Below are 144179 nucleotides of genomic sequence, written 5' to 3' on the forward strand. Positions count from 1 at the left end.
GAGGCTGTTAGGTGGACCCTAGTTTAATCTGATGGGTGCCTTTATTTATTTATTTATTTATTATTATTTTACAGTAGGTCCTTGTTGGTTATCTATTTTAAAAACAGCACTGTGGTGTCTTTATAAGGCAGAGGTTAAGACATACAGAAAGAGACACCAGGGATGCAGCAAGAAGGCAACCATCTACAAACCAAGCAGAGAAGCTTCAGAGGTAACGAACCCTGCTGACAACTTCATCTTAGACGTTTAGCCTCCAGAGCTGCGAGGAAAGAAATTCCTGTTGTTTAAACCTTCCTGTGTATGGTATTTTGTTATGACAGCCCTAGCAAACTAATACAACATCTTAATGAGGGAAGAGAAGAGGGGATTCAGAAAGATAATTACAAATGAGGGAGGAGTGCACGAGAATGTTTCAATAACTTACAGCAAGATTGGGCTATTAGAGAGTGTTGTCCAAGGGGTCCCAGGAGAAACTAAATCTTCCATCAAATCACAGCACTCTTCTTCCCAAGGTGCTCAAGGAAAATATGGAAGACATGGATCAAAGGCAAGACTGCAGCACTTTGCGGTGAGCAAGGCTAGGTGTCGAATTCCATTAGAGAACTCTGGTTTGCTGGGCTGGGGAACAGAAGGTAGCCTTCTCTCTGTACCCTGACTTCACACCGGTTTTAGCCTCCATTTGGTTATGCAGGAGGAATGTACACAGAAGAGAAGAAAATGCCATTCTCGGCAGTTTCAGCTTTTTAAATTTATTGTTGAGTAAATCTGTGCTATTTATATTTCCCCATAAAGTCATCAATTTCATTAAAATTTTTAAATGTATTAGTACAAAATTGTACAGATTTTTCTTTTCTAATAAAAAATACATTTTCTGTATTTATTACACACCTTTTCTCATTCCTTGTTTTGTTTGTCTTTTCCCTCCTTTTTCTTCCCTACTCTTTATTGCCTCAAAAGAGAATTTTTTTTTAAACATCGTTATTGGAGTATAATTGCTTTACAATGCTGTGTTAGTTTCTGCTTTATAACAAAGTGAATCAGCTATACATATACATATATCCCCATATCTCCTCTCTCTTGCATCTCCCTCCCACCCTCCCTATCCCACCCCTCTAGGTGGTCACAAAACACTGAGCTGATCTCCCTGTGCTATGCGGCTGCTTCCCACTAGCTATCTATTTTACACTTGGTAGTGTATATATGTCCATGCCACTCTCTCACTTCGTCCCAGCTTATCCTTCCCCCTCCCCGTGTCCTCAAGTCCATTCTCTACGTCTGCATCTTTATTCCTGTCCTGCCCCCAGGTTCTTCAGAACCTTTTCATTTCTTTTTTTTTTTTAGATTCCGTATATATGTGTTAGCATACGGTATTCGTTTTTCTCTTTCTGACTTACTTCACTCTGTATGACAGACTGTAGGTCCATCCACCTCACTACAAATAACTCAATTTCGTTTCTTTTTATGGCTGAGTAATATTCCATTGTATATATGTGTCACATCTTCTGTATCCATTCATCCGATGATGGACAGTTAGGTTGCTTCCATGTCTTGGCTATTGTAAATAGAGCTGCAATGAACATTGTGGTACATGACTCTTTTTGAGTTATGGTTTTCTCAGGGCATATACCCAGTAGTGGGATTGCTGGGTCGTATGGTAGTTCTATTTTTAGTTTCAAAAGGGAATTTTAATTCTACTGTATCTGGTTCCCTTGGAATCTTCAAAACACTTGTGCTCACATGCTGCCATTGCCTCTTAACCTGTGCTCTTAATGTTGGTTTCTTTGTGTCATAGGGGTCATGCTCTTTTCCAAGCTTATGCGACGATTCTCATGATAAATCGGTTTCAGACCTATGCTCTCCTTCTGAGTCTTCCTTATCTTGTTCTATTCTCCTGTACTGCAGCTTTTCTTCATAGGCTGTATTTTACTAGCTTGTTGTTTACTCTTCCTTGAAGGAAATGGGTCTATACCTGGTGTTTATAAACACATACAATTTGTAGATAGCCTTGATCTCACTCACCATCCACTTGAGTGTTTGTTCAATCTCATGTGCATGACAAGAGAACAAATCGCTACACAGTTTCCATTTCCATTTCTGGAGTTTGGCAGCCTTTCACCTGATAAACCCTGTTGAGGTTCAATCATGTGACACCCCTCCTTCAGCTCCCCGTCCCCAACTTCCTTCTGTAACAATTCGAATCAGCACGCTAGATGAAAAAGAAGAATACTCAGAATATTCTATTCCTAGGACTCTTTTTGTGCATGCACTTAAGACCTGTTCTTACTTTCTAGCCTGTTGTTTTCTGAGTGTTGCAGTCTCTATATGGAGAATAGAGAGGTATTATAGAAAGAGAGGTAGGGTGTCTTGGGGACGAAGAAGCATGAGAATATCATCTTGCTCGCCTCAAAAAATAGAATCCACGCAGTCGCAGGATTCATGCTCAATGTTTTAGTTAGGTCATATCCTCTTTTTGAGTGGGCAAACAGTGAGGAAATAAAAAGACATTTTCCTTTCCATTATCTTGCTTTTCAGAGAAACAGGTTTGCTCTCTTTTCAGAAGCAAAGTATTTGTGGGGCCTTTTCCAGTTCCATTTCATCATTTTAATTCTAGTTTTAGGCAAATGTGTGAGTTTTCATCTTTTTCTCTGACCTCTAAGTGGGCAATAGCTATGTCTGTCTTGCCCTTTTACTTCTGACATAGTGACAGTGTTTGGAACAACCTAGGTTCCCACTAAATAATTCATCTAATAAATTGATGTATGTCACCATTGTTATACTACTAGGGTATTAGGAAAAAATGTATCAAGGACAATTAGCCAGAAGATATTTTAAACTAGGCTTTCCTATTAAGGTAGGTTTTGTTAAAATTTCAGGGCCAATTTTATTTCCTTCCCACCTAGTAATGTGGCTATAGCTATAACATAGGCTAATGACTCGATTTGGAAACTTTGATATGCCAGGAATTGTATTAAGATCACTCGTTCATTCCACATGCATGCATTGAGTGCCTATTAAGGTTGGCTCTGTGCCATGGTAGAATTCTTTCCAGCCCCATGGGAATGAGGATATGGAAGTGGCTATGTAAATACAAAGAGCACAGGTTAAATATACAAATATACTTTTATATTAAAATCATTGCAATCAATTGTGAGATATAATAGAGTTATATAAAATGTACAATGAGACACAGAAGGAGTGACATTTGAGTTCTGTTGTGGGTCTTTAGAGAAAGCTATAAAGGCTAAGAGTTATGGAGGATGGCAGTCTAAGAGGAAGAGCATTTCTGGGGAAGGTAGTAATACCTAGGGTCTAGAATAGTCAGGGATTTGCGTGTAGTTAATTGTGATCGAAATAAGAGGGTGGAAAATAACTGGAAGGGTTTTGAAAATGCAGTTACCCATGGATCACTGAGGATAACATTCACCTAGAATTCATGGACGGTACTAGATTCAGAAGGGTGGTGGACCATAAGCCAAAGTGATAATGACTGGGGAAGATTTTTTGCTTTGCCTAATCGTGTTTATGTCCTGATGAAAGAGTCACAGATTCAATGTAGATACAAATAATCAAATACAGAATACACAGATGAGTGAATGCCTCAAGGAAGCATTATAGTGTAAGAGATAGAGAATGATAAGCCCCTGTTGGTTCACAGGTGGTTCCTCTTTATGAATTTGCAACATGCTGAGTGGTTGATAAAATTGAAAATGATCTTACCTTATCTCTAACTATGTTCTTAATAGTTATCTCACTATTGATACCAAGCAGAAATATCTGCTGGGTCCACGTGCAATATATTAGATTTAAAAACCTAGTTGTAGTCCTTTTTGAGAAGAAAACTGGAGAATGGGAGTATCTAGTAGGGCAACTGATTTATAATTTAACATAGTTTTCCTTTATAAAAATCATATAGACAACATTTTATTTTGAAGAATTAATTGTATAGCTTGACAAGCATTTGATTCTATCACTAAGCACTGGTTCTGAACTATTTGATATTTTAAAGTATTGTTCTGTCTCCCTGCTCCCTCTTTTTAGTTTTGGGTATTAGAGTTACTAGATATCAGGATTGGGGGTCCTAGACTCCGTGGACGTGTGTTGTCCAATATGGTAGTCTTGAAACATGGTAGCTGTTGAACATTTGAAATGTGGGCAAGTCTGAATTAAGATGGGCTGTAAGTGTAAGATGCACAACTGATTTCAAAGACTTATTTTGGAAAAAAGAACGTATTTCTTTCATAGTTAATGTGTATATATATATATATATATAGAAATAATTAATTTCATCTGTTTCTATTTTTTGATGTGACTACTAGAAAATTTTAAATTACATATGTGGCTCACATTACATTTCTATTGAATAGCATTGCTTTAGACTATAGAAAAGTTGTCATAGGATTGTGAGTCTAGTGATATAATTTGCTTAGATATCAGTGAATATGTAAGCTTTAATCATTCTGTTAGCCCAAAACATTCTGATAATAAGTGTCTCCAAATAAGTACCTATTAAATTCTTTTTTTTCTTTTTTTTCCTCATGAAGCTAAGGTGTTGTTAAGAGAATTTTCTCTTTAAGTCTTTGGCTGAATAACTTCTTGTCGACATAACGACAGTTTTGGTAATCTAGCAGTCACGATTACATTCCGGGCAAGGTCAGTAGGCTAACTGATCTTTCAAGTCTAGGGAAAGATAAATTTCAGCTTCTCTGATGGAAATGGCTTTGAACTTGAAGTCAGAAGACCTGGATTATAGCCAAAGCTTTCTTGGCCACTTATAAACAGTCTGCATATTCGTTAGTAATAAATTGTTTTGCTGGGAGCCAACCGTATGTTTCCATATATATAAAAAGGGGAAAATTGATAATAGCAACCCAACCCACCCACAAGGTTATTATGGCAAGTTTATGTATAAGATGATAATTACAGTACAAGATGTGCTTAAGTTGTCATAACTTGCACTTTCATGAGGATTTTTGCCTACATGAAACTTTGCAATGTCTTTTACAGAATAATGGAAACCTGCTTCCCAATGCCCATAATTGGACAGTATATATTGTAATTCGTTATTATTGCTGTTCATCACCTTGGGATAAAAGAAGCTGGCAGGTTATCTCAAAGGACAGATCCAGTGATCTGTTGACCTTGATCCTGGATGAATCAATTTTTAAAAATCCATGCCTTTTAAAATGGGGGTAGACTGGGGTGAGTCACAGAAAATCTCAGGCCTTTGAAACAATTCAGGAGAGAGACTCATGTGGCTGAAGTTTGAAAATCCAATGTGGGTAATTGTTGATTATTAATTAATACTGAGTTGAGCAGCAAATAAAGGGATCTTTTCTGGAAATCTTTAGATGGATGTTTGTATCTTCAGGGTGTGATCCCTTCCCTGCTTTAGTAAAGTACCTTATTAATTAATTGGGTTCAGCAAGGAGAAGGGAGCCTTTCTTGATCTTTGGCCAAAACTATCCCTTAAAATAGACCAAGAGAAGGAAATATAATCCCGTGGCATTAAATTGTGCCGCTCAAAGGAGCTATTCTCAGCATCAAAATCACATATATTCTTTTGGAAATATTTTTGACTCTGCCCTTTTCCTTCCTTTCTGCATTAAAAATAATTTAAAAGCAAAATAAAAAAGATCTGCTGCTGCATCATCCTTTAACTATTTCTTGCCTCCATAAGATTCTACTTGGCTGAAATACATTTAGAGTTCTTCAGTACCAATAGAAAAAGAGGCAAAACTTTTCCAGGATGTGGCTTCTATTTATGCTCGAACCTTGTATACTTAATTATTTGTCTGTATTAGCCCTCTGCTACATTTAATTTTGTTTTGTTTTGAAGTTATTGTTTTTCATGCTTGGTTTATATGCTAGTCATTGTGCTAAATGATTTGCATGCATTATTTTACTTAATCTTCTCAAAACCTTAATATCACCATCTCAGAATTGAGAGGAAAACTGATGGAACCTAGCTCATCTCTAACTCAGAGCTCATCGTTTATTCCATGCCTGTGCTCTGTGGCCAATGCACACAGCTTGGAGAACAAGCAATGCCATATAACATTTAGTTTTCCATTTAATCACTTCACCTCACTTGCCCATGTTAGCAGTGAGTCACAAAGAGCCCTCCTCTTAAACTATATGTATTATCTTCTATACAATAAGCTCCTAGAGGGAATTACCACTTATGGTGTCTTTTGGTTACTGCTGTGTCTAAAACAATACCCTGGGCTAGTAGGAGGTAATAAAACTTTTTTGAGGATGATGATGATGCTGTTGATAACTCTTAGAATGTGGTATTAATAGATGATTTCAATTTCTATTCCCTTCCCACACACATTTTTAAAAACTTCAACCTTTGAAAACTTCCCACATTTCTCTATCCAGGCAGTTCAACTTCATTTCTATACTCCACATTCTGAACCTCCACAGAGTGGGAAGCTCAGCTAGCAGGATTTTAGAGGAACCAGTCTTCTTTCGAAATAAAAATTCATGGCAATCCCAGGGAGTGGCCGTATCCCAACAACAAGACGGAGCTGAGACTGGGCTCATCTGTCGAGGATGTCAAAGTGAAGTTCAATGCTTTTCTGATTCATGGTTCTTAGCTAATAGAACTAATTATTAAAACTAATTAATTAAAACCTGCCTCTTGTAGCACACATACCACAAACAGTGGTACCGCACTCAGCGAATAAGTGGGTTTCACTGCAAATCCCACGAAAACCCCATCTGTGCCTCCTCCAACCTATCAACTCATCTAAGCTCTTTGAGATCATTAAATGGCAATCCAATGGGAACAGCAACGTAGTGGCTGACAGTTTTTGTTTTAAATGCCTTCATTTGCTTTAGTTTTAGTTCCAAGCAAAATGCTATAAATAATGCACTGTACTTACATTTATAATTTAAATGCACACAGCATTATTATACTGTACTGCAACAGCAGCAGGAGAAGCTCTCTGATAATATATTGCCAGCATGCCAAAGACACTCTGTCATTTATCAGAGTTTAATCTCTCTCTCTCTCTCTCTCACACACACACACACACACACACACACACACACACACACAGAGGCTTGGTTTATGTTTGTGAGCAAGGGCGTACACAGATATCACAAACACCTGATACTAGAGAAGGGTGCTCAAAATCTAATCCAACGGAAAAGCTTTTGCACAGCAAAGGAAATCATAAACAACCCACAGAATGGGAGAAAATATTTGCAAACTATGCAACTGACAACGGACTAATCTCCAAAATATACAAACAGGTCATGCAGCTCAATATCAAAAAAACACAAACAACCCAATCAAAAAATGGGCAGAAGATCTAAACAGACATTTCTCCAAAGAAGACATACAGATGGCCAAAAAACACATGAAAAGATGCTCAACATTGCTAATTATTAAAAATATCTTTAAAGTCAATTTTATTAAGGTATATTTTACATATAAAAATATACCCATTTTAAGTCTACAGCATGAGTTTTGGCAAATATGTATACCTCTGTAATCAATGCCATAATCAAACTACAGAAATTTCTATCATCTCAAAAAATTCCCTCTCTCTTGGCATTCCCCTTATATCCTGGCTCAAGACAGCCACTGGGCTGATTTCTTTTCTAGTGCTTCATATAAATGAAGTCATAAAGTATGCATTCCACTATGTCTGGCTTCTTTTTTGCAGCATAACGCATAATGTTTTTTAGATTCATTTTGTTGGGTGTATTAGTTTTTTCTATTTTATTTCTGAGTGGTATTCCATTGTGTGACTATACCACAATTTGTTTAGTAGCATTTGGCTATTACGAATAAAGCTAATATGAACCTTTGGTTACAGGTCTTTGTATAGCCATGACATGTGTTTTCATTTGTCTTGGGTAAATACATATGAGTGGAGATGGTGTGTCATATAAGAAGTATACATTTAACTTTTTAAATTTTATCTCAGGAAGAATCTGCTAAATTGTTTTTCAAATTGTTGAATGATTTTACATTTCCACTAGCAATGTATGAGAGTTCTAGTTTCTCCATATTTCCATCAACACTTGGCATTATTGGCCTTTATAATTTTAGCCACTCCTGTGGATATGTAGTGGTATCTCACTGTAGTTTTAAATTTGCATTTTCCTGATGACTAAATGATATTGAGTATCTTTCCATGTGCTTATCAGAAAATCATATATCCCTTTTAGTGAATTGTCTTTTCAAAATTTTTTTTCTGTTTTTCAGTGGATTGACTTCTTATTTTTAAGTTTTTTGAGCTCCTTATATGTCCTAGATCTAAGCCATTTGTCAGATATATATAATGTAAATATTTTCTCCTATTCTTTGGCTTTGCATTTTCAGTTTATTAACGCTCATTTGGAGAGCAGAATTTTTAGTTTAAAGTTCGACTTACGCTGTCTTTAATTTTGGCCTTTTGGGCCTTATCTAGGAAATCTTTACTGACATTAAAGAAGGCAAATGTTATAGATCTGGATTTAATGTTTAAGGTTATGACACCTTAGAGTCAGTTTTGTGTGTGGTATGAGGTAAGTGTTGAGCTTTGCTTTTTCATCACGTGAGTTCCAGAACAATTTGTTGAGAGGACTGTCCTTTCCCCATTGAATTATTGTGGCACCCTTGTCAAAAATCAGTTGACCATATATTCATGTGTATATAGGAGAAAAGCATACATTTAATTCTTTCTGTAATCTCTATTTTATTTCATTGATTAAATTCTATTCTTAGGTCAGTTCTGAACTGTCGTGATTTAAAGTAAGTTTTTAAATCCAGTATTGTGAGTCCTCCAAATTTAGGCTTTTAAAAAAATGTTTTAGCTATTCTAAGTCCATTTTATTTCCATATAAACATTGGAATCATCTTATCAACTTCTACAAAGAAGAAAATTAAATTTGGCCTGAAACTGTAATAAATCTGTAGATCAATTCGAATAGAACTGACATCTTAATAATACTGAGTCTTTTAATGCATGATTTAGTATTCTTTAATTTCTCTTAGAAGTTTGACAGTTTTTAAGTGTACAGGGAGTGAACATATTTTGTAAAATTTATCCTTCAGAATTTTATATATACTGGCATTATTGTAAATGGTATATATATATATTTTTAATTTTCATTTTTTGGTTACTAAATAAATCAGTTGATTCTGTATATTGATCTTATATTCAACTATTACAAATTAATTTATTAATTTTGGTAGCTTTTTTGGAGATTTCATAGGATTAATGCATGACTTTGTCACCTTTGTTTATAATGGGATGATAAAGTGGTCCCTATTTTAACTATAGCCGGGAGCATAATTGTTAACCCGTTTTTATATATAGGTAAACTGAGATTAGAAAGACTAAGTGATAAAGTGATGAAGAGCAGGGATTTGGGGTTTAGGTTGGAATCCAAATTTTTACTGCTTACTAGTTGTACCACCTTGGGTAAGTTATTTAATTTTCTGTCTTGGTTTCCATATATCTGAAATGAATATGCTGCTGCTGAGAAAAATAATACAACAAATATAATGTAATATTAGAAGTTGTATCTTATCATTGTTTTCTTATTAACTGAGATGACAGATGTGAGGGTTTTAGCACAGTGCCTGGAAACAGTGCCTCAGACACAGTGTCACTAACCAATGATATTATCCGTAATCACTTTGGTAGAATTCTGACTTTAAGTTCAGGAATGTAATATTGATGAACAAGATAGATGTTTTTTCATTATTTATCAAAACTGTTTTTCCTTTAAAAAGTAACCAGAACAAGAAAAAGGTGTTCAGGCCCATAGGATAAATCCCCTTGAAGAAAAGACAAAGTATACTCATTTAAAGGAACATGAGAAGTCTTGTTTGTGTTTGTGGGGAAATTTTGACCAGAAGTTCTGTAGATAATCCATGACATATTCTCAGTTCAAGGTACTTATTAGTTAATTAATCACAATGATGGATATCTTCAATATTAGGCAATAATTAACAAATTCACAGTCTTGAGACTACCACGCAAAAAACAACTTTTAAAGGACTTATCCACTTTTCTTTTTAGAACCCCATCAATTCTCGATGGAGAAAAATCAGGAGGAAGAGCTAGCATGCTCATTGTTGAAGGTTTGTCGGTGTCCTAAGTTGATCCTCAAGAACTTATGTTTGGCAGGTAGACAAGTAATAAGATACAGATTTGTCAGATATGTCAGGGAATATTTCAGCTCAGCAAGGGGAATTTAGAAGTCTTTCTCTGCTGACTGATCACAACCAGTGCATCAGAAAACAACATCCGCTTATTCTTAGATGACAACAGTGCCAGTTAATTAGCTCTTGTTTATGTTTTGACTATTGATAGACCTAAATTATGTTCATATTGTCATGCAGAACAAACACACAGAAAGGTTTGCCTTTGATCTAAATACATTTTTTCCTTGGCTGCAGTGACATTTGAACTGTATATCAGAATAAAAATCTTATAAGAAATCAGGCATAAAAAAAGTAGATCATCTAAATCAGATAATTAAAAAAACCATCTGATTAATGATAATTTTGGCTTGAAAACCAAGTGCCCTATTTCAACAGAAGTTCAAGTTGACTTATAAAAATGCAGACATTACCTTTGAGATTGACTTTACAAAATGCCATGAATATCTCTGCAAATTTCTCAATCCTCTTATCACTTTGACTTTTTAAAGATTTAATGCTATAGTTGTAAGTATAAAGCATATTCCTTACGTATAATTCTTGAACTAGAGTGAATTTCATTCTTTCATTATGTTTAAAAAGCTTTCCTTCTTCCTGATCCTTATAAACTCTCTTCGAACAATATTTATTAAAGGTCAAGAAAATGGTTTTTCTAGAAGTCAGAATAGCGTATCATTTGCAGTAATTTAAATTGCAGAAGAGTTTGTATCTTTACTACATTCTGTGTAACAATGCTTTTGCTCTGTAAAGCATTCTGGGGGTGTTGGAATATTTTCCTTTTGAAGACAAATGCTCCATGGTTGGCGTGCTCTAGCCATTGTTGCACCCATTTAAAGACTTCTAGGTTAGAGTTAAGCATGGGCAAAGCATCCCTCAAGGGAAAGTGTAGGTACTGGAGATCCTAGCCTTTTTCTATACCCTATTGTCGTTCTTTTTCTTTTTTATTCCCCATTTTTCTTCTCAAAGAAACATAAAGAGGCACCAGTAAGAAATATAAGTATTCTTGTTTGGTGTCCTTGATTAGAAGTAGTGCAGACATCAGGGAGCAAAAACCAAAATGATTATTCACATAATCCTTAACGCTGACCACTTTAAAATACACTGCAACAAAATAAATTGTAAAAGGTAGTTTTAAATGTACCCTTCTGTCTCTACTACATTGTCCTCATATCACTAAGACAATTTAGCACCGAAATCAGCTTAGGTAATCATAAAAGTTAAAGAGCTGCCACTGGCAGCTTTTTCGTTCCAAAACTTTCCACAGAACTTCAGCCAACATGATGTCTTGATCCCTTGTGTCCAAGGAGTAGTCAAGGTTTATCAGTCAGCCTTCAACAGAAGAATTTGACCCTGATGGAGTGGCAGCTATAATCATATGGTATTTTTAGGAAAGTGATACACTGAAAAATAATATCACAATTATGTATTTATGAAATGTTGGTTTCTACAAACTGGAGATTTAACAATGATTGCTAGAACAAATCAATACATTTCTAAAAGAAAATAAAAATGCACAGAGATAGTGTCAATCAAGTGGATTATGAAAAAGCACAGTCCTGTTATCTTCGTAATGAATGCGGTACAGAGTGTCATAAATGCCCTTACATCCTTGTCACATAGTGTGAATTACAAAGAGAAAGACCAAAGAAATTGACTTCCCTTGAACAGGGTCTAATACGTGAATCCTTTGTCCCTTTCTCACTTATTAGATGCCTTTCACTAGTGAGCTCTCATAGTCTAATAATCAATCCCAAAATACTCATAATTATGGGAAGACAATATCATTGCCATTTTCACAGTCGTATTATCATATTTTTAGTGTGTTGAGCACAGCAATTATTTATGAAAAGTAACACATGGAAGCATGAATAAAATATCTTTATGTACAAAGTGGCATGGCAGGATTTCGACCCAATATTTAATAATACACTTGCAAATGTTCCCTGCATTAACATAGTGGAAAACAATAAATACAAACGTTAGGTAACAAAAGAACACTGAGAAAGTAGGAAAGTCTCTGTGGATAAGAAATGTTAGTTCTGAAAACTTTAAACTCAAGGGACAGTCATTTCATCAGTGAAGCCACCTGCCTGGGCTGTCAGGTTACCTGCTCACAGACGCCCCTCCTAAAATTCCCTCCCCTAGGAATGTTCCTATAAAATGTGGTAATGTGTTTTTTCACATCTTAAAGGACAGGAGAGGCCGAGGATGGTTTCCGATTCTCTTCTATTATTGCGTGTCATCTGGACATCACTTTATTGGGACAGGTGACTGGTGCACACTGGCGAGCAGGGTTGGAAGTCAGGATTGAATCCACAGGGCTTTCTCCCTTTCTACCTCTGGAGCACAGAAGCTGAAGAGTAAGCCTGTGGGGTGGGAAAGGGGGAAACAAAAAAGTTCAGATTCCAAGAAAGTGAAGAAGTAGAGATGCTGGGGGAGACCATCTCTTGGTAAGAAATGTTAGTGACCAGCTGAATTTTTCCACCCAGTAGAGTCACTGGAATGTCTCATAAGCACTTCAACCTCAACAAGTCTGAAAGGAAACCCACTAGACTGCCTCCCAAACCTATTCCCTCTCGCTCCATAATTCCAATCTTTGCTCTTACCTTCATGATCCATCCAGGCACTCATGCTAGATCTGTGGGCATAATCTATACCCCTAATAGTTCTCCTTCCCCAATGCCTACACGCACACAATCCCTACCTCTGGAGAATGCTACCTTCCAGGCAATTCTTTATTCTATTCTGCCTCTTCATCTGTATCCCTACTGTACTTGCAGACCTGGTGAAGCCCTTGTTCTTTTCCCGGGGAATACTGAAATAGTCCTCTGACCTCTCGGCTTCCGGTCTTACTCCTGTTGAATTAATCTTCCACATTGAACACTCAGTGATGTGTCTCAAGCACAAATCTCATCATATTCCTCTTCTGATTAAAGCACTTCACTGTACCTTATCACTAACGCGACATCGTTCGAGGTCTGTTGCTTGGGGTAACAATGTGAGTAATTAAGAAATTTATTGGCAACTTTCATGCTTTTGCTGCCGCGTACTTATCAGGGAGAAGAGTGAACAGGCAACTCTGCACTTCTCCTTCACAGGAAGGAGAGTCAGGGCTTTGGTTTATTACTTTGGGTTTTCTTGTTTGCGGTACAGAAACAACTTTGTGTATTGGCCCCCTAAAAGAGCAGGAGAAGGAAGCTTCTGTGCTTTAATTGGGAAAGGGGCACGTGCCCGGCATGGCAGGGTAGGTGCTGTCGTGCTGCTGATGGCAGTGCCGGTGGTCTGTTGGAGTCCGGGAGGAGGATTATATGGTGGGGGGTGAGGGTGGGCAGTGGCACCAGGGTGGAGACCTGCATCTTGCTCCCTCATGGCATGGTCGGTGAGGCAGGGCCTTTGCTAGGGGTGGTTGCATTGCTGCCTTGCAGTGCGGGAGCCGGACACTGGTTACCATGTCTTGCGGGGCAGTTGGAAGAACAGAGAGTGGACACAGGATCCAGGTCAAGTCTTAGTCTGTGGAAAGGACTGTAAAGCAGGGCATTTCTAATGTCCTCCCAGAGCACCTGTGGCTGACAGATGGTCTCGCACAGGCCAGAGCATGGCGTAGCCCTAGAAGGAGCATAATGATTACAGGGATGACTGAAACACTCCCCGCTCTCAAATTCTGGACTAACTTCCTGGGTGTGTTTTACATTCAAGGTCAGAGGGTCTCCCCAAATAAATAAATCGCTGCTTGATGGCATTAGTAAAAAGGAAAGAGTCAGATTTTATTCTGCTTAGAAAAAGAAAGTATTTCATTCTCGCCATGTGAAGTCCTTTATGATTTAGCTTAGCATGGGAAACAAGACCTCTCATGATCTGGTGTCTTCCACTGCTTCAGCCTCATTTCTCAGCCCTTCTGGCATTGAACTATATCTTCCAGGCCCTTGCTTCCCAAGTTATCTATGGACCAGGTTGGTTTTTAAAAATTTATAATCAGTTGCAAACTGATATTTTAAAGAATAAAATAATGTGAATAAAATGTTGAAGCAATAGCAGATTGCTATAACAATTTTTAAATGCTTACACTCAGTTTCTGTACTTAATCTTGTTGTGGAATAGTATCAGTGGTTCATTGACCCTGCAGCAGCTGTATATAGAACAGCTCTAAGTTAACCAATTATCTATAATTTTTTTCATATACCACTCAGTTTCACAGTTCTTTGCATTTACATATTCCCTGTGTCTAGAAAAACCCAGGTCATTTTTTTTTTCTTACCCTGTAAGTCTCAACTTAAATACTATCTTCTCTAAGAAATTTACCATTAAACTTCAAGGTACCATGGCTATCTTTACATACCACTCTCTTATTTACTATATTCTATTAAAATGATCTTATTTGTATTTCTCTACACTTGTCTAAGCTCCTTGAGGACAGCAAACCATGTTGTGTCCCTCTTAATACCTGGTCTAGTACTGGGCAAGGAGTAAGATCTCTGTCACTTTTTCTTCAATGGAACTGTAATCCTCCGTAGGTGAGTTTCTAAGTGAAGCTAAGCGTTTGCAGCATAGATCAGCTAGGTAAACATCTCAATTTATGTGAGTAGGATAATGCTCATGATTAATATTGTATTGATCTTTTTTTTCTCAAAGATCAGAAACCAATATAGGAACAAACTGGATTTTTCATCAGAGTGTATTACACATTGACAGTCTTTCTCAAGAAATGAATTTTGCTTGCTTCATTAACGATTTTATTCATTAGTTGACATTTCAGTTTGAATGTCTGTACCAATACAGCATAAGCTTTCTTTCCAACATTATAATCTCTCTAAAATTCAGTGTGCTGGCTTCTTTATGGTCACTGAAGAACTTTATGGTCACTGAACCTCTCACAACCCTAAAATTTTGTATATTTGTGATTCTTACAAAAAATTAATGATCACTTTAATAATAAAGTATCATGATGGATTCTTTAATCATATTGACAACACTTTATAAGCAAAGAAGCACAATGGTTTTAGGAGAAAAGGTCATTCTGTCCTGGTTTTATAGATGTGGAACCTACTGCAAAGCATTATAAAGAAATTTGTTGAAGGCCATAGACCAGGATCAGAAAATAAATCTTGTTTTACTTGTGATGTTTTCTTTTTAGCCCTCATTATTCATTTTAAAATGTAAGAAAAATAATTGAAAAACATGTTAAGCTTTTCTGGAAGTTCACAAAGATGCTTTTAGATTATCAAGGGTATCATTTAGAAAATTACAGAAGTACAGTGAATTGTATCTGCAAGAAAAATAGAAAGGGGTAACATTCCACTTTGTTGAGGATCTGTGAGATGAGACCTTCATACAAGTTATTGGTCTTGCTGCCCCTTGGTTCTTCATTGACCTGAAACTCCCCTCACTTCTTACGCTGGCAGGTGGCTTGGAACAGAACGGACAGGAGACCTGCTGCAGAGGGAGCGGCCAGGCGGCAGCAGGTCTCCCTTCTGCAGCACAGGATTGGTCTCAGAACAATTAAAAGACTTTCTTCTCAGTTCTAAAATTGTTTTTCCCCATTTAAGATATATCTTGGACGTGTCTACATGCAATTAAAAAATTGTCTTGATAATCACTTTTGTTAGTTGTATAATGTCATTGATTGGGTCATACCTAATTTATCTGAAATTTCCATACCACTGGACATGCTGTTTCTAAATGTTTGCTACCATTCTTTGTATATTAATCTTTAATCACATTTCAAATAATTTCCTTTTGAAAATTTCCTAAAAGTTAAGTTACTAGGTGACAAATGTGAATACTTTAAGTCTCTTAGTGAATATTACCAAACTGCTCTTAGGAAAGATTAATCCAGTTAATCCAATTTATACTGTCAAATGCAGCATATGATACTATTTGCTTCACCAGTATGATTTTTAAAAATTAGAAAAAGAAAAACTAATGAAGGTAATAATTTTTTTGGTCTTAATTCCATTTTTGATTAGTAATAGTACAGGAACTCTTCTATAATTTTATATTACCATTTTTATTTCCTCCTCTGTGAATTGCCTGTTCATGGCCTTTGCTCATTTAAAAAATTTCCGATTTGTATAAATGTCTTTGTATATTTAAAATATTAATGAATTGGTCTCATATTTATGACAAACATATTCCCGATTTATAATTTATAGTTTTCTTTATGATAATTTTTATGTTTGGAAATTTTAAGTCATGATGTAGTAGAATTCCTATTATTTCCATTGTGTTATATTGTTTCATGGTCTGAAAATTCCTAATCAGACACATAATAAAACCTAACAAATTTTTCTTCTACTTTTTTTTACATTTAGTTTTTTTATATATTTTCCCCATATAGATATTATTAGCTAATGTCCCTTCACACTCATTATTAACCAATTTGTTCAGACCATTTGTTGGCATCAGTAAGAAAAGGATGTGCTTTCCTGCTCTACATTTTGGCATAAAAATTCTGGCCTTAGCAGAAGTCCTAGGTAACAGCAAATCAATTCCCTGTCACTTTGTCATAAAAGAATTAAACTCTTGTCATAAAAGAATTAACCTCAGAAGAAAATAACAGAGCATATTTGTATTATAAGTGAGCACAAATATGTATAGAAGTACATACAGCTAATGTATCTCTAATCTTTGATTCCAGTGGCCTTCAAAACTTACCACAAGTTATTTTTGCACTAATAGCCATTTTGAGGGAGCTATCAGCTAATAGCTGAGAGGAAAATGAATTATACAGGGAAAGCTTAAACTAAAATAATCATTTTCTTATTCTAAATAAATTATGGTCCCTAAATATAGCAATAAATCTGCAGTGAAGGATAGTATTTTTTGAAACTCCTATCAACCTTCCTCTTGTTGACATAAAAGTCTTAAGAGATTTTAGAACTAGATTGAATTGATGAATTATATCAATCATGCCCATATAGCTTTTTAATATTTTTCTCTGTTTTCTTATTTCTTGTGTGTGATTTCATGTTCTCACTAGACAAAGTTTTGCAGAGAGGGCAAGGATCATAGATTAAAGGTATTTTGGAATTCCATTAAGTACAACATTCAGCACAAAATAGATGATCATTATACGAAGCAGCAGGCATTAAATACATCTAGAAATTTATCCTGAGGTGAAAAATTTTAACATGAGTGAATGTTTCCATATCAGTGTTTGCTGTTGCATACCAATCCAAAGACTTCTCAACTTCTTTTCTCAACTTCTAGTTCTGATAAATGCATTCCTATTTATCCTGAATTTCTGAGTTGATATCTTATTTCTAGGTGATATCTGATTTCTAGGAGAAAGCAATTACTCAGCGGTTACTACATTTAAAGTACAATGGTTGCTAAGAGAAATATATTGAAAAAAGGGTAAGACAAATGGACAATAGAACTGACCAATTTCAAACATGTTTCTTCCCATTACTTTCATCTTTACTCTTCAGAACATTGTTATGTAATTCCACAATTACTCAGAAAGGCAACAGAAGCTATTTACCTCTGCAAATCAAAAGACATGAGATTAGAGGCTAGGAATATTTTTTAAAGTACAAAAATCGAAAGAAATGGGAGTTGGATGATAATTCATTTTGTTGAGCTTGTTTGGGTCAGTACTCTTCCTTTTCTCCTGTATAGAGACTGTCTCCTGCATAGAGACTTTTCTTTCTTTCTCTTTCCAACTGAACAGAAGACTTCTTCTTCCTCCAAATTGGACAACTGGTCACTAAGATTTGAGCATTTTAACAATCTGGAAAGCATCCTTTTACTAGCCACAGGATTGCAAAGAAACCATAGCTTGTATGGAAGGAAGCTTGCCATATACCAGAGAGAGCTGGACCACGTCTCCACAAATTTCTCACACTTCTCAGGTTCTTGAATCTTGCATCTGAAACAGTGCATTGCAAAAGGACAGGCAAAGTCCCAGATTCCTCTCATCCTAACCCACCCCTTGCTGGCTAGAGAAGGATGAAATTCTGACACTGATGCATGTCTGGATGACACTCCTTTGTTTACGTCTCCTGCTCCTGGCCAGAGAAGCATGGCTGGCATCATTTATTCAATAAACAGTGGCTGAGTATCCGTAACAGCATTGTATTCGTGCTGGGAAGTAGACATAAGTAGTGAGCATAACAATGACATTCCCCCCGGACACTACCCAGAGTGACTACCATTGTGTTTAGGCCAGTTCTGGGCATACACCTACTTATCTGTTCTTTTGCCTTTTTACTATTAGTTGCTAAAGGGTAAATTTCTCTGCAGGTTCTAAAAATTATCAAACACTAATTGTGAGGGCACTAAATCAATGCTGCTTGTGAAAAATAAGTCAAAAGAAACTTTTCTTACCCAATTCTAGAAAAGCAAAAGACAGTCCCATGCTAAGCTGGAAAGGTTAATTCCAGCAGGCCTGAAATCGGGCTGAGTTGTTTTACTGAAATAAGACATGTACCTGCATTGCACTGACTCCTGGTCAAAGAATGGAACACACAGAATAGCAGTTGCTTGTAACCATAGTTTTGAGAGGTTTCAATTATTCATTGATTAACAATTAATGTAATGAGATTGATCACCTTGCATCTCGTCTCATTGAGACACCTGGAGGGCTCTGTCACTCATCTAGTTATACAGCAAGAATGTGCCTACATGACCATCTGGGTTCTGTAAGTTCCCTATATACAAACGAGTTCCGTTCCAAGAGTGTGTTCGTAAGTCCAATTTGTTCGTAAGTCCAACAAAGTTAGCCTAGGTACCCAACTAACACAATCAGCTGTATAGTACTGTACTGTAATAGGTTTATAGTACTTTTCACACAAATAATACATTTAAAAAACCAAAAAATGAAGAAAATATTTTTACTCTTACAGTACAGTACTTTGAAAAGTACAGTAGTACAGAACAACAGCTGGCATCGAGTGAACAGGCAAGAAGAGTTACTGACTGGAGGAGGGAGAGGAGGTGGGAGATGGTAGAGCTGAAGGGTCGTCAGGAATAGGAGACAGAGTGCAATTTCACTCATGCCTGACGTTGATGGAATGCATGTTTGCATCTTTGAAAGTTCGCAACTTGAAGGTTCATATGTAGGGGACTTACTGTATAAGAAACCCCAGCTGAGGGTGCATTTTGGATCACCTTGTTTGAGGTACTTTGTGCACACATCCATGGTTCCTGGCTCCAGAGAGAAAGTACATCTGGGTACGGTTCTTACTGAGAGAGGACAATTGGATTTCCCACCTGGCATCTCTGGACCCCTCTCCCTGAGCCAGCCTTTGGCTGTGATGTGCATTCTTACCTTAATGCAGCTGCTGTGTCATATCCTTTTTTTTTTTTTTTACTGTCATTTTGGGTCCTGCAAGTCTTCCTTAGCAATAGAACCCTGTCTAACTGCCACTGTTAAGTATGTATATGCTGACCCAGGCAGAGGCAAACTGCATCTATGAGGAAACATTACCAACAGGCAGAAAGAATGAATTGTATCATTCCTGAGGTAGGCAGGGCAACTGGAAGAATCTTCTACAGCCCCCAAGACATTTATTTCTCTGGCAAGTGTTCTTAGAGTTTGTTTTTAGACAAATAGAAAATGATGGTTTAGCTGACACAAGCTATTAACTTTTCAGGTTATAAAAGTCTTTAAAAATAATCTGAGCTGCAGCAGGCTAACAAAACAGATATTAATGAGTATCGCAGTGAGTGAAATTAGGGAACTTACATATTTATTGCCCAGGTGTGGAGAGGATCCATCAAGCTGTCAGTTCTTGGTTTTTCCTTGTGCAGAGTGTTCACCTAAAAACAGAAGATATGCTTTGGTCTATAAGCTCAGAGAGTGAATAAGCATGAAAATAAAAGTTTCTTGGCTTGTTTTTTGTTTTTCAAGGAAAGTCCAGTTTCCCTTCAAGAACGTCATTAGAGCCACAGCTTACCTCTTGGTATTGCCTGGAAATCGTTCACCAAGATTTATGAGCTTTATTCGGCCATTGTTTATTTTTACCCTAGAGGAGCAATGCTAACTCACTTCCTGCAGATAGGGGGTGTGAGTTGGGAGGTGATAGCAAGAGAGGCGCCCTAGGGAATAAGTTATTGAATTTTGCTTGTTCCGTAAGCTGGCTCTGCCTGAGCAAAACTACATCATATATTTAAAATGCCATTTTATCAGGAAAACATTCTAGGGTCCTTTGTTTGAATAATTCAGTGAGAGTTTCGTGAAAATGAATTTATAGGGCAACATGAATACTTTGATGACATACAAAGCAGCACAGGGAACATTGCTCAAAATAACAATGTTATTCCATCATCAATATAAAGATAAATATTAACTTAGGATGATGGGGAACTGAGAGGCCCCAAGCATTCTTTTTTTTAATTTATTTATTTTATTTATTTTTGGCTGCATTGGTTCTTCGTCGCTACACATGGGCTTTCTTTAGTTGCGGCGAGCAGGGGCTACTCTTCGTTGTGGTGCGTGGTCTTCTCACTGCGGTGGCTCCTCTTGTTGCCGAGCACGGGCTCTAGGTGCGCGGGCTCAGTAGTTGTGGCTCGCGGGCTCCAGAGCGCAGGCTCAGTAGTTGTGGCGCACGGGCCCGGTTGCTCCGCGGCATGTGGGATCTTCCCGGCCCAGGGCTCGAAACCGTGTCCCCTGCGTTGGCAGGCAGATTCTTAACCACTGCGCCACCAGGGAAGCCCCCAAGCATTTTTACATGCTCTTGGGTTTGTGTTCAAAGCATTTCACATTGCCTGTGTCTTTCATGTAGATTCAAGTAACAACAGCAGTCACATTATATAAAATCAGTATGGGTCCAAGTGTCCAACTTTGAGAATAAATGTCATTGTTTTGCTCCAGCTTTTATCTGCCAGCTAGGAAACCAGTCTTCTGGGGACTCCATTGATGTCACCCGTTACCTACACTGTCATGGTGATAATAAATAGTACCAGAGACCTAAGAAGAACAAACCTGGGACTCCCCTTCAAGAGCTCCTCAAGTCTTCTGCTTCAAGAAATGTCAGGCTCAGAGCAACAGCCCTCACAGCCCCTGCCCCACTACAACCCTTTGCTCACTATTGTTTATTTAACAAAAAGCACAGCATGTCCTGGAATCCATGGCTATAAAGTACAGGAATAAGAAGTAAACAAAAGAAACATTTATTGAACCCCTACTGTCTGCCAGAAGTCATGTAAAACAAATCATATGAAAAACTTCAATTCTTAATATCTCCCAAAGTCTGTCTAACTGGGAGTAGAAAGTGTGGAAAGATTCAATAACCATATGATTCAAATAATAGTTACAATAATGATATATATGGTAAAAGCAAACAAAGTACATATACACCTAGAAAAAAACAACTGGAAAGAAATACACCAGGGCTTCCCTGGTGGCTCAGTGGTTGAGAATCTGCCTGCCAATGCAGGGGACACGGTTTCGAGCCCTGGTCTGGGAGGATCCCACATGCCGTGGAGCAACTGCGCCCGTGAGCCACAACTGCTGAGCCTGCGCGTCTGGAGCCCGTGCTCCGCAACAAGAGAGGCCGCGATAGTGAGAGGCCCGCGCACCACGATGAAGAGTGGCCCCCGCTTGCCACAACTAGAGAAAGCCCTTGCACAGAAACGAAAACCCAACACAGCCATAAATAAAAAAAAAAAAAAGATAGTAACCCTTATTAAAAAAAAAAAAAAAAAAAAAGAAATACACCAAATGCCAATACTGATCATATCAAGGTTTTCTCTCATAAGTAATTTTTAATTCTTTTCTATTCCCCATTTTCCCCCATTCTCCATTATGCATAACGTGGTCAAATATTAAAATGGCAGTTTAAGCCACGAAGAGATATTCAAGGCAGTAGTGCATGATGACTTGCCAATCAACAGTTAGAGGAGAGAAAGACCACGTACAGCTGGGACAGTCAAGGAAGCCTTGGTGTAAATGCAGAGATTTACGCAACTACTGAAGGGCTGTGAAGACAGATGCTGAATCTCTGTATGGCTTTATACATCTATGAATCTTTCCCTCATCTTTACAGTTGTTCATTTCTAGTTGTTAATGAACGTTTGTAAAACACAAATAAACGGAAAAGTAACTGTACATTTAATGAGTAATTACCATAACATACTAATTAGTATTAGTATACTAATAATATATGAATAATATGTAATTACCACAATGAGTAGGAGGGGGAGGTGGGAGTGACAAAGGAGACCAAGGTGCTGTCTCCTTCTTCAAAAGAGCTTGAGTTCAGTGAGGAACACAGAGGATAGGAGATGAGTGACATCTGGGAAGTATGTGTTATTAAGTGGTTCAAAATTTGAGCAAGTGAAATCTGGCACATCATGAAAGGCCTTGTAGACATGCTAAAGTGTTGGAACTTAATCATAAGTAATAAAAACTTATCAGAGTTTTCCAAGCAAAGGAAAATTATAAATGGATTCAGATCTGCTTTTTCTTCCTCCAAATAGTTCAAAACCAAGTGATGCTTTGAAATTAAATTCAGTGATACAGTGTTTTCTTTCTTTTGTGGAATCATGTATTCCTTAATTTAGACAATTTTCTTCATATTTGTATAGCCTTACATGTTAAAAATGAGATAATGTACATTAACTTTCTGAGGAGTGGTGTAAGTGGGAATCATGTTTAAAATGCATCATGTCACATGTATATTTTGTAGTAAATCATGAGGATGTTTAACTTGGCAAGACTTCTTACTAAACCTGAGTGGCATCTTATATGTTCTCATAAAGGACTCCGTGATCTGCTATGTTTGGTGCTCATTTTTTTCTGAAAGCACATTCTTGTGTATACCCTAGTAGGCTTTCTCTTTTACATTAAAGAAAGCTCCCAATCGAAATAATCAGATTTTAAACATTGCGGGCCACATTTTCAACGGAAGAACCCTGCTTGAGAAAGAACATATTTAGAAGAAGCAGGAAGTGTGGATGGATGAACACCATGGCCAATTAGAGGAGGAGGATTTGAGGCAAGGAACTGTCTTATCCGGAGAAAATACTCAGAACAATAACCATTACACATAGAGGCTTGTAGAAACCCAGAAAATTTAGCATCCACTGGCATTCCGCCTGAAGGTGAATTGCTGCAGAGCTCTGTTTCCTTGGAAACATGATATATTGACCTCTAAAATGGCAAAATTTATTTTGAGATATAAGACCAGAGTTTATAAATTGACATACTGACCAATCCAATGAATTCTTAAGACCATTGAATCTCAAATTTCATGTTGTTACCCACATTGGTGCATTAATTAATACTATGTCCCTTAGGCCATGTAGCACATAATATGAAATATAACAATCATCACTTCTGAGTGGTGAGTTGTCACATATTCGTTCTATCAAATTCTTTTTCTGTATTTTTTAACTATTTAAAAATTTTTATAAAGGAGATAGTGGAAATTTAGGCTAAACCTGTGAACTTATATAAAACAATCATTTCAGACTATTCTAGTTATATTTTAGAATGATGTCACTATTAGGGAAGAGATATTTAAGTGAAAATAATTATAATAATGTAATTTCTATTGAGTGTGGTGAGCATAATTTTATAACGAAAGCGTATTTGAGTAAGTTTTGAAAGAAGGTGGGAAGAGACTTGTTTGCAGGTGTTTCAGGAACCATCAAAACCTGTTAATGGTGGACAGACTTTAATAAAAACTGTGGTAGTACAAAGAGAATTTGGAGGGCATTGTTTTAGATTATCAGTTCTAGGCTATTGAAATCAACTCTGAGTCACCTATTTTAGTTTTCCCCTATTACCAAATATTTTCTATAATCAGCTAGGTTGACTTTTATTTTATTAAAAGAAGTGTGCTTTCTAACTGGAGGTTGGCAGAAATAAAAGTACCAGAGACTAGATCTTATTATTTCCATAGTAATATTTCCTCCTTAGACCTATGACCTGAAAAGCTACTTATGAAGAAGAGGAAGTTTGGGTAGTTAAGGGTCTTCTTAACTATCCCACCGTGGTCTACCCACTTATTATTGCAGTTAGTATGAGGGTGGGAGACAGTAGCTTACACAGAATTATGCTTGGACCTTGAAGAAGAATCAGAAAGCAAATTTGCAACCAAGAAACACAAGGTTTCTCTGTGGATTTCCCCTCCTGAGAGCCGTGATTCTGGTGTCAATTGTCATTTCCCTGGTAGAAATGGGTAGCAGAGCAGGTGGTCTTGATCTCAGCCCCCTCCTCACCAGGAGAGCCAAGGGCTCCTATACAGAGGCTTCTGGTCCACAGCTTGGAGACCCCCAAAAGCTGCCGAGTGTTTGGTTTAAATCCCGAGGGGATAAAGCAGCGTGCATGAAATTACAGTTTGTCATGCTGCTTACAAGTCACAGGCAGATTCTGAGAACTTTTCTTGATAACTGGTGTAGTCACACTCTGGGTCCTTCATAACCTTACTCAAGACTAGTTCACATTTAGTCTGCTTGCCTGGAGGTTTTCCTTGACCAAGTAGAATAGGCTCAGCTACTTAGTCAAGGCTGGTAAACAGCCAGGAGAGACTGGTGAGTGGTTTCCAATTATCCTGTGGAGGAATTTTACTCTTTCATTCATTCATATGGTTACCTTCAAGAGAACAGTGTGGGAATAAAGAAATGTGTAAGAGATACAAGAATGAAAGTCTCTCTTAAGAGAAAATGGCTCCCATGAGGGATTTGGCCACGTCTCTGCAGATTTTGGGTGCCCTTGCTTTTCAACTCTTTTGTTTATCGGTTGTAGTTTGTTCTAGTTGGAATCTCCTACCTGAAATGTGGACCTCATTCAGCCTTTGATATCTTGCTCTTGAATTGGGACTATATTTATAGGCTTTTGTTTTACAAAATTGTTTTTTGCAACGTATTTATAATGTTTATCATCTGATAGCTCTCACTTCACATAACATATGTATTATGGGACTATTTTGCATAGGTAAAATTGGGGGGACTGAATATAGTAAATGTCTTGATGTAACTTGATATTTAAATTCGAGCCACATAGATTGTTTCATAAAACTCATAATTACTTTTTATTTATCTGTTTTGTCATATTGATGTTTTAAATATTTTGTTTACTCAAAACAAAAATGTAATCTGTGTTTTTTTAATTTTTAAAAACTATCTAGCATCTCAGTTTTCATTGCTTTCGATACAAATGTAATTCATACAAATCATATCTATATTTTGAAAACCTTTTTAGATTTCAAACCAAACAAAATCAAAACCTAAGAAACTAGAAAAAAGAAATGTAAATTTTATCAACAGGAAATTGTGTTTTGTCCTCACTGAGAAGCTCAGTTAAAGTATTTGAAGTGATATAAAATATGATATACATTTTAACTGATGAATCCTAGTTCCCGTAGACTGTACACAGCCATTACCAAAAATGAAACAAAACAACAGCAATACTTTAAAAAAAACCCTGCGGCATATTTAATGTTTTTTCTGCCACTACTGCAGAAAAGAAAATGCCTCTAGTCACCACCCATTCTTTAGAACACATCTGCATGCAACCTCCAAAAGCCAGATAGTCTAATAATCTTACCAAAAATGGTATTTCTAGGGCTCATCTTTCCTTCATAGGAGAATTTTGTATTTCTTGGGAGTTAATGATTGAGTTTTTCTAGAGAAGTTATGCTTTTTGGTCATGTTCACATGAACAAAATCCAAGTTAGATTTTGAAATAACCATTTTTCATCTAATCGACAATCTGGGAGCTTACCAGACTCATGAGAAATTGTCTTAACAGTGAGAAGCTTCACACTCTCTTTATCGGACTGAGGTCTATTTGGAAAAGAAAACATTAAGTTAGCACCACAGTAATTAGCATTACATATCTGTGAAGGAAAGTAAACATGATACAAACAGAAAGAAGAAGATACACGTGCATATATATTTTTTTGTGTTTCTATGGCAAAACTTGTGTCTCTTCAAGTACAGACACATATACTTTTATAGCACTTTCATTTCTGGAATCAAGCCAATAAATCTCTGTTATTCTGTTACGGCGATGATCATCAGCTAAATTAAACATCAAGATGGGTCATGTAGGGACTTCCCTGGCGGTCCAGTGGTTAAGACTCCGCGCTCCCAATGCAGGGGGCACAGGTTCGATCCCTGGTGGGGGAACTAACATCCCTCATGCCGAGCAGCACAGCCAAAAAGAAAAACAAAAAAAAAACCACCTGTCATGAGGTCCATGTTGCACATGCCTCCACTTCTGAGTTGTGAGGGGAAGACAGAAATGTTTCCAAACCTTTTGGACTGGTCTGAGTTCTGGGTAATTCCTTTTCATGAGGTCGTGGACACTGCAGTATAGTGTCTGAACTGTCTATTTCAACAAGAGTTCCCACCTATCCCTTCTCAGACTCAAAATAGTTTCAAACCCCAATTCCTCTCCTTGGACATCTCAAGAACCTCTACTTTTAATTAAGAAGGGTAGGTGGCGTAGGGACATTATTCTTAAAGTTCACAACCCAATGAATATACAAAGACACCCACAAAAAGGCAGGCTACAAAGTCAGGTCAACACAGAAAACTTAACCACAGAATTTGGTTTTGACATTAAAATAGTTTGTCTCTTTGCAGCACCTTGATTGTAACAGTTGGTTGGATTGCTAACAACTGCTTTGTTTGTTTTAGTAACGTCAAAGCAAAATAACCATCTGTTGTTAAAGTAAAGCCACTCAGAGCTGTCTCAAGGTGCAGGCATGATTTTTCTCTAATTGTGAGAAGCATATTGAAAATTTCAATGGGAAAACTATTTTAAAACTCTAGCTATGTTTTTCTCTGATTTTTTTTTGGCAACTTCTGATTTCTGATTTTACCACTTTACCCAAGCTTAAGAGCCACCTTCTCGTTCAGTTGTTGGAATTTCTCAGTTGAATTTCTCATACTTGAGAGCTCTCTGACAAATAGGTAGCCAAACCCCATACACTGTGCCTTCTACAAAATGCTTGAAAAACCCGAAGAAGAAGTATGAGTAGAGGATCAATACTTTCCCCTATATAAATGACAGGGTCAGAGCTTCTAGAAGAAAACAACGATGCAGCATTACTTACTGGTCATTTCCATTTTCAGGTGTGCCTAGAAGAGGAGGGAGTTGTTATTAGAGTTGTGAAGAGCTTGGCTGCAAAAAACCTGAGATCCCTGCCACTTTCTGCTCAAAGATGTCTCTAAAGCCAATTTTTAACTTTTCAGTCTCTCGCCCCATTCCCCGGCCCACTGACCATTTCCTCAGACGTGGTGACTACTCATTCCGCAGTCACAGCTTATACATTCATGGTATAGTCTCAACTAGGCCAACTCCACTGAACGTAGCTCTGGACTAATTTTAATCTTATAGTTTCGTATCACTGTGTGGAACTATTATCCATTATTGTACATCCCACAGACACCAAAAAAGCTTTCAGTATCTCTGGAAACAAATTCTTCTCAGAGTATTGAATTACCTTCTTATAACAAAGAATAGAATTTTTGGCTTTTCTTTATATGTTGCTCTCTCTGGGGACCTAAATCTCTGTATTTGTGGTGAGCCATGATGTTGATATTGCTTCTAATTGCTTCTGAAGCCCACGGATTCAGCTTCTCAGAAGTGCCCTACAAAATGTCACTGAGCCTACTAACTGTAACTAATCTTTTGTCCGCTTTGCCAGGCTGTTCCACGAGGGCCGGTAGAAAGCAAGTCAGGCTTGTGAGAATGCAGAGTGATTCATTCTGCACAAGAGCATGGCCTCTCGGGAGCCGATCGTGCTGGTCAAACCTTGCATTAATCTGTGGCCTATCGGCAAAATATTTAATGTAATCACTTAAGGTCCTTGCTTTGTTCCGGATTTTGCTGTGATTTTATTCCATGACTCGGCTCCCATCTCTTGGATTTCCTTTCATCTCTAAGGTAGCTCTTGTCATCAGGATATGCCTTTTGGATATCATTCTCTTGACTTGGACCATCATTGTTTTATAAAGACCTTGATTTCCACGAAAATTTTGGCTACTTCTATTTCTGTCACCTTGGCTAAGTTACTCCAACATGAATCTTAATCCCTAGAATTTAATTCATGGCACGGTATGCTGTTCACCAACTAGATCTAACCTCATCTTCCCTACCGTCAGTAGGGTTTTAAAAACATTTAAAAATACCCATTATAACTGTTATGTATGATATCACCTGTGCTGCTCATAGCCCTGTTTCACAATGAGCAGATATTTTCTTGTTTGCCTGTTTTAATATTTTTTCTTAGAATACTGTAATATGGGTTCATTAGCAGATAGATGCATACCAGCAGACTACTTTCTGCATATATGCCATTGTTATTTGGGTTAAAGCTCACACTACTGTCAACATTATCCAGATAAGCTTAATTTCATACAGAAATCTCTGATTCATACTGGCTTCCAGAGATCAGAGTGGGTTTATGAATTTTCTGAACTTAATGAAGTCTCACCCACATACTTGAAGAGTGATTAACTCCAGGTGTTTAATGGTGCTAATTTAATGATAACAATACTGTGAATTCTGTTTGGAAAACAAAGTTGACAAATAGATTTGGCTAATTGTACAATTGCCCAACTTGGTTATAAACTATTGCATGTCTTCAGAATAACTCTCCATAGTGGTAGGAATTTCATACAGTTTTTCTGAATGATCCAGTTCACCTATAAAGTCCCCTTTAATAGAAAGTGTCAACTTTTCAAATAACTTATTTGCAAATCTTCCTATGCAAAGCAGTTTTTCAGTACAGGGTATTTTTACTAATGGATTTAGCCCACAATTTTTTTCCCTATCCTGTATACTCAACACCCACTGGCTTCAACTAGATTCGTTGAGTTCCCATAAAAGATAGGATTGGTGGTTTAGAAACTTAGAGACATTAAACTGATTTATAAAAATGCTATTTCCCCTCTGGAAACTGAGTGAGGAAGCATATTTCAGACTTTATTAAGAAGTTTATTCACTAACTCCCAGAGGGAAAGACATTGATTTGTTTTCTTCTTATTTTACAGCAAGAGCTAAAATGAGCACTGCTGTTTTCACCTCATTACTTTCCCTTGCACTGTCCTGCTCAGGCGCCAAACTGTCCGCGCCCTGCACAGTCAGGGATTGGCCTCAGGAACAGCATTCATTAGTGTCCTGGGGGCACATTGTCCATGGGGTAAACATAGAAGAGCGTGGCTCATAAAAATGATTCATTTTTACTTTTTAACAGTATATGAGACTTAGGTAGAGTTCTGTTAGTGAACTGTTTAGAATTAAAGTGAGGAAAGGAAAGGTTCTACTTTACTGAAAATTACAAAATTTAACTCAACAAGCATATCATAAGGCTCTCTCTGCTATTTATTATGCACAATGCCATGTGAGTCATACGTAGTTTGTGACTTGGAGGGGTTGCCTGAAGTTATGGACTGAATGTTTGTGCCCCCCCTCAAAATTCATAGGTTAAATCTTAATGCCCAATGTGATGGTATTAGGATGCTGGGCCTTTGGAAAGTGATTAGGTCATGAGGGCAGAGTCCTTAGGAATGGCTTAGTGCCCTTATAAAAGAAAGCCCAGAGAATTCTCTTGTCCCTTCTGCCACATGAAGACACAGGCAGATCTGAAAACCAGGAGATTGCGCTCATGAGACGTCAAATCTGATGGCGCGTTGGTTGAACTTCTCAGCCTCGGGAACTGTGAGAAATAAATGTTTGTTGTTTAAGCCACCCAGTCTATGGCATTTTTGTTACAGCAGCCTAGACAGAATAAGATGTTTGACGTGCAGGGGAAGCAGGCTTATAGAGAAGTAACTATACTATAGTGTGATGAATACTGTCATTAAGTTCTGTGGAATTAGAAGTAACAGAACACTCCACTTTGCTTAAAGAGATGGGGTGTCGAAAAAATATGGATTAAGTTTGTTTTTCAGCTAGATCCTAATGGATAAGATGGAGATTAGGTGTGTTGTGATAAAAGTTAAGCAGGGGGCTGGACATTCTAAGAGAAGGAATAACATGGATGAAGCAGAACACATGGCACTACATTATACAACCAGGAAGGTGTCTGAAATGGAAAGATAGGTTGAAGTTTAAGATAACATAGGCGAGTTCCCGGGAACTGGAGGGGGATTCAGAGGAAGCATGAAATAAAATGAGAGCTCAAGTTCCTGGAACAGAAAAAAGACTGAATAAAGACCGAAAGTAATCTCAGTAAAATCGGGACTTTAGTTAATAATGTATCAATTTTGGTTACTTAATTGTGACAAATATACCATACTAACGTAAGATATTAATAATAAGGGTAGATGGGAACTCTCTACCTATCTTCACAACTTTTCTGTAAATCTAAATCTATCCTAAAGTTTCAAAGTTTATTTAATAAAAGACTTTAAAATATAATGCCATTACGGGAATCATAAATATTCAAGAGGCAGGGAGAAGAAGATGAAGCAGCAAAAAGAAGAAAAAGGGCGAGGATGTAAAAGAAGGCAGTGTCACTTTAAATGAAAGAAGAAAGACTTTCCAAAGCTAATGGAGAGATTAAGGAGAATAATAAAGAACTGTTGGACTAGAATCCCTCTAAAAACTGCAACAGTGATCAACCCTGAGGACCTGGTTCAATTAGCAGAGCACACGGTTGTGGAAGACACCTTCATAGGAAGGAAGCTGTGCCTCCCAGGAGGGAAGTAAGTCACAAAACACTCTTCTTGAAATTATGGGTCCCAAAGTGAAATCCTTAGCGATACTTCCCTTTATTCTCTGTTACACGGAAATGGAACAAATCTTCGCTATAGCTAACGCATGTCATTTTATGCCTTCTTTACTACCATATTCCCCTGACCACCCACAAAACTAGGGCTTTTTCATTAAAAAAAATCTGTCCATATTCGATATTATCTGCCATTAGTAGTTAATTCCTACTCCTTACATTCACCAGCATTCAATGGATGTCTCTGCCCCTTTCCCTCCACCTCTGTGATCAAGCAGTACAGCAGTTCTTTTTGGTGTATAATGCCTCTCTCCTCTTAAGAGGTTAAGTTCAAGTTTAGACTGAGCATGTATATTCTCCTTTTAGGAAAGCAAAATGAAACAAAACACTGTTACCTACCTGGGTCTGTCTTCCAGCACATTCGATACAAACCCACCAAAGCAAAGACTGAAAGTGTTATTGCAATCAAAGCAATAACCACAGGCAAAATAATACCTAAAAAGTATTGGAGACATTGTCAGTTAGAGTGGCTATTGAATTTCACAATAAATAGTTCATGAACTGAGGAAAAGCACTGTATGCTTCCTTTCTTCTTTAAACATCATTTTATTTAAAAGAAGTTTTTTTTTTTTTAAGTAAAGAAGATAATTATCTGATTCCTGGGTTTTACCCTAGTTGTCATTTCTGATGTATCCACTTGATGTCAGTCTTGTAGCCTTTCTGAAATAAAACTCCAAACCTAAGGAATACAGTTCCCACTTTCCTGGTGACTGAAGGAATGAGGAGATGGGAGACTGGTCAGGCAGAAGCTGTCCCCTATGGTCAGACCCATATTCACACTTTATATTCTTTACTACTTTATAGTGAAGTTACTAATACATAGCTTGGATGAAGGCAGTCAGAAGGCACAAACTTCCAATTATAAGATAAATAAGCACTAATGTATAATATGATAAACAGAATTAACACTGCTGTATGTTACATATGAAAGTTGTTAAGAGAGCAAATCCCAAGAGTTCTCATCACAAGAAAAAAAAATTTTCTATTTCTTTAATTTTGTATCCATATGAAGTGATGGATGTTCACTAACTTACTGTGATAAGTTTCATGATGTATGTAAGTCACATCATTATGCTGTACACCTAAAACTTATGCAGTGCTGTATGTCAATTATATCTCAATAAAACTGGAAGAAGAAGAAATATATATCCTCTACTGGTTCTAGTGGAAATGCTCTAGTCATAAAGCTGGCTTTTTAAAAAAAAAATCATTAACATCTTTCTGTAAAAATATCTTAGGACTAAAAAGGCATACAATAACATAAGTGGATATAGATGGATATCATGGTGGAACAATATGGTCCAAGAAAGATAAGCATGTGTGTAATTGTGAATGTCTGCTTGGGGGAGTGGTGTTGCTACAGTAAACTAGGGTGAGTTTTTCCTGTTCTCATTAAAAGAAGGGTTTTGCTGTTTGTTTGTTTTAGCATCTGCCTTCTTTTCTGACAGTCATTTCCCAGGTTAAAACAAGAATGAAGAAAGGAAAAAGCTGTCATAGGGATATAAGTAGAGATATAGATGTTACAGTTACTATTTAGTTAGGTGTTCTCATCTGCTGGCATATGTACTCCTTATATTTACCGGGGGTTGAGAATAGTTAGGAGATTCATTTGTAGGGTGGGTTACACTTCACTGTTATGGTTAAATATTTGTTTTAAGTAAGTTCTGCTGGGTTCATATTAGACCTTACATGAGATCATTAGCGCCTCCCAAAATGAAGATGGCATGAATCAGCAGCTCAATAAGTGCAATATGCTGACTTACTGAATGGAATGACTTTACCTGAACCTAAGATAATCTTTTATCATCACAGCTTCATATATATTCATCTTATTCTTAATTTTCAGGGAAATTAATGAATATTCTCTATTCAGTCCTAGCATAAACAGTGGCTGACATATATATGTTTTTGCTAAAATAGAACTTTTCTTAAAAGGCCATTTTTAACATTAAGATAAAGCTTTGTAAAGGTGAAAATTCATTTTTATGGAGATCTCTGCCCATGCACTTTGGCTTATCAGAGATTAGTCCCATCAATTCACCTTGACCCCTGGTGGTAGCTGCTTAGCACTAAGGTAAGAAAAAAAAAAAAAATCCCCAAAGTGTATTTATTAAAACCAGACTCAATGGGAGGAAACTTTCAAAGCAGGTGGCAATTATATAGGATTATAATGGGATTGCAGGTTCAGTAAAGTTGAGAAAAGGCTGTCTATAGTTGAATCCCTTCCCTTATTGGTAACATTCAAACTTTCTGCAGTTCTACTGCCTTGAATGAAGATGCACGTATTACTCACTGGAATAAGAGGGGTTGGTTGAAGAAGAGCTTGCATTTTTTGCGTTCTCAGTGCCTATTATTTTAAGAAAGAAAAAAAGTCACCTTTGGTTAATGTGTGCCAATTCTCACAAACCTCCCCCCACCTCCCCACTCCCTGTTTAGGTAAGCCTCTGTGATTTATAGGTATGAAGCTTGGAGTGAAAACATTTTATCTCATTCTGAAAGAGTTCTGTTTTATGACTCAAGATTGGTAGGGAGTTAATGTATACAATCTGATGAGTTTGGACACATGCGTATACCCATGAAACCATCCCCACAATCAAGGTAATAGACAAGAGTCATCACCTCCAGAAGTTTCCTCATGTCCCCTCCCTTTTTTGAGGATGTGCAGTTTTGTTGTGTATAAATTATACCTCAATAAGCTGTTTTTTAAGTTGGTGAGGTTTTCTTGGCGAGGAGGGGTCAGGCGAAGCAAGCTTCCACTCATACACACAGAAGTCATACCTTGAGACTGGGAGATGTTTTCCAGAATTGTTACTGATATTGAGGATAATGTAGGGATTCTGGAAGGTGATGCATCTGGTTGTAGAGTGTTAACTGTAGGAAAATGATAAATTTAGCGTCAGATGATAGTATTTGCTCTTCTTACTGGATTTCTTTGCAGATTCAAACAATTTGCATTTCTGATGATCTGTAAAAACTGCTTATTGTTGAATAATGGGATACATACAATTATACATTAAATCATGAGTTCATTCTATCTCCTCCTGTAGAGATAATTAAATTTGGAATGAGAAAACCTGGGTGTTAGTATTATATCTTCAAGAACTGGCCAAAAAAACTTGAGCAAGTTTCTCATCTTAGGCTACAGACTGTATCACCTACTGCATGAAGTTCTGCATCCCATAAGAATGCAAATCAATGCAAAAGTATTAGTCACATTTTAGATATTACAACTTTGAGCGATAGTGATTTTTTTCACTATAAATACTTAAAATGGACATAAATACACAGGACTTCAGATTTTATAATGTTTCTTAGTGGTCAAAGAGAAAGATTGCAATTGAGGCTTTGGTTGGAAGAACTGGAGAAAAAAATAATAGAAGATCCCTTCATTTTTGTATCAGCAGTGATTTACACTTGTATGCCTTTTCTAGAGTAACTGCTGCTTGGATGCATTTCCACCACTGTCCATGCTCTTTTTACCATGGCAAATGTTAATTTTAAATTGATTATTATTATTTGTTTGCATAAGTCAACATTTGCCATCTTTAGTCAGAAGGACTAAAACAAAAATAAATAAATAAAAATTTATTATTCAAAACCCATAAATCTCAATAAATTTCAAGGAAACATAGATAATTATATGTTTTATAAGTGTACAACATTTATTCTTGTGAATCTGTAATAAAAAGTAATTTGTATTTTGAACATTTTTTGAAAAATAATTCTCTTTTTCTTGAAATATGAAGTAATATCTTTCAATCACACCTGTTTGCCTTGTCTCTACACTGAATTGCAAGTTCCTGGAGTGTGAGGGCTGTAATTCCCACCATCCACCACACGAAGCTCTGACCACAGTGGGTATGCAGTAAGATGTAGCTGACTGCTTGGATAAACTAAGAGGAACTTCTTACAATTATGGCCCCCTTAGGAGTGTGAAGGCCATGCATAATTGCATGAAAGAAATTGATATTGCCTATGACTGCCTTGGATCTTTCCCTCTTTGTCACCCACAGCCCAGCACGCACTGCATGCTTATGCATTTTTGACATTTGTGGGGGGAGAATAATGTTAAGAGTCTGTTCTTGCCATGCAAGAGATCTGTGGGAGGAAGCTAGATATATGCCCGTAAGAACAAAGAAAAATGTCAGGCTCGTGCACTGAGCAGGCAGAAAAAGGAATCTTAAATACAAGAGTGGGAACTAGCTCAAACCTCGGTACTTAGTTGCTTTTTCCAGTGTCAAGTGTTCTAGTGAGGATGAATGCTCTTTTGGTTGTGTTGGTAGAGAATGAGATGGCTGATTAAATAACCAATGGCATTAATTCCCCTGGGATTTCCCAAGGGTTAATTTTCAAACCTCCACATTCTACCTTATTACCTTCTAATAGACAAGCTAAGTGGCGGCTACAGTTCTGAGTATAATCTATCTGGTTCAGATGAAACTCCAAGCTTTCCTCCTTAAAAGGTTAAAACGTGTTGACTGTCCAGTGCCATTATTGCTAACGACCCACAGGGAGGCAATAGAATTAACCCTTCTTAAAAGAGGATTTGTTGGCTCCTTGAACAAAGACTTTTTTTTTTTCTTTTAACCGCAAACTTTAGTTAATAAATCATTTCTGAAACCAGCACACACGCACACACACACACGTACACACACTTCACCTCTATTACATTGAATGATTTCTGGTGTTTTCTAGTCTCTTTTACTTCATTTAAAAAAATACTAGTCATGACCCACTAATGGGAATTAACTGACAGTTTGAGAAACCCTGTCCATTAGCGTGATCATATTGATGAAATTACAGGTCTTGGCTGAATTCATAAATTGTGAGTTTAATGTAATTCTTCCTGCAATTAAGATGGAGCCATGGTATGTTCAGAGCTTATGATTTCTGTGGATTTCATTGAGACTCTATTATGCCACGTTACTACTAAAGCGGCATCAGCAGAGGAGGTACAGGAGAGGTACAGTGGATGGTTGAGAGCATGATTCTGAAGACTGAGTATGTGGGCTCAAATCTGACTCTAGCACTTATTTGCTGTGGAATCTTAGGCAAGGCACTTAAACTCTTTGTGTCTGAGTTTCCACATCTACAAATGGTGATTATAATTTTTCTACATCATAGTGTTGTGAAAATTAAATGAGTAAAAATAAATTTAAATTGCTTAGAAGTGTTGATACTGATATGTTTATAACATATATAATTACTATAAAATTATGTTAATTTATATTATATTAATATATTACTTTATAATAATATCCTATTGTTATATTGTGATTAGGCACCTACAGAGTTGTATCTTTCAACCAAAGTCAATTTATCTAATTTTCTCAGATATTCTAAGTGTAAAGCTATATGACTCTTCAGACACTTACATGTTTTCAGAAGCTTCTTTGCTCTGGTCAGGAACTGGAGAAACTGGAGTATAGGTGATATTAGATGACATCAGTTTCCTCTTAGACCTTGACTTTTGGTGACTGTAATGATTATTGAATTGCAGATATGGTATGTTATGACTTAAATTTAGTTTGCAAACTTCAGGCCAGAAATTGGAGTAGGCTGTTTGAAGCAGAGACCTCAGAACAAAGTCTGTTGTAATAAAGAGACTTGCGGAACCAAGTCTATTGTAATAATGCGTACCCAAATTTACCCTATGGGTTAGTCTCCAAAATTTACAAACAGCTCATGAGGCTTAATATCCTCAAAACAAACAACCCAATCAAAAAACGGGCAGAAGACCTAAACAGACAATTCTCCAAAGAAGACATACAGATGGCCAAGAGGCACATGAAAAGATGGTCAACATCACTAATTATTAGAGAAATGCAAATCAAAACTACAATGAGATATCACCTCACACCAGTTAGAATGACCATCATCAAAAAACCCACAAACAATAAATACTGGAGAGGGTGTGGAGAGAAGGGAACCCTCCTACACTGTTGGTGGGAATGTAAATTGGTGCAGCCACTATGGAGAACAGTATGGAGGTTCCTTAAAAAACTAAAAATAGAGCTACGATATGACCATGCAATCCCACTCTTGGGCGTATATCTGGAGAAAAACATGGTCCAAAAGGATACATGCACCCCAATGTTCATTGCAGCACTGTTTATAATTGCCAAGACATGAAAGCAACCTAAATGCCCCTCGATAGAGGAATGCATGAAGAAGATGTGGTATATATATATATATATACACACACACACACACACACACACACACATACACATACAATGGAATATTACTCAGCCATTAAAAAGAATGAAAACAATGCCATTCACAGCAACATGGATGGACCTAGAGATTCTCATACTGAGTGAAGTAAGTCAGACAGAGAAAGAGAAATATCGTATGATATCCCTTATATGCGGAATCTAAAAAGAAATGATACAAATGAACTTATTTACAAAACAGAAACAGACTCACAGACTTAGAGAACGAACTTATGGTTACCGGGGGGAAAATGGGGGGAAGGGATAGTCAGGGAGTTTGGGATCGACATGTACACACTGCTATATTTAAAATGGATAACCAACAAGGGCCTACTCTATGGCACAGGGAACTCTGCTCAATGTTATGTGGCAGCCTGGATGGGAGGGGAGTTTGGGAGAGAATGGATACATGTATATGTATGGCTGAGTCCCTTTGCTGTGCACCTGAAACTATCACAACATTGTTAATTGGCTATACTCCAATATAAAGTAAAAAGTTAAAAAAAACAAAAAACAAATTTACCCTATTGCCATCTGACCGTGGAACACATTTGGCTCTTGCTGTAAACCAATTACTAGATAAATCGTTGGAAGTTTTAAAGACAGAAGACCTTATTGATGTCCCAGGGTACCTCTGGTGGTTATGAGAATGCACCTCATGGAAGGTGAACTACAGTGTAATTGACCGAGGTTCCCCACCTGCTCTCTGAATTCCATCATTGTGTTTGTGCTGATGCCATACCTCCTGCAGGCTGCTCCCAGCCAGTGATTGAGCCTGGCAAGGATATGAAAGCAGGTCTGCTCCTGGGAACCAGGGGTTTCTCTGAGGAGGGACTTGAGCTGGAGGAGTCCCTGATGGCCTTCTCAAACCTTCCTTAAAGGAAAGCATATCATACACAGATATTAACAGGAGAAAAAGTGTGAGAGGCAGTAGAGGATAAAATATTCTAGTGTGAGAAAGAAAATAAAACTGTGTGTTCTATTTTCATTTCACCATGTTTCCTATACTTCTTTTTGATATGTGTGCATCTGATATGTGTCTGAGGGGCTAAATTCAATTGAACGGAATGCTTATTCATTTTTTTCATTATTTATAAATAATTGGAACTGGTCTCTAACTGCAAATTGATGGATTCATGTCTCACTTTTAAAAAGAACTTTCCAGCATTTGTCACAATAACTCATTCACTCCTCCTTAACACATTCTCTTCACGTGGCTCCAGTAGAGCACACACTGCTGGTTTTTCTCCTACCTTAAGTCTTATTCTTCTCAGTCTCCTTGGCTGGTTTCATCTCTTCTTTCTGACTCAGTCTTGGAGGGCCCCAGAATGTAGTCCTTCGTCCTCATCTCTAACTACACTAATTTCATTGGTGATTTCAGTCAATTTCAAGGTTTAAATAGAATATCAGTGCAAATGATCTCCTAATTTATACTTCCAGCCTAGACCTCTTTCCTAAATTTCAGATTCATAATAATGGCAAATAATAAAAATCTGAAACTCAACATGTCCAAACTTGAATTTCTGCTCTATCTGCAGCCTTTCTATCTTAGCTGATGGCAGATATTCCTTCCAATTGCTCAGGCCAAAAGCCTCAGAGTTATTTTTGATTCATCTTTTTCTATACTATTCCAAAGGCAGTCATCAAGAATATCTATAGGCTCCACCTCCAAAATATATTCAGAATTTGGAGATTGCATGCCACCCTATGACCCTATGACCACCCTGGTCCAAGCTACCATCATTTCTCTCCTCGAAAATTTGCAAAAGATAATCTTGCTTCATTTGACAGTCTCTCCTCAGCAATCAGAGTTATACTTATAAAACATGAGTCAGATCATGTCACCCCTCTGTTCAAAATCCCCAGTGTTTTTCCATTCCACTTACAGAAAAAGTCACAGTCCTTGAAATAGCCCACCAAATCTTAGCTAATCTGCCTGGTATATCCCCTGCCTTTCTCCCTGCCCTGTTTCTTTAACACACCAGTCCTCTCCTCAAGTTGTAGCTCTGTTTAGATGCTCTTCCCCCATGTATTAGGGGGCTCACTTCCTTCTTGTATTTTCTCAAACCTTTTTTATGACTTATCTTGACCACTTTTTCAATACTGAAAATGGTCCCCACCTCTCCAGCACTCGTAATCCCTCCCTTCTACACTGTTCTACATCTTCTCTTTCTCATAGCACTTATCACCTCCCACCTTGCTTTACAATTTGGTTAATTAATACATGTATTGATTATAGTTTGTCTATACTTATACTAGAATATAAGATCCTCGAGGGCAAGAATCTTTATTTTGCTCACTGATATTTCCCAAACGCTAGAGCAGTGTGTACAAGTAGCGACCGTAAGTTTTGCTGAATGGACAAACAAATTTTTTGGCAGCAGACGTGACTACTGTTGAGGAGGAAGTGAATTCATGTGTTTTCCTTTTTTGCCTTAATATTAGGATGGGTACTTATTTAAAATCATTCTCATTAATTTTTTTCATTCATTCTGAAGTAATAGAAAAAAATAGACACCTACTCTGGGTCCAACAGCAGATGCTGAAGGAAATACAACAGAGTACATGAGATAGTTATTTCATTTAAGGAGCTCTCACAGGGAAGGTGAACAGCACAAAGTTGACAGATGTGAAAAAAAACAAAACAGTATGTCAGGGATTAAAATAAGAGATACCATGTTATTGTTAATTGAATTTTACTTATAAATTAATTCTTAACAGAAAGAATTAGAGGTGCTTAAGCAATGATATAGGCCATAAGATGAATGAAATAAAAATGAGAAATCAGAACAAAGGAAAATGGAAGAAACAAATAAGCTCCTCCTAAGAGTTAGTACCAAGCATCAATACGGTTGCTGGTGTTGGCCATAAGAATTGATTCTGAGCATGCTGACACTCAGGGAAAGGGAGCATGGTTTACTCTAGGCTTTCATTATCAGAGTGGAAAATGATCTATTATATAAGTAAGTGGCACATCAGCGGTCCAGTCAATAAATGCTATGAGGATGGTTGGTCCCATTCTCTGTTTTGGGAGAGGAATATGCTGGTATGATCCCTGAGGTCTCTTCTAGCTTTAAGATTTAGATTCTTGTCAGGGTTCCTTTCAATTCAGATTTTGTCATAGCTAGTCTGCATTTTCGCTTTTAACGGGATCCCCCCATCTATGTAATGGGCAAAATGACAAAAGGAAACTTTTCTGCCTTCACGTGATAAAAATTAATTTCTGCTCTCATCAGACCTGACCTTTCTGACCTAGCTGTACACTTCAAGCTATGCAAAAACAATTTTTATCTCAAAGTTCTTTCACTTTGCTTTGGGCCATCAGCATAACTAACCAGAAGTAATAGCATCCCCTAACCCAGTAATAACTGTGATTAGAGATTTGTTTACTTTAGGTAACTCTGTAGAAATATATGTTGAAGAAGGAGGGCATATTTTTCTTTTGTGATTTAATATAAATAGTTATTAACTTCCAGAAAATTATATACAGTGCACAAAGAATAAATGGGGCACTGTGCTAATTACTTCCATATGTGCTAACTCACCTTATTCTTAAACATTTTTATTATGTGCTTTAAAGATGAGAGATACTGTGGCTCAGAGAGATAAGGTAACATGTCTGACAATAAGTAGAAGGGCTAAGACATAAGCCAAGTATGACTCAAAACCCTATCGGTTTCCTTTCCATTATGCCATGCAACCAACAGATTTCAAGTGAGTTGAGTTCATCTTACTTGTTAATGGCATCATTATCAATGAGACCAGTGAAATTTTTTTCTCAGCATTCTGAAAGTTTTAGAATGTTCTCATCTCCCTCCCAAAATATATACATCATCTTACCTTAAATTCACAATTTGGATAGTACGACCTGAAAACACTGAGAAGCTTTTCAATATGTAACTCTTCCTGTGCCATATGCTTTCTGAGAATGTGAGCGTAAGCGATCCAAAACATGGACATGAAAATATTAAAAAGGACTTTATTTTCAAGTCATGGGACACTATGTGCCAGGCATTGTTCTAAGTGTTTTACACTCACTATTGTATTAATAATATTTTCATTTCATAAAGTGGAAACTGAAGCCCAGAGAGTTTAAGTAATTTGCCCAAAGTCACACAGAGCTGGGGTTTGAATGCAAACTCTAGACTCTGTTCTGTCAACCACAATTCTGTGCTGCCTAAGCTGCTCCTCAGTCGGAATGAGTTATAAGTGCATGCCTCTTATTTTTGTTACATGAAATATTATCTATTTCAATTTCGGCTCCAATCGAGAAGGTATTCTTCCTACCAAGGCAAACTAAACACCTCCTTCCTTCAGTAGGCCAAACCAGACTCTGCATATACACACAAGCAGACAGAATTATTCCTAGTGTATTAAATAAAGCACATCGTAGAGCTCACTGGAAGAGCTCACACCCTTAGCAATATCATTGAAATGTGTGGGTTCTTAAAGTGAGTGTTGGCTAGCTAATCAGTTGAGACTGTGAGTTTTTATGACCTTTCAGTGTAGACTAGAGAGCCACAAGAACAGGGTCGAGCACTTCTCAGTTATCAGATCCCTGAACTAGAGGAGAACTCACATAGCCATACCTAGATTTATAGATTCATACAATTTCCTAAGTGGAAGTTTATGCCAGACCCTATCACATAAATATTTATATATTTTGCATTCCATAACTGAGTTGTTTTATTCTCAACTAATTTTCAAACAGCATAAAATTTCCAAGTTAATAAAAACAACTCTGGATATCACTTCGCTATGGGTATATTAATAGTTTGAGTGCGTTCTACCTGAACAATAGTATTAAGATTCTGTCATTCAAAGTTCGAACATTCAGGTAAGTAATCCTCTGTATAAAAATAATTCATGCTTCACATGATATAAATTCCGAGAGATGAGTAACCAATCCCAGGCATTACGTAAGATGTCAAGCATAATGAATGAACCAAGACACAGCATCCTCTTTTCCAAAGACCAGTAGTCAGTTTTGATGGGACTTTTGTCTGTACTGGCTTCTGATTTTCCATCAAAATTAATGTCTACAATGCAACTGAGGTCCTGAAACACAGTTGAGAGAGTAAAGAAGATGGGTACAATGAGAACTTTCACAAGCTGCGCTGGTGACTATGAGAATGTTGTTGTGGTGATTAGTTTTATGTGTCAACTAGACTTGGCCATGGGGTTCTCAGATATTTGGTCAAGCATTATTCTGGGTGTGCCTGTGAATGTGTTTTTTGGATGAGATTAACATTCAGATCAGTAGACTGAGTGAAATAGATTACCCTCCATTAGGGTGGCTCTTATCCAATCAGTTGAAGGTCTGTATAGAACAGAAAGCCTCCCTGGAGTAAGAAGAACTCTTTCTGTCGGATTGCCTTGAGCTGGGATATCAGTGTTTCCTTGCCTTTGAACTGAGATATTGGCTCTTCTTGTGTGTTGAGCTTGCCAGCTTTCAGATTGGAACTTACACCATTTGCTCTCCTGGTCCTCAGCCCTTTGGACTGAGCCTAGAACTATACCATCCATTCTCCTATCTTTCCAGCCCTCTAGTTTGCCAACTGAGATCTTAGGACTTCTCAGACTCTGTAATGCATGAGCCAATTCTTCATAATCAATCTCTTTAGAGATTTCCATGCATATATACAAATACATATATATATATATTTTGTTGTTGTTGTTGTTCTGTTTCTCTGGAAAACCCTGACAAATACAGTTGTATTTTCAGAAAGTTAAGGGCAGATGGTTTATTCCTTTCCCAATACTCTGAGGCATATTGTTCCATTTTTCTCTGGAGCTGAGGTCTCTTATCAAAGAAATCAAGAGGTTCATTTTCAAGGACAAGTTATTAGCTCTGCCTGTCTGTGAGAAAATGATAAGGCTAAAGAAAAGTGAATTCCATCATTGCTTTAAATTGTTGTAATGGCCACATGATGGCTGCATACATCTCTGGGGAATAAACAGTCTTTCATCACTTTTTAGTGGGTCTTTCTATCTCCTCATTAGCTCTGAATTCAGAGCTAAAAAAATGAGTAGGTAGAAAAATCTGGCAGCTAGAAGGTCGCTTTTTTCATGAACCTCTTCCTCATCTTTCTTAAACTGCTCTTTCCCACCCAATGTATACCACAACAACAGCTAAAGGGAAAAAAATCTCTTCCTCCTCTGATCTTAACATAAGGTTATCTGAGGCTCATCTATGACACATCACTTTATACCTGCATGACTGCTGGAGTCATTATAGTTATTTATAATATTGACCGGTCTTTAGTAGCCCTTAATGGCAGGCTCCATGTACCACTCAAACTCTTAGCTAGTGTTATGTGTGCTGGAGCAGAACAAATATTTATTGAATGCCTCAGTTAGTGGTGATCGGTTGAATATACCATCCTGTATATTTGGCAGGGGATTATACAAAATTTGGAGTCTCAACAGGTATGTTACAGTGGTCAGGTGAAGTTTGACTTTCCCCCATGCTTTAGATATTGGGCATGAATTCCTCATGCTTAGCATTGTTAAACTCAGTTGTCCATTCATACTACCTTTGCTCTGTTGAATGGAACGAATGAACATGTCTTCTGACTTTGACTGATCATTTCCATCCAACTATGACTATCTTTCTTTTATCTTTATTACGTAAAATTGAATGTCATATCTATGTATAATTGCTTATAATTCACATTTTATATATAGTTGCCTTACTTATCCTGAATTCCAATAAAAGATCCTACATAAAACAATCAACAATTTCTAGATCCTTAAAAATAGTTTTTGAAGAGAGTGGTAAAAACATAATTTTTCAAGGAAATTAAAGTCAGATGCATAATCTGAAAGAAAATATCAAACATGAGAACTCAGTATGTTCTAGTCAAAGATTAAATGTATATTTAGCTCATATTTATGGAAGGAAGCAGTACTAATAATTCTGTGGGCAAGAAGTCTACCTCAACTTTACCTAAAAGAGAAATGCTAATTATTTTAAGGAAGATGCCTCTCCTTGATCATATGAGTGAATATATGTGAATTTTTTTGAGTGTATCTGGATTTAGTCTTTAGCCAAAACATACATCTGAAGTTTGAGACTGACTTTTCTACAGCTGATAGAATCAGCCTCATTTCTTTCTAGTCTGCTATTCAAATCAATGGTTTGTCTATTATTTGTTTTAGGAGAATTAGTTTCCGTAATTCAAAATTAAAGTCTAAATGGGCTTTTTATTACATTTAAAAATCAATTATAGTTAAAGTTGGCATTGTGTAAATACCATTATTTTAAACAAAATAAAAGATGCTTCAGTCTCCCCTTAAAACGAGCTAACACTTTGTCAGCTTCCCAATTGTCTTTCATCTGTAACTTCTCCTTGATAACCAATCCATGAAGCGGGGGAGACAGGACTTCTCCAGAACAGTGCAAAGCATCAGCCAACGTAAAGCTACCCTCTTTGCCTGGATGTACTATTTTTATGCTTTGTTTTGCTTTGTTTTTCCCAATGTTTTTTCTGTTGCATTTCTAGACTATGTAGATGGAAATAAGAATAAAAAATATGGCGATAAGGTGAAATAGAGAGAGTTAACAGTATAAAAATAACTTCTTTATTCATTTGATGTATTATGTAGAAGATAAATAATGAAAAGTTAAAAGCATAATGATTTCCATTTCTAATTCTTTGAAGGTAGACTATGATGATTATTTAGGACATTTGCTGTGAAAATGTTATCAGAGTCAATCATAATTTCCATGGCTTTATTTTTCCAATTTTTAAAAAAGTTACATGATCTTACAAGTTTATTTCATGTATTTCTCATTTTATATATACCAAAGGTGGTTATTATTGAGAACCTAAGAGATTTGTCATTTATATAAGTACCAGGTAGGATGTAGGAAGATAAAAATCCCCCAAACAATTATAATTTCAAAACAACAGGAAGATTCAACATTATCATTTTCCTCTGCCCAGTAATCTTTTTCAATTTCTGTTGCTCCATCATCCAGAATTTATTCAGTTTAAAACTAAGGATGGCAAAGCATGAGCACTTCTTGAAGTGATAACATTTTAGGTTGTTAACTGTGGGTTATAACATCATCTCTTCAGATGCCAGGACCAGGCTTTGTTAGAAAGTAGAGAAGACAGCAAACACACACTCTATACTTCTGAGAGAGGGCAAGCTGACCACAGAATCAGACCAGGAACAGTAGGTTCTGAGCAGAGGAAAATTCCACAGGCTTTATGCATTTACCAGAACTGGTTCCACTCATCCCAGCCCCAGAGCACTGAGGCACATCATTGTGTATTCTCTGGGACTGCATTTTTTTAACACAAGGTTTCCTAAATATTTTAGTTGCCATGTAATGTTTTCCTTTGTACTATTTCACCCTGTCCTCAGACCGATTGATCTACTTTGTCTCTTTCTTGGGATTTTACCCAGGAATATTTTCAGAGAAAGAAAATTAACTTACCTGGTGTTTCTGTGGCTTTGATTGAACTCTGAATCTCAGCTTTAGAGGAAAGAAAAGAAAATTGCTAAAATTAAATGTTGAATATCAAATGTACTCTCACAATTGTTCCAGGTGGTAAATGGATATAGATCTTAGCTCATTTCTGATTTACTTTCATCAAATCATAAAATCAAGAGGCTTCCTGATTAGAGGAAACTTCAGAGCAGGGGTCAGCCAACTTTTTCGTAAAGGGCCAAATAGTATTTTAAGCTTTGTGGGTCATAAATCTCTAGCGACTATTCAACTTTGCCATTGTAGTGTGAATGCAGCTATACATAATACCTAAAGATTATGTATGGCTGTATTCCCATTAAACTTTATTTACAAAAACAGGTGTGGGTCTGGATTGGCCTGTGAGCTGTATTTTGCTGAATCCTCTTTTGGAGCACCGAGTACAACCCCACATCTTGAATACGCCTAGATAACCCAGACAACTATAGAAACTTTGGCAGGTACTTCATGAGTGGCACTGCCATGTGTCATATTCCTACTAAGATACTGTGCATCTCCTGACCTGAGGAAGATTCAGAACGGTTCATACAGATTCCTCTGAAACTTAGGGAATTCCTCTAAAGTAAATATAGTTCAGAAGAGCTTCTACAAATAAAATTACCTGAGAGAATCATAATCAAAGATCACTTCAACAACCTGGAGTGTTGGCACCATGAACCAAGATTTGCCAAATGAAAAAATATAGAAAAAATTGAAACAAATAGAAGCCCAATAATGATAGTTTAAAAATATTCACTTGCTTCCTTTGTATTTTCACTTGACTGTCTCACCAGCATCTCAAATTTAACATGCCTGAAACAGAACTCTTTTTTATTGAAGTATAGTTGATTTATAATGTTGTGTTAATATCAGGTGTACAGCACAGTGATAGTAATTCAGTATATATATATATATATATATAATATATATATATATTCTTTTTATTCTTTTTCAGATTTTTTTCCCCTTATATGTTATTACAAAATATTGAGTATAATTCCCTGTGCTATATAGTAAGTCCCTGTTGGTTGTCTATTTTACATACAGTAATATGTATATGTTAATCCCAAACTCCTAATTTATCTCCCTCACTTCCCCTTTGGTAGCCGTAAGTTTGTTCTCTATGTCTGTGGGTCTATTCGTGTTTTGTAAATAAGTTCATCTGTATCTTTTTGTTTTAGATTCCACATATAAGCAATAGTATAATATTAGACTTTCCCTGTCACACTTACTTCACTTAGCATGATAATCTCTAGGTCCATCCATGTTGCTGCAAATGGCATTATTTCATTCTTTTTTATGGCTGAGTAATATTCCATTGTATCTATATACCACATCTTCTTTATCCATTCATAACTCTTGACTAGTATCCTCAAACCCACCTCCCCCCTCACCATCTTAGATCAAACCATGGTACAACTGTCTCCCAGGTGCACAAGCCAAAAACTAGTGGCCTTTCTTATTCACTTCTTTTTCTCACCCCATCAGCTCTAGCTTCAAAATATATTCCAAATATGTCTCACCATTCAATCGAATACTGTTCATCTAGCACCTATATCTGTCCCCTTAGTACCTGCAATAGCCACCTAGAAAAATCTTTTGAAATTTGAATTTGGCTGCTCCAAGGGCGCCTTATTCTTCTCCTCACTACAGCTGGCAATTCTTCATAGGACATGGCTCCTGCCTTGCTCCTCAATTCACTCCAGCTGTTTCGCCCTGCTGGGCATCTCTGTGGTACATCAACGTGCCAGGGCTCCTCCTGCCTCAGGTGTCCCTGCTTGCTCTTCTCTAGCCTCAGTGTTGCCCTCTCAGGCCTACACTGGCTCCTTCCCACCCTTCAGGATTCTGCTCAGGTTTCACCATTCAGAGAAGTCTTCTCCAGCCACCTTATCTAACGTTGTATACATTTCCCTCCACGCTAGCCCCCCACTCTGCCTCATCTGCTCAACAGTACTTTTATCACTCCAGGGACATTGATTTTTTTTTAAATATGTTTGTTGTCAGTTAGAATGTAACTCCAGGAAGACAAAGATTTCTTGTTTTACTCAGAGCCGTAATCGCAGAGCCTACTACCAGGTCTCTGATAAAATTATAAGGAATGAACGAAGAACAATAGAAAGTAATAATAATAAAACTAATTCTACCTCTTTGAATTTAAGTTTTAAGAGAAAATGAATGTCTTACTTAATATTCCTGCTTGGATAATTATAGCTACTATTTTTCAAGCAACTCTTATGATCAGTTCCATATATTAATTGCTGATGTCTACAAGAAAGACGTTATTATTTCCATGTTGCAGACCTGCAAATATTAGTTGAAAGCAGTGAAACTGCTTTCTCAAAGGGAGGACCGTGATTATAATTCAGGTCTGTTGGTTCTACGGTCCATTCTCTTTTACTCAAAGAGACAGCTTTTCCTTCCACTAAACTGTTCTGAGTGGAAAGCTTATGTAATTAATTCCTACTTTTGATAACTAGTTAAAATACTCTTGAACATGGCGTAATGTTGTATTTGAAAGTTGCAGTTAAAATATTTATCAGCTGCCAGAGGATTAGAATACAAATGAAATCAAAACCTTTTGTTCCTCCTGCTTTTAATATCAGGTCATAACCTTCTTGCTGATAGACTTTAGAGAGAATGAAAAATTTTTAAACTCATATCAGACAAAACCTTCTGACTATCCTTTTTTGCATTTTTTTCATCCTTCAAAAACGCATAATGAGAAAATGGACTTGGGGACACAGGGAGGGGGAATGGTAAGCTGGGACCAAGTGAGAGAGTGGCATGGACATATATACACTACCAAATGTAAAATAGCTGGTGAGAAGCAGCCGCATAGCACAGGGAGATCAGCTCGGTGCTTTGTGACCACCTAGAGGGGTGGGATAGGGAGGATGGGAGGGAGACGCAAGAGGGAGGAGATATGGGGATAGATGTATATGTACAGCTGATTCACTTTGTTATAAAGCAGAAACTAACACACCATTGTAAAGCAATTATACTCCAATAAAGATGTTTAAAAAATGCATAATGATTTTAGAGGGACATATTACACAAAAGAAAAATAACTATGCCTTAAAGATGTAGCTGAATATTAAAAAAATAACATATAACAATTCAAAATCCGGGCTTCCCTGGTGGCGCAGTGGTTAAGAATTCGCCTGCCAATGCAGGGGACACGGGTTCAAGCCCTGGTCTAGGAATATCCCACATGCTGCGGAGTAACTAAGCCGGTGCACCACAACTACTGAGCCTGCGCTCTAGAGCCTGTGAGCCACAACTACTGAAGCCCACGCGCCTAGAGCCGGTGCTCCGCAACCAGAGAAGCCACCGCAATGAGAAGCATATGCCCAGCAATGAAAAGTAGCCCCCGCTCACTGCAACTAGAGAAAACCTGCACACAGCAACAAAGACCCAACACAGCCAAAGATAAAATAAATAAATTTATTTAAAAAAAAATTCAAAATCCTTTTATTGAGTCTTAAGAGGGCCAGACTTTTATATATGAATGAATATATTATTATTCTGAGGACAAAATTCTGTAAATCTTAAATATTTAATCAATACTGGAATATATATACCTTTTAATACTAAAATCAAGGATGTATTATTCTGAAGATAATAAAGTGTTTTCATATGGCATACTATTTTCAAATTTGGATTCATTTCTGTGGATATAAAATCTTAATAGAGAGGAATGCTATGGAATATGGCTAAAGTATTATTCTTGTCCTTTTTTAATTTATAAATTTCATAACGCAAATGTGTTTTTAAGAAAAGGAAGTAGGTGAAGTCAAATAGCAAATAAGTGTGTAACCTAGTCTCAAACTTAGATGTTTAGTAAAAACCAAATCCTTAATCAGGGTGGTTGGCAACTTAAAATCTCTTGGTTGAGTTTGTCTCTAATATGAAACTGAAGTCTTATGAAATGCAAATGAACTTTGAAATGCTAAACTTTAATCCACAATTTAATCCAAAGCTAAACTTTGCTTAAACTATCAGCTTTTAAAACAGAAATAATAAGCAATAATACAACAAGTAACTTTGCTAAATATTCTTATCTTATGAAGGCCATTATATTTACAGCTATATATAACTGTATATAATTACACACAGAACATGATTTATCATTAACAGGCCCAGGAGAAAAAATATATACAGCCATTCCCATATATAATTCTTTTCTGATTTGCTTAAAAATAATTTACTATGACCAATTCAAATTTTCCTTCTTATTTCCACCCCCCCCCCCCTTCCAAACAAAGCATTGACTGAGACTGTACATGAGATGAGTTCTGGTTTGGCTAAACTGTGACTTGTGACTAAGACCTTGTTATCCTGAGTATTCCTCCTTTATCGGCCCACATGAAATGATACAAACTAATTAAATATCATGTAAGAAACGTTGTAATTAAGTTCCCAAATAAATGTCATAGATAAATGGTGACATTCACAAGAGAACTAATGAGGATAGGTGATCAGGTAAATTAGTGTTTTCCAAAGCATGAGATGCATAGCATTGTAAGAGAGATTCTATGAGGCAGTACTGGAAAGTGGCATTAAATAAGATTGAAACACTAAATGAGAAAGTTATTTTCTTTTCAGCTTTTTTGTTTATTTCAATGACGAAGTTTCAAAATTTCAATCTGATGCAAATATGTCATTAATATGTAGCATGTGCTTATCATTTTTTTTTCACCCCACAGCGGGAAGTACAAATGCAGTCCCCGACAATCACAAATTATTCAGTACAGTTTTCCACATTTGGGGAAATCACAGGGGTCAGCACAGCACATCCAGGGTGCTATGGATAAGCCTCGACGGGGGAAAACCACCTTCATGATCCTGGTATCTCCCCTTCCAGGTAAGTATTTGATTTATTTCTTAAACAAGGACAAGCAAGCCTCAAACTCAGAGCCTTTGGCAAGCAACAAAATCTAGCTAGAATTTTGTTTTATTTTGCTTACATCATAGTGACTTTCTAGCTTCTGTTTATGCCCAGTCAAACTGGTTTTTCATTTATGATGGTTTACTTTTCAAACAAATTTAAGAATAAAAAGTGCATCAATTGAAAGAAAGTACTAAATAAATAATAGTGCAGATGGTACGCATATCTGGCAACACTCATTAAGTTGTGGGAAACACTGAGGTAGTATCTTGCAGAGGCTCTTGATAGTTGTGTAGAATTTGAATAAGCAATTGGAGGAAAGACAAGGGGATGAAAGAAGGACCATACAGATGAGGACGGCAGGATGAACAAATACCACAGTCAGCAATAAATCTGGCAACAGCGAAAGAACCACCTTGGTGAGAATCACAGGTTCATATTCAGCCAGCCTATCAGTCCGTCAATCTCTCATATTGGGTGAACTCCTACTTGTCAAGCATATGATGCACCCAATTAAAAGCTAGTTGTTTTCTAATTCCTTTAGATACCTTATGTAAAACAGTTGTAATGAGAACAAGTGTGGTATAGTGGATTTGAGGCAAGAAAAACAGGGTTTGAATTTCATCTTTTAATTTAACCTTGGCCAAGTCATTTAGTCTTTCTGAACCTGTTTTCTTATTTGCGAAACTGGTATCATAAATACCGACTTTGCCTGGCTTTTATAAGGATTATCATTAATAAAACAATAGCTAAAATGTATTATTTACTTTCCAGACACTGTTTTAAGCTTTATATATTTTTACCTCTTTTAATCTTCACATGAATCCTGTAAGGGTGTAGTCTTATTACAACTACTTTACAGATGAGGAAACTGAGGCACAGAGAAGTTAAGGAGCTTACCAAAGGCCACAGTCCAAATAAATGGTTGTGCTCTTATTTGAACCTAAGCTATCTGATTTCAGAATCATTGTTTGTAACCAATAAGCTAACTTCCTCTTGGCATGATTGTAGAGCCCTTTTTTTAAATTATTTTAGGAAGGGTGTGGTGCCTTGAAAAGCACAGGCTTGGGCAGAGGCGATTCTCATGTTCAACCAGTAGTATATCTGAAGTGGCTACTTGATTACTATACAATTATATATGATTTTTGTGTTAAACAAACTCCATACTAAACTAGGATAAATTATGCAAAAAGGAAACATATATGATAAACTATTTGTTACATATAAATGTTATTAACTCTGACTAAATAACCTACTGATTACTTATAAATGTTACTCGTTTTTACTTAACAAAAGTCAGATTTTTCCCTTCAGATTTCAAGTCTGTAATATTGTATATGCTGTGGTAGCAGAAGCTCTAAGTGGAAAAAGCCTGAGAAGTATTTTTATCCACGCACTTGCCTTAGTAGAGTTATGTCCTGGCATTTGCCCATCTCAATTTGTCTTCTACCTGTAATCTTATTCCACATTCTCTCCTCAGCTAAGACAAAATCCACCAAAGGGAGAAAGGGCAGTGGTCTCTCCTTCCCTGTCAATCTCTTACAGTGTGAACTATACCTGCTTTCAAATCTGGTTATAGATATCTGAATGACTAAGTTTCCAGCAAGAAAAGCATCTATTTTGCTTTCTCCCCTCCATCTTCCTTTTACTTTTCTCTTCTCTCTTCAGAAACCATCAGGTATGCAAAGGAAATGAAAAGAGTCAGAGAGGATGCCACGTTTTTAAGCCACTGGCAGAAACAGGGAACTCAGGAAGAGGAGAAGATTTGTAATTTTACAACAGAGTTTTACGTCCAATTTTCCCACAGTTTAGATACTGGAGGATGGGGACTCCTGTGATTGACATTTCTTTGAATCACTCCTCAGTGCCCAGTGCGGTAGCCCTGCCAACAGACAATGGCAAATGCATGGATGTTGAAATCTAGGCGTAACAAGGGTAAATTCAGGACACAGTCTGGAGTGGGTTCAATGGTGACATCCCCCTCCCCCTGACTTCCTTGGAAAGATATGTGTACCTAGAACCGGTGAATGCAGCCTTATTCGAAAAAGGATCTTTGCCAGTGTAATTATGGATCTTGAGATGAAATCATTCCAGATTGGGGTGGGCCCAAAATCCCAAGAAAGTGTCTTTATAAAAAAAGAAGGCACAGACAGAAGAGGAGACACAGAGGGGAAGGCCGTATGTAGACACACAGGGAAAAAGACAATGTGAAGACAGAGGCAGAGATTAGAGGGATGTATCTACAAGCCAAGAAATGCAGAGAATTACTGGCAATTTCCAGAAGCTAGGGGGCATGTCAGGTCACCGATGCTCTCCAAAAGATTTTTAGTGAATAAATTAATTTACTAATTAATCCAAAGGGCCCTCGTTTCTTTATAAAGTCAGATCACTGAATTAATGAGGATTTCTATCTTAAAAATCCTAGTATTCTAGAAATGTGTCTTCTACAGGCAGAATAAAAGAATAAAAAAGGAGAAATACACACAACTTTAAGAGAATGGGAAACGATTAGAAATGTTTTGAGAACATGCTGTTTCTTTTTTTGCCAACCTAATCAGAGCCTTCTCTGGGAGCTTCCTCAAACTAACTGGGCAAGGGAGACTCTTTTTTTTTTTTTTTTTAAATTAATTAATTAATTAATTTTGGCTGTGTTGGGTCTTCGTTTCTGTGCAAGGGCTTTCTCTAGTTGCGGCAAGCGGGGGCCACTCTTCATCGCGGTGCGCGGGCCTCTCACTATCGCGGCCTCTCTTGTTGCGGAGCACAGGCTCCAGACGCGCAGGCTCAGTAGTTGTGGCTCACGGGCCTAGTTGCTCCGCGGCATGTGGGATCTTCCCGGACCAGGGCTCGAACCCGTGTTCCCTGCATTGGCAGGCAGATTCTCAACCACTGCGCTACTAGGGAAGCCCCGAGAACATGCTTTTTTGATCTACATTCCACCTTTCTAGGGAGTAAAGCAACAGACCTCGATAACTCTTCTCTACTCTAAATCAAGCCTGCATTTGAGATAATGTACCCACAGTACCTTTATCTGACAGTCACTCTCCGAGGACCCATTGCCCATATGTTTAAGAGGTGTTCAACCTTCCCCTGCCTATAGATTGTTTTGTTCTCCTTCTGTTTCTCTGTCTTGGCTCCACTAATTTTGAATGTTTGTGTGTGTGAGGGGTGGAGATGGAAAGGGAGCATTGCCCCGCTAACCAGGAATCTGGGCAGACTCTGGTCTCATTAGGCGCCGATGGAAACGTGTGCAAACTCATTATATCAAGTGGAGTCCATGCTTAGCAGGAAGCACCTTGAGGAACGAGAGAGATCTAGGGAGGATGGCTGCCCAAAGAATGAGTTTTATAACAACATTTCTAAAGGACTTAGTATAGAACTGGTTAATCAAATGGCAAATGCAAAGGGCAGCAGTAAGTACCCTTCTTTCATTACCTTGTTTTCCAGGGTGTTTCATTTTTCAAGAAATGGCTTTGTGGGTGTATTTTTTAAACTACTTGGAAGAAAGCCACTTCAGACTGTGTTTAGAAGCCAAATAAATACAGGAGTCTCCAGAACTGAGATGCAGAGGGCATTTTATTGCATGAATCAAGGCAGAATTAGGAATCTAAAGTGGCACATGGGATTGACCACAGACTTCTGTCTAAGTGCTAATTTTAATAAACCATGGTCCTTGAATGACATTTTCCACATCAAGCACTGCCTGGGTGGGTGTCAGTGCAAAGTACAAATTATTTGAGTTTAATCTTCAACTGCTGCACATTTTGCAGATGCATATTCACTTTTATTCTTGTTTGTCTTAGGGGCAGTCATATTATGAGATGGATGAGGCTTTGGTTTGCCAAAGGTACTTTTCAGGCATATATTGCCTACAAAATAGGTTCTACTCATCAGAGCCCAAAACACTACCACAAAAAAAATGTTCTTCTTATGAAGGAAAAATGACCCTCCTCTTTAAGGGTCTTTATGTGGTGACTAATTAAATAAAATTATTAGTTTACAATTATGGTGTGAAATTCGACTTTGTCTAGATAACCTTTTTTATGTCGTGCCTAAGACGATTACAATAAAAAAAGGGGGAGATGGAGGTTCTCGATGTGTTTCTAGACAACAGTGGGCCTTGGGTGGCCACAGTCCCCACTTGCTGTGTCATTCTACCTTAGAGGTCTCCCAAGAAGAGACTTGGAGACTGTGAGTCACCTGTAGCTGCTTGTTCTTAAGGACTATGGGTATGCCAACAGTACATCCAGTGTTTATAATGAACGGGATCTGATAAGGCTCTTACAGAAGATTGCTAGCTTTTCTACTCAGGATAGTTTGACTAAAAGTACAGATTACTTCCGGTCACAGAGGCCAGAATAAGGGAAGTCGTTGTTGTGAAGATACGTGTGGACTGGACCTGGAAAACTGTCAGGAACCAGGGGATCTCTCGGTCCTGCTACTCTCTCTGTCTCTCCTGAACAAATTAATCTTGCTCGCGGGGTCTCTCCATTTCCGCACATAGTCTCTCTCCATTCTTCTTCTACCAACTCTGCTTACTCATAATACCCGCTTCCTTATGCTGCAGGCATGCACACCAATCACCGTGGCTGTCTCAGACTCACTCTACTAAAACCTTGCTACTACAGTTCCCCTGACTTTCTGGTTTGTTTGGGTTTTCTAGTTCAGATTACCCAGAAGGGAATTTTATTGGCCTAGATCAACATTCTCTTTCTTTTTGTTTTTAAACAAATCTTTATTTGGAAACTCACCACTTAATGCACTCATTTTAAGTACACAACCCAATAATATTTAGTAAATTTATAGAGTTGTGTGACCATCACTATACTACAGTTATACAACCTTTTCTTCAACACAAAAAACTTCCTTGGGCCTTTCTGCAGTCAATCCCCAGGCCCATCTCCAGGTGTAGGCAGCCACTTACCTGCTTTCTGTCCCTATGAAAATATCCTTTCTGGATATTCCACAGAAATGGAATCATATAAGTTGCATTTTGAGAAAGACTTCTTTCACTGTATGATGTTTTTCAGATTCATGCTATTACAGAATGTATCAGTATTTTGTTCCTTTAAATTGCTGAATAGTATTCTATTATACGGATATCCCATGTTTTGGAATATTACAGATGCATTCCAAATGGAAAATCCAATGAGATATTCTATTTCGCCAGTTAATGGACATTTGGATTATTTTCAGTGTTTGACTATTATGAATCATGCTATTCTTAACACATTAACCACACCCTGTTTTGATTACTATAGCTTTAGAGTAAGTTTTGAAATTGGCTGTGTTCGAGTCTTCCAATCTTGTTCTTCTTTTTCAAAAGTGTTTTGACTATTCAAGGTCCTTTTCATTTCCATATATATTTTAGGATTGGCTTATCAATTTCTATGCAAAAAACCTGCTGGTATTCTAATAGGGATTGCACTGACTATTTTATCAATTATTGATCAACTTGGAAACAACCGCCGTCTTAAAGTATCAAGTCTTCCAATCCATAAACATGTAATGTTTGTTTGTTTATTTATTTATTTATTCTTTGCAATGTTAAATACGTATTTGAATTTTAATCGTGAGGTTATGCTAATGCCTTCGGTATCAATATGATAATGCAGTGTTTTTTTTCCTTCCCCCATTCTGTATTTGTATCTCCCCTTTTCACATTGAGAACACATCTATATGTTTTTTCAATCTTGTAGTACCAAGTATTTAGATTCGCTATATTCATTTCAATAAAACAAACTCATCAAGTGAATTTCAGGATTTCTTTGCAGTGTTTTTCTTTTCTCTCCCCCTCTTTATCTGTTCTACTGAGGAGGGTGTGCAGTTAAGACTACGTTGTTTAAAGTACTTGGATTCTTTTTGTTTCTTTTTGTGTGCTTTTTTAACAGTTTTATATATGGTTAGGTAAAGTGTTTCTGTTTGCATTTAATTTTTTCTATTTCTGTCTTTGTTGATAGTTACATACTTAGAAACAATTATATTTGTTATGAAAATTGACAGTAGATTATTACAGTATAAAACCTAAGGAAGCAAATGTTCAAAACATTCATCACTGGCTTTAAAAAATTTTTAAACATACAGCAGCAACACACTCACATTCTACTTTTCTTTCCCCCGCGATTCCATCTTTCTTGTGAACCCCTGAAATGGCTTTGTGTGGCTAAAGTCAGAATCAAAATGATGTCATTTTTGCATCTCACTAGCACTTTCCCACCGGCAGTAATGTTTTAAAATCTGATTTCTTTGCTCAAGTACCAGATGGAATTGTACTAATGAAAAATTTTCTTTTTTGATCCTTAGTGGGCTTGTCTGAATCACTAAAACTAACAAGTGGTCTTTTCACATAATACTAAAATAAATGTATTATTTAAATTGTGTGTGCATTACATTAAAAAGGCATAAATTGCCTTCCCCTCCCTGCTCTGCTGTGTCTGGCCTGCTGGCTCACACCTGCCACATCTCCCAGATGTGCTCTGATACCAGGCTCCACATTGTGAATGTCCAGAGCATGTGATCAGAATAGGCTCAGCTCTGCTTTAGCTTTGGGGGTCCCTTAGTTCTTTTGCTCCTCTTGCCTGGAAACTGACCCCATGATGTGTCCTTTTTAGGGTCCCAGACACCCACTAGAGCCCCTCCAGGTGATGTTCCAGGTACCACTGACTAGCTTTACTTAATTCAGTTATACTCATATGACTATCTGCCTTAAGACAAAAGAACCCAGGGAGGTGGCAGCATGCAATAAAGAAAAGAACACAGGACAAGGAATCAGATATGCCAAGTTGTTAATTCTGGTACTCACTAGCCCTACTGATGGGGAAAAATCTTTCTTGATAATTCACTCCATTACCTCATTAGATCACTGGCTTATGATAAAAGGCTATAACTCAGGGACAGCCAGATGGAAGAGATGCACAGGACAAGGTATGGAGAAAGGGTGTGGAGCTTCCATGTCCTCTCCTAGTGCACCACCCTCCTCAAATCTTCACCTGTTCACCAACTCAGAAATTTCCATTTAGATATTTAATTTCTCACAGAAGTGTTTTATAGTTCAGTGTACAAATCTTGCATTTCTATTGTTAAATTTACTCTTAAATACTTTATTCTTTCTGATGCTATTACGAATGGAATTATTTCCTTATTTTTTGGATTGCCATTGCTAACATAAAGAAATATGATTTATTTGTGCATATCTTGTATCCTCTGGTATAGAATACTCTTTATTAGTTCTAGTAGCTTTATTGTGAAATGTTTGGGTTTTCTACATAGATAATGATGCAGTCTACTGAGAGAAACACATTTATTTCCTCCTTTCCAATCTGGATGAACGATTCTATCTGTCCCTTTCTTTCTATCTATCTATCTATCTATCTATCTATCTATCTATCTATTTACCTATCTATCTATCAGCTTATTGCACTGTCTAGAACCTCTAGTTATAATTTTGAATAGAATTGGTGAGAGTGGAATCTTTGTTTTGTTCCAGATCTTAAGAGGAAAGTATTAAGTCTTTCACTCTTAAGTATGATGTTTGCTGTATGTTTTTCATAGATATCCTTTACCAGTTTGAGGAAGTTCCATTATATTTATATTTAATTGAGTTTTAATTATGAGTGGGTGTTATATTTTGTCAAATACTTTTTCTGCATTTACTGAGTCTACTAATATGGTGTATTACATTACTTGATTTTCATATGTTAAACTAACCTTGCATTCCTGGACAAATTCCATTTGTTCATGCTTTATATCACTTTTCATATGTTACAGATTTTTTTTTAATATTTTATTAAGGATATTTGTATCTGTGTTCATGAAGGATATTGGTCTGTAGCTTTCTTTATTTGTGTTTTCTTTTCATTCATTTCTATCTTTGGTGTTAGGGTAATACTGGTCTCAGATAATTATCTGTGCGATATTTCCTCTACATCATGAAAGAGTTTGAGAAGAATTAGTATTACTTCTTTTGTGAATATTTTGATAGAATTCACACTTGATGCCATCCTGCTTGGAGTTTTCTCCATGGGCCCATTTTAAATTTCTAATGCAGAATCTTAAATTGCTTTAGGTCTTTTCAGTCTTCCTATCTTCTTGAGGCAGTTTTAGCAATTTGTTTCTAAGAATTTTTCCATTTCATCAAAGTTGTCTAATTTTTTGGCCAAGCTCACCTTTTTGTGCCAGGTGATATCATAGATTATTGCTCAGGCTTGGACTGATCCTCCTTGGCATCCACTCATTTGTGGCTATGGAGGGATAGAGTATCACTGTACAAAGCAAAGTCGCTAAATGGTTGTCCCATTTGGTAGAGACTAAGAGAGAATATAAGTAAGGCATTGTTCTTTGGTAGCTGTGGGCTGGAAAACATTCTGAGTTTAGTTCTATCCAATATACTAGTTTAACATTTCAGCACAAATTGTTGTACTTACTCTTGGATTGGGAACTTTGTAATGTTGAAATAGCATTTGGAAGTGGAAGACTTGTCACTGTTTCTCTTGTAGTGATGAACTCAGTCTTCGTGACACCTTTGGCTGTAGATCCTAATTATGTAAAAAAGAATGAGTAGCCATCAGGGGTGTAAACAATCACTAGATCATATCATTAATATTAATATAAACATCCAGTTACAACTTGAAGATTAGTTAAAGTCTTCTGATCAAGATATAGAAATCCAGTGTTTTGATGTCTGTCTTTTGTTGAATCAGTTAACTACATTTTTAAAAGTGGAGGGACATTAGACTCTCCTACATGTCTGATATAGGTTATTTCACTTGATCATACCAGTAATTCTATTAATTAAGTAGCAATTATGATCATAATTTTACGTGATTCTGAAAAGTTATATAATTTTCCCACAGTCACAGAGAGCCAAACCTTTCTGATGTAAAACTTAGTTGCTCAGCTACCCTAGAAAGGGGGTGGTAAGGCAGTAGTAGTAGTTGAAAGTGGTAGTATGATTCCCATGCTATCTAGGAGAGAATTTTCAGGTAGGTGGAATAGCAGGGAGGAGAGAGATAACAAGAAGTAAACAGAATAAACTTTTAATTATATTTAGTTCATTTTTGGGGGGCAAAAAGGAAATTCAGCAACAAAGAAAAAATAAGCTGAGTTTTCAAAAATAGCATTGGAATAAGATTACTTTAAATAATCTATATTTGCACAAATATTATAAAACAAAATGATTGATGACCTTCAGTCTTTTCAAAGTCTATCATGGGGAACATTGAGTTGGTAAAGATAGGCATTCTGGTTAGTGCACGCTTAGTGTTAGCTAGATACGATGTTGGCTGGAGATGGGGAGAAGACAGTTTAATAGACTCCTATCACAAAGAGGTCTGGAAGCCTGAACTGCTGGTGCCTTCCAGAAGTGCCAATCAGCTTTCATTCTATGGCAATAAGCATCTATAGTGTAATGCAAATTCTTAGTGCACTTGAGAGATTCATGCTGGAGAAGTTTAGAGTTTGCAGGAAGACCTCATAGACAGTGGGTAAATATGTCTTCAGGCAAAAAGCCTTTAGAAATTGGTATGCTAAAGAAAGTGAATAAATTTGAATATAGGCTATAGGATTAACACTGCATATAAGAAAGTATGAGTGAAAATGGGTCACCAACTTCAGAGGAATCTTGAAGTAATAAATTGAGAGGGGAATATTTGAGGAAGAAAAGAAATGTCTTATTATATAAGGAAAGCAGAAGTTGATCTTTGTAATAGTATGGAAGTGGGAAAGGTACAGAAACTCAACACTTGAGGACGGAGGAATGTGGGGATAAAGATCTTGCTTCTCACTGGAACTCCAAGAACATATGCTTTGAAAACACCAGAACAGGAGTTCTTCTTCAGAAATCTTCAGAGAAGAATTCTTCTGCTGAGCTAAAATTGGAAACCATGAAAAAGCTATCCTGATGGCCTAAAGAATTCCCTCATATAAAGCAGACTCAACAGTCTCGGTGATGGGAAAAAATAGAATGTATAGCTAAGGAATATGTGAGGAGCTGCCAGTTTACGAAAATACAAAGAGAAAAGGAGAATAATGGAGTAGCTGGGGGTACAATCCCAAAAATTTTATTTAGAGAGTTGCTTATTATTAATGTGGAATATACTTCACAGATGAGAATAGAATTAGAGCCCACACTCAATTCAGGACAGGTTGTCAATTACACATGTCAATTAGGCCATGGAAGGAGACAGGAATGTTTTGAAAGTGATCCAAATATTTAGAAATATCCCTGGTGGACTATGAAAATAGAATAGAATGAAAGATGTATTGAATGAAAAGTGAATAGAATGAAAAATGTGGAGACTAATGCTGCCACAGGCATAAACTTTCAAATTTTACTGGTGTACTAAATATTTCAAATCCTAATCTCAGAAGAAAAGAAAATGGGTAACCTACATTTATTAAAATATGAGAATCATAGTCTTATATTAACATCTTCTTGGGAAAATGTTCCCAATTGCACTTCAGGTTCACAGGTAGTAGATTCTGGACTTCTGCCAAGAAGTGATTGACACCTCAGAGCAAAAGGAAACCAATCTCAAAGCTGTTCTTTAAACTTATATGGTTTGCTCTCTTTCAGTTTTTCTGTCTGGCCATTTTCCCCCAGAAAACACTATATATCAGCTGTGGTCTACAGGTGTGACTCACACTGTAAGTCTAGGTAATAATATATGCATCAGATTTGACAAACATTATTTTGCTTGAGCAATACTAATTTAAATCACAGCATCAAGAGAATAGTGGCTTTACCTTTAGGACTTGTGTTTTTGAAATTTATGTTAAGCCTTAGAATTTGATACAGGTGGAATGCATGAAAGACAAAATATGAGGAATTTTTAAACCATATTTAACTTGGAATAAAGAATCAAACACAAGAGATGCTGGAGAAAGTCTCATCAATACCAGAGTGTAAATGCAGAGAAGAGACTTTGACTCCAAACACAGCCCTAAGTTAGAACCATTGGCTAGAACTAAGCAGAATGAATGTGAGGAATATGGGCTGTTTTATAATTTGTCTTGGTATTTTCAATGTGAGATTCATGTTGTATGTTTTGAGAGATTAAATGTTTGGAAGTAAGCAACAAATGTGAACATTAATTATATTAGGAATTTAAGGTGTGTTTACAACAGACTGACTTGAAAGGGAGGATTTATGGAGTTAAATTGCGCAGCCAAAGGGATTAAGCAGTTTTATTCCTTTGAAGTTACATAATTTGACTGACAGTATTGTTTTGTCCAATATACATAACAAAAGCTCCTTGTGTGGTCACTTTGTCTTCAGAAATAGAATATGGGATAAATGACTTTTTGACAAAATCAACATTTACTAAAACATATGCTATAGAATACTAGTACTTTGGTATGTTACTTTGTTTATGTTACAAAACACTTTTATAGTCAAATTATTTGGAGCTGCATAGATTTTGACTATAAAAAAACTTTTATAGTCAAATTATTTGGAGCTGCATAGATTTTGAAGTCAACATTTACCAAAACATATACTATAGAATACTAGTACTTTGGTATGTTATTTTGTTTATGTTAAAAAACACTTTTATAGTCAAATTATTTGGAGCTGCATAGATTCTGAAAAAACATCAAATGAATGTCTTTGTGTTAGGATTACTGAGAATTTTTACAGATGTTATTGTGCATTGTAAAAGCCTCGGAGGGTAGTATTTTCTAAAACACTTGCCCAGGTAGTTCCATTTTCAGGGATCATTTTATGGGCTAGTGCTTCATAGAAATTATGTACCCATAACAATGAGGGTAGTCTGGGGTAAAATTAATTAATATCCTGATTCATTTAAGTGACTTCTGAGGTAATATTAAAGAGCCCATAGAAAGACTGTGAAGGGCCTAAATGTTTATACCAATGATCCTAGGAAGATGTGTCAAAGCAGTGGCAAAGAATGGAAAAGAAGCCTCTTGAGGTTTTGCTCAGATTCTTCTGAACGCCTCCACTGGAGTGAAAAGGAATACCTCAGAATGTAAATAAGTTAAAAGGGAAAAAGATGTGAAGGAATGTCAGCCAGATACCTGAACAATTCAAAGAGAACTAAGACGTCGTTCCCTCCAGTACTCACTCCTGAGGAAGAGGAGCTCAGATCATGCAACCAGACTATCCCGGTGTCCCCAGAGATTCTGGAGAAGCACAAAATGGTGCTGGTGAAGGAATGTATGTAAAGTAGGACTATAGCTTTCAGTGGGAGACAAGAAGAGGGGAAAGTTTTATTTCTATATAGATTTAAATTTCCTTTTTCTTTTCCATATTATTTAGAGGGTAAATTAAGGTAGGCATTAAGGGTCCCTTGGAACTGTGTGTTTAGCAATGTCCTACCTCTTGCAAAACCATCAAGCACCATGTAGTATGACCCCAGGAAAGTAGGCCAGAGCAGACTACTGAGAGCTCCCTGCTGTTTAGGCCTGGCCTAATAAGGTGTTTAGGTGTCTCCAGATCTATCAATTTTCTAACCCAATTTACCAAGGTAAGCTCATATAGGAACTTGGGACTGATCCTAGGTCATGAATAAACTTATATCTGTATTTAGAGTGGCTTTTTGCATTATATATCCCCCAAATCAAGTGGGTTGAGGTATTTGGTGACCTCGGAGCAATGTAGTAATTTTTTAATCCCTTCGTTCTTTCTTAGAGACTTCACTAACAAATAGATGTTGACTTTCTATTTCCTTAAAATCTATTTTAACAGTGTTTCTTGGAGCCAGAGCAAATATTGGTAGGAGCTTCTTCTTTATTTTCTCGTATCAATTGATCCTATTTACCCATAAGTTCTAACATATGAAAAATCAGCAACAGTGCTTATGGGGACATTAAAAGCTTCTCAAACATTTGAGCTGCCCCTTTGGAAAACTGTAATTAACAATTACAGATGAGGTTATTCCCAGCTTAGGTGGGGGGTGAAAAAGAATTGCTTTGTTTGTTTTCCAGTTGTAGAACACATTCATTACTTATTTTACTATGAATAGAATTTAGCTAAGCAGAATAATGACTTATTTCAGTAAATTGTAACTGTACTACTAAAGCCCTAAGGGTTCAGTAGGGAAGCCTCACAGGCTTGGTGGTAAGAGAGAGAAATGGCTAGCAGTCCGCCCTGCACATACAACCACACTGCTTCAAACTGGGCGGTTCAACTTCTATTTGTCTGATATATTCACATTTTGGACTTTCGCAAAAGATTTTATGAGGAAACGTTTCTGCTAATTACAAACAATTTTAGACAACAACTAATTGAATTAATAATGAGGGTCCTAAAATCAGACATTGTCTGACCACACTGAAGGTAAGATGAACAACATCAGAGTAGGCAGAAATAAGAAGATCTTGTGTTATTGTGAAGTTCATGTGCTAATAATGTTTCTATACTATGCTCAAGAATATCACCTTTCACTTGGACTTATTTACTCTTTTTTTAAACACAATGCTAGCAAATTGGTTGTGTGTGTTTATGTATGTGTGTATGTGTTTTCCACTTAAAGGAGCAACCTAAAACAAATAACCATTCATAGCAGGCTGGCGATCTCACCCAAAGTATAGCCTAAAAGCAGGGAAAGAACCAGAACATGCACCAAAAAGGGAAAAGAAAGGCAAAAAGTTACAGAATTCTGTGACTATTTTGTGTAGGAAGGAAAAGTGCTATATAAGCACTGTTAAAACCTGAGGGGCTCACTATTTAATAGTGAAGTCTAAATAGTTGAGATTAAAATAGTAATATTTACTCATTAAGTAATAGTTGATTATGAATTAGTTCAATAGAGACAAAAATTTTAAATTAAAGAGCCAACTTTCAAATTCTAAATTGTTATTATGAATTTTGTGCTTTTTTTGTTAAGTCATTTAAGCTCTCTGAAACTCAGTTTTTCGGTTTTTAAACAATTTAAAAATAATCTTTAAAAAATGATAATATATCCTGAGGTGTGGGCAAGATGATGCAGTAGGAAGACCCTGAGCTAACTCTGCCCACAGGTCCAGCGAAATTACAACTATTTACAGGACAACTATCTATGAAAGTGACCTGAAGACTAGCAGAAAAGATTTCCCACAACTAAAGATACAAAGAAGGAACCACAACAAGACGGGTAGGAGGGGTAGAGATGTAGTATAGTCAAGACCCACACCCACAGATAGGTGACACACAGATGGGAGGATTATCACAATTCCAGAGGTTCTCCCCAAGGAGCGAGGGGTCTGAATTCTACATTGGGACCTGCTACCTGCATGTCCTACACTCCCAGGAAAATGAGTGCCCAGAACATCTGGCTTTGAAGGCCAGCAGGGCTTGTGTAATGGGAGAGCCAGAGGGCTATAGGAAACAGAGACTCCACTCTTAAAGGGCTCACGCAAAGTTTCACATGCTCCGAGTTCCAGTACAGAGGCAGTAATTTGAAAGGAGCCTGCGTCAGATTCATTTGCTGATCTTGGAGAGCCTCACAGAGAGACAGGAAGCAACGCTGATTCCCCTTGGGAACATAGATGCTGGCAGCAAACATTCTGGGGAGCTTGTTCTACCACGAGGATGCTGGTGCCGACAAGCACAATTTTGGAAACCTCCCTCCAGCCTTGAAGTGCCAGGGGCTTACCCACCCACCAGCAGGCAGGCACCGGTCCCTAGAGATCTGGGGCTCTGCAAGCAGCTGCTCCGGGTCCCAACCCCACCTGCCAACAGGCTGTCACCAGCCCTGGGACTCCCCAGGTTCCACAGCAGCCACCCTGGGACCTGGTCCTATCTACCAGCAGGCAGGCACCTGCTCCGGGACCTGCTGGGTCACACAGCCAGCCATGCCAGATCCTGGCCCTACTTACCAGTGGGCTGGTAGTCGCCGCATGAGTTACAGCTTGGCAGCCAACTGGCCTGGGGGCCACCCCTGCCTACCAGTGTGCCCACAGTAGTTGGTTCCACCACAAGAGAAGGGCCCACACAGTCAACATAGGGGGCACCCCTAGAGCATACAGCTCTGGTGACCAGAAGGATATGGGCTGCTGAGCCCCATAGGATGTCTCCTACATAAGGCCACTTCTCAAAGATTGGAAAACATAACCAACCTACATAATACGTAGAAATAAATGTATAGAGATAGGCAAAAGGAAGAGACAAAGGAATATGTTCCAAATGAAGGAACAAGACAAAACCCAAGAAGAAGAACTAAGTGAAGTGGAGATAAGTAATCTACATGATAAAGAGGTCAAGGTAATCATCATGAAAATGCTCAGTGAACTTGGGAGAAGAATGAATGATCACGTTGAGAAGTTAATAGAGAGTTGGAAAATATAAAAAAGAATCAAATGGAGCTGAAGAATACAATAACTGAAATAAAAAATACACTAGAAGGAATCAACAGGAGATTAGATGATACAGAGGAACGATCAGTGAACTGGAGACTGAGTAGTGAAAAATCACCCAAGCTGAACAAAAAAGAAAAAAAGAATTTTAAAAGATGGGGACAGTTTAAGAGACCTCTGGGATAAGATCAAACATACTAACATTCACATTATAAGGGGTCCTAGAAGGAGAAAAAAGAGAGAAAGAAGCAGAGAACATATTTGAAGAAATAATAGCTGAAAACTCCCCTAACCTGGGAAAGGAAACATGCATCTATTTCTGGAAAGTACAGAGAGTTCCAAACAAGATGAACCTAAAGTGGTTTACAGCAATAAACATTATAATTAAAATGACAAATATTAAAGATAAGAAGAGAATCTTAAAAGCACCAAGAGAAAAGCAACTAGTTACATACAAGAGAACTCCCATAAGACTATGAGCTGAATTTTCAGCAGAATCTTTGTAAGCCAGAAGGGAGTGGCATGATATATTCAAGGTAATGATAGGAAAAAACCTACAACCAAGAATAATCTAACTGGAAAACATATCATTCAGATTTGAAGAAGAGATAAAGAGTTTTACAGGCAAGCAAAGGCTAAAAGAGTTCAGCACCACTAAACCAGCTCTACAAGAAGTGTTAAAGGGATTTCCCTAAGTGAAATAGAAAAGACCGCAACTAGAAATATGAAAATTATGAAAGTAGAAATCTCATTGGTAAAAGCAAACATACAGTAAATGTAGTAGATCAACCACATAAAGCTAGTAGGAAAGTTAAAAGACAAGGCAGCAAAATCATCTATATCAACAATAAGTATTTAAGGGATACCTAAAACAAAAAGATGTAAAAGTTGATGTCAAAAACATTAAACATATATATAGAGAGAGAAAGAGAGAGAGAATTATATATAAACCTCATGATAATCACAAACCAAAAATCTATAATAGAGACACACAAAAAAGAGAAAGAAATCCAAACATAACACTAAAGATTGTCATCAAATCGTAAGGGAATAGAGCAAAAGAAGAAGAAAGGAACAGAAAAGAAGTACAAAACAACCAGAAAACAATTAACAAAATGAAAATAAATACATACCTATCAATAATTACCTTAAATGTAAGTGAATTAACTGTTCCAGTCAAAAGACATAGAGTGGCACAGATTAAAAAAACAAAACAAAACGAAAAACAAGACCCATATATACACTGCCTACAGGAGGCTCACTTCAGATCTAAAGACACACATAGACTGAAAGTGAGAGGATGGAAAAAGGTATTCCATGCAAATGAAAATGAAAAGAAAGCTGGGGTAGCAGTACTCATAACAGACAATTTAGACTTTATTTTTTTTAATTTATTTTTAAAAAACCACTTTATTGAGGTAAGATTGCTCAAAGTGCATTAAACACTTCATACATTAGACACATTTTTATGATGGTATATTTTAGAGCTACTTACTTCTTTTTAAATCCATGTATTATAATTTATTTAACCAAACCACTGTAGGTGGGCTGTTGAGCTTAATTGAATTAACAAACAAATCAAGCTGAGCAATGTGCAATATTGCCCATTCAGGCTGGAGTTGCAAAAATGAAATATTTTTCTCCCTTTCATCTAAGTCTACACAGCTCTGGCCCCCACATTTTAGCAATTGAAAAAGTAATTAATTCTGACTGTTGGTCAGAAAAATGCACCTTCCAGAGCATTCTAGGAAGTCAGGCAGAGGGCAGCTTGCCAGGACACAGCCCTTCCAGTGGGAGTAGCATTCTGAACTCTTGAACGTAAACTGCTGGCAGTATTTACTCCACTTTGAGTTACTCAAAACAGACTTTAAAATAAGACTGCAACAAGAGATGCAGAAAGACATTACATAATGATCAAGGGATCAAGCCACAAGATCAGATAATTGTAAATATACATGCACCCAACATAAGAGCACCTACATATATAAGGCAAATATTAGCAAAAACAAAGGGAGAATTGACAATAACACAATAATAGTAGAAGACTTTAACACCCCAGTTGCATCAACTACCAAAACTGAGTCAAGAAGAAATAGAAAATCTGAAAAGGCCTATACCAAGTAAAGAGATTGAATTAGTAATCAAAAGCTTTCCACAAAGAAAATCCCAGGATAAGATTTTTCACTGGTACCTTCTACCAAAAATTTAAAGAATATTTACCATCAATTGTTTACAAATTTTTCCAAAAATTAGTAGAGAAGAAAACACTTCACAGTTCATCCTGTGGGGTTAGTATTAACCTGATACCAAAATCAGACAAAGACAACAGAAGAAAACTATAAACTTATATCTCTTATGAATACAGACATGAAAATTCTTAACAAAATAACTGATAACAAATCTAGCAACATATAAAAGGCATTATATACCATCACCAGGTGGGATTTACCACAGGAATGCAAGATTGGTCCCACATATGAAAATCAATGTCATATACCATATTAATAAAATAAGGGATTAAAAACCACATAATAATCTTAATACACTAAGAATGGCATTTAACAAAATCTAACACTTTTGCATGATGAAAACACTCAGCAAACTAGTAATATAAGAGGACTTCCTCAACCTGATTAAGGGCATCTCTGAAAAACCTACAATAATATCATACTTAATGGTGACATACTGAAAGCATTCCCCTAAAATTAGAAACAAGAAAAGGATGCCCTCTCTCACCACTTCTATTCAATATTGAACTGGAAGTTCTAGTCAGGGCAAATAGGCAAGAAAATAAAAGGCATCCATATTGGAAAGGAGGAATTAAAACTATCTCCATTTGCAGATAAATCTTATATATAGAAAATACTAAGGAATACACACACCACACACACACACAACTTGAACCAATAAATGAGTTCAACAAGGTGGAAGGATATAATATCAATATATGAAAATAAATTGTATTTCTATACAGTAGCAATGAACAATCCAAAAACAAAATTGAGGAAAATGATTCCATTTACAGTAGCAATAAAATGAATAAAATATTAGGAATAAATTGAACAAAAGAAGTAAAAGTCTTCTGCACTGAAAACTATAAATATTATCAAAGGAAATTAAAGAAGACCTAAATAAAGGCATCCTGTATTCATGATTTGGAAGACTCACAGCTGTGAAGATGGCAGTACTTCCCAAATTGATCTATAGATTCAATGCAATCCCTACCACAATCCCAGCTGACTTTTTGCAGAAAGTTAGGACAAGTTTATCCTAAAATTCATATGGAAATTCAAGTGACCCAGAATAGTCAAAACAATCTAGAAAAAGAAGAAAAAGTTGGAGGAGTCATACTTCCCAATTTCAAAACTTAATGCAAAGCTATGATAACCAAGACTGTATGATTCTGGCATAAGAATAGATATGTAGATAAATGGATTAGAATTGAAAGTCCAGGAGTAAAAACATACCTTTATGGCCAACTGACTTTTATCAAGGGTGCTACCATAATTCAAGTGGGAAAAGAATAGTCTTCTCAACAAATGGTGTTAGGACAACTGGATGACTACATGCAAAGGAATGAAGCTGGACATCTACCTCACACTATATCAAAGACTTTAAAAGCTCAAAGTATAAACTTCTTAGAAAAAAACATTGGTCTAAATCTTTGTGATCTTGAGTTGAGCAAGTATTTCTCTGATTTGATCCACTGCACAAACTACTAAAGGAAACCAGAATATGTCACCCCAAAATATGCATCTTTGATATAAAATTATTTTAAACTGAATGCAATTAAGAAGTAGCAAATGCATAAAAATATCTCCCTTTTCTGCCTAAAGGCAGGATATAAATTTTCCTTTTACTGGAGCCAGACTCATCAGTGCAGGGAAGGCAGCAGAGGAATCAGCAAACAAACTTTACTTTGTTAGTTTCCTTCCGTATATTGATCTTCCCTTAGTTTGCTGCCTTGGAAGCCTAAACTGCTTTCCTTTGCCCTGTCTTTATTTTTTTTTTTTACAAATTTATTATTTGTTGTTGAAGATGCTATGTAAACTGAAATTCTGTGCCACAACTTTGATTTACTCTTTAAGTTTTTCAAGTGATATGCATTACATGTGTCAACAAACTGTTTTTCTCTTGTTAGTCTTTTTGTTCACAATTCCCATCTGAAAACCTAGGATAGGTAGAGGCAAAGTTTTGCCTCCTTCACATGACAAAAGAAAATGCAAGTAAATTTTACCTTATCAAAATTAGAGATTTTAGTGCTTCAAACACACCTTAAAGAAAATTAAAAGACAGCCTACAGAACGGGAGAAAATATGTGCAAATTATCTATCCAATAAGGGTCTAGTCCTTAAAATATATTAAATAAAAATTCTTACAACTCAACAATAATAAGAGAAATAGCCCAATTTTTTATGGGCAATAATTTGAATAGACATTTCTCCGAAGAAGATATACAAATGGTCTATAAGCACCTATAAAGATGCTCAACATTATTAGTCCTTAGGAAAACGTGAATCAAGACCACAGTGAGATACCATTTCACCCTCACTAGAATGGCTATGACAAAAAAGAAAGACAACTAGTATTGGCTAGAAAATGAAGAATAGGTACCCTTATACCTTTCTGGTGGGAATGTAATATAGTGAAGCTGCTTTGGAAATCAGTTCCTCAAAAAGTTAAACATAGAGTTACCATGTGACTCCACAATTCCACTTCAAGGTATTCACTGTTGACCTGAAGCCAATGGACTGACAGATATTTCTCCAGCAAAGATGCATTTATTTGGGATCAGAAGAGAACTGCAATTCAGGGTCTGCAACCATGGCAAGTCACGTGTAAGTTCCCACATGGCAAGGGAAGAAGAACATTTTTATAGAGGGGAAAAGGAAGTGGGGAGGGCGATAGTAAACAAAGAGTCCCTGGCTTTTCATTGATTGAGTCCTTGCCAGGAAAGAAGAGAGTCTCTGCTTCCTGCTGGGCTCTGCTATTGTCTCAGGGTGTGAGAGCTCCCTCTTCTGGCCCATCAACTCTATTTAAAATACTGAGGTTTTTGTTCATTGATTTTTGACAATACCCAAGAGAAATGAAAACACATGGTCACACAAAAACATGTACATAATTGTTCTTAGCATCATTATTTACAATAGGCAAAAAGTAGAAACAACCCAAATGTCCATCAACTAGTAAACAGATAAACAAAATGTGGTCTATCTACACAATGAAATATCATTCAGTGATAGAGAAGAATAAACTACAGATACATGTTATAGCATGGATGAATCTAAGAACATTATGCTAAGTGAAAGAAGCCAGACACAAACGATCATATATCATATGATTACATTTATATGAAATTTCTAGAATAGGTAAATCTATAGAAACAGAAAGTAGTGGTTGCCAGGGGTTAGGGGAAGGGTGGAATGGGGAGTGATTGGTAATAGATGTAGGGTTTCTTTTGGGGGTGATGAAAATGTCCCAGATGTTTGCAGAAGCTTGTGAATATACTAAAACCCACTTAACTGAATACTTTAAAAGGGTGACTATTATGGTATGGTATGTGATGATATACATAAAAGAAAAATGGTGGCAAAACAGATACATTACTCACCTTCACCACTAACTGCTGTGGTTACTGAAGACAGTGTTGACAGCAGAGATGTTTCTAAGGGTTCCTTGCTGGTAGCTCCTAGATAGATGACATTATTATTAATTACAATTTCATCTCACCTGTCATGGAGTAAAGAAAAGGAAGTCAAATCTGAAGGTGAATTAAAATCCTTCTATAGATACTGGGTAAAACTTTGTCTATCTTTATTTTTCCATTTTCCAGCTTCTTTTGTCCAAGGTAAGGAATGTCAGTACTGAATGCTTGGGTGGCCTGATAAACACACACACACACACACACACACACACACACACACACACAGACACACACACTTTTGTATGAGAGGTCCCAAAAGCAAATTTCTACTGCAGATTGTTACTTAGGTCTCTTTAAAAGTGAATTATTTAAAATCATTTTATTTTTCCCAGTGGGAAAAATTACCTGGTCAATAGGACCTAGGAGTAATGTGCCTTTTTTTCCCAAAATAAGATTTCATTTTGTTGATTTAGTTGTGGCTTTGAAACTTCCAATAAACATAAATAATAAAGGAACTTGCAAACTCCTGTAATTAATTAATTTTTTTCATTTATGAAACAATTAATTGATTTCGCACTCTGTACAAAGCCCTCTCCTAGGCTTCTGAGGGCAGTATCTAACCCTTAGTCCCCTCTTTTTTCCCATGCCCCTCCTCCCACTCCCTGCAGTTGCCGCATGCTCCGACTGGCCCTTAGTCATCTTTTTAATCTTTGTCATATGAAGAATAATTCCCGGCATAGAGTGGGCATGTAGTAAATGTTGTTTCAGATAAGATGGCACTCATACAGGACAGGGGGACCAACAAAAGGATAAAGATCTGCTTTAAATAGTGAACACACTTACTGATTTGCTACTCATGGTAGCATTCCCTTTTCTCTTAAAACATGTTAGAATGTCCTTTTGTGATTAGGGCAAGGATTCTATTTTTACTATGTGACATTTATAAAATCTTGGTTCTTATATATACACATGCTGTGTTTGAGGGAGGAGATATTTGGCTCTGCACAGTTTACCTAATACTTTATTTTTTTATATCTTTATTGGAGTATAATTGATTTACAATGTTGTGTTTAGTTTCTGCTGTACAACAAAGTGAATCAGCTATATGTATACATATATCCCCATATCCCCTCCCTCATGAGCCTCCCTCCCGCCTTCCCTATCCCACCCCTCTAAATTGTCACAAAGCACCAAGCTGATCTCCCTGTGCTATGCAAACAAAGCAACTGACAAAGGAAGCAACTGACAAAGAATTAATCTCCAAAATATACAAGCAGCTCTGTTATTAATACAGTTTCACCTTGTAAGCTGTGCTGCTTAAGTGGGGAACTGGAATATTTACAAAGATATTTTTTATGACTGAGAAATGACAATTTTTTCTTCTCTAAAAATAAACTTTGTATATGTAACCATCACAATAGGATCATTCCCAAACAGGAAGTGACCCAAAGCGATATCATCAAAGAAGCCCACTGTGATCTCATGGTTCTGTATCCAACCCAAAATAACACGAGTTTCAAAATAGTGAAATAACCTAGACCTTCATAACACAGATATAAGATTCCCAAATTACTTTCCTATGATTAGTTTATATGGGTGCTACTAATTTAATTTGTTAAAGTTAAAGTAAATTTCATGAAGAGTTAATCCTACCTTTAGTAGATATTTCAACTGTTGATTTCTCTGCAACATTTGGTGATGACGTTGTGTCTGATGTTGGTACAGATGGTTTTGTTGCAGAAGTTGATGATAATACAGGAGTGGTTGTATCTTTGACTTCTGAAAAAAGTAAATTGTGTTAAAGCAGCTGCATTAAAATTTACATTTATTTTGCCAGTCAACAGCCTAGTATATTTAAACAAAGTAAACTGTATGTATATTACTGCATCAGGTATGGTTTTGGAATTAATTTTCTAATTGTAATGAATTCAGCCTTGATTTCAGTATTCATTCACTAACTCCATCTGCTTCTCACCAATGGCGTGAATTTTTAAGATGGTTGGCAGAAGCAGTCTGTGGTTCTGAAACAAAATAATAGCTGACAAAACTAGTGAGGAATAAATGTATGAGTTTGAAACTTAACAATATTTTTAATCCAACTAAACTAACATTGTCTGATGAAATAATTAAATAGGCACTCTCTGGGCAGTGGATATTTTACTGAATGTTTTAGAGCATGTTAAAGTTACTAAATACTAAAATCTCAGTATTAGTGCACCTCTTTTTGGTACATAGCATTTCTCTCTCTCGCTTTCCATATACTACATATATATTCTAAAGAGACAATAAATTTTAAAGAAATTCAACAATTGCAACAAGCCTACATTCTTGGGGATAGAGCCACCATAAATCTGACTTTTCAAATGACTTATTTCTCTCAAAGGCACAGAAGTGAAGACAATACATTGTTATGTATATTATATATTTATTTTTAATAATTATTTTTTGGCAATAGAAAGCCAATATCTTACAATAATTCTTAAAACTTCCATTGCAATATTATTTTTTTAAAGTGAAGTATGTAGGATTTAATTCTCAGTGATCTATGGAAAAATTTGTTTCATATAATATTATTGTAACTTATTGGCATTTATATACTTTTTTAATCCTGCATTTGTTGGACTTGTCTCTGTATACTTACTGTTATGTTGCAGGTCAAAAAACAGCAAACAAATGTTTACAAAGGATGTGGAAAAAATATTCCTGTTCATGGAAAGCACTATTTTTATGTTGTTACTTTGTATACAGAACAGTTGACCCTTGAACAACTTGGGGGTTAGGGACGTCTACCTTCCATGCGATAGAAAATCCAAGTATAACTTATACGTGGCCCTTCCTATCCGAGGTTTCTCTGCATCTAAAGATTCAACCAACTTCAGACTGTAGCACTGTAGTATTTACTATTGAAAAAAATCTGCGTATAAGTGGACCCACGCAGTACAAACTCATGTTGTTTAAGGGTCAGTTGTATACAGAGTCAGTACAACAGGTAGTTGAGAGGATGGACTTTGAATAACAAAGACTCATGTTCAAATCCCAGTCAAACTGAGTATGTCATTACAGTAATTGTATGTCATTCGTATGACTTCTCAAATTTAAATTTCATCCAAAATTTTCCTCTTTGAATCTGAGAAAAAAAACCAAAAATCTTTCAAGTCATTGAAAAGCAATATTTGAGACGTCATGAGATAGAGTGTACTTCCTGTTTTATTTTATAGATTTGAGGGGCTTGGGAGTGTTAGTGCTTAGCGCTGACTTTGTTTACAGACACCTCACAGAAATTGCTTGATGTATGCAGCACATACCGATGTTTTCCGCACATACAGGAATGACAGAACTGCTTTTTCACGGGCTTTACCAAAATCAAGTCAAAAGCTTTTTTCACCTCTGAAGAAACACTTCACACCCTTGGTCTTACTCCCATGCCCTCCTCCCCCCCAATACTCAGCAGAGAAGAGGAACACAGTGTGTATGAGGTTACCTTTTCTCTATTAGTCATTTTGTTCTCACTATTTTTCTTTCTGTCCTAGAGTCCATGATGTAACACTAATTTCTAAGTTTAAATTGAGACTGAAGAAGAAGTTATTTGAAGAGGCATATACCCCATAGACTGGAAATTTCACCGGTAAATAACTTGAATGATCTCTGCTGACTTGCTAAATAGCAACAACCTTAATTTCTGAGTATAATCAACAACTCCAGAGATATTTTTCATATTTCTTTCCTCCCTCCCTTACTTTTTTCTTTCCTTTTTTGCTTCCACACATACTTATTGGGAAACTAATATGAAAAGCATGATTAGATACTGCAAAAGACTCTATGTTGTACCACATAGTATCACCCTTGAGTAGCTTTTAATCTGGTAGGGAACATAATGCCTATACACAATAAATAATAAAGAATATTCTGTATGAGTTGTGTAGACCAGTGTTTTTCAAACTTCAGATTATGATACAATTAAAGAGTAATTTAAGTCTATTTAATACATTGCAGCCAGAGCTTTTTTTTCCAAATGAAAGAGAAAAGAGGCAATATTAGATTAATATTGCAAATAATGAGGGTAAGTATTGTTTCATGAAGCTTTTGTTTAGCATTGTGTGTGTGTGTGTGTGTGTTTGAGAATGAAATGTGTGTCAATGCAAAATGTATTTCTTACTGTGATTCCAGCTAAAAATGTGAAAACTGTGGGACAAGAAAAAATTGGGGCAAGAATTTATAAGATAAAAAATGACCACCCTGCTGGCATGAGCAAGGAATATTCCATGAGAGAGTTGACATAGGAGCTGGAGCTTGAAGAGTGAGTAATATGGTGACACAGGAAGAGGAAAGAGCATGAGTAAAGGTCTGAAGTGGGGGAGTGAGAGGTATTTGAGGGCACTGCAAAGAGCTCTGTTTGGCTGGATTGCTGTGTGCTACGACAGGACATGGTGGATGTGTCTGGTAAAATTCTGGAGACCAGATTGTAAAGGACTTTGAACACCAAGCCAGAGACTTGGGACTTTATCTACGAGTCTGTGGGGAGCCATGGGAAGTGACCAAATGGAAATTCAACCGTAGGAAACACGATGGGGAAATAAGTGGGGCAGAGAATGAGAAGATACCAGTTGAACAGAATTGAAAGCCGCCATTTTTATGTTCACCAATGTGGTCGGCCCTCTTGAAGTCATCATGCGAGATCAGTGAGTTCTCATCCATACAATGACTTGAGGCAAACTACAACAAGACACATTTCTAGCTACTTATGTGGTAAGATTGAGATGTGCTGTAAGGCTTCTCCTCCTCACCGTCCTTCTACACATTTGGCCACGGATTTCCCTGAGTAAAACCTTAATCCATTAGCACTCATCAATGTCTCCATTACTAGTTCTTCAGATTGTTCAACAGAGAGTATTCCCTCTTTTAGCAAGGACTGACAAACAACCCCTAAGAATACTGAGCGTCACTATGTGCCAGGTAGCATGTGAGTACTTTCCATGGATTATATCATTTAATTCTAAGACCCTACAATGTTCATACTCTTAGATCACCATTTTACAGATGAGGATCAAAAATGGTAAGCAACTTGTCCATATTATACACTAGGAAGTAATACAGTTGGAATTTGAATCCAGACACCTTTGACTCCAGAGAAGATACCCTGAACCATCACGCATCTGGCCATGGGAAGGTGGCTCCATGCCAAGCCACATACCCCCGCTCCACCTGCTTTCTGCCTGTGACGGAGGGTGATATTAAAAATGTGGAAGGGACTAGACCCACCGATGTTTTACTGCTACGTGCCTAGGATGAGGAAACAAAATGCCTCACAGTTTGTTTTTTTTTAATAACAGGCATTCATACTGTCATGTACATATACATGTGTACATATAAACACACATATAAAATGTTTCCATATTAGACTGAAAGCTTTTAAATATTTCCAATCTTTTAAAATTATTTTTAATTGAAAAATAAAAATAGAGATTTATTGAGATTTTAAAAATTCTGCAAATAGAAACTTTCTCTCCTCATACGGTGGAAAAGAATTATTCCCTTTAACTACCACTGTTGAAGGTTTTATTGACCAGGATTCAAGTAACCATCAGTTATGCTTTTACTGTATTATCTGTAAATCTCTTCTAGGTCTGATTTGATCTCATAATAAACCATTGAGGAAAATGGTTAATTCTGAAGTGTCTTCTCTTCATAGGACACTGTGAGGTAGCATATTCCCTCTCTTTATCTCCAAAGTGATTAAAGAATAATTTAACAAGGAGACCTGTGCTTCACAGCTTTGCTTGTGCCAAACCAGATAGCGCTGCTCTCGGGAGAAACAGATGGCATTTCATCCTGACTCTACCCTATATCCATACCCTCCAACTGAGAGAGCACAAGGGATGCCATAGCACCAGTTTCCTACACTATGAAAGGATGAAGCATTATTGGGATTTTAATAAAATAACTATTTTAATTATAAAAATCATAAGCACTTTGAGAATTCAGTTTATGGCTAGAAACCAAGATTCATACTTTCTCCTGTTTTCAAATGATCAAGTCATCGACTCCAATCTTCTCAGACATGCTTTGTAATTACATTTAGAGGTAACTCACAAATAGTCTCTAAGAGTTAGAATTTCATCCATCCTCATAAGGAGCAATTGCTACTCCTGCTATCTTTTTCCCTACCAATTCTGTTTCTAAAGTCCACTGAAAATCCACTACTAAAGAAGATTGATCTTGCTTCTTCTAGATCAACACAAACACTGAATGACAGTAACTTAGAATTCTAGAACTTGAGATCTGGAAAGAACTTTTCAAAAAGATCTTAATGGAATAGAAGCCCTACATTTTACAGCTTAAAAAATGTATGAGTTTAAGGTAGTTTTAAAAGATCATAGCACTAATTAGTAAAAAGTTAAATTTTTTTTCTAATTCTACCATTTGGGTATGTGGAATGCAATTGTGGCAGAGACAGTGCTGAAGTTTCCCTTTGAAAATATTTACTTTGCCAGTTTTAGCCAGAAACACAATTTCAGAAGAAGTTTTTAAGTTCTTTAAGGAAGCAGAAGAATGGTTTCTTTAGAAATATATAATTAGAGTAAATTCAAAATGCTGACTACTGAATGGTCTTATAAACCTTCAAAGTACCATTATTAGGTAATAATCTCATCACCTAGATCAACTGCTCTATGAAATTGAAGGTAAAGTAGCTAATTTTATATTTCAATAGCTTACAACATACTATTTCTACTATTTCATATTGTCTTCATGCAATGCCATCTCCTATATATGCCACCCCTTAGGCTTTTAGGAACTTTATACAGATTTTATCTTGAAATAAAGTAACTGTCAATTTTAAGTTGCCATTTGTGGTTGCCTCTCCCCTATGTATCATGGCTTATAGTGAATAGAGAGATCCACTTCTTAACGTTTGTATGTGACGGCAATGCACAAATTGGGGTATTATAAATAGTGAGAAGGTCCTTTTTCGTAGTACTTTGTCAGTAGTTGCTAGCATTATAATTTTTGTTCAACATATACCCTGTATCTTCTTTGTCAGAAAAGAAGTAGCAAAGAATTAGCAAAGTTTAAGTGGAAAATTTCAATTTTCCCTCACACATTAAAAATATATTAAAATGTTAATTACATAGTATAATATATAAAAATTTATAAATAAAATATATTTCTATAGTAACATAATAAAAATAAATAAATGAAATATGATACCACTTTCTATATTCCCATCAAAAGAAAGCCTTCATGAAAGACAAGGCACCAACTCATTTTGATTATCAGTGTCATAGCAACACGTTTTTCCATTAATGGTGATCCTTGCTCTTTTATACAGCACAGGTCAGTTTGGTTCATTGCCAACCAAATTAAATGAAGTTAATTTTTTTCCCCAATTAAAAGAAAACAACAATTATTATGTGATGATGTATTCCTGATGACTTCTACTTGCATTGATCTAAAAATTTCATGATATCCTATATGAAATGTATAAGTAAACTACTAGCCAATGAGTTACATACCTCAATAAACATTTATTAAGCATCTATTTCAATAAGACCTAAGCAAAAATTAAAAATATGTTTTTCCTAGAGGATCTTAGACTTTATTTTGATACTCAAGCTATACATGCATGAAACACCTATAAGGTTATGCTTAGGTGCCCTATAAAAATGGTGCTGTATAATTAATACTATGCATAGCTGGTTTTATACAAGTGAAATCAAAGTAAGGTGATGTCTCTCTATGTGTCTAGGATAGCGAGAATCATTTTCTTCGTGGAACAGATGCCAAAAGGAATCAGATAATTGAGCACAAGAAGGAAAGAAAAATCATGCTTCATGGTAGAAAAAGAAGAAAGGATATTCAAAGAGAAGGGCAAAGACAATAGTGCCAAGTAAAACAGAGGCTATATAACATAAGGCCTGAAACGGGGCCTTGGGGATATTAGACACTTAAAAATAGAATCTTTTGGGAGAGGAAAACAGAAAAATTTAATTTTCAATGAAAACATCAGAGCTAGTGGCAACTCTTAAAAAAAAAAAAAGGATTTGAAGTTTACTTTTTCAATTAAGGCTAACAAAATACTGTAGTGAACACAAAAGGTTTTAGAATGCTTACCTTTCCTAGGTGGAATGAATTTGGGGGATAAGTTAGAATAAAGATGCAGATGTAGAGAATAGACTTGAGGACACGGGGAGGGGGAAGGGTAAGCTGGGATGAAGTGAGAGAGTGGCATGGACATATATACACTACCAAGTGTAAAACAGATAGCTAGTGGGAAGCAGCCGCATAGCACAGGGAGATCAGCTCGGTGCTTTGTGACCACCTAGAGGGGTGGGATAGGGAGGGTGGGAGGGAGATGCAAGAGGGAGGAGATATGGGGATATATGTATATGTATAGCTGATTCACTTTGTTATACAGCAGAAACTAATGCAACATTGTAAAGCAATTATACTCCAATAAAGATGTTAAAAAAAAGAAAAAGAAAAAGAAGAAGATCTCATCTCTCACAGAGAGGAAAATATGCAGGTAAGTGGGAGCGAGTTATGCCTTAAAGACGAATCTCCTCGGGTTGCCAGCCATCTGCGAGGTGGGGAAGGAGTGCCAGGCCTGGCAGGCTCGAGCACGGACAGGTGTCTCAGCCACCTGGCCCCTCTGGGGAGAACGGGAAGGCAGCAGTACATTGGTGAGTTTCTTAAACAGAAAACAACAATATCTGCAAAATGGACCTGAGAATCCAAGGTGTTCTGGCTGACACACAGGTGGAGGCTCCCAAGGCAAGTTTCCTCCACTCACCCACGTGTCAGGTTTGAAATTATGGGACAATGCAGGTATTTTTCCTTCACAAAATAACTGTGATGCTTTAAAACTCAAGTTGCATAATAACGAGATATTTGAGATTGTGGACTCTATTATAAGGGGACTTTTCATATACTGTATCAGGTTTGGAAAGTTTCAGCTCTTTGAGGTATAAAAAAGCAAAGGTTATATTTAATATTTATAGGAGTGGGAGTATTAGGGGAAAGGAGTGACCTGGCCATACTGCTGGGCTCTTAGATCAACCATCCCCAGATCCCTCCCACCATGCCCTGCTCTGACCCCAGAGAGGAGCTGTGGTTGTGTGGCTCAGAAAGCATCTTCCCAGGAAACGAGATTCTTAGGCTTCGCAGGTTCTTGTCGGTACCAGCAAACTTTACAAGCAAGTCTTTTGGGCTTGTCTCAGGAAGGGGATCAATCAAGGGCCCTCTCAGTCCTGGGAGGAACAGCGCTGCTCTGTCCCTTCTCTGGGCTCCACACAGGGGCAGTGATAACGGAGAAGGTGGTCCTCTTCTCTCTCTAACGGCGCCCCCAGCTTTCCTCTGAGCTTAGAATGTCACCACTTGAAATCCTGGGTCTTCACTACAGGCTCTCCTGGCATTTCTTCAGGTACAGGGAAGGTCTCACTAGACACGTTCCACCAGCAGTGACATTAGAAGAGTGATTGACACACATGAAATGACACCACGGGAGGTGGAAGGACACACAGCCTTGGCAATTGTGACATCAGCTAATTATGTAACTGTGTGAGCCACTTCACCACTTTGGGCCTCAGTTTCCTCTCTATGAAAAGTGTCTGTTGAACAAAATCTCTTCAACTATAAAATTATATTACCTGTAAGATTAAATTACAACGTAAATATCCATTATGGCAAATAATTAAGCATAAGTTGCATTTCTACATACCAAGAAAGAAGCTTGTACTTTAGCAGTTATATACAAAGGCTTTATAGAGTTATAAACTCATCACCTGGGAGAAATCTAAGCCCCAAAAGGCATTCTGTATTGCAAGGGAGAAAATGATTACGTTTATTTGCAATCTGATACTGTTACCTGGACAAAATGTATTTCCCTTTAGGGTGTTAGTCTACCCAGAAGCAGAGAAAATGTGAAAGACAAAGTTTGGAATAGATATTTGGAATACTTTGTGTTGAAACTTTTTTTTTTACATAGCAGAACAAATGATGAAATATTTTATATAGGTAAGCTAACATCTACATGAATGAATAGAGCTCATATACAATAAGCTAGACAGCTCCTTCTCAGCAATGTGTGTGTGTAGGTCTGTGTGTGTGTGTTCATGTCTACATTTAATGAGTGACAGCTGAGTTTGTAAAAAAGTCTACAGTATTGCATTTGAAGCTAGAAAATGAAATTTGGCTGACTTTGAGATGTCATATTTATCACCTCATCTACTCTATTTTTGTCTTTTCTAAGTGTAAAGGAAAACTCTCTAACTGATTTTAAATGCTTTTTAATTTGTATCTGTTGAAAGATGGCAATTTCAGTTATTAAGGGGTAAAATAAAAGGACAAAAAGTTATTTCTATCTTCTGAAAAGTCAAAGACAATCTTTTCTTGCCCTAAAAAGAATTATTTGAAGTGACAAAAAACTTTAAATGACAGACATTCCAAGAATGCAAACATGTGTAACAATAATTGCTTTCACTGACATCATTTGATTTTAACAATTTCATAGAACAGTAGAACAGACAATACTGTTATCTTCATTTTATAGATGAAGAAACTGAGGTCTGATTGTGACTTGCCAAGAGTCACAGTAGAAGGTGTTAGAGCCTTGCTTACACTCAGATGTTCTAATCCCATCTTTCATGTGCTTTTCCTCTACATTGGCTAGTCTTAGAACTGCAATGTCACGTTTGTGGTTGCAGTATTTCTGTGCTACTATTCGGTATTATTCAGAGTACTTTAGAGCACAATTTTTTTTTCTCATATTGTTCTTAACAATTATGAAAACAAATGAAACTAATTAAGGTATATAAATTACTGAAAGTAAAAAGCATTTGTCATCAGTAGTACTTCCGTTTTTTTTTTGTTGACCAGTCACATCATCCATCATGGATGATTAAATAAAACAGAACAAAATCTCTTCACTCAAAGTTATATCTTATCTTGTTCATCAATAGAATATTAGTGCGAAACAACTTTACTAAAAAATTTTAAAGTAAGAAAGTCAACTTTTATTGTAATATCATATGACTCAGAAAATTTATGAAGGGCTTTTTAAGACATGATTTTTTTCAGTGTCCTTTATTTGTTACTTGTTCTGGATTTAGGGAAATGTTACAAAATCTTTTTTTTTTTCCTTTCTTGTTTTGGGGTAAGGCAACAGTGATATAGTGAATATATTATTGTTCACTCTCACTTTTACAGCAAAATCACCAATAATTTACATTGATCACATCAAAGAACTATTTTGCCCTCTTTATTTCATTTGCATCAAATTATTTTTAGCATATATATTCAGGGTCTCCTGTGAATGCAAGAAAAGACACTAAATAAATGAAAAAATATCTTAGCACGGAATAAAACAAGGGGCAGTGTAGTGTAGGAAGTAGGTGACCGCAGGTCTCCACAATTTACCAGCTATGTGACCTTATGCAAATTACTTAATCTCTTTAGCCTCTGTTTTTAAAATTATAGAAACATACCCTATAGGGTTTCTGTGCAGAGCAAAACATTAATATATATATAAAACTCGAGAGATGCAGCTAACATCTAGGTTACACTTGAATTTATCCTGATTAAAAAGTCGATGACATGAGATACATTTTAGAGCTCTACCAATAGGTCAGACAAATTGATGTTTCTTGCTTATACTGTCCCTAAATACTTGATTAACTACTTACAGAGCCATGTCCAACACAGTCAGTAAGTTCAAGCTAGTAAAGTCTTTCTAAATAAAATGTAAGCTCCTCCCTAAATCATAACCTGATTCTCCCAATTACATCCTAACTTTGACAACAACTTTGCCAGATTTTATAAATTATTTTTAGTATTATCTTTTTCTGATATTCTTACACCATTTCTTTTAAGAAACTATGGTTATAATAATGGAACAGAAAGATTGCAGGATAGAATAAAGAAGACATGAAAGTCAGTTTCATGTAGTAGAAGAAAGAGGTTTCCCATGTTGCTGTTCCACAGGTCCACAGTTGCTGCCATGCGGTGGGCATGGTACTCTTGGGATCTACAGAGTTTCAACCAGGGATCGCTGAATCTATATTCAAAGTAAATATTGTCTGCATATTGAAAAAAAATGATTCACACATATATGCTACCATTTTAAAATTTATATAGTTTCTATTGTGATTAATGAAATACAAATGTTTAAAAATTGCTAAATATTTAGCAGCATTCTGTTTTCTCAATTAGTGGGTGCAATTATTATCTTACTGGGAAGGGGTTCACAATTTTCATGTAAATGAGGTACTTATCTTCAAAACACTGGGGGACCACTCCTTTGTGGATCTTAGTATGTCAATAACAGTACAATTTTGTTTATTTGACTGATGACTTTATATAGCATCCCAAACTGAGCCAGAATTTGATACCCTTGTCTTATCCATTCCCTGCAAATAATTAGGGTCAGTCTTTAAACACCCATGACTCATACTTTTTAATTAGAAACAAACAAGCAAAGACTTACAGAGAAGGGGATTTATAGCTCTTTGTTTCCAATATGTGCTGGTTCTAAGTGCTAGAATAAAAGCATACTTTTTCTTTCTGTGAATCTGTTTTTCCACACTGGAGATGGAAAAACTGCTCAGTTTTGCTCAGATGGAACCACATGCCCAGTAGGAACCTACCATGTATTTATATAAGAACAGAGAAGAAGTCATGGTGTCTACTTTCTGATTTTGGAGACTAGCTTTTATATGGTATATTTTCTAAATTAAAAGTATTTTGAACATTCCTTTAGGATGCCATCGAAGAGTCACTTGTGATGGGTTAATTAAATCTAACACATTTAAAAATAACTCTGCGTGTTGTGGGACAGATGCAGTCTGTGGAAAAAGAAAGAGCTTACACTGAACATTGCAACAGATTTTTGTTATTTAATAGTAGGCAACAGACACGTTTACAGAATATGTTTTCAAAGCCTGGTTGGAAAGTATCTTTCTGATACATTCAGCTCTGCTGACAATGAAAGAAATCAGGAAATCCATATTTAAAGAGAAGGATGACTGTATACTTTTATTTCTCAATCATCAACTCAAATTCGCCTCATCATTTAAAAGTAGTGCCCTCTTGCATAGTATCATTCAAATTTAACTAGAAGAATGAACCATTCCAAAATCCCTTCCCAAATGCCAAGATGACGACTAGGATGGAAAATTTGTTCTTATCTAAGAAAAAACAGTCAGGTGTACACTTGCCAGAAGTGCTTTTGGAAAGTCAAAAGGATGTCCAAAACTATAAGAAATGTAAGAGAAAGAGCTAGAGAGAACTGAATTGTTCTGCCCAAGAAAATGGAAATGATCTGTTATTTTTTACCCTTGAGGGTAAGAGAGCAGAAGATATGCGGGAAGAGGAGAGAGAATAGACCAAGAAAGAAGGTAAAGCATCCAATAGACTTTTAAGAACGGAGATATCTAAAACACATTCTTAACTTTGCACCACTCTGTTGTAAAACCTCCCTTCCTTCAGTAAAGTCACCTATTCCACATGCAGTCTGCAAATACCCAGCAAGACTTTAGTTAAGTGGATCTTTCTGGGCATGCAGGAAAGAAAGGGGAACTACATTTTGGTTGTTGCCAGTGCAAAGTTAAAGAAAATGTCACAAGAAACCAAGTGGAGTACAAAATTTGAAGGATGCAAGCAGGTGGAAAGAAAAGTGAACATGAGAACTCAATCCTCCCTCCACCACGAAAGATTTGAGGAAATGGGGTGCATTGGGCTTTTTCCCAGAGCAGCAAGTAAGTCTATAATCTGAACATGTTTTTACATTAAAGGTGGAGAGATCCAGGAGCTATCTGAATTATATAAAATTATTCTTATTTTATTAAATACTGTTTACTAGACTCAGAATCAAATTTGCTGAGTCACAGTTATGTGTTTGCTGCAGAAGATAATTGTAAATTTGCTCTCTAGCAAATTATTCCAGAGTTGGCTATAAATTGTTTGCTTCACAAATATGGCAGGATGGATAATCAGAACAAATAGACTATGGAGCTACAGAACAAGCACTTCAATGCAGCAGCGATAATTACTTAAATCTGAGATACCACCAGTATTAAGTAATAAAGTGTTTTCTAAGTGTGAAGGTTACCATTAGATCGCAGTTGACATTTATTTGTAAACTGATTTTTTCTGGTTTTGAAGATGAATTCATGCCAGAACAATTAAATCTACTTTCCTAACAGCAGTATTAATGAGAGAAAACCAATAGATGTAATCTTGCATTATCGATATATACTTAATTTCTTTTATCCAGTATGCCTAGGAAACATGGTGCTCTATATAACTAAACATTTTTGTTAACGTCTTTATTGGAGTATAATTGCTTTACAATGGTGTGTTAGTTTCTGCTTTATAACAAAGTGAATCAGCTATATGTATACATATATCCTCATAACCCCTCCCTCTTGCATCTCCCTCCCACCCTCCCTATCCCACCCCTCTAGGTGGTCACAAAGCACCGAGCTGATCTCCCTGTGCTATGCGGCTGCTTCCCACTAGCTATCTATTTTACATTTGGTAGTGTATATATGTCAGTGCTACTCTCTCACTTCATCCCAGCTTACCCTTCCCCCTTCCCATGGCCTCAAGTCCATTCTCTAGGTCTGGGTCTTTACTCCTGTCCTGCCCCTAGGTTCATGAGAACCTTTTTTTTTTTTTTTAGATTCCATATATATGTGTTAGCATATGGTATTTGTTTTTCTCTTTCTGACTTACTTCACTCTGTAGGATAGACTCTAGGTCCATCCACCTCACTACAAATAACTCAATTTCGTCTTTTTATGGCTGAGTAATATTCCATTGTATATATGTGCCACATCTTCTTTATCCATTCATCTGTCGATGGACACTTAGGTTGCTTCCATGTCCTGGCTATTGTAAATAGTGCTTCAGTGAACACTGTGGTACATGACTCTTTTTGAATTATGGTTTTCTCAGGGTATATGCCCAATAGTGGGATTGCTGGGTCATATGGTAGTTCTATTTTGAGTTTTTTAAGGAACCTCCATACTGTTCTCCATAGTGGTTGTATCAATTTACATTCCCACCAACAGTGCAAGAAGTTTCCCTTTTCTCCACACCCTCTCCAGCATTTATTGTTTGTAGATTTTTTATGATGGCCATTCTGACCGGTGTGAGGTGATATCTCATTGTAGTTTTGATTTGCATTTCTCTAATGATTAGTGATAACTAAACATTTTTATTAGTTTAGAATCATTATGTAAAATATACCAGAAAAATCCATTTTCAAGCAATTCTAATAGATAGCATTAACATTTATCTGTGTATCTCCCATTACTAGTGCTTGACAATAGGTGTTTATTATCTGCTAAATATAAGTTTTACCTGAATAGCCAGAATCTTCAAACTATTATAATTAATCTATCACTTTAAATAGAATTACTACCAACTAAAAATAGAAAATACAAACTTGGGTTGAATTTATATTGAACATATGATCTACTATTGAAACTTCATACTGAAATAAAATTTCTGAGTTTAAATTTGTTGCTGAATCATTATTCCTTTATGCTTTATTACTATTTGTAAACATTTCTCTGCTTTTTTTGTGAACTCAACAGTGTTGAATGCTGCATAAACTTGGATTTATGACTTTCTTCTGATATAGGGGTCATTTTAAAATCTGGGAAGAATTTTCTATGTTTTTGGCATTTTTCTTATTTCTAGTGAGACTTCGGTAACATTTGAAAGCATTACACTTCCTATTCTCCTGGGTGATAAAGGTTGAAGTGAAATGTGTTTGCTAAAATTCGGAAGAGTCACTTACCAACTATAAAAGTGTCTTTAAAACTCTTGTCCATTTTAGCAACTTCTTAGTGAGAAAAGAAAAGCTGGCAAAAGGAAACGCCATATTTGGTTATAGCAGCCTCCTAAGGTTTAATCTCTAGTAAAGTGTGTCCAAAATTTCATTCACTCCTGTACCAGTTTTATGAGCTTATTCATATTCTCTACTCTATCTGTTATTGGTTCCTTACTCTTTTTCTTAAAATCAAGTCACTTAAAAAATTAACTATAAAAATAAATACTATGACAAAATTCATATTCTATAAAGATATCATTGACTATGATGGTTCCAGGCTTGAGTCCTGCTCTGCCTATGTTGAAAAGTGAAATTAATGAGTGTTACAGCACAGTAAGACATAACACCAAACATACACTTGTATAACTGTAAGTATCATAGAGATTTGAGTCAATGTTGTTTAATTCCATTTATGCCTAAAATTATCTCAAGTACCACCAGTTGTACCCATTACACACCCTGGAAATACTGCTTTAGGTGAGAGCTTTTTAAGGCCACTCAGTAAGACTTTTTTTTGTTTAAATAAATTTATTTATTTATTTATTTTTGGCCGTGTTGGGTCTTCGTTGCTGCGCATGGGTTTTCTCTAGTTGTAGCGAGCAGGGGCTACTCTTCGTTGCAGTGCACGGGCTTCTCATTGCAGTGGCTTCTCTTGTTGCAGTGGCTTCTCTTCTCATGGGCTCTAGGTGCGCGGGCTTCAGTAGTTGTGGCTCGTGGGCTCAGTAGTTGTGGCTCACAGGCTCTAGAGCACAGGCTAGGTAGTTGTGGCACATGGGTTTAGTTACTCCGTGGCATGTGGGATCTTCCCGGACCAGGGCTTGAACCCGTGTCCCCTGCATTGGCCGGCGGATTCTTAGCCACTACACCACCAGGAAAGTCCCCACTCAGTAAGTTTTAAAGTACTCTGTAATGTCCTAAATTTTATGACAGAATGTCAGCCCAAACTCCGTTTTTATCCTTCCCTTTTTATCTCATACCACCATGCGTTATTCCCATCTTTCTTTAAGAATCAGGGTTAAAGCAGCCCAAAGCTCAGTATTGTTTAAGGGACTGATAATACAGGTAGAAACTAAGGGCTGAATAGGTGATCAATAATTATTTAATGTCTCAAATACCTATGTGGAGAAAATGCTATACAGTTGATCCTTGAACAACATGTGGGCTAGGGGTGCTGACCCTCTGTGCAGTCTACACATGATTTATAGTCTGCCCTCCTTATCCACAATTCTTCCTTATCCTCTGTATTTGAAGTTTTGCATCCATGGATTCAACCAACCTCCAATTGCATAGTACTGTAGTATTTACTATTTAAAAAAAGCCACATATAAGTGGACCCACAGAGTTCAAACCCATGTTGTTCAAGGATCAACTGTATATAAAAAAGGGGCCATATGACCTACAATAATCCAGTTAGAATCTAAATCAGGTTTTTAAAGGAGAGTATGTTGAGCTGCATTTTTAATATCTTGGATAATAGTAAGGAAATTTTCAATATAAAAATAATTAAATTATTATTCATTTACAGGACAAACTTTAGTAGGAATAAATATAAAGTAAACAACAAAAGAGCAAAAGCAAAAAAATGTGCAAATTTAGTAAAATAGGGTAAAAATAAATACATCAGAAAAACGTGTAAAGCCAAAGGAAACCCCAAGCAAGAAATGAATGATTAATATGATACTTATCATATTATAAAATATATTTTATAAAATTATACTTGCAAATGGAACTGTATGACGAGATCGTGCTATACAACTAAGAAGTAACTTGCTATTTTGCTCAGTAGTGGTTAGATTTTTCTTAGAACATGAATTCAGTTTACATCTCTGCAGTTTAAACAAATAGGAGCAAAATTGTCAAAAACCAGAAACTTATGTGAGTAAAGAGGTAAATTGAATTCCAGGAGGAGAAGGAAAAGGAGTTGGAATGATTTACTCTTTAATCTGAGGAAATAATATCTGAAACTAATTTAATCCTTTCCAAATTTGTTTCTTTAATATTGTTTGTCTCCTTAACTTAATTTCCCAATACGTGAATGAAAGTTAAAAATTTCACCCTAAAATTTCACCTTTTTGTTTCATTAGATGAAAAAATTCAGTAATTATTTTACTAATGTTCAGAGAAAATAATGGACAAATACAGTTCATTAACAAATTAATTCTCATGTAAGCACATCAAGAAATGCAAATGATAACTATAAACCAAATTAATTAGTAAAATATATCTGCCATGAAAATAACATGATAACTTCCATAATTAGAATGTGTAACTTTTTAACTATCTATGTTGGAAGAATAGAAAAAAACTATATGCTTATAAAATTTATTACTGTTGGTAGTAGTAATATAGTATCACAAAAAAGGTAATAAAGAATCATTCTAGTTCTATCTGCACCAGTTCTTCAATGGTAAATTAAAGCTCTGAACTTTTTGAATTTAATAGGCAAGGATGTTGCCAATATTAATTGAATATTTACTGTGGATATAGCTTAAGAGAAAAGAATTTACCTTGCAATCTAGAAAAATTCCCTTTATACAGGATGTTCGTTCTATTCATCTGAGTGTCAAAAACTCAAATGTATTTCAAATTTTATGTGATGACACTTGCATTAGCTATCTATTGCTGCACAACAAATTATTCCTAAGCATGTGTCTTAAAACAATAATCATTTATTGTCTCTCACAGTTTCTGCAGTAAGCTCAGGGCTTGATGGGTCTGGAAAATCCATTTACAAGGTGGCTCACTCCCCTTGCTGGCAAGTTGGTGCTGGCTGTCAGTGGAGGGTCTCAGTTATTTTCCACTGGGTCTCTCTGCCTGACTGTTCTCACAACATAACACGATGGCTGGCTTCCTCCAGAGAGAGCAATCTGAGAGACCTCGGTAGAAGCCATGTGTCTTTTACTACCTAGCTTTGGAAATCACACATCACTTCCACTGACTTCCAAGACTCGCACAATTCAGTCCTAAGTAAGTGTGAGAATGGCCCACCCAAGTGCTTAAATACCAAGAGGAAAGGATCACTGGAGGCCATCTTGGAGACTGGCTACCACCTTACTTACAATTTGTTGGATTACTTTCAAGTACAAAGATTATTCAATTTAAAAAAATAAAGTTCTGTATTCTGGAAGAAACTTCAAAGTTTTGTTTAAAATTTGAATCTACCCACTCAAATTTCCCATTGCTCCCCAATAGATAATCTGGTTTTCTATCCCTTAAACATGGCGTTTTTATTTCCTACTTTGTAGCTTTGTCCGTGTTGTTCCTCCCTCTTTTTTATTTAATAAAACTTTTATAGAACATGGATAATTTTTTTCTTTAAAGTTCAACTGAAGCTGTACTATCTGCATGAATCCCTATTTATTAGTTGCATCTACAGTGACTATCCTCTCCTCAGAATTTCTAAATATGCAATTCTTAAATCACACAATTGAACATTTAATGAGTCCCTTTTCATTCATCTAACACAGATGGTAACTGAATGCCTACTATGTTCTAGGACTGTGCTAGGTGATGGCATACAATTAATTATTTATCTCCCTTACCAGTCCAAAGAATTCACTTATATATCTTATATTTATGATGCTGATATTTAATATATGTTTTGTAAGTATATTCTTCAAGTTGTTAAATGTGGTTTTTTTTTTTAATGTCCCCAAGTATATATTTTGTGTGCAGAAAAGGTTTTGTAGAGATTAATTTAGTTTTGAAGTTAATATTCAGGTTTTTTTTTAAATTCATGTAATAAAAAGTCTATTTCTCTCAAGTTTTTAAGTTCAATTTACAAATGTTATTATTCTACTTATTAATGTAGCAAGTTTAGCAATAACTTAAGGTCTCTTTAACATTTAATCCCATGTATATATTTGGTTAATTAAACTCCCTTAAGTATTTAAAACTCTATTCATAAATTGAAAATAGTTAACATATACCAGTTTGCCTGCATTTTAGGGTTTTGTAGAGATAATGTATGTAAAAGTACTTTGTAAAATCTCAATTAATAAGCAAATATGGCATTATTGTTAAATTATGAAGTCAGATGTGCTACTTTGTTGAAACGATTTTATAGAAAACAAAGCACATGGCTTTGCTTATAAGTACTTTTAATAAATGTTTTAACAGTTTTTAAAAATGGTAAAAAAGTTTTAAAGTACTTCTCTTACCCTGAATTAGATGGAGATAGGAGAAAGTCGAATTTGAATGAAATTAAAGTCCTAAGGAGGATTAAACACTGTTCCTTCTCATGACAGCCTGTCTGAAACACCAAGAAGCATACAAAGCAAGCTTCAATCTAGACTTCAGAAGACAGGTCCTAGCCTCACAATAAGGACCTGGTGGAGACCAGAGATCTTGAGGTACACTAACATAAGGGTCAGCCTTCAGTCTAGCGGGGCAGATTTACAAATCAACTACTCAAATTAAATATGATGAATGCCTCTGACTACTAAATAATCCCAGGTAGAAACATCTTACAAAAGGCTACCTCAATGCAAGAGGACAAACCTGAGCGAAGGCAAGTCTTACATGAAAGGCCTCTGACCCTAAGTAAGTAAAGGTGAATGACAACCTGCAATAAGAGAATAACAGAATGAGACTGGGAGGAAATCAATAATAGCTAAATTAAAACTTTAAAAAGAACACAGTATCTTCCCTATTCATAAGGGATTTGTTCCAGAGATGTGAGGGAAATGGGGAACTTGCAAATAGAGTATGATTAATGACAACAGAGATTTATTTGCTAAAACAAGATTGTTCTTGTCACAAAATGCTTCAGAAGGCTACTGACATTTCTCTCCATAACTTTCTTTTTGTGGTATTTCTTAAGGTTTTCCCTTTTTTCACCTAGGATCTCTTTAATGACAGTAAAAGTTATTAAATATTATTTGAATGCACTTTTTTTATTGTTATCTGTGACGAAACAAGAAGTATTCATAAAACACTTCTGCAGCATAACAAGTACAATGGTGTCTCAAGGAAAAGCACCTATGCAGCTCGAGTTACAAAGTGAACTTTGGTTTTTTCTGCAGAATACCATTTTTACTTGAAAGGATGATTTACAAAAGATATTTATTTATTTATTGAAATACAGTTGATTTACAATGTTATATTAGTTTCAGGTATACAGCAAAGTGATTCAGATATAAGCAGCTTTTATTTTTCCTTTCTAATTACTTTTTATCTATTTTTCTTGTTTTACTGAACTAGCTAGCATACTTAGTACAGTGTTTTTATAAAAGTAGCATTGCTGGGCAAGATTGTTTCATTCTCATTCTCAAAGCGAAAGCTAACATTTCTCCATTATGTATAATGATTGCTGTAGTTTTTGAAGCTACCCTATCAGATTAAGAAAATCCTCTATAGTCTTGTCTCCTAAACGTTTTTATCAAGAAGAAATGTTGAATTCTTAAAAGTGTGTTTCCTGCATGTGTTCAGATGATCCTGTAATTTTCATTTTTATTGATTTTCTTCTTCTCTCCTTTTGCTTGATTAGTATTGGCAGAGGTTTAGCAATCTTATTAATATACACATGAATTCTTTGCATTATATATTTCCTTTCTATTTCATTAACTTTGCTTTTATTATTATAGTCTCCCTTATACTTTATGTGGGTTAACTTTAGCCTTTTAAAAATTATTTTCTTTCTAATGTGTGCATTTAAGACTATAAAGTTTCTTCTAATTACTGGTTTAGCTGTATCATACATATACTGTTATAAAATATTTTATTTCCCTTCATATTCAAAATATAGTTCTAATTTCTATCATGATTCTTTTTCCTATATCCATAGGTTTTTTATAAATGAATATCTTCATTTCTAAGCATACAGAAATTTCACTGTTCTAATTATAATATTGGTTTATAGCATGATTACAATAAACTCAGAGAAAATACACATCCAGGTCTTTAGCTGTTTTGAAGGAAATGTTGGTGTAAGACATCTGGCACAATATGTGAACATTAAAGTTTTAATCAGGTACCAAAATAGGTAAAATTACAAAGGGGTGGGATAAATCATTGTATGCAGAATTTCAAATAAAATATCCAAAACCTGTCTGTGGACCCTTGAATCTCTTTACCCACTGTATAACATAAAAGAATAAAAGTGTGGAGAGATATATAGATATTATTTGAGAAGAGGTTGTCTTCGCCGAATACTTCTTTTGAATCCCATTCCAACTTCCTTCACCCCTAAGGAGCCAGGCTTGTCTGTCCCCCTGCAATTCAAACCTACCTTACTATGTGGTCCCTACAGCTGAAAGGCATAGTGGCCTTGGATCTGATTTACCCCTGGGAAATCAAGAGAATGAAGGATTGCTGCCTAGCTGCTTTGGTGTAGGACCAGGAAGGTTATTACTATGTTGAGAATAAGCCTACCTGAGCAAGGAGTGTTAGAGAAAGAGATATAAGACTGTTTCCTGTGGACCAAATGAAGAGCGAGAATGAAAGAGTGGGCTGTTTTGAGTCCTGTTCCTTGGGACTGTGTGGAGAGTTGGACACTTTAGCATCAAGGAGCTCTGAGGTAACACAGGATTACCAGTGCTTTGGAAGGAGTAACCACTGAACTCCCAGACTAGGATCCATCCTCATGAACCAAGTTGCTGCATGGGGAGACAGTTCCAAAAGCACACCTTTGTGGAACCCATGAAAATGCACCATTTGGCTATTGGTTTTAACCATCTTCCAGGCTCTGGGCACTACGTATGGTGCCAGGTCAAGTAATAAGTTTCATTCAACTGTCTCATTCCTCTCTTACTCTGCTCCCAATGTGGAGTGGTCAGAAAGGGGCTGGAGAGGGAATAGGGAACCGGAAAATAGAGAACTTGTAAAGAAGCCACTTGTAGAATTCCATCTGACACAGGCATGAGCTACAGGGGAGAATTTTCAGTTATGATTTTGTATCATATATTCTAATTTTAAATTGATGGCCTCTGCAAATTTTGTTGTCCACAGAATTGTCCATTTCTTAAAAGAGTAAGCAAAAAAGTCATGGAGCTTCAATATTTTTATTAAGGGCAGGAAGTTTATGTTCACCAAATAAATTGTAAAGAGGTGATGGGAAAGAAAAATAAAGTAACATTTTAATCGTATGCTATGATTTGTTGTTTCTAAATTCTTTAAATTATTTTCTAAGTTTTATGCTTTCTCAAGACTGTGAAACAAGAGTACTAATCAGGGCTAAGTTAATTATTTATAGCATATTGTAATAAAAGCATTAATCTTTATGAAAAATAAAAAAGAAAATGATGACTGGAATGTCTTTAAAATTCTGAGATTGAGCTGGCAAGCCTAGTTAGTTGCAGAAAATTGTCCCAGTACCCTGTCCTTTCAAAAATCTATTGAACCACCATGCACATGGTGATAGCTTTGCAAATTGCACACGTAATGCTTAGATGAAATCCTACAGGTGAAGGGATTAACCCTATGCCCACATCTGCAAAGCAGCAAAGGAGAGAGTCAGATTGGGTGGAAGTGCACATACTTTTGTAGGAATGAGAGCATTCCCCAATTTAAAAGGGGGCACTTATTACTCAGGTTTAACCGAGTGCTGCTGTGAGGAAATATGAGACCCAGAGTTGCCAAAAGAGCTGAAAATAAGATTTTCTCTTTCTTTCTCTGTCGCCATTCTTGTTTTGTGAAACTTGCTGATTTTTAAATAGTAGCCTGTAGTCATAAAACATTGTGTGGCCAAACAACACACTTCTGCCAGTTAGATATCAGAGGTTTCTAGTTTGTGAAACTCTGGAAGAGAGGCTGTTGACTTCTTTCTAAAACTTATCTTATCCTGGTTTATTAAGAAACAGCAGGGTAATGACCAGTTTACAGATTTGTTTGTCATTTTCTAATACTGGAGGTTTCCCTGTATATATTGCCCAGATTCATAACCTCACCGCTTCTCCATTTCTCTTCATGCTTAAATGCTAATCATTTAATCCTCCCTACCTTCTCAAATTCCTCTGGCTCTTAACAGTTCTCTGGGAAGCAGAAATACTTGTGTTTGGATTATCAAACACATCCTGACCCCACTTGAAACTTTGATAGGACTACTATAGCTGTTTCCCTAATCAAACCATTATTCAATGTGGCTAATTTTCTTGAGCAGCCTATACAGCAGAGGCTCATGGTCTTTTGGTATTAATGAAAACAGAAGGGAGATTAAGAGCAGAATGGAAAGCAATCAAAAAGATCTTACATTGAGTAGGGAGTAAAGACTATCTCCTTATAAAGAGATGGTTAAAAAATGCTGGAATTTAAGCCTATGTGACTAGGGAGATTTCAACGTTTCCACTAATATTTGTCTTGGCCAAATCAAATTTCCTATTATCCTAAACTAGTATAAGCAAAAAAAAAAAAAAAGAAAAGAAAGAAATTAGGTTACACTGAATTAATACCAAAATTTTCCCTGAAGGCACTACACCCTAGCACTTTTCTGAAAGATAAACACCTCCAGACACCTCTGGTTATCTTGCAGGTATGGGACAGTGAAAAGAGCTCAGATGACTAGTCACAAACTTGAGTCTAGTCCAGGATTTCTCAGAGTGTATTTCAATGTACAAGTGTATAAAAATTATCTGCAGTAATTGCTGGAAAAATAGTTTTCTGGGTTTTACTGAAAGGGAGTGGCCTGGAGATCACTGGGAGTGAACACTGGGAAAAAAAATATTTTAATAGATATTTTAACATTGAGGGCTACTGGTTCGAGTCACAAAGTGTGAGTCCTTGGGTTTTCTCCTCTGATAATGAGCACAAATAACACCAGCTTGGCCAATCCCCTGGGGAATGTCAAGGATTAAATGAGATATTTGATCAGTGAAAGTGCTTTGAAAAATTCAGCATTCAGCCAAAGCAATGGATGGAGGAATGAACTGGCAAGAGATTTAATGATAAGAAAGAACTCTACAAGGTATTAGATCTGTAAAAGTGGCTAGAGGGCCGATGGGGAAAGCTCCTCCCAAATCATTAGAGCATTTAGAATGTCTCCCCATCTATTTGTAGTGAGGTGGATGGACCTAGAGTCTGTCATACGGAGTGAAGTAAGTCAGAAAGAGAAAAACAAATACCGTATGCTAACACATATATATGGAATCTAAAAAAAAAAAAAATTGGTTCTGAAGAACCTAGGGGCAGGACAGGAATAAAGACCCAGAAGGGAGAATGGACTTGAGGACACAGGGAGGGGGAAGGGTAAACTGGGACAAAGTGAGAGAGTGGCATGGACATATATACACTACCAAATGTAAAACCGATAGCTAGTGGGAAGCAGCCGCATTAGCACAGGGAGATCAGCTCGGTGCTTTGTGACCACCTAGATGGGTGGGATAGGGAGGGTGAGAGGGAGACGCAAGAGAGAGGGGAAATGGGGATATATGTATGTGTATAGCTGATTCACTTTGTTATACAGCAGCAACTAACACACAATTGTAAAGCAATTATACTCCAATAAAGATGTTAAAAAAAAAAAAAAGAATGTGTCCCCATCTCTCTAACAGCCTTCCTCCACTTCTCATTCTTGACCTTTCTCCATCCCAGCCCCTTCAGAGAGCCTCTGTCTTTCTATCAGCCTCAATCACTTTCTCCATCTCTTTTAACCTCATTTTTCCTCTCAATCTTTTTCTGATGTCAGAAAATTTCCTTCTCTCTCTCTCAGTCCTTTTTTCTACCCCTCCCTCAGCCAAGCCAAATACAAATAATGCCATGTAGAAAAATGGAAAAAAAATATCTTTCATTGGTATGTACTCTGAGAAATGTTGCTCACGGCAGAGAATTGGCTTTTTCACATGCAAAGAAGATCCGTTCTAACAGCCCTATCTGAAAATTCCCAAAGGAGGTAAACATTAGGGAACAGAATTGAACATCTTGCTCCAGAATGAACATATTTAGGAATAACAGAATGAAAATGAAGCAAGATAACTTGAGGCTAAATGTACAGAAATTGCTTGTTACAGTAAGATCATACAATTGTAGATCCAGAAGAAAACCTCAATATCGATTAGTCAAACCACATCATTTTATAGATGGAGAAATGAAAGTCTTGAGAGGTTAAAAAAAAAAATTGCTTGGCTCAGTCACACAGCAAGCTTGTGGCTGCTGGTGACAAAAGCCAAATGGTCTTGGCTCAGAAGACAGCGCACCCTGCACAGTTGCACAGCGTTGGTCTGTGACACCAGCCAGAGCTCAATGAGAAAAGAAGGGAAGAGAACATCATTATATTCCAAATATATGGAAGGAGCTACAGTAGGTTTTCTTTTATGTAATACGCTCATAAAATAGTATATGTGTTGTAGGACTTTTGTGTTTTTATTTGACAAAGGAAAAAGCTGTTAGTCCCATGTCAACTGCCCAGGTGGCATTTTGATTATTTATTGATCAGTGACAATTTTAAACCCTGGGAATAACTGAATTATTGGATACCTTTACTTCTGAACAGGATTAGTTAGGATAAAGTTATTTATTCGACATTCTGAACCAAGACTTCAGAAACAGAGAGGTGACTTCTGTAATCAGTGTGTCTTGAATTTCCATAATTTTACATTTTGTTCTAGTGGGGGTAAGGATTAGTCTGAGCTAAATGATTCAGGATTACCTGATGAATGGTGCCTAGAATAAAAGGATACCAATTTTTTCTTGTGAGCAAGACACAGGAATGATTCAACACTTGCCTTCAGATAATCACGCCATTCTTGTGTGATTTGGACAGTTGACGTAAACGAAAGGCAGACATTTTCTGCTATTCATACAAAGATAAGACAGTAGGTCAACTTCATAAAGCGAATCAAATAAGTTCAGCCAATGAACAGAGTATCCTAAAATGACACTCATAGCTTCTCCACAACCCAGGCCAAGGATAAAAGTAAATATTGCCCTCAAGTCACTGAAAACAAAGCCAGGAATGCCTTGGGTATTTTCAACTCTGCTGACTTTTGAAGAAATACAGTTCTCCAAATTAAAGCAAGAGCCAGTTGGGAAGCATCACCTATGTGTTCAAAGATAGGTCATGGGGAAAACAATGATCAATTAGACATTGTCCTTGCTTCCAAGAGATTTATGTTTAGTTAGGTTGTAATGGACTCTAATAAAGGGTTTTTAAACGATTGACAGCATTGTCATTTTTCTTCTACTTTGCAAATCTATAGAGTTTTAAACGTTAATTGATATAAAACTTGCACCCAACAAATGAGGCCGTCAGAAAATGAAAAAGAAAAAAGAAAAAAAAGTTTATAGATTCACATAATTATCTTAATCCCAATAATGCAATTACCATTAATAAATCTTTAAATTAGTTAATTATGTGCATTTAAAAAGGTGATTCTCACTTTTTAAAATTGGATTTGCAGGGGGAGAGATAACTGGGTGATGTCTCACTGTTGGACAGAGGAGTTGTCAGAATAGCCTTGAGCTGACAAATGCAGGAGTGGCCTCTCTTCCCTAGGGAAAGTGTCTGGGAGTTCAGCATTTATGTCCTCATACTTGCTGAATGCCCTAGGAGGACGATTTCACAGTTCATACCACACACACACACACACACACACACACACACACACACACACACAAATCGTTCCTTTTCCCACTTCAGTTAAAAATAAGTTCGGGGGGGAAGGGGAAGCTGGGATGAAGTGAGAGAGTAGCACTGACATATGGACACTACCAAACGTAAAATAGATAGCTAGTGGGGAGCTGCTGCATAACACAAGGAGATCAACTCGATGCTTTGTGACCACCTAGGCGGGTGGGATAGGGAGGGTGGGAAGGAGGCTCAAGAAGGAGGGGATATGGGGATATATGTATACATATAGCTGATTCACTTTGTTGTACAGCAGAAACTAACACAACATTGTAAAGCATTTATACTCCAATAAAGAGGTGGAAAAAAAAATAAGTTCAATGTGTGATACAAATGATTTTCTGTGTTTTGTGTGTGTGATTTTTTAACTTGGGCATAATTTCAATGCATGGCAATTTGAGTGTGTAGCAGCCATAAAAAAATATGTAAAGGTATATGGCTAAAAGAGCAATGATGGATTGGCAGTTAAAGGCCCAGACAGTAAAGAAAAATTCTCAAATTATGAAGTACATTCCTCTTCATCTATTGATTCCGTGAGTTAAATGTTAGGTTGCATATTAATAACTAAATTTTAATAGTGAGTTATGACTTACAGAGCATCTAAAATAGGTTTTCCAATTATCATTTAACACCAATATTGTGTCAACAATTATCATTTTTCTCATTTTTAGATAAAGAAACTGAGGGTAACAAGAATTTAGTGTCTTGGCGGGCTTCAGCATACTAAGAAGCTGGATCCAAAGTTGGTTGGTTCTCACATTAAGAACAAAGTTCCTTCCACTAACCTATCCCACCTCTAAGAGTAAGCAATGCTCAATACTTTAAGATAAGAAATAATATTTGAGGATGTTGACTATTCTCAGACTAAAAAGTTAGAATTTTCATTAAACACAAGTACAATTTTGCTTATTAATTTGAGTGACTAGTTTATACAGTGAGTTAAATAACTTACAAATCTGAAAGGCATCTTCGATAATATACCAGTCTGTATATGTCAAATTGTGCCTGTATATATTATGATTAAGAACATAACTGGCAATCGTATTTCATTCCTACTTCAATCCTATTGTGAAAAATTATGTGCTGGTTTTTCTCTTTGTGAGAATGAACATTGTAATTATTTAAATATTTGCTGATTCTAGATTGGAATCAACTTGGCAATAAAGTAGTTTGTCTAAGGAATGGGATATTATAATCTGTAGGATTCTGAGTTCCCAAACTCAGCAAAACAGAGTCATTATATGCTGGACACTATTCTCAGTGTTTTTGTGTAGTACCTCACACGATCCTCCCAATATCCCTATGAGGTAAGACTGTACTCATGCCTATTTTATAGCTGAGAAAGCTGAAGGTTAAATAACTTGCCCGAGTTCACACAGATAGTAAGTGGCAGAGCTGGAATTTGAACCCAGACAGTCTGGCTCCAGGAGAATTATAGATGTGACACTAAGTAATTATTTCACTAATAGTTATTTCCTCTTTGCTTCTTTCCTTCTCTTCTAAGTCCCATATTAGCTGCACTGACATTTGTATTAGAGCCAAGAACATTATTTTTTTCCAACCAACATAACAGTGAATAGGTAGGGAAATGCCTACAACTCCTTTAACCCATCCCCTAATAATTAATTGAATCCAGGATATTAAGTGGCTAATTAGCACTAAGTAGAAATTCATTCATAGCACTGTGGTCTTAGTTTGCAGTTTAGAGATGCTGAAGGGGCTATGAGAGGCAGCAGTGCTTCCAAATGACTCAAGTGGAAAGTCTCTACCCTTATTCTTTTGATCAGAAAAACTCAACTTATTGCAGTTGTACTGCATTGGAAGATAGCAAGCTAGAAGGGAAGATTTTGAAGAATAATATTCTCTGATTTGATTTTAAGCACGATCACTCTAGGATAACTTTACACTATCTCCAAGCCTCGGTGTCCTAATCAGTAAAATGGGAATGACAAAGCTGGCCTTGAAATGTTGTGATGGAAGTAATGTGTGTAAAGTGCCAGGTACAACAAATGGTAGATGTCACCAGATGTTGTAACAATACATATCTTGGTTAACTTGGACCAGACCTAGTTGTGTTCTCCATTTTTTTTTTTTTCTTTTTTTGGCCGCACCTTGCAGCATGCAGGATCTTAGTTCCCCAGCCAGGGACGGAACACATAATCCCTGCAGTGGAAGTGCAGAGTCTTAACCACTGGACCACCAGGAAAGTCTCCATTCTCTGTTTTTTGACACAACTAATTTAGGTTTAGGCCAGAATATGACTGATTAAACAGAATAAAAATCAGTTTACATTTCAGATGAGCAGCACACTAAGAATAAAATCAATGACATTGACATTTTTGACTACCGACCTCACAATATAGTTCCTTATTGACTCTATACAGACAAATGATTGCCTTAGGAAAGGACCTGCTTAGAATATTATTTAACTTATTCAACAAAAGCTTTTTCAAATTTTTTCTTGAAATGAAGAGGAAGAAAGGTAGTGAATATCAATTAGAATATCAGAGAAACTCTGGTATAATGTATATATTATCATCCAAACCAAAATGTTCCCATCAGAAAATAATCAATCCTGAATTTCTCCAAAAAGCAGAGCCTGAGACAAGGGTTTGTATGCAGTTTGTAAAGGAAAGTGATCTCAAGAAAAGGAGTAGAGAACTAAAATAGTGAAACTGGAGCAGCAATAGAAGAGGAAAGCATTTATTCACTGGCCCCATTCTTCTTTTGGGCAAAGGCTGTCTCATAGAGTGCTAAGGCTCCTGCACTTCTAGCTCAGATACACAACAGTGCCAGGTGGGTTTCTGTAGGTGAAGCATACCTTAGTATGAGAACAACAGGAGACAGGAAAGCAAGAGATACTCATTCACGTGAGACAAGATACTGTCAAGCTACACCTGAGAGGTTGCCATAGCAATGGTTAGATTAAAGGCATCCAGAGAGGATGTAGGTGGCTGCTTCTATTTAGAGACTTGTTATGATTATCTCTACTGATATGTCATTCTACAAGACACAAAACCTCTATTCAAGTTTAGAAAACTACTTTTTTTATGGTTGCCGAAATTTGGGAATCATATAGTGGCTCTTCTAGATGTGATTGACACCACTAATGTTTCCCATGCTACTGCTGATATTGTGTGCAACAGTAGAAAAAGAAAAAGGATCTTACTTGTTAACTAAAAGAGCTTCTTTTAACACTCAACAGGCATTATTATCCTAACCTGACAGAGCTATAATGACCCACAGGAATTCAGTAACAGGAACGGAGACATTTACTACACAGGAATTGAATGGAATGTCATTTAGAGTAAATTCCTGCTTTGACATTCAATGTTTAGAAAAACACATCTCAAATTGTTCTCAGAGGTGAAGAGGAAGTTGGAAAGTGATGACTAAGAAAAAAAGAATATAAGGAACTTGGACTAGATAATTATTCACAAGTTAAAATATTTACCTGAAGCTTGAAATATAACGTCATCAATGAAAAGGAAAGGATGGGCAATTATCCAGTAAATTAGAAGCTTTTTGAAACCTTCAGACGTTCATCTTTTTTTCTCAATATCTGAATAATTACAATCAGCAAGATAAAATTGCCAATTTGCCAGTGACAGCTGTTATGAATCTCTTAAAAATAAGAATTCTAGAATGATCACTTCTACTTTTAAAGATCATTGAAGAAAAAAAAAGAGTAGTAAAGAAAGAATGCTAAATAAAAGGCTTGGAAACTTTTCCCATTGAATTTGTTTCCGCACTGATTCACTCTTTCTATAATAGATCACCCACTTCAGGTACGATCTATTGATAGTGACTAAGCTAAGAGGAAGTAACAAGTAAGATACTCTGCTCTGAAGCAACACATATGTTACCTAAAATAACACATGAATTAATGATGTACGATATTTATTTAATTTTCTCCCAACTTCTCTTATGTGAACTTTGCTTTTAGAAAAAAAGCCATTTTGAATTTTTGAGAAGTTGGTAATAAGGTTTCTCCTTGAATATTTATAACCATAGAAGATATTACATAAAGTATTTGATACCCAAAAAAGGAGAAGCAGAATCAATTGTATTTAGATATTCTTCCTCCCAATGATTATAGTCAGAGTAGTTTATTCATCCAGGTTTGCTGTAAATTACTGTCCCCTGGTACTAGGTTGTCCACCTATCCCTAACATCTCCTCTGCTGGAGTTTGGGAATTGACTTACTTTGATAAGAAGCCCCTTTCCATATATTTGGCTCGCACTTAGCGAGTATAAGTATAATATATTATATATATTATATAATATATATATTAATAATATATATAATTAACTAATAATATATATTATATTCTATTATATACGTATAATACTATATATATTATATTTATAAATAATATATAATACATATAATATATTCCTGATAGCCAGGAATCAAAATACTCCACTTGTTTTCATGTTATGTTCCGTGATTCATACCTGTCCATAACTCTTTCACAAGGATAAGGTAGTAAACAAAAAGTGATTATCAGAGGAAGAAATTAAAAATGAATAGGCAACTATATCATTCATGTATGCATTCATTCAGCTTATTATATCCTTATTATATGTTTAGAACTGTTACTATACAGACTATAATAAATATGACCCCTACTTTCATGGTGCTTATAGTCTGGTAGAGGAGATGAGATATGCACACAAATAACTACGATAAAGTTGGAAAATAAGTGCCATAAGAGAGTTATAAATATGGGCATCCAGCAGAGAAATAAATTGCTTCGCTATGTTATTAATCTCCCAGTGAGCAGGACAGGACTAAAATCTCTTGGCAGACAAGTGTAAAGAATACTCATCCCCTCACCATCACCTCCAGGGCCATTCCATCTACCAACTAGACAATTTTAACCTACCATTGGTCATCTCTACTTGAATATCTTATTAAGATTTCAAACTCACCATGTCCAAAATCAAATTCATCATTTTCTCCCTAAACCATCTCCTCCTAGCTTTCCATACGTCTGGTCCCAGGCATTTCCCTACTTCTATTATTCAAATAACACTCTACATCTGTCACTATCTTTCTCATAGCCAGTCAATAATATGTCAAGTCACAAACTTTCTACTTCTTTAAAGCTCTTCCCTAGACCCTTCTTTTCATTTTATTGACAGACTTTCAGACTTGCAATAACATTTGAACCATTTTCTTTAGCTTTTCTCTCTCCTGACTGCCATAGTCTAATGTATACCCTGTTGACAGATTAATCTTCTCAGTTTATGGTCCCAATCATATAATTCCCATGCTCAAACACATTTAGAGAATCCAATATAATTAACTATCTGAGTCAATATTTCTCTTCCTGGTATTCAACATATCCTGAGGCTATATTTCCAACACTTAACCTCTGTCCAATCTGTGACCTCCTTAAATTTCTAGACTGGAACATACTGATGTTTTTAAGTTCCTATTCAAGAAATTCCATCCATCCAACCTGTGTTTCAAGTTTCAAAGTTTATCATAATTTCCACTTTTATATGAAGGCTTTTCTGATGTTCCTACACCCAAAACTAACCTAGTTGTGAATTCTCCATAGCATTCTTTATTTACCACTTAAGACAATAGAATCAAACTTATAATGATTTGTCTCCTCCTCCTCTCTCCCCACCACTTCTAGGACAAGGGTTGAGTCATAGTGATCGCTATAAACCTACAGCGTCTAGCATAGTGTTTGTCTTATAGGATGTTCAATCCATTTTTTTTTCCCATGAAATTGAATGTTCAATTCCTAACAAATGAATTTCAACAAGCAATTAAATTCTTCTTCAGACACCAATAAAGTGGCGTGTGTTCCTGCTTGCAGATGGCTAAAACATTTTAATCTTTCCTAAATTAATGTAAAGTTCAAAAAGCAAATGGCACTTGAAAAGTAAATTGCTTCCAGGGCCTCCTTTACTTGGAATCCTTCTTCATTTAACTTTTCTCAGTCCTGACAGTCTAAAGCTCATCAGTCTAGACTTAAAAGCCAAAGGAGCTTAAAAGCCACTGCAGGGGTCTGTTCAGTTTTAAATACAATTTAGAAAACCTTGGGAAAGAATGACAGTTCCTTTTCAAGAACCTCCCATACATATTTCAATAGAACAGCTTTCCAAATTGGAAATTGTAAAATATTGTACCGCTAACCAAGTAATAAAGTCACTCACTGCCATGCAGAAAGATTTCCTTGGTTTTCACGAAGAGCACAAAAAACTATATTGTATTTATTTAAATCTGAAACTGACAAAAAAGAAAAGTAGTCAATTTCTCTAAAAGATCATTATTTAGGAATAAATTACTATGCAAAAAAGCATGGATCTTCTTGACAACTTATGAATTTAAGACAGATGAAATGCCTCCTTCTGTACTCCTATAATCAACTCTGCTGATGAAATATGTTAAGCATTCTAAGCTTGGGGAACATATAAAGCTTTGAAATCAATGTGTTTCCGGTACAGGGGGTTAGGAAAAAAACTTAATAAATCAGCTTAGGAAATGCTTCATTTCCTGAACCGTAGCTGGGAAGGAAAACATAAAACAGGCAGAACCAGGTGCAAAAAAAATCATACACGTGGATGGGAAAATCTCTTCCAGTTCCTTGTAGGCCTCACTCCGATGGTCAATTTATGCTCCTGAGCCAGCACTTCTTTTTCTAGGATAAATGGGGTAGATTTTACAGACACTTGCCTTAAATTAACAAAGGCTCGATGGGAGAGGTTGAAGGAGATAGTCATTATGTAACCGTTGTCTCTGCTCAAATAAGAAATTATCTTACTATTGACATATACACACTATATGTATAAAATGGGTAACTAATAAGAACCTGCTGTATAAAAAAAATAAATAAAATAAAATTCAAAAAAAAAAAGAAATTATCTTACTTTGGTTAATAGTTCATTAGAAAGAAGACACTATTAATAGAGAGGTTGGGCTCATTACCAATGAGCTAAAGGATGCTGATTTTTTTCCTAAAATGATCATAATAGAAAAATCTGCCAGGTCATCTTTGGGTTATCTCTCACCTTTCCAGCTTCCTTACGGTCAGGTTTTGCAGGCTGCTTCTATTGATTCTATTACACTTTGCTTTCTGAAGTACATGTAATCCATTCCTATCTCTCCCATGCAAACTGAAGAGTTACTTATAAGCTAGTGCATTGATTTCTGTGTCATCTCATAAATATTCTTTCTTTTAAAATAATCAGAACTTTGTAACTCATCTAAGTTAAATTTTCTGGTCTTATGCCCACTGCAACTTAACCCTGGAAACTCCCAGATGGATTGTAATCAATCGTATGTGATTTTGCAGTGTTTGGGTATTTGCACTAAATTTATATACATATTTTGAGAAATTAATGATAAATATTGTTCAAGAAGGAGTGTGCTTATTTTTTCCTACATAATCACTGCAAATGGAATTTTGTAAGCAGTGAATTTTGAAAAGAGCACATGCAAAATAAAGTTAGAATTGAGTTTTTTCCAGGGCTCCTCAGAGTCAGAATCAATGTGTCCCAACCATGTTCTTTTATGATAGTTTGTACTTTAGTTTTTGCACCTATTAAATCTGTCTTATGTTAGATTTACATGCTTATTTCTCCCAATAGTGCATTTGCCACTGTGGGCAAGGACAATGTCTTACTCATTTTTGTATTCCTTGCACTGCTGAACACATGGTGAGAGCCTAATAAATATTGATTAAATCTAATTGCTTACAGTAAATCCCTCCAGAAGGGTCAAAAGTCAAATGCAATCATTTCTTGCAACTGGTCATTAATATAGTCAGGGCTTATGTAGGTGCATATATATCCTTTATCTAAGTTTCAGAACCTGCAGTCAATGGGTAGGGTTTTTATGTCTATAAATTCCCTGAAATGTTATGCAAAACATTGTACGTATCTGTGTTAATTTCTAGAGCAAGCATCCATTAAACTTTAATCAGGTGACTCTCCTCCATTCTCACCCTCCCCCCCTCAAGATATTAAGATTCACTTCCCTAGGCAGTTTTATCCAACCTCTCAATTTATCAGAGCCAAAAGATAGTTGGGACAAATATAGGCCAGCATCTGCAGAGCAATGTTTCTGATTACAGCCTTTCACCGGTACATGACAATCTTGTTATTTCTAGGCTTATGTCTGAAAAGAGCACATTTTTGAGAAATAGCCCATTTTTAGCCAGCGTTTGAGCCCCAGATTGTTACTGTCCGAAAAGGCTATTGTATATTCCCAGTACCTTTACGACGCCATGGAACACACTTCAAGGCCGCTGCAGCAGCAAACACTTTTCCTTCCGTGAAAACAAACATCCTCTCTGTGAAGCCTTCTCCACGCACCCCCCGCCCACCTGCACACACACTCAACTCAGCAAATGCACTGCTGCGTCTGCTTTTCAGGGGAGGCTCCCTGAAGGTAAACTGAGGCTCAGAGCCGCCCACTAGTGATTTCTGATCCACACCGTCAGAACAATAAGAGAAAAGGGTACCTGCGTCGTCCACACCGCTACAAAGACTGGACAGAAGAAGACAAAGTACGGTCCCTTGAAGCAGTTTCATGGTGCCTGTGGATCGTCACAGTGGCTCTTCTCTCCAGAGTCAGGCAGGGACAAACTCCCTCCCAGCCTGGCAGGGCCTTCTTAGCAAATGGAAAAGGTGTGCTGGATGTGAACAGCCACTGCCCATGCCTACTTATTTCGGGGGTTCTGATAAAGAACAGGAGGAAATGCACACACTCCCTTTGGGAGTTCAGCAGAGAGGAGATTTATTGTTTCAGCCCCTTACAGGAACTTTTTTTTTCTCTTCCTTTGGCAGCCACTTGTGTTTTTGTTACTACACTATTTTGTTCTTCTTCAACAAAAAGGTCAGGACGGGTTTTGAACAGAAAGAGATCTTTCTTGAGAATGGATCTTACAGGCTTTCTAACTTTTGTTTTGAAAGTATGTTTTGGAGTGTTTATAAAGGGGCCTCATTAAACAACGACTTGATTTGGATAAAGAGGCTTTAATTGCCTGAGGGTTAAATTTTAGAGCAGAATCCACAAAGAATCAACTTTTCTTCTCTCTTTCCAACTTGAAAGCCAGATTAGTAAAGACCACCTTCTGGAGATAAGTGCAAAACTTTATTAAGTAGATCATGCTCTGACTTGAGTAAGTGAAAAGACTTCTTATCGGATGGCCAGGGAGGTTTTTCAGGATATTTCTAATAGAATTAAGTAAAGACATGTGAATGCTCACTGCTCATTCCTGGTCTTATTGTTGGAATTCGATGAAGGAAAAGGAAAAGGAAAAAATACTTATAATACCCTGTGGATACTCTTCTCTAGGAAATGTGATTGGAATGGCACTGGAATGGAATGCTCTTGTAACAAATCAGTGAAATAGGGAGAGATGGAGTCTTTGGACCAGAATGCCAATCAGGCAAGATACGCTGTGTATTAGGGATCTCTTTGATGTTAGCAGCAATTGATTAAGACATGGTGCTAATGCAGCCTCAGCCCTGACTAAAATCCCTGTGTGTGCCAAGTAATTCTACACTTCTCCCCAGCCACAGGCTACACATCTAATCTCAGCCTATCATCCTTTTATACACCTTTAGGCATGAAGCCCCTGGACAAAAGAGTGTCAGTGGGTCAATATTAATTCATCTGTTCCACCAAGAAAACTATTCCAAAAGTACACCTTTACCTGTTTATAAGGAAGACATACATTTCACTGCTGCACGGTGCAGGGAAGGACTTATTCCGAGAGTGGATAGAGCAAGTTGATTGATCAAAACACCCCAAAAACTAGGTTGTTTTATCCTAAGTTATACCAAGTCTCAGAAGAGCCTCTAAGTGTCTATTTTGTGTATAAAACCTAATTTTACCCTCTCTTCTAAGTAATTTTCTAAAACAGACTGCCTTTGGAGCTGTTACTTTATTTGTCATATCCTGGAGAGTATAAAGATAGCAATGTATGTGAATAGATGTCACATGCACTTTCCAGAAATAAACTGGGGTGTGGCCATGAACTCACAGTGGAGCACTCACATTACCTCACTTCCTGCTCCTTGCTCCGCTTTAACTAGGGAGTTTTCAGCACACATGGTCAGTCCTGATGTTGGTCCCAAGCATTGTTGCAGGAATTCAATAGCATTTTGATTTCTTTGATTCTGATGCCTGACTGCTAGGCATTTCCGTGAAAAACATTAGATGCCTATTCCAAGAATGCTTGATAATAGAGTATTATGTCTATTTAAAAGATAAGACCTGTAGATGAAAAAAAATAAAAACAAAATCTGAGAAATGCATTTTTAAATGGTTAGGCAAAAAAAAAAAAAAAAAGGAAAAATAGGAGTAATACGGTGGGTCAGCTTTATCTTAATAGATCAGGGGTATTTTTAAGGTAAAAGAATTCATTGGAACAGTGGCGACTGCAAGAAGAGACAGACAGATCAATGGCATAAAATAGAAAGTACAGACACAGAAATATATATAGCTATCTACATATATACATAGATATATTTGCCCATATGTGTGTGTGGCGAGACTAGATATAGGTGAATTTAATCTACAGTAAATGTGATGAGTAGAATGTATTATTTAATAGGTGATTTTTGACAGGTTTTTAACAATCTTAAAAAAATTAAAGTTAGGTATCTACTTCAAATACCAAAATAAATTTCTTATATGTTAAAGATTTAAACGTAAAAAACAAAATTATAACATTCTAAAAGAGAACATGGGTGACTATTTGCATATAACTGGGGTAGAGAGGACATTTTATGCATAACTCCAAAAGCAGAATACATAAAAGAAAGACTTGATCTTTTTTCTTACATAGAAATTAAAAGATTTTTGGCTCAACACACAAGATGAAAAGGCAAATGTAAAAGTTCATGAAAAAATAATACATAATACAGATTTGATATCCTTCATATGAAAAGACCTTTTGCTAATCAATGATAAAACAATGACTTTGCACCTGAAAATAACATCATCATAGAAGAAACAGAAGGCCAACAAAATGGAAAAGTATATTTATCTCAGTAGAAATTAAAGACATGGATATTCAAGAACTGAGATAACAGAATTTTTTTTTTGCCTTTCCAATATAATTAGGTATATTTTCTGACAATACCCAGTTTTAATTAATGTTCAAGGAAAGTTACTGTCTTATTCTTGGGGTATGACATTTCAGGGGGGTGTGACCTGACAATATACTTCAAAGTTATTGATACATCAAAACAATATACTTCTATGTTAAAGAACCATACTCTTTGAACTTGCAATGATATGTGTGGGAACTTATTCTAAAAAGGAAGATGCTCATTAAAGTTTATGTTATTACAAACACTTGTCAAGGGCATTAATTATTGGGGAATAAGATGGAATATTCTGCCACAAAATAGTATTTAAAAAATTTTTATGGATGTGGAAACACCTTCATGATATTTTGTTGCATGTATCTATGCATTTGTACGTACATATGCATACATACATATGTGTGAATATATACATATATTTAAAATAGAAAATGTTAACAGTGCTTATCTCCTGGTAGTGAATTATGGATGGTTTTTATCTTGTATTTTTTTATTTTTCTTAAAAAGATTTTCAGAGTAAAATGTATTATCTCTCTTAAAACAAAACTTTTCTTTGACCTGATACTTTTTGTTTAATTTAATGTTTTGGGGGAATATTTATACAAACATTTTGTATTCTAACCTACTTGAATGTTTTAATTATTTGGAAGTGTGTGATTTAAGAGCACTTTATTAAAAGAAAACCTGTGAAGAGAACTAAACCACCCTAATCTGAGAAATGAAAAGATGTTTTTGCTTTGGTTTTTTTCACAATTCGTCCTCTGTATTCTTGTTGAATCTGAGAGATAAGCTGTTGTGAGGTCATGCAAGAGCAATCTCAGAATTCTTTCCCAGCACATCTCAAGGTTTGCAATTGACATCTTTGACACTAAGAAATTGTATAGTGAAGACTCCAACGCTGATGGGCATACTTTAACTTGTGTGGTGCTGAGAAGATTATTCAGCTGGCACCATTATTGAGCCCCAAATTAAACTTCCTTTCCATCCTTGCCTTCTTCCTCTCTCCTAGCGTGTCACTGGATAAAATCACCTAAAATGGTAGGAAGGCCAAAAGGTGATCATGAACTGGCAAAGAGCGTGAGCTCTGTGTTCAATCCTGGCTCCTTCTTTTCGTCCTTCATGGCTCAACTGAATTACTTGGCCTCTTTATGCCTTGGTTTCCCCATGAAAAAAAGGGGATAATCACCATGGAAACTTCAAATGTGTTTAGAGAATTAAGTGAGATTCCAGAAAGTCTTCTAAAATTGTATATTAAAACAGACAAACCTTAACCTTGTAGTTTAGGCTAAAATAGATTGTCTTAGTTCCATGGCATGCTTTCAGGTTGTTCAGATTTTAAATAAACCATATTATTCCAAAATGATTGACCAGTTTCCTAAGAAGTATTCAGATGATGAGAGTCCCAAAATATTGTTGACAGCAGATTAAACAGACTCCCAAATCTTATTTTTAGGAATTTATTCCATGCTCCACTTTTAAGTTTCTTTAAATATCAAGTCCTTTCTTCAGTGGAGATAGAACCTAACAGATTACTTTTGTTACTTGTCTATCTGAAATGGGAATTGGGGAATCTCCTGAAGGTATTGGGGACAGAGCTGAAGACAAACAGGTTCATGGTACTAGAGATATTAAGTCCCCCTCCTGCAAAGCCAAAATGGATATGAGGATCAATAGTGGGTGGGCCCAGTCATTTGGCCAAACTTACGCCAGTAAAATATCTTCCTCACTTACTGTATTTCTAGTAATCAACTCCCAGTGGCCAAGGGCCAGTGCTATTTCATTATTGCTCAAATTAAAAGAAGACACGGTAAGCTGATTTTTGAAGTTTCCGAAGAGCTTGTCTTTTACATTCTGCAATGGTCCATTATAATTTTACACCTCAACATATAAAAATTCTCTCACCTCACACCAACTCCCTAACCTTATAAGGTTCAATCTCTAAGTCTCGATATATAAGGGCATAAATATAGGAAAATTGTAAAAGCACAGTAGCTCATGGATAAGATATACAAAAAAGTTACTTTAGTACAAAACTCTTAGTAACATTATCCTTTGTCAGGAATCCCCTTGACAAATGGTGAATGAGCTTGCATGTCAAAAGTAGAAATGACTGGAGCTCATCACTCTGTAAGGCAATTCTCCTGTTGGACCATGCTTCTTGTTAAAAAGTTCAATCACCATTTTTCATCCTTATCTGCCTTAAAAAGCTTTGGAAATCATTGTCATAAATTGGTTTTTTGTGTACAAAACTGAGCTTAAGGGTTTTTTCCATTAATCATATTAATAAGGAAATGAGATTTTTACAAGCACTTTTGGGGAATAAGACAGAATATAATTCATTTAATTATATCTAATGAAGCACAGGTATGATTACTTCCTTGGAGTTCTAATATGTAAATGAACTCAGAAATATTGATAAATAGGCAAATATAAAGTACTTCATTATTTACTCAACTTTCCATTTAGCTCAGCTGTTACCACATACCCCATGTCCAAGATTTCTGCTCCGATGTCTTATTTTTGGTGTGTTAGAAATAGTATCTTAGGGAAATATTCTTTTCTTATGTCAAATGACACCTAATAAAAATTGAGTGAGTAGTATATGCCAGGGATTTTTTACAGATATGTTCATGCAAAAGTGTGACATAACTGAATGGCATCTAAGTGCTTTCACTTTATATATACTCCATCCAGCTTAACTAATTTACCCGTTCAGATTTTACTCCTTTTTTCTACCCATTTTAGCTCTTATTCTGTTTCCCAAATCCCTTTTTGCATTGTTCATCTCTGTGGCCATTTCGTAATACTCAAAGGAATCTTTCACAGGACTAGATCTGAAACAATTTAAAAGCATGATGAGGTGATTTATTTACTTCTCCTTTCCAAACTTCCAGGCAAATGGAAGTTGAAGTTAATTCTCTAGAAACTGGGTTGTTTTTTCTCTTTTTTTCCAAATAAAGAAAGCCAACTGCAGGCACAGCTTTCTGGTATTCATAGAAACATATAAACTTAAAGTTAGAAATGGAGTGTCTGTACTGGTTCATCCCTCTTAATAAACCACTCTTTACACATAACTCGGTGAAAGAGTTACCTTACTAATGGCTCCTGGTGTATTCCCCCCCGGGGATTCAAGAAACTGCCGTTTGCTCTCTTTGTCTATTTTGTTCCCCATCTTCTTTGGTCACTCTCTCCCAGGAGCCAGTCGATGCCCTTCATAATGGCCTCTACCTACTGGTGTTTCAGTTTGGTTTCCCCTTGGATGCTGTATCCCAGATCAACATTTTACTAACCTGTGGAGAGATTTCCCCGATTATGATGTTCCATACACCCCACCCTGACTCTCGTCAAAACTGGCTGAAATTTGCAGTCAAGATTTTAATGCTTAATGAAAGTCCGGATCCCTGTATTAGGTGGGTTCATGTGACAAGTTCTGGCCAGAGGCTTTAAGGGGAAGTAACATGTGTCACTTCTAGAACAATGCACAGAAGAGCAGGTATGAGTCCTCTATGCTTTTATTTCCCTTCCATGACAACCTTGTATCCTTGATGGAGGAGTTTGGGTCTGTGGGTGACAGTGTGGAGAAGAGCCTTCCACCTCCAACACCATAGACTTGTTCTGAATTTGCATGAGCAGCACATAAACATTTATTGTATTAAGGCAATGAGATTTCAAGTTTATTTTGTTACTGAAGCTTATTCTGAACGATAGAGGATTCTATTTATTACCTACTCTTGAAAATCTTGATTTGATAGAATTAAGACCAAATTGGTCACACTTTTCAGACATCATTCACCTCCCACACTAGATAGTAAACTTCTCAGTGGCACATCATTTGTCTTCATCATCTATCCCATAGTTTAACACAGTGCCTGATGCAAAATGATTACATTTTTATATCAACTAGATTGATTTCTCAGCTCTGATCCTAACCTTTTAGGAAGGCCTTGTACTGAGTCCCATTTTCTCTTCCATATTTATCTGCTCCATTTTTCCTTCAGCCGTAAAATGCAGTGGAATCTTTCTTGACCCAATTGAAGGCTCATTGACTGGCCCAAGAGGTGGGTGGGCAGGGAAGAGGTCCAGATAGTTCTTAGAGATTATGTACGTTTCCTCATTTTACTGAAAGGAGTTAGTATATCATTAGAACATGGGCTTTGGGGGGCAGACAGTCTTAACTCTGTTATTTTCTCATGTGGCTAAGGGCAAGTTAATAAAGCCCTCTAATCCTCATTTTCTCACCCTTAAAATGTAGAAAAAATAGGGCTTCCCTGGTGGCGCAGTGTTTGAGAATCTGCCTGCTAATGCAGGGCACACGGGTTCGAGCCCTGGTCTGGGAAGATCCCACATGCCACGGAGCAGCTGGGCCCGTGAGCCACAACTACTGAGCCTGCGCGTCTGGAGCCTGTGCCCCGCAACGGGAGGGGCCGCGATAGTGAAAGGCCCGCGCACCGCGATGAAGAGTGGCCCCCACTTGCCGCAACTAGAGAAAGCCCTCGCACAAACCGAAGACCCAACACAGCCAAAAATAAATAAATAAATAAATAAAGTAGCTATAAAAATTAAAAAAAAAAAAAATGTAGAAAAAATAATCTTCTCATGGGGTTATCAAAATAATACCTGAGATTTACATATGTAAATTACCCAAAGCAGTTGATACTCCTCACATCCAGTCCTGTTGCATGACACTAGGATAGAAAAAACTTTTTCTTTGAGTCTTAGTTACTCATATGATAATGACAGCTCTTAGTTCTGAAATTATCCAGGTGATTTTAAAAATTAAAGACGACTTGAATGAAAGTATGTTAAAACTTATTCATTTCTATATGAACGTAAGATACAGTTTTTTAAAGTTTTCTGAAAATTAAGAATATGTTTCATAATGTAATACAAATAATTTTAGGAAGAGGGTGTTAATAATTAAGGATCTGGCCATTATCAAATGCCTTGCCTTGCCAGAATGCAAACAATTTTAGTAAAATGCAAATGGTTTTTGCACCAAGCTTCTCAGAATAAATCACTTCCATTTCATCACCAAATAAAATTGTTTATAAATGTTTTCAACTTCATTAAACTAGAACTAGCTTAGTATTTTCCCATCCTGTATAACTAAAGATAAAAATACCTTGGATGAACAACAAAGCTGGACATAATTCGACCCATTCTTCCAAATCCAGACTTTAGTCAGAGGAAATGACATAGTAATGACTTTCACAAGCAGACGAGTGCCGCTTCAGAGCACACTTCCAACCACAGAATCCAAATTTCCTGCCTTAGGAGTCTTTAGATTCTTATATCCTGGTTTGGCCTGACAGTATACCACGGGCAGTTTTTTCCACATTTGTCCATGAATCTTAATATTGGAATCACCCTATGGAATTTTTCAAAAACATACTTGTTTAAGCCTCAACCATAAAATTTCTCTTTAGGAAGTCCAGGGTGGGGACCAGGCATACATATGAGAAAAAAAAAAATATATATATATATATGTATACTGTTGATTCTGATGGACGCCCTCAGTTAATAATTACTGATTTAGATCATTATTAAAAAAACACTCTTTAAAAAAATGTGTGCTTGCTATTATTTAAAAGGAAGCAGCTGTGCTTCCTAGCCCTCACTCTCTGCATCCATTCCAAAAGTCTTCGCTTTAAGAATCCATAACTGGGCTTCCCTGGTGGCGCAGTGGTTGAGAGTCTGCCTGCCAATGCAGGGGACACGGGTTCAAGCCCTGGTCTGGGAGGATCCCACATGCCGCGGAGCAACTAAGCCTGTGAGCCACAACTACTGAGCCTGTGCGTCTGGAGCCTGTGCTCCGCAACAAGAGAGGCCACGATGGTGAGAGGCCCGCGCACCGCGATGAAGAGTGGCCCCCACTTGCCACGGCTGGAGAGGGCCCTCGCACAGAAATGAGGACCCAACACAGCCAAAAATAAATAAATAAATAAATTAAAAAAAAAAAAAAAAGAATCTATAACTGTTTCGAGTTGGCTCTTAGTAGGCCTTCTCAACATCAGTAAAATGAAGGTTTAAAAAGCAGCAACAATATCTCAGAAACTCACTTTTACAGAATTTTTATTGCTTTAAATTAAAATATAAATTCCATTAATTCCATTTATATTGTCAACCTCACAGCTAATTAAGCCTGTCATGATCTTTTCAAGTGGCAATGAGTCCAGTCTGTGGAAAGACATATTTAGGTTTTATGATTCTGAGCTCTTAAATCCCAAACATTCCAAACTGCCTTGAATAATTGTTCATGAACCCCTTTTAAATCTCATTATATTTGCATCCTGATTCATAGAACAAGAATAAAATACTGCCAACTCGTGAAGTAATGGTTATATTCAAAGTGGTTTTAGATGTTTTCCTTTCTATTTGGTTGAGGTGTTTTTGTGAACACTCAGATTTGAGACATGGTGACCAAGGTGTGATTCTATTAGAATGGCATTCTGTCTAATCAGTTTATAATACCATGTTTTGATTTGTGCTGCCCAAATAATCTTCTAATAACACCTTTGTAACCCAAGTAGAATTCTCTTGGGAGAAAACCAAAACCATAAACAACCAAAAAACATATTGACCCATAAGGCAAATGTCTCAGCTCCTTAGCAGTAATTATGCTCTATTAAATTACTAAATTAGCATTTGTGTTTTTCTCCAACCAGCTTCTTTGAGTGTAACTAGCTAGGTTTAATTCTCCAGATTCAACAAATTTGAGTTTCTGGGTCTACAAAACTGAACGCTAGACACTGACCCATTGTGGCCCGACCACATATTCCCTCTATGAGAGTCCTGCCTGGGCATCACTGGAAAAGCAGTGCCTATTCCTTTGGTTGATTTTCTTCATGATGAAAATAAAGAAAAATGGAAGCCCCTGCTATACTAAACATATTTTTCTCCTTTGATGTTCCAGGAGACAAAGATGTAGAAGACAAAATATGAGGCTCAGGACTAATGGCCCTTTAAGAGGCCATGTGGAACCTCTACTCTGCAGGAGGCCAGACTTCCTCTCCACCTACTGTCCTTTCCACAGTCTTCATTCTGCATGAAACACCATACACTGATGAATGAAACTTCCACCAGAGACAGATCTGCGGGCAAAAGCAGATTTATCACAAAGCTAATGAAATTTATGCTTCAGAGACTTTCACTTGCATATACTGATATCAAGGTTATCTGAGTGGGACTTAGCAAAGTATTCATGTAGTTATATGTTTTTGCTATAAACTTTATAAAAGGAAGATGCTTTAGCTGAAATCAGTTAGGATTATTGTCTCTCTCTCCCTTGTCTCCCTTCCTCTTCTGCTGGGTAGCATTGGAATGGATATTATGAGGATATGGCTTAGGGGAAATTGAGTTGGGAATTTAGTTAGGATTTGGTGGCATGTATTTTTTATGGTTTACAGTCACTTCTATGTATTATTAAGTTGCTAGTTGCTTCAATGTACTACTGCCTTTCAGGAATGTCTTCACTCGTCACTGCACTGATAGGCCTTTTGTTGTACATGGATAGGCATGTGTCTGATTATGATATGAATGCATTTGATAGTTCTTGGAACTGGAATTTTGTGGACTGTGGAAGCAAAATAATATTTGAAATGTATGGAGTCAAATGGTAGTTTGTGAATAATTCTAATCATGAAATGTATCAAATTACATGCTGAACATGTGGTTCCTTTTGTTCCCTTCTGTCAGGAAAACAATAAATGCCACATATTCACATAAAAATGCAATGTAATTTTTTTCTTTTTTGATAAGAATTATGAGAAATAGAATTTATCACGTTGCCAGTATTTCTCAGATTAGTAGCAGAAGTAGCAAGTATATATGTGTGCAGTCACAGGTTTAGGCATCTCAACTATAAGTAACCTAGAACAAATTTTGTTCAACCCAGCTAGAGAAAGAATGATTATCTTTCTCTTCTCCCTGTAGAAAATGATTTTACAAAATTTTTGTCATATGAGGAAATGATCAAATATTATAAAGCCAAAATATGTAGAAAATAAGTATTACAGAACTGTGTTTTTTGTGACTTTTGTGATATTTGTTGGCTTTTAAAATATATCATCAGTTGTGCTTTTTTCCTCTCATTCTAAATGAATAATTGCCTTCATACCTTATATCTTTTCCTTAAAAATAACTATCACGGGCTTCCCTGGTGGCGCAGTGGTTGAGAATCCGCCTGCCAATGCAGGGGACACGGGTTCAAGCCCTGGCCTGGGAAGATCCCACATGCCACGGAGCAACTAAGCCCGTGCACCACAACTACTGAGCCTGCGCTCTAGAGCCCGTGAGCCACAACTACTGAGCCCTTGTGCTGCAACTACGGAAGCCCACGCGCCTACAGCCCGTGCTCCACAACGAGAGAAGCCACTGCAATGAGAAGCCTGCACACTGCAACGAAGAGTAGCCCCCGCTCTCCGCAACTAGAGAAAGCCCGCGCACAGCAACGAACACCCAACACAGCCAAAAATAAATTAAAAAAATAAATAAATGTATTAAAAAAAATAATAATAATAACTATCACTTTTTATAAGCTTCAGTCCCCACAAAATCTTTTTCTTGTCCTTCCTGGGGGAGCTAAATGGAGGACGTTAAAATGTCTAAAATATTCAACTAAAAAATAATGTGGTTCTGGAAAAATGTCTCTAAATCTGTACAGGGTAGCATGAAACTGTACCAGTTCTCTTGTTTTTCATTTTCATTCTCTCTCTCTCTCTCTTTCTCTCTAACACACAAACACACACACACACACACACACACACAGAGGCTGTCTTGGCTTTTCATACTTTAGAGAACAGAACAGACATTCTCTACATTCAGCATTGTAATTTTCATAGATAATCACTAAGCCTCAGTGAGAGAATTCTACAGTAACTTTGTTTTCTTGTCTCCCCAAAAGACCAAATAATACTTCCCCTCTATTGACTCCAAATCTACTTGGAAAGATCACTCTTCTCAAGCCTTTATGTCTCTAAACAATGTTTACCTGCTCTGGGTTCCTGAGAGCAAATCTTTAAACTCCTCTTATATTTCTGAGCAGTTGTCCTTGATTACTTATGCTGCAGATGCTAACTCGGAAAACAGCTCAAACTCACGTGGAAGAAAGGCTCTGTTCTCTCTGGGAAATCCAGAAGGAAGATACTCCTTGTGATCAGATGAATAGATCATATAACTAAATCTACAAAACTAATGACTGGATTTTTTTTTTTTTTTTTTTTGTACAAAGTCTTTGAAGTAAAGGAAAAACATTTAGCTGGATGAGTTTATGCTAATAAACTTGAGAGGTCCTCATTTGGTATAACACTCATACTAAAGTCTCAGAAGCTAACTAGGTCAGTGTCAGCCTCTGAACCAGCCTCCCTGCTCTTGGTCCAGTGCTTTTCTGGTCATACTCCTATCCTCTGTCCAGAACTCCAGCAAGAGACGGTAGGTCTAAAATAGCAATGGATTAAGGTTCAGCATCACAAAATAAACCAAGAGCTTAAAAACTAGTTAGAGTTCAAGACTTGTGGGCAAGTTTGGAATTCTCAGAATAACTGGAATCAAGCAAATAAGATGCAACAGTTTATAAAGATTAAATCATCATTTGTTTAGCAAATATCTATTGAGTACCTATTATGAGCTCATCACTGGTGTAGGGAACAGGTATAAAACAATAAGACAGATATAGTCCCTGCTCTCATGGTATCTAAGATGTGAAAGCAAATCTTATTTTTAAATTATTTAATTAATAATATTTAATGATTTATTGTATTAGTTTGCTCAAACGGCCATAATAAAATACCACAGACTGGTGGCTTAAACAATAGAAATTTATTTCTCACAGTTGTGGAGGCTGGAAGTTCTTGAGACTGAATCAAGATGCTGCTGATTCCGTTTCTGGTGAGAACCCTCTTCCTGGCTTGCAGAGGGCCTCCTTCTCACTATGTCCTCACATGGTGGGAGAGAAAGAGCCAGCTCTCTGGTGTCTCTTCTTCTAAGGGCATGAATCTCATCATGAGGGCCCAACCTCATGACCTTATCTAAACCTAATTATTTCCCAAAGGCCCTATCTCCAAATACCATCACACTGGGGCTTAAGACTTCAACAAATGAATTGGAGCGGGGGGATGGGATTCAGTCCATAGCACTTACTTAATTAAAAATATAAAAACATAATTATAAATATTTAATTATTAAAATCATCATTTAATTAAAGTTGTAATGAGAGTTACAAAAGAAGTGTAAATTATGCAGTGAAAATATACAACAAAGGAACTCTATTCCAGTAATTTAGAATTCTCTGAGGACTAGACATTAACTCAAGACCTAGAAGATGAGTGAGTCTTAGATATGCAAAGAGAGACCTCATTGGGAAATTGTGAAAGCCCAGAAACTGAAAAACCTTATTGCATTCAAGGCAGAGGAAAAGAGGTCATTGTGGTTAGAGAGAAATGAGCAAGAGGGGGGTAATATAATATGAGATCAGAAAGATCTGCAGGATCCAGGTCATGCAAAAGCCTGCCATGATAAGGATATTGAACTTTATCATAAGGGTCAAAAGTTTTCAGGGAATTACTCTAGGCAGGGGAGTGAGTTGCTGATGCCTTGCGAAAGAAAATATTATTTAAGGAGATATGCAGAAGGTTATATTGAGCTGACCTGATGCAGGACTGAATTAACAATTGAGGACAGTAAAATGTTGCTAAGAGTCTGGCTTGCAAAATTCAAAGACTAGTGGTGCCATTCACAGTGACAAAGAACAATAAAAATACACAAGGTTTCAGGAGTGAGCTCATAAGTTTGGTTTTGAAGATGATGAGTTTTAGGTTCTCTTGAGATATTCAAGATGAGATATAAGTAGCCACATGCATATATCTATCTGAAGATAACAGAAAAAGCATGAGCTAGAGATGTGAATTTAGTGTATGTTATACATACACTGTCATTTAAAATAAATGCAATGGATAAAATTGAAAAGGAAGAAAGGGTCTACGGTAATTCTAACATGTGATTGTTGGATGAAAGATGAGGAGTCTGTGAAGACAAAAGGAACTTCTAAAATATAAAATTAAAACCTCTTGACAGAGAAAAAAGAAGAGTATCTCAAGAAAAGTGGAGAGACCCACACTCTGGAATGCTGCTATGAGGTTAAATAAGATGAGGACTTTAAAATGCCCCTGTGGATTTAGCAACATCTCAGCAGGCAATGTGGATGGAAGCCATCTTGGAACGGTTTAATGCATGATTAGAAGATTGGGAACTATCCTGAGAAAATGTAGACTGCAATTATATGAGCAATTATTTTTTTTTTTAGTTTAACTGGGAAGAATTGGAGAAGAGAGGGAATTACCGGGAGGTGGAAACTTTTTTGGAGTGGGCCAATTATGATTAGGAGATGGGAAACAGTAAATGTAGATTGCAAGTACATATTAGAGATTTTTCTGCTCAGCTGAGAAGAGAGGAGAGGGAAGTTACTACTGGGAGGTGGGTGTAGGGCCTAGGAAATAGTTTTGAAAGATCACTTATACTGCAGTGTGGCAAATAGATTGGAGTGGCCCATGAAAGGAAACTAAAGATAAGGTCATTGTTTTCATACAGGCAAAAGACGGCTTGACCTAGGAAAGAAATGGGCTGAACTAGATGAATTCAAGAAAGATTTTGAAGGTAAAATATGCAAGACATGGTGATTATATGTACACAGAGAGAGAGAGAGAGAGAGAGAGAGGAGTCAAAGATGATTCCCACGTTGAGCATTAAATTTTGAGTAGGATTAAGTTTGAGGTGTCTATAAAAACACCAAATAAAAATAAACAGAAGTTGGATTGGGCCTCAGAAGAGAAGATTGGGTCAAAGGTATAGTTTCATAGGAGGCAGCTCTGGATTATATGTGGTAATTAAAGCCATGCAATGGATGCGATATCAAGGGAGAGCAAGTAGAGAAAGGAGAGAAGACAATCTGGAATGCAACCCTGAGGAACTCTACCACCTAAAGGAATCGCGGTAGAGGAGAAGGAAAGCAGCAAGCCGAAAGATAGGAGGAAATCTAGAAGAAGTCCTTGTCTTGGAAGCCAAGGGCAGAGAATGACTAGAGAAGAAGATTATCAATTTGCAACAAATGATGCTGACAAGGCAAATAAGATAAGGATTGAAAAACGTTATTTGGATTTAGGCTCACAGAGGTCATTGATGAGGTCATCAATGTATAGAGGTCATCTCTACTGGGAGCCATTTGAATACACGGTTAGGGTTAGTGTGAAAAGCAACATCAGAGCTAATAGGATGTAAAGAAGAGAGAGAGCGTATAGACTGTTATTTCAAGAAATTTGTAAAGAGTTGAAGAAACAGGAGTAAATGTGAGCTGCTCTGAGGCTGCATCAGCCATACGTACTTTGTGACTCATATTCCTTTGGCACCACCCACCTCTCAGATGCTCAGCCTCAGTGGCAGCTAAACAGCTCTGACCAACACAGGTTCCTTGTCGGGGCCTGACCAGTCACTTGCCCCCAAGAGCACCAGGCTCTCTCTCGGCTGCTTTAGGCGGCCAAGCTGACCAGCTGCACCACAGGATCTTCTGGCTTCTCCTGTCACTTCTGAACTTGGATGAATCACAACCACAGCCAGACTAACATATTCCAGTGTGGATTCTGGCATCCCAGGGACTCAGACCACTAACTCCAAAGGGCAGAGAAATTCACTCCTCAAAGGCCATGCATTGCCCTCTGGAAAACAAGAGCTACACAAGAGTTAGGCAAATCGATTCCCTCACCTTTCTTCCTGCCGGTACTACTAGGGACACATTTTCTTCTTGCAGCCTTTCCAGAGAAAGTGCAAGAGTCAAGCAGTCCTATCTGTTGAATAACCTTCTGCATACTTGAGAGCTAATAATGACGGGGTAGCTGTTTGATAACACCTCATTTTATGTTGCTTTATGCCTTCCCTGCCTCACTTTTCCTTTCAAATATAGCATTCGTGCTTCAATTTTTGTAACAGGCTTCCTAGTTAATAGTAAACCTGAGCTAATAAAAGAGTCCAGGGAGCCTTTTTTTTTTTTTTTCAAAGATAGGGGAGACCTGAGCATATTTAATCACTGAAGAAAAGGATCTTGTCAGGAAGAAAATGTTGAAAATGCAGGAGAAAGGGAGACTCATCACTGGGGTGTCATTTTCAAGGAGGCAAGAGGGGCCCCAGAGCATGCATGGAAAGTGAAACCAAGTTTTACTGAGCTCTAATTATGTGCCAGGCTCCCTTCTCAATGATAGGAATATACTATTATTATTTTTCTAGTTCTCACACAATGTGTTGAAGTAATTTTCACCATTGTCCTCATATTGCAGATGAAGAAATGGAGGCGCAGAGCTACAGGGGAGTTTTGCCAAGTCACAGAGAGTTTAAGTGGAGGAGACAAAATTATATTTCAAGCATCTATTTCCAGAGCCGGTATTCACTCGGTGTATTTTACTACTTACCTTTTATTAGAAGAAGATAATTTCCTCCACTGTGGTTAGAAGAAAGGAAGAGAGGTTCGCCACAGTTGCAGATATGAAGTTCGTGGTGGGAAGGTGAGGGACTTCTCATGAGATTGCTCCACATTTCCCAGTGGATGGCACATCAACTAAGAGTGAGCAGGAAAAGGGTACGTTGGGAATTTGATAACAGTACAGAAAAGTAGAAATCATTTCCTCTCTAGCCTAGGTTATTGCAATAGCCTCTAGTCCATTCATACTGCTTCTATCTTCATCTCTCTCCAACCTGTTCTCAACGTAGCAGCATGATCCTGTTAAAACTCAATTCAGATCATATCATTCTGCTCAAGCCCACCAATGACTTGTCTGGTTCAGATGAAGAACCGGGCAAGAATTAAGACCTGTTGTGCATCATGCCATTCGCTTCTGTCCCTCCTAGTCTCCTATCTGAGATCTTCTCCTACTCCTCTCTCCCTTGTTCACTCAGCTTCAGCCTTCCATGAAAACACCAGCCATGATCTCAGTGCAAGACCTTTGCACTCACTACTTCCTCAGCCTGGGATTCTCTTTCTCCAGATGTCCAAGTGGCTAGTTTCTTCACATCTTTCAGGACTTACCCCAAACTTGCCTCTCAGAGAAGACTTTCCTGGCCACACTAAGATGTCAACTGTCCTACCAACATTTCTTATCTCCATCCCTTCTTTATTATTTTCTCCTTAGCACTTATAATTACCTATCATATTATACACTTAATGTTTTGTCTTGTTTGTTGTCTACCTTTCCCACTAGGATGTAAACGCAAGGAAAGCAGAGCTTTTTATCTCCTTCTTTGCTCCTGTATCCCTAGCAACTAGCACAGTTCCTGCCTCATAGATGCTCAATAAATATTTGTGGAATAAATGAATTGTTATAGAGAGTGGAGAGTCAGGTGCTTATTAAAACGTGCTAAGGTAATACAGGAACAAAGTTGAGGGTGGTGACCATGAGTATGTGATTTCCTTCTACAGCTGTCAATTGCTGGGGGACAGGCACAGGGAGACAGAGAAGGAGAGGGCTTTTCTTCCACCAGAATTGATCTCAGAGATGTCTTTTCTCTCTGGTTTTCTACCTTAGACAAAATCTTGGATTTCCTTTAATGTCTCATGCAACTTTAGACAGAAAAGAATGAAAGATGAGCCACTTTTAGAGGACTTCTTAAAATTCAGACAAGAGTTATTAATTGTTGGATACATGATACATATTTCAAATAGAGGAAATTGTTTCCACATCCACAAGATGAGCTTCAGTTTAAACCTTAAGTTCTACATCCGTTTTTTTTCATCTAGGAAAAACGTGTATTTGTTGGCAGATCTGTGAATTTGCAGCTTAGATGCTCTACCCAGTCAGTGTTTAAGTTTGAAGGGTCACAGATCAGGTGTGGAGAACTGATAGGTAAGTTAGTACATTCCCTTCTGATTTTCTACCCCCAAGAAATGAAAAGGATTGAGTCATTAAGTGATAAGAAGCTTCCTCATTGTGACAAATGAGTCTTCTAATGCAGCATGAAGAGTGTCTCAGCTATAATCGAGAAGATGGGAGATAAAAGAGATACTGTAAAGAGAATTTAAAGAAGGCACAATGATCCTCAGATGAGTAGTGACACTTGCACAGGAACGGTGGGTTTCAAATTTGCTTGACACAGGAAGCCTCCAAAGTGTTTGCTCAACGCAGACTCCTGGGTCCAACTCAGGATCTAATGTGTGAGCACCTCTAACGCTGGGCCCTAGAGTCTTAATTTTATGTCAGTGCCACAGCTGATACTATTGTACATTGTCTGTAAACGAAATACAAACAAACATTGTTGTAGAACATAGTCCATAATAAAAAGAAGGCAAAATTAGCTTCTAAGTTACCAAATTGGTGAAAGTTAGACACTAAAGCTCCAGCATCTTCCAACAGGAGGAAATCCTATGGCCTCATTAAGAGTTTTTTAAAATTTTATTGTAAACAAATGAACAATGCCATTGCTTGATCATTTATTTTAATTTTTATAATTGAATCAAAACAACAATTAGAAGAGAGAAAGATGCCTGCTAGAGCCAGGCAAGCTGAAGTCTAATAATAAGAACTAACAGCTGAGAGTCTGTTGGGGAATGAGGACAACAAAAACTATTTCCAAAAGTGCACAAAAGCCCAGAAAGAATGGCAGTCTAGGACCTCTTTAAGTAGGGATAAACAGATCTCAATAGCTCCAGACGGTATCACTGCATTTCAGACTAGTAATGTCCCTGAGTTACTAATGAAAGATTCAATCATTTTTAGTATTCTTCAAATATGACTTCGGGGAAGTGTAATGAGTCTTACAAAAAGTTAGATGCACAAAAATAATGTTAATGTAGATTAAATTTCAGTTATTTGGAAAATTAACAGAAGTGGAAACATTTATCCCCAGATAAATGAGATACTTAACATACTTTCCATGTGGATAGTGGTTAAATAATTCCCTTGTATTGGACCTGGGGCTAGCCTGGCATAGGAAGTGGTCTGGCGGATAGTGTCATAATTTGCATTTATGTTGCCAGAAACTGGGGAAGATTCCTGCCTGAGACCACTCAGGGCAGGGAGAGTCAGAGAGGAAAGCCACACCAGCCAGCACTAGAGCTTTGTCGCTCTAAGGGCAGCCTCCGAACCAGCAGCTGCAACATCACCTGGGAGCTTGTTAGAAGTACAGACTCTCAAATCCCACTCCAGACCTCCTGAGTCAGAATCTGCAGTTTGACAAGATTCCTGGGCACAGTAAAGTATGAAAAGTGCTACACCAGTGAGAGCTGGGATTTCAATGTCAAGGGATGTAGCTGATGTTGAAAATGTGAGAGTTCAGAGTTCGGAATCACACAGAGACTGGGAATTCAAAAGCAAATTCAAATTATATAAAACTGCCAAGAATAACTCAGGGGCATCCATATAGCTCTTAAAGAGGGGGCAGAGGTGATCAGGGTCACAGGCAGGGCAGATACTTTACACACATTTTTCCTAAAAACTCGCACAGATTTATCTCAATTTTTCTTCAAATTTTTTTTACTATAATATAACATAAAAGAAAAAATGCACAAATCATGTGTACAACTGAATGAGTTTTCAAACTATTTTAATGAGGTATTTACATGCAAAAAAATCCATGATAACTTTTGACAAATGTATACACCCAGGCAATTACCACTCTGACCAGGATATATATCATATTCATCATCCCAAATTAATTTTCATCCCCAAAGGCAACTACTGCTCTAATTTCTATCACCATAGATAGTTTTACTTGTTCTTAATTATATAGAATATATTAAGTATTATTATGTACTTTTTTGTATCTAGACCCTTTGCCTCAACATAATGCTTTTGAGAGTCACCTCACTTTGTTGCACATATCAATAATTAACTACTTTTTATTTATTCATCCCTGTACAAACATACCACACTCACTCGTCCATTCTCCTACTGATGGACAGTTGGGTTGTATCTTGCATTCTGGCTTTTATAAATAAAGCAGCTATAAAAATGCTTATACAAGGCTTTTGTGGACAATGTTTTCTTTCTATTGAGTGAATATGTAGGTGTGGAATTGCTATTAACTTTCTAAGAAACTGCCAGTTTTCCAAAGTGGTTGTACCATATTATGTCCTCACCAGCAATATATGAAAGTTTCAATCGCTCCGCATCTTTGCCAGTGTTTAGTGTGGTGTTACCAGTCTTTTTAATTTTAGTCACATGAAATGGTTGTAGCTGTGAAATGGTGCCTTATTGGGGTTTTATATGCATTTCCCTGTTGACAAGTGACGTTGAGCACTTCTTTTTGTGTGTGCTTACCCCTCATCTATCTATCTTCTTTTGTGAAGGATCTGTTGAAATCTGTTTCAGATACATTTTCCAAAATAATGATAATAAAAATAGCCACAATAATAGCTCCCATAACAAATGTTTCTCATACAATGCTTTCTTGACATTCCTGCCACTAGGGGTGTATGTCACTTCATCTTAAAGACAAGTGAGACAGTGCCTGTCTTGGCTGATAGAGTATGGTGTGAGTGTTGCTATTCAACTTCAGAGGCTAGATGACAAGAGGCTATATACCTTACCTGGTTTTCTGGGGATGCTCTCTCTTGAAACCCTGCCATCATGCAGTTTGAAAACCCATGCCGCCTTGTGGAGAGATGCCCGTGCATAAGAAGAGACAGCCAGCACCAACTTGCATCATGTGAGGGCACCATCTTGCAAGTGGGTCCTCTAGCCCCATTTGAATTGCCTTAGCTGATACCAAGTGGAACAGAGTCAAACTGTCTCCACTGAGATTTACTCAGATTGCAGATTGATGAGCAAAACAAATGATTGTTTTTGTTTTGAGACTTAGCTATAGAATGGTTTGCTATGCAACGTTAGAATATACTTTGGTTGCTTTATAACAAAAACTAAAACATGTGACAATGGCTTTGTGATTAAATGGTGAGAGAAAACCAAAGGATATTAGTAAAATCCTAAAGACATCAAGCAGAAGCTTAAGAGAAGGCTGGCAGTGAAGGTTTAAAGTTATGTGAAGAAATTACTGGAAGCAGGAGGAAAGGGGACCCTCGCAATTTATTGGTGAAATATGTGGCAATACTGACAACTGAGGTTACATGGAAAATAGGAAATTTGCCAAATTTATCAAATGAACTCCATGATAAGTTTATCAGGGGTCAGCAAACTTTTTCTTAAAGGGCCAGAAAGTAAATATTTCAGGCTATCTGGCTGTACGATCTCTGTCAAAACTACTGAACTATGCCATTGTTGTGTGAAAACAAGCATAGAAAATACATAAATGAATGTGCATGTCTGTATTGTAGTAAAACTTTGTTTACAGGAATAGACGTCATCTCGCAGGACATAGTCTGCCCTCATACAGTTAAAGAGATATCCAGGTAGAATATTGAAAGGTCCACCTTATGTATCCTTGTTTGTGATAAAATGCAAGAGGAGAGAGATGAGTTTAAGAATGACTGGTTAAATATAAAGAAGCCCGTACTTTCTGGATGTGAAAATAAAACTGTTCCTCATTCCCAGCCTTTCCAGATGGCAGAAAATTCTCAAAGTAAGAAAACATTTCAGAGAAAAAGATTCAATCTAGGGGGATACCTTAAGATCCATTGTTAAGAGCTCAGGAAGATCTAAGGCAATGCTTCATAAAATCTTTTAAGCAGAAAAAAAAGTATGAAGCCATGAGTTACAGAAAATCATTTTCAGGGAGCAGTATTTGACCCTAATCAAGAATGTTGACAACGTATGCCCAAGCTGGATCTCTAACTTGCTATTGACTGGTAACTGATATGTGTCTCCAATTTTCCCTCCTTTTGAATGTGTCTGTAGCAGTTATTCGGTTACTCTTTGCCTCTTTCACCAGTATATGCTGGATGGGGGGAAATGGGGGGACAGGATGACTTGTTTCTTTAATTCACAGATCTTCATATTGAAACGAACCACATTTAGAAGTTAAAACAAATTCACCTTGTCTTCACCAATATCTCATTTAGATGACAAAATCCTGGACTTTAAAATTGAGCCTGCTGAAGTAATGGATGAGATATGTATTTAAGGGTTTTTTGAAGGGGGCGAGTGTATTTCAGTTGTGAACGGAATACTAGTAATTTGTGGCTAGAAGGTAGACTGTGGCAGTTTTAAAACATGGTCCGAAACTTCACTGACACTTCTTTCATTAGGTTCTATAGCTCCTTTCATTGATCTAGGCTCTGTGACAGTTTGACTCATCTTATATGGCAGAAGAAGCATTGTGTCATTTGGGAATGAGTCTTGTGCCTGCAGTCTTCCAGCCCCTACTTAGTCACATAGGAATGGGCCTTGCGACCAAAACACTTCCTCACCAAACACTTTCTTCCTCATAGCCAGTGCTGGACTTTTCAACTTGTGTGAAAATATCTTTCCCTGTTTGAGACTCAATGTGTACTCCTTTGTTCTGCTTAAACATGTCACACAGCACCTGACCAACCCCACTGCAATATCTGTCACCTGTAAGAAGGGTATGGGATCCTTCGGCTGCAACCCAACTGCTCCACTACGAGGAAGCCAAGCAGCCACATGGGCAGGACATGTGCAGTGTGTTATGCACAACAGTCCCTGATGAGGTACCAATCTTCATCCAAAACCAACTTCCACATATGCAAATAAGTAAGCCTTCAGATGATTCATTCCAACCGCCAGGCACTGAGTTACCCTCAGTCTTCATGCCGTTTGAGCTCTCACCGTATAAAGCAGTCACATGCTATCCCTCCTGAGTCTTGCTCAAATTGCAGATTTGTGAGCAAAATAAATGATAGTTTTTGTTTCAAGTCATTAATCTTGGGGTGGCTCACTACTCAGCGATAGAAAACTGGAACAGAGTATTTTGCTCATGTTTTAATTGAATTACTTGTTCTACAAGTTGGTTTATAGAAGTTTTTATATATTCAGGATACAAGACTTTATCAGATATATGCACTAAAAATATCTTTTCCCCATCTATGACTTCCCTTTTCTTTCTCTTAATGCTGTTTGGTGAAGCAGAAGGTTTTAATTTTAATGTAGTACAATTTATTTCTTTTCGTTTACTAGTAGTGCTTTCTTTGTCATCTTGAAAGAAAGTGTGCGTACTCCAGGTTCACAAGGTTTTACTGTTTTCAAGAAGCTTAGTAGTTTTAACTTTTACATTTAAGTCTATGATCCATCTGAATTGCATTTGCATGTATGTGTGTGGTGTGAGACAAGTGTTTGAGTTTGTGTTTCTATATATTAGCTAGCTGTTTCAGCAAAATTTGCTAAAAAGATTTTTTCTACCCCAATTGAATTACCTGGGCACCTTTTTGAAAAAACAAATAACTCTGTTCCACTGGTCACTTTGTTTTCATGCTAGCATGGTTAAAGTGGCCTGATAGAAAGTCTTGAAGCCAGATTTGGTTCTTATTAAAAATTATTTTGGTTATCCCAGATCTTTTGTGTTTTCATACATTTAAAATCAGTTGTTAAATTTCTACAAAAGAGTCTATTGGGATGTTGATTGGGATTGAGTTGCATCTATAGATCAATGGAGAGAATTACTATCTTAACAACCGTTTTTCAACTCCTGACCATGGTTCATCTCTCCACTTTTCCTCATAAACGTTTGATAGTTTTCAATGTGCAGCGGTTTATCATCTTTCATTAAATTTAATCCTAAGTATTTTACATTTTTTACGTTACTGTAAATGGATTTTTAAAATTTCCTTTCCAATTTATTGCCTCTAGCTTTAAAAAATACAGTTGATTTTGTATATTGACTTTATATCCTGTGACTTTGTTAAAATTATTTGAGTTCTATAAGCTTATTTTTTAAAAGTTTTAAACATTTTGTATGTAAATAATTTTGGTACCTGTTAAAGAGAGTTTTAACTCTTTCTTTTAAACGTTATGGCTATTGTTTCTTTATCTTACTTTATTGCATTGATTAGGACCTCCGATACAAAGTTGAATGAAACGATGAGAGCAGACATTTTTCTCTTTTTTTCAATCTTCATGCGAAAACGTTCTTTTTTTTACTATTAAATATGATTGTGTTACAGGTATTTTTTGTAGATGCTCTATATCAGATTGAGGAGATTCTCTTTGATTCCAACTTTGATGAATATGTTTTAAATTGCGTCCAATGCTTTTTCTGCATTTTTAAAGGTATTTTTCCCGTTATTCTCTTTAATATGGTGAATTACATTGACTGCTTTTGACTTGCATCCCTCAATAGTGAATTATTTATTTTGTATATTGCTGAATTATTTTTGCTACTGTTAAGGATTTTTGTCACTATGTTCATGGAGGTATAATGGACTCTAGTTTTTCTAGTGTATCTGTCAAGTTTTGGTAATAGAGCTAAGCATGCCTCATTAAACAAGTTTGGATATGTTCCCTTCTATATTTTCCAAAAGAGTTTGGATAACATTGCTTTTATTTATTCATTAAATGTGTGGTACGAAATACCAATTAAATCATCTGGATCTGAATTTTTTTATGGTAAGATATTTAATAACAAATTTAATTATACATTTACTTTTCTTACTGACTAGGGTGTTCTCTCTCCCATCTCTTCCTGACCACGAACTCTTTATCTATCTATCTATCCATCCATCTATCTAATCATCTAGCTAACGAGCTAGCTATGTGTCTATCTATATGTCTATTCTTTGAATCTCAATATACATGTGATTCCCTCGTCAAGCCTTGCCTAACTCCTCAGCCTCAGGCAGAGTTGTAGCTTCCTCCTCACTATTCTCTGTTCTCTGTTCTTACTATTCTTACATCAACAATGCTTTAATTTCTTCTTCCATCATTATTTTACCTTATTTTAACATCAAAATCTGTAGTAAAATATTGGACACCAGACACACATTAATAACTATCACCATAATAATAATATAAAATAAAGGGTTTTTAAAAATATTTGTATATGTGATATGCTGCATGTTTATTGGTAGAAGAGTCAAGATGCAGTGACTAATTTTATTGTTTGCATTGAACAGATAAATCTAGATTAATTTCTGAGTGAATTTATATCCACACCATACTGAAAAAAAAAATGATGTGCCAGAAAGTACCAGTGCACCAGATATTTCATAGCAATTTGTGTTCATCTCACCTTCATACTGCAAATACCTTTCTTGACATCGCCAAACATACTGTGAATTATTTGAGAGAAAAAAATCACCATTTTTACTCATCTCTGTCTTTTTTACCCTCCAGCACAGTGAATAGCACATAGTAGGCTCCCAACGAGTGTTAGATAAAAACATATTTTTAAAAAACTTATAACTATGGAGGCCAAGACTGCAAAACTGTATGCTCTAAAACTATGAAGGGATAATGAGTTTCTTTTAATAGTTTATTTTAGAGATGGGCCACTGAATTGAATAGACATGGTAGAATGAAGAAGCTTGGGAAATAAGACAGATCTATGTAAAGAATCTCATTAAATGTTTAATCAAAATTTCATGACCTGTGTAGGGAATTGAAAAGACTCCCTGAGAAGTCATAAAAATTAATTTGGAGGGGAATTAAGCATGGAGACTCATAGTGCTGTGTAAGTGATTTTGTGTCCCATGAAGCTCCCTAAATGTGTTTATGAGCTGAGCATCCTGTCCTGAGCTCATGAAATAGGAAACAGTGCATCAGTCTTGGCATCTCTTGGTATTTGAAATGCTTGGAATTATTATCTCATACTCTTGGCTGTCTCAAAGGAAACAAAACAGAAGTGTATGTTTGGGTCAGGCTTTAATTTTCCAGAAGACTGAAAAATTCAATCACTATCTACCCAGACACTAATCTTGTCTCCTTTTTCCTCTGATCAGGAGGAGCTCATTCTTCTGGGCCTATGTCACCTTTAATGGGCAGTGTAGGAAGGTGATATCCCAAGTGTATTTCAGGATTCACTCCACATTTATTCCCTCTTCTGTCAGCTTTAATTCATGGTGGAGATCACTGTGTAAATTTCACTGGCTTGTTTTCCTTCTTTATTAATAGTGAGTAGGAATAATGAAATGTTAACTAAGATTATAAAAATATAGTGCCTGTGACTCCATATGCAAATTCTTTAAATTCTTCCATTTCGGACTACAGAAAATGGAAAAATCTAATTAGCACAGAAGACTTACTCCAAAAACCTGGACAAATGAATGTCAATGTAAAATAAATACTATTATAATATTAAAGCTATAGTATTTAAATGTAAAAAAGTTGTCATATTTAAAATTAGTATTCACATAACTAAAATGATTTATTGAACAAATTTTTTTTTAACATCTTTATTGGAGTATAATTGCTTTACAATGGTGTGTTAGTTTCTGCTTTATAACAAAGTGAATCAGTTATACATATACATACGTTCCCATATCTCTTCCCTCTTGCGTCTCCCTCCCTCCCACCCTCCCTATCCCACCCCTCTAAGTGGTCACAAAGCACCGAGCTGATCTCCCTGTGCTATGCGACTGCTTCCCACTAGCTAGCTATTTTACATTTAGTAGTGTATATATGTCCATGCCACTCTCTCACCCTGTCACATCTTACCCTTGGTTAAGAATCCGCCTGCCAATGCAGGGGACACAGCTTCGAGCGCTGGTCTGGGAAGATCCCACATGCTGCGGAGCAACTAGGCCCATCGCCACAACCACTGAGCCTGCGAGCCACAACTACTGAAGCCCACGCGCCTGGAGCCCTTGCTCGGCAATAAGAGAAGCCACTGCAATGAGAAGCCTGCACACTGCAACGAAGAGTAGCCCCCACTCACCACAACTAGAGAAAGCCCGCGCACAGCAACGAAGACCCAATGCAGTTGAAAATAAATAAATAAAATTTAAAAAAAAAACCCAACTTGATTGACATAAAACTCATTTGCAAATATTCAAAGTGCACAATCCAATAAATGCTAGCAGTTGCATATGATGTGACTTTCCACCACTATCAATTAAAAAAATATTCTCATAACCCCCAAAATATTCTACTTGCCCCTCTGCCATGGATGTCTCCCATCAAACCCAGCTGTAGACAACAACTGATATGGTTTTTGTCACTGTAGATTAATCTGTATTTTCTAGAATTTTAAATAAATTGAGTCATATACTATGTATGCTTTTTTGTCTGGTTTTTATTCACTGAACATTCAGTGTGCTACATTTATCAGTAAGTCAGTTCTTTTCATTGCCAAGTAGTTTTCCATTAAATGCATGTATCATATTTTGGATATCCATTCACATATTGATAGACATTTAGATTATTTTTAGTTTTGAGGCCCTTGTTAAGATATACATTTTCATTTCTTTTTGGTAAATTATTAGCAGTGGAATGTCTGGGTTTTATGATATGTTTATGTTTGACTGTCTTAAAAATGGACAGTCGTCTAAAGTGGTTGTACCATTTTGCATTCCACTCAGCAGTTTAGGAGATCTTTAGTTGCACCTCAATCTTATCAACACTTGGTTGGATGAAGTAGTTCATTCTCTCTCTCGGCAGCCAAAGTAAAAGTCTCACAGATCTTACTAGAGCTGCCTGGATCACACAACTTTCCCAAAACCATTACTGGGCTTCTATTTGCCCAGATCTGCACCACAGGTCCCCGCTGAGGCTGGAATTTGAGTTAACTCCACTATAAGCCATATGCTGAGGGTTGGGAGGAAGTGGTTCCCCAGAGGGAAACTGTGGCGCTGTTAGGGAAGGCTGAATGGATTCCAGGAGGCCAAAGATCAACATAATTCTACTATATAATTTTAGGTATAGAAAACTCTGCTAGAAATAACAGTTTTTTAAACTTAGAAATGTACAATTAAAGAAAAATTTTATTTTTGGTTGGAATAATAGTGCAATGAAACACAGCAACTAATAAACATATGCTCAGGACATTTAGTGAAGAAACTGATGAGTAGGTGTTGGGAAAAACATATTAAGTCCATTGCTTTCCATTTCTTTCTTTTTTTTGTTTGAAATTCATGGAAATCTGTCTGTAAGGCAACTGAGTGTACTTGCTGAAGGCAGATGGTTGTGTTTTCTTGCTTGGTAGCCTAGAAAGCTGGAGAAGGAGGTGCAGATGGCCAGGTGGGGGAGGCTTTAGTAATGTGCATGAGACCAATGCTAACTTTAGGGATCACAGAATTTACACAAATCTAAAACCTTTGGAATATTTGTTAACCTGACAACTGATGGTCTAGAACCTTTGAACATTACTGTTGTTATTCAACATTGGCTTTATAGAAAGGACAAAGAAGGGAAGAGAGATGGGTCAGTCAACCTTCCCATTTTTCAGCTGTGTATTAGGTTAGGTCAACTCTCCTTATGGGTACAGAATCTGAAGTTTGGCTCTCCCATTTTCATTCTTTACAAACTGCATGTGAATTTTGAAAGTTATTGAACTTAATGAATAATTGTATTAACTTTACATTCTATGTCTTACCAGTTCCTACCCCCCTTACCTGTCTCATCTGACATTTATGTGCATACATTTTAAAATTTATTTATTTTTTGCCATCTTTTTCTCTCCATCCCCTTACTTAAATGAAAACTTTATGAAGAAAGACTATTTTACTTATTCTCTTCACTGTTGTATTCTTTTCACCAAGAAAAAATCCTGGCATGAAATAGATACTTCAAAATACTTGTTGGATATTTTCTGAATTTGTTTGGATAAACAAAGGAAAGTTAAAGATGAGAGTAAGGACTTTGCCTGATTTATTTAGTGACATATCTGAGTGGCTAAAACAGTGCCCAGCAAATAGTACCTTCTTAATAACCATTTGTTGAATGAATTAAAGATATCCATTGTTTAATCCTTCTTTGTGAAGGAGACAAGGTTAACTATTGACTAGTGAAAGAATGCAGGAGTTAAGGTGGTCTAAAAGAAATGCTGAAGATTTGTAATCATTATTGTGGGGAATTATAAAAGTAGACAATCAGAGACCCACAAAAGGATTTCCCAACTGAGGAAAGTCTGTTGTGACCACAGTCTACCTGATTATACGATTTCTTTCAACAATGTTCACTAACAAGGACAAAGAAACAGATGGTTTTATTGCCCTAACACCTCCACCCTCTAAAATAATTGATCTCCTCTCTAATAAACGTTGCTGTGATGTGTCATGGAATGTAGACTGATTAGGAAGAAAAGCGACTTCACAGGGGATGGAGAGACTGGGACAAAAGGTAAGACTGTAGGGATTAGAAGACCCAGTGGAGTCAGAGAGAAGGAGGAGTGGGAGGGGTGAGAGACAAAATATGGTCAATTTTGTCACGGAACGTGATATTGGAATTTATTACTTAAAAGTATTTCCATTTCTAGGTGATAAGATTCAGTCAAGGTAAAATGTCATCATGAAGTAGAATGATTTTGTTTGAGGTTTGTGTAGCATGGGGGATGGATGGAAAAGGCCAAGGAATAGAGAACTAGGTTCTAGGTTGAGTTTTCAAGACCTGGGTTGGAGGTGTGGACTCTGAGTCATGTCCAGTATGCCCCACAAAGGTGAAAGAGACCGAGAAATCTATAGGTGTTATACTATAGAAGTAAATAGAAGGAGTGATAGAAGTAGGTAGAAGGAGTTGATTAGGGGTAGTATAGAGAGACAGCTATAGCTTCAGAAGAAGAAGAGAGTGGCCAGTTAATGGCGTAGAAGCGACATTAGTGAGCTAAGAGAATGGAGTTGGGATGGGAGGGATGAGTCAAATCAGGAAGCATGATGACCAGTTTCAGGCTACTGCAGTAGTACAGAGAGAGACATTAGTGGTTTGGATTAGGGCAGTGGAGGTGGAAGTGGTGAGAAATTATCATTGAGGGTCATTTCTTGAAGGTAAAGTCAACAGAGTTGATTGATGGAACTAGATGTACAGCATGAAGCTCCTTGGTATTTTGTCTGAAAAACTGGATGATTGTTAACACTAGGTGGGCAAGGCAAAGGGAGAAGTCAGTTTGAGGGAGAAAAGAAGAGTTTTGTTTGGGCTTTATAAGTTTAAGAAACTTATATGACAGCTATTCAAACATTCACAGAAGTGCTGGGAACTGTCAACTGCTTTCATATGCACTGTGTCATGTGTTATATTGTCTTATTGATCCAATGAGATAGATACTAAAATTATTCTAACTTAACAGGTGAGACTTAGAGAAGTAGAGGAATAATGTCAAAGTCATATAACTAGAAAACTTCAAGGGCAAGATTTGAACCAAGACTGACTAGAGAGCACTAACTCCCAATCACCATTTCACACAACCAAAAACACTCCTGATCAAGTGGATCCAGGTTTTGTTGTATCTAAAGAATATGGAGGACTTCCCTTGTGGCTCAGTGGTTAAGAATCTGCTTGCCAATGCTGGGAATATGGGTTCGATCCCTGGTCTGGGAAGATTCCCACATGCCACAGAGCAACTAAGCCCGTGTGCCACAACTACTGAGCCCGCACGCCACAACTACTGAAACCCGTGTGTCTAGAGCCCATGCTACGTAACAAGAGAAGCCACCACAATGAGAAGCCTGCGCCCTGCAATGAAGAATAGCCCCTGCTCGCTGCAACTAAAGAAAGCCCACACACAGCAATAAAGACCCAAGGCAGCCAAAAATAAATAAATAAATAAATAAACAAATAAATAAAAAGAATCATACCATTAGTACGATATATTTTTTAAAAAATAAACAGTATGCAATTTGGGGAGTCCTCTGTAAGAAAAAGAACATAAGTTCACAGCTACAAAATTAGATATGGAATTAAATATTTAAAATGAGAAAAGAATTTACAACAAATTGTATGCTTTAAAAGCTGTGCAAGCATCACGAAATCTGGAAAATTAACGTAATTCTTAAAGGTTAACAAGTGAACACATTTCTATAATATTTTTCCTACATTTTTTGTCTGCAAAAAAATCTTTGATTATATCTTCCTATGACAAAGTTTTCATAATGCCATTTTCTATAGAAAAAAATTGAAAGATAAATTAGTTGTGCTTTTATGATTAAAAATGATCAATTTTTAATTATTGATAGTTTAGAAAAGTTTCAGATTCATAACTTATTAATAATAATTCTATGTAAATGTGTAGGATTGTTTGGGAATTTATTTGGGAAATCCGGAAAAATATTCAAGTTTGGCAACAACATATAACCAAGTGACACACTGTTAGAACCTGTTCCTAGGCCTTTCAGGGTATCCATTCAGGGGAGGGACCTGGTGAATCCACCCATGGTACTCTTTTCTCTCCAAGTAATTGGGGAAAGGAGTGACAGGACAGGGAGGCCTGTGCTTCATGTGATGTAACCTGAGAGGGACCTTTCCTGAGTGGCCAGAGAAGGGACTGACCACCTCCTCAGATACTCACTGCCTGGTAGAATTATGAGTTCTCCAACTGTAACGTGAGAGCCAGGGGTTGAAAAAGAAGCTTGGAGAAAATGATCCTTTCTCACAAATTCCTCAAAAATCATTTTTAAAATATAATAAAATTGGCATTACTTTTTCTATTTCTCTTACCCCCCTGTCCTGCCATGAGTCAATAAAAATAACTGACTAAATATTTATCTTGCTAAAGCTTTCTATTATTTTAAAATATTTCCTGCTTGAAGGCTAAGTGTAGGTAGAAATGATACATATCTTCTTTATAATTAACTGATCAATAATGGAAAGCCTTGCCATGATTATACTACTACTTGAATACACTGTCATAAAACAGTGATCGAACTTGAACTGTGCATGGTTTTCTTTCTTCATTCAATTAATTTTCCTTTGCCTGAAATAATGACATGTTCAGGACCCTTTCTGCTATTGTATAGCAGCTGTGAAATGAGAATAGGTGGTTCACTTTTTTGTATCCTTAGTCCTGAAACGTAGACGAGGGCTGGAATAATCATTACACAAGAACGACTGTTTGCCCTGGTTGGAAAAATAAAATGAATTTGAAGAAAGAGAAACAGTATGAGAATTTTTTAAAAGGCAGGAAATTGGTATAAAAAAGTGATTTCTGGGATGTTCGGAATCCCATTAAACCCACTTTACCTTCCATATGTTTGGTAAGCTGAAAGGTATCATGGGGGCACCTTGATTCAATTTAACATGCTTAATGGAATTTCAGTTATATAACTAGGATGGCCGATTCCCACCAGCCCAGGGCCCCATGTCATTCTTTAATTGATATTACAGAGTACCCAAACTCAATGCTCCCACCTGTTCGATTCAGCAGGAAGCCCAGTTTAATATGTCAAAAATTCCCATGGTCCCTACTGTCTTAGCTGCTTGCTAATGGGTCATAAATTCCATCTCACCCTAGAGGCCTATAGAGTCCTCACTGAGGCCACCTGGTGGTCATTCCCAAAGCCGTCAGCGTACATACGAGCCTCTTGTCCCAAGGGCAGGAAATCACTGAGCCCACAGTAGATGGACTCGCATTGTCCTCCACTGCACCTTGACATTCTCTATGATCCCAGAGCTCTTTCTGTTATGCTTGTCTAAAAGGGTAGTAGGAAAGAGCATCCCTAAACTAGGCCTCTGGCATCAGTGAAGTGCAGGCCTATATGCAGGGGCAATAATAGGTTTGTGTGGGACTAAATCTTATATAATTTGAGTCCTTTTTAATAAAAAATCATACATTTTAGATACATAATTAGGTACAGAGGAAAATACTTATTTTGAACGAGGAAACACATCATAATATGTTGCAGAATCATTAGAGATTCAGGTCCCTTTCTCTTAAGATTTACTTTAGGCAATTTGCCAGAAATGCTTCATAGAAATGGTCTCTGAGTACAGTCTGGATAAGGAAGAGTCCTTGAAACGGAAACTCTATTAGCTTCCTGATAAATTCACCCCTTCCTACTTAGATGGTGTCAATTCTGAGTGCATTGCTGATTACCTGGGGCTTTGCCAGGACCACTTGACCCTGACAGTCTGGATGCTTTGTGCATAGCCATCACTGAGGTTGTCTCCACCTGTTGGAGCCTCAGTAGCACTCAGAGAATTGGTCCATTTAGACCACCATCTCCTCTTCCTCACTTCCTTGCCAGGACTGACCCTACCAGTTAAGCCAAGACTACAGTGGTTTTCTGAGATTTGAAAGAGGATACAACTTCCTTTAGTTTTAACCTAGTGAAGGTGCCCTTTGACAAAATGAGAAGATCTACTACCATGGACCACGTTAATTTTATCCAATTGTATTTTTATTTCCTATTGGTAGTAAAGGATGTACAACGAAGAGTTCTCTCAACCTCAACACCTGTCTCCTCCTGTTACGCAATTCTCTCCCTCAATGTTATTGTTTTTTGGATAGCATTACAGAAATGTATTTCGCAAATATAAACAAATATGTGTGTGTGTTGTTAAGCTCTTCCATTCTTTTTTAATGTACTAGAGTAATTTCATTTATTCTGTTATTCATATTACAATTTGTTAGATTTTTCTGGTGAAATGATCTGGGTACAATGCTCATAGGAGAGTTGGACAAGAAGGAAGGTCTTTAACATCTTTCTCTATTTCTTTCACAATGACATCTTGTCTCATACTGGGGGAGGGGAAACCCTGCTTTCCTTTAGTTAGCATTCACCTGGCATAACTTTCCTCTTTTGTTTCAGCATAGCATTTTGCTTTGTAATCCAAATAGTCTTTTCTCTTTTTTGTGTGTGCTACTGTGTAAGCTAATTACATTTATTGATATGACTGATTTTATTCTATTTTATTATTTTAGATTTTTTATTTTTACAGCTTTAAAAATACTTTATAGGCTCACCAGGAATCCAATGATGGTATATGGGTATATTTACCTTGGTGCTGTTAAATATACTCAGCATCTTCACTCTTTGTTAAAGAGATCAGGACATTTACTCTTCTAACTTTGGTTAATTTTCTAATTACTGCAGATTATATTATTTACATTTTGACCTGACCTCTTTGTTTTATGGTTAAATATATTCAGTAACCACCAGAAACTTCTTTGCTGTGGCTTTTCTTGTCATTTCTCGGTTGGCTAAATCTTGCTTACAGTCAAGATTCCTCAAGAACAGATGGGAACAATTCCCTTGAATTCTTGCATTTGGCATCCCTCTAAAATATATAGGCTGAAATAGTCTTTTATCTCAGGAAAGCCTTAATAAATTACATTTTTACATACTTGTGTTGTTTTCTTTTATTTCAATTTATTCTATAATCCCCCGTATGGTATCTTGGGTCTCCTTGGCTTATCTTCCATATCTATGAAGAGGTAATATAATACCATGAGTTGTTTTTGTTTGCTTGTTTTAGTATTTTTTTCTCTTTCCCTTTATGAAGAAAAGAAACTAAAAAGGAAGTTTGGCCATGAGAAGCAAATAAATCTTTTCAACACTCTTGCCTTGATTTTGGTCAGACATCAGCATGTAATTTAACCAATGACCTTCTCCGGGTCTTATTTGAAGTTATACTAGGATATGCAAAGTGGGTGGTCCCAGATTACTGAGAGCATTATAGGTCTTTTTTCTGTTGGGGCTTGGAACAGAGTCTTGGTCTAGTATACTGAGTGGCAGTATGATTACAGGGAAACCTGAAGCCCCCCCCAAATTATGTCATCTACCCAAAACACAGTGATATTTACTCTGTAGACTTTGAAATGTAATTTTTTAAAACATTACTTATAGGCTACTCCATCTCCTTCTAAAACTTTCTGAAAAATCTGAAGATGCTTAATGTTATTTTAAGAGACAGTCTCTGCAAGAATAGAATCAGATCCTATAAGAGTATAGATGACAGACAAAAGGGCAATTCCTTGTGGCAGATACCTGGCCAGGGCAATGACAAAGAGAGTGGACCAGACTGTCCCTGAAGGAAAGGGCATAAGAATTTCAGGTCTCAGTGTAACTGATTTATTATCCCAAGGTGTAGGTTTTACACCTAAGAAATAATCATGTTGGCAAGTAAGTCCCTAATGTTCCTGGTTCAGACCAGGTTCAGAACTACTGCAGGGGCAGCAGCCTCAGCCCTGTGCTAGAGTCCCGGATTCCCTTTTCTTTGGTTCTTTGAATGTCCAGCTGATTTCCTGCTGTAACCAGAAAGAGCCTCGCTAGTGACTGTCTGTAACTATCAGGCATAGGGACAGAAAAGGGGCTCCAGATCCAAGGCCTGCATGATAAAAAAAAAAAAGAAAAGAAAAGAAAAGAAAAAGAATCTAAGGGAAGTGAGTAGCGCCTGTAAAAGGTGCCAAAACATACCTCTGATTTAATTCTTCAGCTGCTCAGTGAGTTACGTATCTGCTATTCTATAGATATCACACATATTTTCCTGTTTTCAGTGTTTCCTCTTTCCACTTTCTGTCAGAGATAGAGAAGAATGAAATATTTCTCCCTGCTCATACTGCTATCAATTTTGTCAGTAAGTACAGATCTTAAAATAAAACCATCTTGACTCTCTCATAAAAGAAGGTATTTTCAATTGCTTGCTGATAGCTTAGAAGTACACATCATTTTTCATACTCATACCCCTAGTAATTTGTCATGTGTCTGGACGTTTCATTATCAACAATATTTTACTATCTATCCATCTCTGCTCTTTCAAGTGCCTGTTTTTAACATTAAGACAATAGACTTCATCCAGTCAATAAAAGAACATTCCAATATGTGCTGATTAAGAATGTATACTTGGATGTCAGACAACTTGGTTCAAGTGGGCAATTTACTCAATTATCTTGAAGCCTTGAAAATAGGGATCATGTCAGTATTCACCTCATAGGGTTGTGATGAGGATAAAATTCATTCATATATTTAAAAATATTTATTGGGCACCTCCTATGATAAGTGCTATGGTGAAAAAGGATACAAGCTAAGGGGATAGAGAATGACAGGATGTTGCTTTAGATACAGAGGTCAGAGAAAGCTGCTCCAGGAAGGTTTTATTTGAGCAGACATCTGAATGAAGTGAGAAAACAACTCATGCAAATACCAGGGAAGATAACTTTCTAGGCAGAGAAAAGAGCAATTACAGGGTACTGTGTTGGGAATATTATTGCCAAGTTTGAGAAGCTGGGTGAATTGTGATATCGTTAATGAGGTCACGACATACTTTTTTCAATGCCTGGGGCCTAGAAAGTCTTCCATAAGTACTATCAATTCTGTTTAGTGTCTGAATCTCAGAAATAGAAATATTTCCCCTTTTTATTATTTTGTTTAACGTAAGAGGATCTAATTATGCTAACCATGGCACAGAGACTCTCTTGTTCTTTAAGTCAACAGGCTCACTGTTGTGAAAAGAAGTAAGCTGACAGGGTTCCTCTTTGGGGCAAAGCAAGGAGCAATGATTTCAGACTTGCCCCACCCAGAAGTATCACAGGATAATGCTGTGCCTTTCTGAGCTTGGGTTGTCCAGACTGATGGCCTCAAGAAAACAAAGCCAGAGGTAGGTAGGGGAGAGCTGTACTGCACAGAGTTCCCAGAAACAGGGGATTTCTAGAGCTTTCCAAGCTGAGAAGTCACAGTCTACACACAGAGCGTACTGTGGAAGGGTGCTTTCATCATCTGCAGAAGGTATTTATTACATGAGGAATAGTTATTGTAGAAAATGTGTTTACTTATAAATAAATAATATTTATTGTAGAAATTAATAACATTTTTGTTAATTAAGAAGGCACAGACATAAATAAAGGAAGGGAGAAGGAAGAAGAAAAGGATGGGGGAGGAGGAGGAAAAGGAGGAAGAAATCATCTATTAAGCTACCAGCCAAACGTAAGTACTGTTCATGTTTTATTTTTTATTTTTTGCATACGGATTCTATGAAAATGTGCATAGATTTAAAAAATGATACCTTTGGTAACCCGCTATTTTCACTCAACATCTGATCTTTATCATCTTTTTCTGACCGTAAATACATTTGACCACACCTTTTTTAATTGGCTGCATAGTTATCCAATAAAGTTGAGACAATTATTTACCCAATTATTGTAACCTTATGATAACCTCCCTTTAACATGTTAAACGTGTTTTCTCTTCACATAAAGCAATTGTGTTTCCAATATCCATGGAAGGAAAGAACATATAACGACAACAATCTCCCACCAATTCAGTGACACCTTCAATGAGTTTGTAGATTAGAACAACATCTATCTGAATTTAAAATTTTAGGTAGATAGTTAGATAGGTAGGATGTGAGGACAATTCAATTTACTGGCATGCTTGATATACAAATAAGCTCTTAGACTCCTTGCAAAGGCTCAGCCATACACCGCCCCACTTTGAGCGCAGTTGTTCACAGATTAGGATGCACAGATGATGCAAGGCACTCGGCCTCGAAGTGTGGTCCCAGACGCAGCAGCATCTGCATCACCTGGTAACTTGTTAGCGATACTAATTATCTGGCCCCAACCCAGACCTACTGAGTCAGAAGCTCTAACGATA

The 144179-nt window shown here is 36.8% G+C and overlaps 1 protein-coding gene and 1 non-coding gene across 3 annotated transcripts; both read right to left on the reverse strand.

Annotated features, from left to right (window-relative positions):
• Nucleotides 1–12030: 12030 nt before the first annotated feature.
• On the reverse strand, nt 12031–107485 carry EMCN (endomucin). 2 transcript variants are annotated; one of them, XM_059922485.1, is made up of 12 exons: nt 107248–107483; nt 73026–73151; nt 71340–71417; nt 58861–58971; nt 45523–45561; nt 33637–33729; nt 33152–33205; nt 31198–31293; nt 27178–27202; nt 25839–25900; nt 19854–19927; nt 12031–12534 (listed from the first exon to the last, which is right to left on the reverse strand). In XM_059922485.1, the coding sequence occupies exons 1-11, from the start codon at nt 107315–107317 to the stop codon at nt 19893–19895; spliced, it is 789 nt and encodes a 262-aa protein (XP_059778468.1). In that variant the 5' UTR covers nt 107318–107483; the 3' UTR covers nt 12031–12534; nt 19854–19892. The 2 variants fall into 2 exon arrangements, with proteins under 2 accessions (XP_059778468.1, XP_059778469.1); XM_059922486.1 differs by lacking the exon at nt 45523–45561 and having other exon boundaries at nt 107248–107485.
• Nucleotides 50258–50424, reverse strand: LOC132366836 (U1 spliceosomal RNA). Its single transcript, XR_009503558.1, has one exon. It is a non-coding gene; the product is annotated as a U1 spliceosomal RNA (small nuclear RNA).
• Nucleotides 107486–144179: the final 36694 nt, after the last annotated feature.

The sequence above is a fragment of the Balaenoptera ricei genome, chromosome 5 (genome assembly GCF_028023285.1).
Source record: "Balaenoptera ricei isolate mBalRic1 chromosome 5, mBalRic1.hap2, whole genome shotgun sequence".
Classification (NCBI taxonomy): domain Eukaryota; kingdom Metazoa; phylum Chordata; class Mammalia; order Artiodactyla; family Balaenopteridae; genus Balaenoptera; species Balaenoptera ricei.

Coding starts and splice junctions, on each gene's coding strand:
- EMCN (XM_059922485.1), bottom strand. CDS start 107,317: ATGAAACTGCTTCAAGGGACCGTACTTTGTCTTCTTCTGTCCAGTCTT. Junction 33,206..33,636: donor AAACATCTCCCAGTCTCAAG/GTATGACTTCTG, acceptor TTAAAATAATAG/GCACTGAGAACGCAAAAAAT. Junction 27,203..31,197: donor GTGCTGGAAGACAGACCCAG/GTAGGTAACAGT, acceptor CTCCTCTTCTAG/GCACACCTGAAAATGGAAAT.